Below are 144,179 nucleotides of genomic sequence, written 5' to 3' on the forward strand. Positions count from 1 at the left end.
ACAGTGGGGGTCATATCAGATTGTATGTACCTGTAATGAAAAGTACATAGGAAAGACTAAGAGACAACTTCGACATACAGTAGAGTGTTGGAACATCTGGGCGACATTCGCAATCACCGTGACACACCCATAGCCAACCATGTACATAATCACCATCAGGGCATAGCCACCGTCCTACATTTTATAGGTATTGAAGCTGTGTCTAGTCACTGTAGAGGGGGAGATTGGGACAACGAGATCCTCAAACGAGAGTCTCGTTGGATTTACAATTTAGGAACACTCAGCCCTCAGGGTCTCAATGAGGAGTTCATTTTCTCCCCCTTCATTTAATACCACTATGTGTACCTTAGGCCGTGCCACACTTATCCCCTCTACCCGAGCCGTTAGGCTCTGTTCTATAACATGCATAGTCTCAGGGCCTCTTTTTACCACACTTTAATTTTAGGTCTAAATATATTTAGATGGTTACACTCATAATCCTGTTTTGTTATTCAAACTCAATATGCACAGTTTTATGTCTATTGTGATTTTCCTAGACCCCCAAAGGGGCTCCAATGTCCATATATACTTACCCTCTATAAGAACTACTATAATGTCTTGATATGTATCAAATCTCCTTGCAAACGTTTCAGTTAGCCTCTTTATTTCTCTGAGGATTTCTGTATAGGCATTGCCCTTCAGTCTGTCTTTATCCTTATTATCTGCCAAACTCTAGGCAGAAATACATTGCAGTGACTATTTATCACGCTGCCTTTCTGCTACTTTTCAAACACTTTAAATACCTACTGTCAGCATTTGGTTGTGTGACAGGATAACCAGCGGCAACACAGGGGTTAATTTACCTTTTAGCTGCCATGACAACCACTAGCTCATGGACATTTGCTTCTCATACATTTGTAAGTGTTCTCGATATCTCAGGTTCAAGAGGCTATAACTTGATACGGTCTTTGAACCGTGCCTCAGGGCGTTATATATGCATACTTTATGCTCGCCCTAGTTAGGGTACTGTATATGTCTTTACTACAGTGTCCTCATTTATGGATTTTGATAATAATATGTTAGTAGGTTAATATTATACACCATAGTGCGCTTGAGCTGTGACCACTCGCCGCTACTCATGTTATATGACACTATTTTCTGTATTTACTATTGGCCATTTTTTGGTTACTACTTTTGTGCTATTTGATTATATTCCTATAGATTTAGTACTGGCAGATATTATTTTATTATGCTGCAAGTTTTTTAGTTAATAGCGCCACTCCACTGCAGGAGGGTACTTCTTTCTATTGGAATTAATATTGTAGCATATATACCAACTGGCCACTTGTAGTGTTACTTTAGGTCTCCTCTCCTATTTACTTTAAGTGGAAAGTTTTTGGTCTGTCATTAGGGAGTGGTCCTGGACCTTCTTACCGCACCCCTCTATACAAATTTAGTTTTATTGTGTATCTATTATTAAATGTATTTTAATTATATTTCACTTACCTCACTATATCCATCTGAGTGCATTCCTCAGGGAACCTTTCTGTTTGTTTCTGTTTATGACTCTTTATCCCTTTTTGCACCAGATGAGATTTCAGACTACACCAATTACTATTAATCTGGGCTCAGCCTAACTTCCTTTTTCAAGTAATGCCTTATGGTGAGTTATGTCCTGCACTAAGCAGAGAGCACTGACCACAATGTCGTACTTGCAAAGTCTCGGCCACACTCTCAAATATTATGATATTATGAAGAGTATTGTGAGATTATTATAAAGAATGGTCACTCAGAGTTTGTATAAGAAAAGGTTTATCATTTATTGTATCACAACAATATTCAGAAATATCAGAAATATCACAACAAGCTTCTTATAAGCTGAAGGCTAGCAGTTACAGTATGTTACCAATCCGTTCCTAACTATGCAGAGATTATAGCTATATATGCATTGTCAATACTCACAAACCAAAAGATATTACGATAGGTCAGCCAGTCCCAGCTCAAGTCTCATCTGTGTGACTTCACACCTAAGTTCGGTTCTGGTTTTAACATGGAGTCTCGCAAACCTATTATAGTGTTTCATTGTTTGCTGCGTACGTGTGACACGTGTCATGTGTCCATGCTCTGTGGTTTGTGACGTATGTTGTTTACCATCAGGATTTACAGTTAGTGACGTATGATATTTCATAATTTACCGTTAGACCACGGCCTGTTTACGTGAGTTAGTTCCCCCTTTATGTCTATGTAACCTGTCCCAATATCCTGCCACTTCTCAGCAAAACAAGCTATTATTTCTAAGACAAGAAAAGCCAGGATTTTAACAGTATACTCTAAGCTATACTAGGCCTTATAATGATACTATGTATATATGTACCTGTGACCTGTATTCATTATGCGTTATATGCCAGAAAATACCTGTAATCCATAACACCCTCTCCTACACATAATTATCATATTTTTGCAAATGCAGAAAAACTATCAAAGCAGAAAATATTCATTATGTGTACTTTTGGAAGACAGTGTCACCGCTCTCTGATGTTGATGAGCTTGAACTCACAGGAGTATGTGACTGATCGCCAAAACACCCACAACTGCGCATATGTGCACAAGTTATTCCACGATGGGAAGGTATCAATTTGTAAAAATCACCCAATTGTAAAGCGGGTTGATGTTGACGTTCATACATACTCAAGAGCGTAGTATTCCAACGGGCACCAAAACAATGTTGATGTTTATTACCTGAACATGCAAACAAAGTGGTACAATTATATGACCCGTGGCTAACAATGCTGATATGACCTTCTTCAACTGTATAAAAAGACATTTGAAATATTTGACGGTGAATGTCTCTACACTTGAAGATGGGTTGATCACCAAGAGATAGCAAAGATTTCACTTGCCAAAAATTACATAACATTAGCAAGCTACGCGGTAGCAATGTCCCATTAGGTGTTAAAACTGAAAACGGTCCTGAGGAAGCAAGAAAGTTCTGATACATAAAGTCTCTCATCGTGTTGTGAACTGCATGCACTTTGCGTGGTTTCCGATGTGGCAAAACCAGTTCATCTAAGTACATCCTCATGGAAGTTTGATAGGACCGTGGTAGACGCAAGATTTGTGAAGTATCTTTCTTTTCGTCTGTGTCCTTGCAACAAAGCATACTGCAGCAGGTTAGATTTGACCTGTGTGCTTAAAACAGTATATTAATATCTAGGTAAAAATATAAGAATATATGCTAGAAAGCAAAATGTGATTAAGCTGATCGCCTCTTCATCTTCGGAAGAAAAGAGAAAATACGAAGCAAAATAACAAGTATTATTATCCCTAAAATAAAAAACAATAGTGGTTTCAAATAACCTAGGATTCCAAACGCATTTCCTAGTCCACTAAAAATACTTTTACCAGTAGTTTGTAGGCTAGTGCCTATTTTTGTCAAAAAATTACCTGTCATTGGCCAAAAAGTTTTCAATGATTCACCTAGTGTAGTTAACCACTGGGGAAAATCACCCAGGTGTAAATCAACACGTAGTAATTCACTGTGAACTCTCTGTAAAAGGGTATGTACTATATCATGTGTGAACCCTATAGTAACCTTCATTTTCTTTAAATGTGCCAAATAGGCTGTCATGTGAGGAAGGATCAGTGTGATAGCTGGTACCTGGAAATGTACGGCAGATGTGAGTGTCTGATGTAACAGAGGTGGAATAAGTGTAGTACCATAACACTGTATACTCTCATTAACCGTGACAAGTGATGCCTGAAAAGGAGGAATATCGCAATCCTCTTCTGTAGATAATACTATGTAACTCCCATTATCTAAGCTGTGAATTAATGTAAAAGGAGTTTGAATGGGTGTTGCAGTTATCGGGCAGTTGCTACCTTGCATTTGATCATTGCAAGGCATGTGCTGTATAATGTCATCACAAATTAAATAACCTCTATCAACACATCGTATAGTGCTGATGAAAAATTCACGATCACATTTCACAGACATGTATTGAAATGGTTGAGCAACCTGCACCCTTGCGAAATAAGAACCTGTGTGTGTTAAGTGTCCAAAATTAAGCAGTTCCCAATTTGTTGTATAAACATCTCCTGGAATAAATAATTCATAGTATAAAAAAACTTCCCATAAAGAGTCATCAGGGTTATGAACCAGTCTGTGGTTTCTTTCTCGTATGTCATAAACTGTGGTTTGTGAAACATATGCCAGGATTTCAGATTCTTTCGGACTTAAATTGAGAGTCTGTGTGATCAAAGTGAGATTCAAAAGTGATATGTCAACCTTTTTACTTTGCAATGTTAACCTGATAGAAGTAATGTGATTAAGAATAACCAAAGCTTTAATTTCTTCAGATAACACTGTTATATCTGAAATTGTGTAGGAAGCAAATTTTATCATGTGATCTACACCAAAATACCTCTCCTTAATTCTTCATCATTTGAGTCAGAGATTTGACTTATAACAGAAACAGAATCACTCAGCAGGTGTCCTGTGGTTATAAGAACATCATCGTTAGTAAGCAATTGTCTTGTAGATGTTTTACTTGAAACTTTACATTCATTCATGAACTCTGTGTCATTTTCATAATACACTATGGCATTAATTGTTGCATTCGTACCCCACATTGCCTCTGAGTAGGGCATGTTAACAATATTATGTGTGGTGCACGTGTCATAATCACAGGGTTTATCATTTGGAGCTATTTGAACATTCATCAAATCGCTCATCGCCCTGATTACCGTGTCAACATTCATATGCAAACTATCATTGAGACATTTCTGGAACAGGGAGTAGACTTTGTAATTAGGTTTCATAATCACTATTCGCTCCACACACCAAAAACCTCGTAACCCAGAAAAATGTAAAAATCCTTGATCAATCATTTTCGGTTGCCAGTTAAAATAGCCTTGCGTGAGATTGTAATAAAAAGAACATGGTTTACAACCGTATTTGAATACTGTAGTGTCCTTATCACAGATTCCTTCATTAATCAATTTCTCCAATGTGATACCACACGCATTCTTGAAACCTTTACATGAATGGCTGTAGTATGTAGTATTGGTAAATGTAGCAAAGCGTGGTTGAGTGCAAGTGTCCCATGCTGTAGGTTCACGAAACAACATACCATCACCTTTTGTATTCCATTCTTTCGGAAGTGCTGCTGTCTTTAGCTGTCCAGTTTTAGCATCTTCCATCACATCTTGAAGTTTGTGTAACAGGTCCTCAGCGGTTATTGATGAGTTCCACCATCCTGAGTAAATACTGTCAGTGCAAAAAACAGCAGAAGTATAAGGTCTTACCCCTCCAGGTATTCTGTACTCTTCTTCTTCAGCACCTTCCCAGAATGCCACTCTTGGATCAGTCTGTCCGTTGGGAACGAATCCGTTCTGAGTGATTTGACCTGTATTCAGATAGAAAATAGGGTATTGCTTATACCTTATATTGTCCATGGTCACACCAGGCCGAGGGCAATGATCAGCTTTCAGCTCCTTCGTTGGCCATTTACGTGTTCCTTGAAAGTCAATGAAATAGCAATGTTCAAATTCAGCATGACAACGTTGTTCACGGTAGCTTCGCTGCTTCCAATGGTCATGAAGGGGTAAATCATATTTCAGGCTTGTAGATTGCAGCTGTTGCATCTGTGCATTCAGATGTTGTGTCACCAGCTTCCTTCCTTCTGGCGTAGTTATACCAGCTTCTTTAGCTAGCCCAGTAGAATCAAACAGCACAACCTGTGAAATGCCCAAAGTCTTTCGTTTCTGGATGATAGGTTTAGGAAACGGCTTCCAATACACACCTTGAGGTATACCCACCGACTGTATCTCCACCGGTTTCAAATCGTAATGTAGTCCTCGTTTCACGATGCCGGAGTCTGGTGTGGTAATACAGTGTGCAGCTGTACGTTTCCAGTTGATGATCTCTCCTTCTTGCTGAGTCACAAAATGCCATTGTAACCTGAAAATAACGCTGGCCGATATTGCTAGAAAAGCAAAACAGATTGAGAGACACAAAATAGTCTTTAACAGTCTTTTCTTTGTGATTACCTTAGCCATTGTTTGATAGGCCTTCCGGTAAATATTGCGTTGATCCGGTATGGCAGGTAACACATATATATGTCTTTGGTCACTGTCAGGGAAGTCATCTTCAGCTTGTAGGACCTCACCTGCGTGATTAGTTTCCACATCCTGTTGTCTTGCAATCTGTGCTTCGAGAGGCTGCAGCTCCATCGAAGTCTGTCGCAGATACGGTGTCTCCTCCATCTTGAACAGTGTCGTTACTGCAATGAGCTGTAGGTTTAAGATTATCGATACTCACTTTTCTTTCTCTGCCTTTAGTATCTTGGATAACAAAGGTTCTTTCATTTATCTTTTTCAGTATCGTGGTAGGTATCTTCGACTTAGGCCGCAACGGCTTTACCTTAGCAACCCTCTCCTGGACCGATTGTCCAATCTGCGGCGTCCAAGCTGCAGGATTACGTGGTGTGTGGGCTGTATGGGAAAAAGAATCCCTCAATTCCTGTAAAATTAATATTTGTTCAAGTCTCCCTGGGACAGAAATAGAATCATTAGTAAACTGTGTATTCATAGGAGTACCATATAACAGTTCATGTGGTGTTTTACCAGTTATTGTGTTAGGAATATTATTTAGGCCAATTTGAACTGTAACTAAGAGTGGATACCACTGTGTAGGACGATTAGATAGCATTTTGGTTAAAAGTCGTTTTACCTCGTAATTTTTAGTGCAAAGATTCCAGCGATTTCCAGAATATGACGGCGAGCTGTATGCCCAGTCAATACCTAATATTGCGGCCCACTCCTTGGTTTCTGCTGCTGTGAAAGCAGGTCCACCATCGGAATGAAAGGCCTTGGGCTTAGCCACACTTACTAAGGTGTTGAGACAATTAAGCGTAGAGCTAGATGTCGTACTACGAACGGGGTATAACCACGTAAACCTTGTACAAGCATCAACACAAACCAAAACATGTTTGTAGGAATGTGATGCTGGCAAAGGTCCAATATGGTCTAAATATATTAAATCAAACGGTTTGTTCGGTATTGCATTAATAATAAATGGTGGGGTCTGATGATTAGGACTTTTTACCAACCGACATGGTTTACAGTTGCTTAGAACTGTCTTAACTGTTTTCCTCATGTTCGGCCACCAGTATTTGTGTTTCAGTGTCAACAAAACATTTTCTCTCCCTAGGTGAGGGTGTCCCACACTGTCGTGTGCTTGCGTAGCGATCTGCATCCTGCTTGCTACAGGGGGAACAATGAATTCATTAGCATCAATTACAACCATGCAATTATTGTTGACTTGTTTAAATGAGTATTTCTTAGGATACCCAGGTGGATTAGGCCTGGTGGCATCCAGACAAGCATACAACTCTGCATCGAGACTGGCTGACTTTGACTGTGCCCTTGTTAACACTTTGTTAACGGCAAACTTCTGACTTACAGTTTGCGCGAGACTATCTGCAAACTGGTTACCCATAGTATGAACCGATGAACCAAGCGTTCTGTGCTGTCACTGAAGGTGTGACTCTGTTCACTTCCCTATAATCTAACACCATTCGCCATGAACCATCTTTTTTAGGCACTGGATATACTGCAGTATTCATTTGGCTATACTGTTCAAGTAGTACTCCTTGTTTAAGCAAATCATTGATTACAATTTGTATGCTTGGTAAGGCGGCATGATTAATTTTATATTGTGCCTGTTTCTTTGGAAGTGTAGAACATGTATTAATATTATGTACAATTCCTTTTCTAAATCCCACCTGATTTTCCCATTGCTGAAAAATATATATTTGTGTGTCATTAACCAATTATACAATTTTGTTTTATCATTAAAAGCACTTTCATTACATTGATCTGTGATAATTTTTTCCAAGTCAAATTTCACAGTCAATTCCGTCTGCTTGCGGTTTTCTGTAACTTCCTCTTTTATTGTAAAGAAGGAAGCCACATCTTTGTATGCTATAAGAAAGTCACAATCTAATCTGTCATGTTCAACTAATTCAATAGAAACTTTTCTGTCATTAATTTTTAAGTCTAAATAATATGAAGGATAAGTGCCATTTCCTTCAATTGTTTGTATCGTGATGTCGTGTACATAATTTTCATCTATTAAAATATCAGTTCTTACAAGGGATATGTCGGCTTGTGTGTCTAATAGGCCAGTATAATCTTTTCCCTTGTAGTGAATGTGTAACGTTAAGTTTGTCATTCCTCAAAGAGGAGGTCTGCAGGGAAGTGAGTTATCTTCCCAACAAACTTCTCTGTGCTCGCCGGTGTCGCTGCTGCAGCTTGCTTAACCTCACGTTGGCTATTTGTTAGTCCTGAAGTCTGCGTAGCAAAACCTGTACGCTTGTCACGAAATTTAATTTCGCTAGCCTTGCCTTGCCCATATCTGTCAGGAGTTTTAATGTATTGTCTCAGATTATATCTGGACACTGCACCCTCATTACGAGCTTGCTGTTCAAAGCGTGTATTTTGTTGTGTAGTCTGTGGTGTAGGAGTGTTTTGTCTCTGTGTAGGAGTCTGAAAACTTCTATTATCTCTTTGAAAATTACCTCTTCTGTCCCACTGCTCGTCTCTAGGATAAACTGGAGTCTGATACTGGGTGAACGGAGGTCTCCACTTTCTCTCTTGGACAAGAAAATTTCCCCTCTTGTCTGCGTTCGATCGCTCAGGCTTCCTGTCACTGGCTTGTGGCTTAGTTAACCCAATAGGATCCCCAGTCAAAGATCTGCCAACGAGAGTGTACGTATTTTTCAGAATCTCAGGAACCATAATTGGTTTTTGTTCCACTGGTACACCCTGAATTTGTCTTTCAAGGTCTAACAGCAAACCTTGTCCCTTAATCAAAGCCTTCAGACAACCCCACACAATCTCATGGTTGCCTTGTGTAAAGCGTAACCCCAGAATATAAGCTGCTACAATCCCACTAGTCTTATTAACTTGTCCTAGCGTATCTGCCAGTGATGAGATAGTAACTTTTCCATGGGTTTTCTCATACACATTGCTGATGACTGAATCCCAGTCTCGTGCTTCAGCCAATGTGATTGACAAACCCGCTGGTAGCAGGGAATTCACTAAAGCAAGTTTCTGATTTGCGGTCGGTGTAGGATACACCCCATCTAAACAATGCGTTCTCTCATTAAGCCACAATGCAATGTCTTTTGGATTAGTTGGCAACTTTCCAATAGTAGCCTTAATGTTCGCCATGGGAATACAAACTTGTACCCGAGCTGGTACGTCAATTAACGCTGGAGCAGCTCCTCTTGTTGCTAAGAGGGCATTAACAATTTCTCTTAACAGCGTGATTTCTGCAGTTGCATTTCCGCGCTCTGTCAGAACGTCGCGTGCTGCTGGTGTTAACTCAGGTAATGTAACTGGTGTAAATAAGTGTGTGCGATTCTCCCCATATTTCGCACCAGAATTAATAGGACCATGTCTGTCCACGCCTGTAGCAATCACAGGCTGTTGTCCCAAAATGACAGTCGCTGCATTATGTGTCAAATTAATGATCGTGTGTATCAACGGATCATATGCCTGTTGTATGTACTGATATGTGTTTGGATCAGCTGTGGTGTCTATTGTTAGATAGCAGTATCTTGCCCCAGGTCCCCACGGGCCAAATTGAATTTCAAATGCCAGAGTTTCACCGTTAATCAGATTTCTCTGATACTGATTCCTCATTAAAACATTCAGATCTGCAACTCGTGCAAAATCCGTAACAGCCATGATATACTATATATATATATATAATGAAAATTGTACCTTCTCTTTTATAAAGAGGAAATAGCATACACGTGTACTTTCAAGATTAAATGGGTAACGTAAGATTTATTATACAACTCATGAGTAATTAACCACGTTGGGCGCCATAATCTGGGTTCAATCACCTACCTTCCTTTATCAAGTGTCGCCTTATGGTGAGTTATATCCTGCACTAAGCAGAGAACACAAACCACAATGTTGCACTTGAAAAAGTCTCGGCCACACTCTCACATATTATGATATGGAGGGTATCGCTAGATTATTATAAAGAAAGGGTACTCAGAGTTTGTATAAGAAAAGGTTTATCATTTATTGTATCACAACAATATTCAGAAATATCAGAACAAGCTTCTTATAAGCTAATGGCTAGCAGTTACAGTATGTTACCAATCCATTCCTAACTATGCAGAGATTATAACTAGATATGCATTGTCAATACTCACAAACCAAAAGATATTACGATAGGTCAGCCAGTCCCAGCTCAAGTCTCATCTGTGTGACTTCACACCTAAGTTCGGTTCTCTCTCTGGTCTAACATGGAGTCGGGCAAACCTATTATAGAGTGCATTGTTTACTGCGTACGTGTGTCACGTGTCATGTGTCCATACTCTGTGGTTTGTGACGTATGATGTTTACGCTATAGGAATTACAGTTAGTGACGTATGATGTTTACGATCTTAGGAATTACAGTTAGTGACATATGATATTTCATAAGTTACCGTTCAAACCACGGCGTGTTTACCGGTGTTAGTTCCCCTTTTATGTCTATGTAACCTGTCCCAATATCCTGCCACTTCTGAGCAAAACAAGCTATTATTTCTAAGACAAGAAAACCAGGATTTTAACAGTATACTCTAAGCTATACTAGGCCTTACAATGATACTATGTATATATGTACCTGTGACCTGTATTCATTATGCGTTATATGCCAGAAAATACCTGTAATCCATAACAGGGGGGGGTGTAGAGGTGCTGTGTTGTGTGTAGAGCTGGGGGGGAGAGTGCAAAGTTTAGTAAGTGGCTGCATTTTTTATTGTGGCTGCAGTGTGTGTTGTGCTGTTGTATGTGTAGCAGCAGTTTGTGTGAGTGTAGAGCTGATGTGTGTGCATAGAGCTTGTGTGTGTGTGTGTGTGTGTGTGTGTCAGTAGCACCGTTTATGGGTGTAGCATGTGTGTGTAGCAGCAGAGTTGGTGTGTGTGTAGAGCTGCTGTATGTGTGTAGAGCTGCTGTGTGTGTAGAGGTTCTGTGTAGTAAGTATAGACGAGATGCTGTGTTGTGTGTCTAGAGCTCCAGTGTGTGTGTGTGTGTAGAGGCATTGTGTTGTGTGTGGTGTGCTGTTTTGTATGTGTAGCAGCAGTTTGTGTGTGAGTTGGTGTGTGTGTGTGTGTACGCAGAGGAGGCGGCAATGTGTGGATATAGATAGCTGCAGTGTAAGCGTATATAGAGGTGGTTTCATGTATTTACCATTTTATTTTAATAAAAAAATCTATTTAACTATACAAAAGTGTCTATTATTTATGAAATAAGCCTACATTTAGCCTATAATAGTAATAATCCCCTCAGAACAGGGCATTACTGCCCAATAATGCCCTGGCTTGGTTCGCCTCGGGACTTCAACTCTTCCAGCCAGGGCATTATTGGCCAGTAATGCCCTGTTCTTCAGGGATTATTACTTAAATAATACATTGAGAGTTACCTCATGTTTTCATGTATGTCCTGGGCACAGAGTTAAGATGACAAATAATACATGGTTACAAATACAGTTACATAAGTGAACAGGGCATACATTATATACAAGACATTGCATGCACAGTTAAAGATAATATATATTATAAGCGTATGTAACAGTTACAGATCAGATTAAAATGTGAGAGCCTTAGTTTCGAAAGAACTTAAACTGGTGGTGGATGAGAGAGTCTCTGGTAGGTTGTTCCAGTTTTGGGGTGCATGGTAAGAGAATGTATAATTACCCCCATGACCCCCCCCTTCTCCTGTACACATTAATAGAGCATGGGGAGGCGAGGGTTAATGGGCATGGGGAAGGAGGGGGTCAAGAGGCATGGGTGAGAGCCGAGAGAAATACGGGGGAGAGAAAGGGGTTAAGTCATGGTGGAAGGGAAGGGGTAAGAGGCATGGCAGAGGTGAATATGGAGGGGTGAGATTACCAGCAGGAGGGTTCCTTATAGCTGCAGCATGTGAAAGTCAAGGAGCTCACAGGCTTGCTCCCACTCCACTGTCTCTACCAGACCCACACTCAGTCCTCTCTGCCAGCCCACCCCCACGCCTCTCTTCCAGACCCACCCCCACTCTGCAGCTGCTGATAGGAATGCCATGGTAAGAAATAATGGCAAGTATTGCGTTACCCTCCATTTTTATTACTGCAGTATTACTATGCTACTGGTGTGTTGTCCAACCCTACTTTGAACAATCAGATAGTTTATCTCATGTGTGTAAGGCTGCTGATCCTCTGTGAAAAGCTTTCCCCACACTATGTGCATGGAAATGGTTCCTTCTGTGTATGAATCCTGTGGTGGGAGAGGAGGCTCATTTGAGAAAGGCTTTTCCCACACTCTGTACATGTGAAGGGTTTCTCCCCTGTATGAGTCATCTGGTGTATGAGGAGATCACTCTTCCAAGAAAAGCTTTTACTACACTCTGCACATGTGAATGGTTTTTCTCCAGTATGAGTCATCTGGTGTCTGATGAGGTTTCTCTTAATACTGAATTGTTTCCCACACTCTGTACATGTGAATGGTTTCTCCCCTGTATGAATCCGCTCATGGTTGAGGAGCTCTGTCTTCCTAGAAAAGCTTTTACTACACTCTGTACATGTGAATGGTTTCTCCCCTGTATGAGTCATCTGGTGTCTGAGTAGATCACTCTTCCAAGAAAAGCTTTTACTACACTCTGCACATGTGAATGGTTTTTCTCCAGTATGAGTCATCTGGTGTCTGATGAGGTTTCTCTTAATACTGAATTGTTTCCCACACTCTGTACATGTGAATGGTTTTTCTCCTGAATGAGTTCTCTGGTGTATGAGGAGACTGCTCTTAATACTGAATTGTTTCCCACACTCTGTACATGTGAATGGTTTCTCTCCAGTATGAGTCCTCTGGTGTATGAGGAGATTGCGCTTAATACTGAATTGTTTCCCACACTCTGAACATATGAATGGTTTCTCACCTGTATGCGTCATCTGGTGTAGGAGGAGACTGCTCTTAACTGTGAATTGTTTCCCACACTCTGTACATGTGAATTGTTTCTCCCCTGTATGAGTCATCTGGTGTATGAGGAGACAGCTCTTAACTGAGAATTGTTTCCCACACTCTGAACATGTGAATGGTTTCTCCCCTGTATGAGTCATCTGGTGTATGAGGAGATCACTCTTCCAAGAAAAGCTTTTACTACACTCTGAACATGTGAATGGTTTCTCTCCAGTATGAGTCCTCTGGTGTATTAGGAGGTGGCTCTTAGAACTGAATTGTTTCCCACACTCTGAACATGTGAATGGTTTCTCCCCTGTATGAGTCATCTGGTGTCTGAGGAGGTGGCTCTTAGAACTGAATTGTTTCTCACACTCTGAACATGGGAATGGTTTCTCCGCTGTATGAATCCGCTCATGTTTTCGGAGGGTACTCTTGGTAGTTAACTGTTTCCCACACACTGTACAAGTAAAAAGAGTCACTGCTGTCTGAATCATCTGGTGTGAAGGAAGTTTTCCCTTCAGTGAGAAACTACTCCCACCATCTGTACATGTAAAGGTTTGCTCCCTAGTGGGGACACAAAGGTGTGTGAGCAGGTCCCTGTCCAGTGAGAAGCTTTTGCCACACTGACAACAGAGAAAAGGCTGAGCACTGTGGTTTCTTCTTAAATCTCTTGCATTCCTTTTGCTGGACCCATATTTAGAGTCCGTCTCCGCTGTGTGCTGTACAAGGTCTGTAAATTCACCATCATGTGCCACTGGTTCCTTGTATGTGTCTAAAATGTGGCAGGAATCATTGTTTTTTGGCACTTCCGGGCTGCGAGGAGTCAGACAGCTTCTGGATGTATCAGAGCTCAAGTTCTGTTCCTCATTCAGGTAGATCTCTAACAGAAGTAAACAAAAAAGACAGAACAAATGTTTTCAATCTGTAAATTAAATTGCGGAACGCAAATTACAAATCCAAAACACTGAAGAATTTATTTCACCAATGCTTAATTAACAAAATATTCTCTTATCCAGGGTTTTAAAATTGTGGCACATTTTGGCACATGGACATCCAGTGACCCCTAATGACTGTGGTGGTTCCCGAAGGCCTGAAATCTATTTGTAGCAGATCTCACAGTGAAATCATTGATACATATATAACTTGTATTTATTACTGTATTCATTATTTAAGGATACATGTACATCCTCCAAATAATTAACACTGAAAATGTCCATGAGAAGTAAAGTTAAGGAACTCCTGGTCTATCATATTAGTGCATTAATAATATCAACTAAACCAGACAGGAACCTATAGCGTAAAGATATAGTAGATGCCCATGTGTGTATGTCTTTATTTATATAAGGCCCGCAGTGTACCCAGCGCTTTACAGCAGAAACAATACAGTACAGGGAATTATAATACAATAAGTGCAACAAACAAAATCATACAATAGGAACGGAAATCCCTGCCCTGGAGAGCTTACAATCTAAGTGATGCAGCGACTACACTGCCAATGTAATCTTCTGCCATAAGACCCACATAAACTAAACTGCTACATTTTGTGTCATGTTTGTCAATCACAAATACTATTCATATAATTTCCCAAGCAGGCGGCCTTGGTGTAATATTTGACTCCTCTCTTTCCGTCTCCTCTCACATTCAAAATAAAGAAAAAAAGGAGCACTGCAGAAAAGAAGAACTGGAGGCAAAAGTAGAAAAAATAAAAGAGTTATTGAGACACAGCCTAAGTTAAAAGAGAAACCTCCAACGCGTTTCTCGCCATGGGCGCTTTATCACAGAGTGGTTTCCTGAGTCTAGAGAGTGTCACGTTATAGGCACTCCCCGCCGGAAACACTGCCTACCTGTATCCCAGGTAAAAAAGTCCCATGGGAACAAAACAGTCCGGGGAAAATGTAACCACGGAAAGAAGGCAGTATAACTGTGGGGGAGAAATCCAGCAAAAGGACACAATAAAGAATACAATAACAATAAACTTAAATAGACTCATAAGGACAATACAAATAAAATGAAAAAGCATAACATTTAAAAATGGATAGGATGTGGGGAGAATACAATTATCTTAGATTAAATCAACTGTAACACCAAATAATATAATATAATCATGTAATAATATACATATAATAAATGTAACCTCAACTACCAAGGCAAAGAACAATTTGAATCTTGATAAAGGGAATATACAGTTAGGTCCGGAAATAATTGGACACTGATACAGGTTTTATTATTTCGGCTGTGTGCGAAAATAAATTCAAGTTACAGTTAAATAATGAATATGGGCTTAAAGTGCAGTATATCAGCTTTAATTTGAGGGTATTCACAAAAAAATTGGAGAAAGGGTTTAGGAATTACATCTCTTTAATATGTAGCCCCCTCTTTTTCAAGGAACCAAAAGTAATTGGACAAATTACTCAAAAGCTGTTTCATGGACAGGTGTGGGCTATTCCTTTGTTATTTCTTCATCAATTAAGCAGGTAAAAGGTCTGGAGTTGATTCCAGGTGTGGCATTCACATTTGGAAGCTGTTGCTGTGAACCCACAACATGCGGTCAAAGGAGCTCTCAATGCAAGTGAAACAAGGCATCCTTAGGCTGCAAAAAAAAAAGAAAACCTATCAGAGAGATAGCAGGAACATTAGGAGTGGCCAAATTACCAGTTTGGTACATTCTGAGAATTTTTTAAAAAAAAAAGACCGCAGTGATGAGCTCTGCAACACAAAAACATCTGGACGTCCACGGAAGACAACAGTGGTGGATGATCGTAGGATCCTTTCCATAGTAAAGAAAAACCCGTTCACAACATCCAACCAAGTGAAGAACACTCTTCAGGAGGTAGATAGATCATTATCCAAGTCTACCATAAAGAGAAGACTTCACGAGAGCAAATACAGAGGGTTCACCACAAGGTGCAAACCATTCATAAGCCTTAAGAATAGAAAGGCCAGATTAAATTTAGCCAACAAATATCTGAAAAAGCCAGCCCAGTTCTGGAACAGCATTCTTTGGACAGATGAAACTAAGATCAACCTGTACCAGAATGATGGGAAGAAAAAAGTATGGAGAAGGCTTGGAACGGCTCATTATCCGAAGCATACCACATCATCTGTAAAACACGGTGGAGGCAGTGTGATGGCATGGGTATGCATGGCTTACAATGGCACTGGGTCACTAGTGTTTATTGATGATGTGACAGAAGCAGCCGGATGAATTCTGAAGTGTATAGGGATATATTGTCTGCTCAGATTCAGCCAAGTTGATTGGACGGCGCTTCACTTTACAGATGGACAATGACCCAAAACGTACTGCAAAAGCAACCAGGAGTTTAAGGCAAAGAAGTGGAATATTCTGCAATGGCCAAGTCAATCACCTGATCTCAAACCGATCAAGCATGCATTTCACTTGCTGAAGACAAAACTTGATGCAGAAAGACCCACGAATAACTGAAGATAGCTGCAGTAAAGGCCTGGCAAAGCATCACAAAGGAGGAAACCCAGCACCTGGTGATGACTGCTTGAAGTCTGGAACGCATGGACATTGTATGCAAAGGATTCTCAACAAAGTATTACAAATGAACATTTTATTTATGATTGTGTTAATTTGTCCAATTACATTTGAGCCCCTGAAATAAGGGGACTGTGTATGAAAATGGTTGCAATTCCTAAACGTTTCATACGATATTTTTGTTCAACCCCTTGAATTAAAGCTGAAAGCCTGCACTTCTATTCCATCTCGGTTGTTTCATTTAAAATCCATTGTGGTGGCGTACAGAGCCAAAATTATGAAAATTGTGTCAATGTCCAATTATTTCCGGACCTAACTGTACATAATGAATAGGATGTAAATAAATAAACCACTGAAAAAATTGCCACATTAAGGAAACAATACTACTCATCAAATGTGACTAGGGAGAGACACATATGTATCTCAATGATAGAAACAAATGTATATGAAACAAACAGTATTATATAACCTGAGAATGGGCAAAGGAATAATATAGTTTAGAGAAAATGTTTTAGGTCCCATTCTGTATTAATCCCAAAAGGGGATAGAGTATTAAGTGAGAGGATCCAAAACATCTCACGCTGATTAAGCTGATTAATTCTATCACCCCCTCGTGTAGGGACAGGTATAGATTCAATCCCCTCGTGTAGGGACAGGTATAGATTCAATCCCCTCGTGCAGTGACAGGTATAGATTCAATCCCCTCATGTAGGGACAGGTATAGATTCAATCCCCTTGTGTAGGAACAGGTATAGATTCAATCCCCTTGTGTAGGAACAGGTATAGATTCAATCCCCTCGTGTAAGAACAGGTATAGATTCAATCCCCTCGTATAGGGACAGGTATAGATTCAATCCCCTCGTGCAGTGACAGGTATAGATTCAATCCCCTCGTGTAAAGGAAGACGGAGCCGTTCTATAAGATATGGGACCCGTGGATAACCCACATGCGGGACTAAAAAGGATCGCCCTGTACCACAAAATAGGGATTACATAGCTGACTCCCATGTAAGACTAACAATTGCTACTCCACGCTAAAGAAAACAACGAAGATGGATGGGCAACGCGCAATGGACCAAGGGGGTAGGATCTCCCTCCCCCCCACCCCGCAGCCCCACCCCCCCCCCTTTTTTCTCTCTCCTTTCCCCCCCCATCCCCCCACATTCTGTTTCCACCCTCACGCCAACCCTACCGACCCATGTTTGAAGGTCGGGGGCGCGTTGAGCCTTTCCTTCTCTCTGTCCTTAAAAAACAAAGAAAACCTGTATTAGGCAACTTGATGTCTATTTTGTGTACAACGTATTATGAACAATGCCTAATAAAAAAACTTTGGGAAAAAAAAAAAAAGCACTTTCATTACATTGATCTGTGATAATTTTTTCCAAGTCAAATTTCACAGTCAATTCCGTCTGCTTGCGGTTTTCTGTAACTTCCGCTTTTATTGTAAAGAAGGAAGCCACATCTTTGTATGCTATAAGAAAGTCACAATCTAATCTGTCATGTTCAACTAATTCAATAGAAACTTTTCTGTCATTAATTTTTAAGTCTAAATAATATGAAGGATAAGTGCCATTTCCTTCAATTGTTTGTATCGTGATGTCGTGTACATAATTTTCATCTATTAAAATATCAGTTCTAACAAGGGATATGTCGGCTTGTGTGTCTAATAGGCCAGTATAATCTTTTCCCTTGTAGTGAATGTGTAACGTTAAGTTTGTCATTCCTCAAAGAGGAGGTCTGCAGGGAAGTGAGTTATCTTCCCAACAAACTTCTCTGTGCTCGCCGGTGTCGCTGCTGCAGCTTGCTTAACCTCACGTTGGCTATTTGTTAGTCCTGAAGTCTGCGTAGCAAAACCTGTACGCTTGTCACGAAATTTAATTTCGCTAGCCTTGCCTTGCCCATATCTGTCAGGAGTTTTAATGTATTGTCTCAGATTATATCTGGACACTGCACCCTCATTACGAGCTTGCTGTTCAAAGCGTGTATTTTGTTGTGTAGTCTGTGGTGTAGGAGTGTTTTGTCTCTGTGTAGGAGTCTGAAAACTTCTATTATCTCTTTGAAAATTACCTCTTCTGTCCCACTGCTCATCTCTAGGATAAACTGGAGTCTGATACTGGGTGAACGGAGGTCTCCACTTTCTCTCTTGGACAAGAAAATTTCCCCTCTTGTCTGCGTTCGATCGCTAAGGCTTCCTGTCACTGGCTTGTGGCTTAGTTAACCCAATAGGATCCCCAGTCAAAGATCTGCCAACGAGAGTGTACGTATTTTTCAGAATCTCAGGAACCATAATTGGTTTTTGTTCCACTGGTACACCCTGAATTTGTCTTTCAAGGTCTAACAGCAAACCTTGTCCCTTAATCAAAGCCTTCAGACAACCCCACACAATCTCATGGTTGCCTTGTGTAAAGCGTAACCCCAGAATATAAGCTGCTACAATCCCACTAGTCTTATTAACTTGTCCTAGCGTATCTGCCAGTGATGAGATAGTAACTTTTCCATGGGTTTTCTCATACACATTGCTGATGACTGAATCCCAGTCTCGTGCTTCAGCCAATGTGATTGACAAACCCGCTGGTAGCAGGGAATTCACTAAAGCAAGTTTCTGATTTGCGGTCGGTGTAGAATACACCCCATCTAAACAATGCGTTCTCTCATTAAGCCACAATGCAATGTCTTTTGGATTAGTTGGCAACTTTCCAATAGTAGCCTTAATGTTCGCCATGGGAATACAAACTTGTACCCGAGCTGGTACGTCCATTAACGCTGGAGCAGCTCCTCTTGTTGCTAAGAGGGCATTAACAATTTCTCTTAACAGCGTGATTTCTGCAGTTGCATTTCCGCGCTCTGTCAGAACATCGCGTGCTGCTGGTGTTAACTCAGGTAATGTAACTGGTGTAAATAAGTGTGTGCGATTCTCCCCATATTTCGCACCAGAATTAATAGGACCATGTCTGTCCACGCCTGTAGCAATCACAGGCTGTTGTCCCAAAATGACAGTCGCTGCATTATGTGTCAAATTAATGATCGTGTGTATCAACGGATCATATGCCTGTTGTATGTACTGATATGTGTTTGGATCAGCTGTGGTGTCTATTGTTAGATAGCAGTATCTTGCCCCAGGTCCCCACGGGCCAAATTGAATTTCAAATGCCAGAGTTTCACCGTTAATCAGATTTCTCTGATACTGATTCCTCATTAAAACATTCAGATCTGCAACTCGTGCAAAATCCGTAACAGCCATGATATACTATATATATATATATATAATGAAAATTGTACCTTCTCTTTTATAAAGAGGAAATAGCATACACGTGTACTTTCAAGATTAAATGGATAACGTAAGATTTATTATACAACTCATGAGTAATTAACCACGTTGGGCGCCATAATCTGGGTTCAATCACCTACCTTCCTTTATCAAGTGTCGCCTTATGGTGAGTTATATCCTGCACTAAGCAGAGAACACAAACCACAATGTTGCACTTGAAAAAGTCTCGGCCACACTCTCACATATTATGATATGGAGGGTATCGCTAGATTATTATAAAGAAAGGGTACTCAGAGTTTGTATAAGAAAAGGTTTATCATTTATTGTATCACAACAATATTCAGAAATATCAGAACAAGCTTCTTATAAGCTGATGGCTAGCAGTTACAGTATGTTACCAATCCATTCCTAACTATGCAGAGATTATAACTAGATATGCATTGTCAATACTCACAAACCAAAAGATATTACGATAGGTCAGCCAGTCCCAGCTCAAGTCTCATCTGTGTGACTTCACACCTAAGTTAGGTTCTCTCTCTGGTCTAACATGGAGTCGGGCAAACCTATTATAGAGTGCATTGTTTACTGCGTACGTGTGTCACGTGTCATGTGTCCATACTCTGTGGTTTGTGACGTATGATGTTTACGCTATAGGAATTACAGTTAGTGACGTATGATATTTCATAATTTACCGTTAGACCACGGCCTGTTTACGTGAGTTAGTTCCCCTTTTATGCCTATGTAACCTGTCCCAATATCCTGCCACTTCTCAGCAAAACAAGCTATTATTTCTAAGACAAGAAAAGCCAGGATTTTAACAGTATACTCTAAGCTATACTAGGCCTTATAATGATACTATGTATATATGTACCTGTGACCTGTATTCATTATGCGTTATATGCCAGAAAATACCTGTAATCCATAACACCCTCTCCTACACATAATTATCATATTTTTGCAAATGCAGAAAAACTATCAAAGCAGAAAATATTCATTATGTGTACTATTGGAAGACAGTGTCACAGCTCTCTGATGTTGATGAGCTTGAACTCACAGGAGTATGTGATTGATCGCCAAAACACCCACAACTGCGCATATGTGCACAAGTTATTCCACGACGGGAAGGTATCAATTTGTAAAAATCACCCAATTGTAAAGCGGGTTGATGTTGACGTTCATACATACTTAAAAGCGTAGTATCCCAACGGGCCCCAAAACAATGTTGATGTTTATTACCTGAACATGCAAACAAAGTGGTACAATTATATGACCCGTGGCTAACAATGCTGATATGACCTTCTTCAATTGTATAAAAAGACATTTGAAATATTTGACGGTGAATGTCTCTACACTTGAAGTTGGGTTGATAACCAAGAGATAGCAAAGATTTCACTTGCCAAAAATTACATAACATTTGCAAGCTACGCGGTAGCAATGTCCCATTAGGTGTTAAAACTGAAAACGGTCCTGAGGAAGCAAGAGAGTTCTGATACATAAAGTCTCTCATCGTGTTGTGAACTGCATGCACTTTGCGTGGTTTCCGATGTGGCAAAACCAGTTCATCTAAGTACATCCTCATGGAAGTTTGATAGGACCGTGGTAGACGCAAGATTTGTGAAGTATCTTTCTTTTCGTCTGTGTCCTTGCAACAAAGCATACTGCAGCAGGTTAGATTTGACCTGTGTGCTTAAAACAGTATATTAGTATCTAGGTAAAAATATAAGAATATATGCTAGAAAGCAAAATGTGATTAAGCTGATCGCCTCTTCATCTTCGGAAGAAAAGAGAAAATACGAAGCAAAATAACAAGTATTATTATCCCTAAAATAAAAAACAATAGTGGTTTCAAATAACCTAGGATTCCAAACGCATTCCCTAGTCCACTAAAAATACTTTTACCAGTAGTTTGTAGGCTAGTGCCTATTTTTGTCAAAAAATTACCTGTCATTGGCCAAAAAGTTTTCAATGATTCACCTAGTGTAGTTAACCACTGGGGAAAATCACCCAGGTGTAAATCAACACGTAGTAATTCACTGTGAACTCTCTGTAAAAGGGTATGTACTATATCATGTGTGAACCCTATAGTAACCTTCATTTTCTTTAAATGTGCCAAATAGGCTGTCATGTGAGGAAGGATCAGTGTGATAGCTGGTACCTGGAAATGTACTCCAGATGTGAATGTCTGATGTAACAGAGGTGGAATAAGTGTAGTACCATAACACTGTATACTCCCATTAACCGTGACAAGTGATGCCTGAAAAGGTGGTATATCGCAATCCTCTTCTGTAGATAACACTATGTAACTCCCATTATCTAAGCTGTGAATTAATGTAAAAGGAGTTTGAATGGGTGTTGCAGTTATCGGGCAGTTGCTACCTTGCATTTGATCATTGCAAGGCATGTGCTGTATAATGTCATCACAAATCAAATAACCTCTATCAACACATCTTATAGTGCTGATGAAAAATTCACGATCACATTTCACAGACATGTACTGAAATGGTTGAGCAACCTGCACCCTTGCGAAATAAGAACCTGTGTGTGTTATGTGTCCAAAATTAAGCAGTTCCCAATTTGTTGTATACACATCTCCTGGAATAAATAATTCATAGTATAAAAAAACTTCCCATAAAGAGTCATCAGGGTTATGAACCCGTCTGTGGTTTCTTTCTCGTATGTCATAAACTGTGGTTTGTGAAACATATGCCAGGATTTCAGATTCTTTCGGACTTAAATTGAGAGTCTGTGTGATCAAAGTGAGATTCAAAAGTGATATGTCAACCTTTTTACTTTGCATTGTTAACCTGATAGAAGTAATGTGATTAAGAATAACCAAAGCTTTAATTTCTTCAGATAACACTGTTATATCTGAAATTGTGTAGGAAGCAAATTTTATCATGTGATCTCTTAACACCAAAATACCTCTCCTTAATTCTTCATCATTTGAGTCAGAGATTTGACTTATAACAGAAACAGAATCACTCAGCAGGTGTCCTGTGGTTATAAGAACATCATCGTTAGTAAGCAATTGTCTTGTAGATGTTTTACTTGAAACTTTACATTCATTCATGAACTCTGTGTCATTTTCATAATACACTATGGCATTAATTGTTGCATTCGTACCCCACATTGCCTCTGAGTAGGGCATGTTAACAATATTATGTGTGGTGCACGTGTCATAATCACAGGGTTTATCATTTGGAGCTATTTGAACATTCATCAAATCGCTCATCGCCCTGATTACCGTGTCAACATTCATATGCAAACTATCATTGAGACATTTCTGGAACAGGGAGTAGACTTTGTAATTAGGTTTCATAATCACTATTCGCTCCACACACCAAAAACCTCGTAACCCAGAAAAATGTAAAAATCCTTGATCAATCATTTTCGGTTGCCAGTTAAAATAGCCTTGCGTGAGATTGTAATAAAAAGAACATGGTTTACAACCGTATTTGAATACTGTAGTGTCCTTATCACAGATTCCTTCATTAATGAATTTCTCCAATGTGATACCACACGCATTGTTGAAACCTTTACATGAATGGCTGTAGTATGTAGTATTGGTAAATGTAGCAAAGCGTGGTTGAGTGCAAGTGTCCCATGCTGTAGGTTCACGAAACAACATACCATCACCTTTTGTATTCCATTCTTTCGGAAGTGCTGCTGTCTTTAGCTGTCCAGTTTTAGCATCTTCCATCACATCTTGAAGTTTGTGTAACAGGTCCTCAGCGGTTATTGATGAGTTCCACCATCCTGAGTAAATACTGTCAGTGCAAAAAACAGCAGAAGTATAAGGTCTTACCCCTCCAGGTATTCTGTACTCTTCTTCTTCAGCACCTTCCCAGAATGCCACTCTTGGATCAGTCTGTCCGTTGGGAACGAATCCGTTCTGAGTGATTTGACCTGTATTCAGATAGAAAATAGGGTATTGCTTATACCTTATATTGTCCATGGTCACACCAGGCCGAGGGCAATGATCAGCTTTCAGCTCCTTCGTTGGCCATTTACGTGTTCCTTGAAAGTCAATGAAATAGCAATGTCCAAATTCAGCATAACAACGTTGTTCACGGTAGCTTTGCTGCTTCCAATGGTCATGAAGGGGTAAATCATATTTCAGGCTTGTAGATTGCAGCTGTTGCATCTGTGCATTCAGATGTTGTGTCACCAGCTTCCTTCCTTCTGGCGTAGTTATACCAGCTTGTTTAGCTAGCACAGTTGAATCAAACAGCACAACCTGTGAAATCCCCAAAGTCTTTCGTTTCTGGATGATAGGTTTAGGAAACGGCTTCCAATACACACCTTGAGGTATACCCACCGACTGTATCTCCACCGGTTTCAAATCGTAGTGTAGTCCTCGTTTCACGATTCCGGAGTCTGGTGTGGTAATACTGTGTGCAGCTGTACGTTTCCAGTTGATGATCTCTCCTTCTTGCTGAGTCACAAAATGCCATTGTAACCTGAAAATAACGCTGGCCGATATTGCTAGAAAAGCAAAACAGATTGAGAGACACAAAATAGTCTTTAACAGTCTTTTCTTTGTGATCACCTTAGCCATTGTTTGATAGGCCTTCTGGTAAATATTGCGTTGATCCGGTATGGCAGGTAACACATATATATGTCTTTGGTCACTGTCAGGGAAGTCAGCTTCAGCTTGTAGGACCTCACCTGCATGATTATTTTCCACATCCTGTTGTCTTGCAATCTGTGCTTCGAGAGGCTGCAGCTCCATCGAAGTCTGTCGCAGATACGGTGTCTCCTCCATCTTGAACAGTGTCGTTACTGCAATGAGCTGTAGGTTTAAGATTATCGATACTCACTTTTCTTTCTTTGCCTTTAGTATCTTGGATAACAAAGGTTCTTTCACTTATTTTTTTCAGTATCGTGGTAGGTTTCTTCCACTTAGGCCGCAACGGCTTTACCTTAGCAACCCTCTCCTGGACCGAATGTCCAATCTGCGGCGTCCAAGCTGCAGGATTACATGGTGTGTGGGCTGTATGGGAAAAAGAATCCCTCAATTCCTGTAAAATTAATATTTGTTCAAGTCTCCCTGGGACAGAAATAGAATCATTAGTAAACTGTGTATTCATAGGAGTACCATATAACAGTTCATGTGGTGTTTTACCAGTTATTGTGTTAGGAATATTATTTAGGCCAATTTGAACTGTAACTAAGAGTGGATACCACTGTGTAGGACGATTAGATAGCATTTTGGTTAAAAGTCGTTTTACCTCGTAATTTTTAGTGCAAAGATTCCAGCGATTTCCAGAATATGACGGCGAGCTGTATGCCCAGTCAATACCTAATATTGCGGCCCACTCCTTGGTTTCTGCTGCTGTGAAAGCAGGTCCACCATCGGTATGAAAGGCCTTGGGCTTAGCCACACTTACTAAGGTGTTGAGACAATTAAGCGTAGAGCTAGCTGTCGTACTACGAACGGGGTAAACCTTGTACAAGCATCAACACAAACCAAAACATGTTTGTAGGAATGTGATGCTGGCAAAGGTCCAATATGGTCTAAATATATTAAATCAAACGGTTTGTTCGGTATTGCATTAATAATAAATGGTGGGGTCTGATGATTAGGACTGTTTACCAACCGACATGGTTTACAGTTGCTTAGAACTGTCTTAACTGTTTTCCTCATGTTCGGCCACCAGTATTTGTGTTTCAGTGTCAACAAAACATTTTCTCTCCCTAGGTGAGGGTGTCCCACACTGTCGTGTGCTTGCGTAGCGATCTGCATCCTGCTTGCTACAGGGGGAACAATGAATTCATTAGCATCAATTACAACCATGCAATTATTGTTGACTTGTTTAAATGAGTATTTCTTAGGATACCCAGGTGGATTAGGCCTGGTGGCATCCAGACAAGCATACAACTCTGCATCGAGACTGGCTGACTTTGACTGTGCCCTTGTTAACACTTTGTTAACGGCAAACTTCTGACTTACAGTTTGCGCGAGACTATCTGCAAACTGGTTACCCATAGTATGAACCGATGAACCAAGCGTTCTGTGCTGTCACTGAAGGTGTGACTCTGTTCACTTCCCTATAATCTAACACCATTCGCCAAACCATCTTTTTTAGGCACTGGATATACTGCAGTATTCATTTGGCTATACTGTTCAAGTAGTACTCCTTGTTTAAGCAAATCATTGATTACAATTTGTATGCTTGGTAAGGCGGCATGATTAATTTTATATTGTGCCTGTTGCTTTGGAAGTGTAGAACATGTATTAATATTATGTACAATTCCTTTTCTAAATCCCACCTGATTTTCCCATTGCTGAAAAATATATATTTGTGTGTCATTAACCAATTATACAATTTTGTTTTATCATTAAAAGCATTTTCATTACATTGATCTGTGATAATTTTTTCCAAGTCAAATTTCACAGTCAATTCCGTCTGCTTGCGGTTTTCTGTAACTTCCTCTTTTATTGTAAAGAAGGAAGCCACATCTTTGTATGCTATAAGAAAGTCACAATCTAATCTGTCATGTTCAACTAATTCAATAGAAACTTTTCTGTCATTAATTTTTAAGTCTAAATAATATGAAGGATAAGTGCCATTTCCTTCAATTGTTTGTATCGTGATGTCGTGTACATAATTTTCATCTATTAAAATATCAGTTCTTACAAGGGATATGTCGGCTTGTGTGTCTAATAGGCCAGTATAATCTTTTCCCTTGTAGTGAATGTGTAACGTTAAGTTTGTCATTCCTCAAAGAGGAGGTCTGCAGGGAAGTGAGTTATCTTCCCAACAAACTTCTCTGTGCTCGCCGGTGTCGCTGCTGCAGCTTGCTTAACCTCACGTTGGCTATTTGTTAGTCCTGAAGTCTGCGTAGCAAAACCTGTACGCTTGTCACGAAATTGAATTTCGCTAGCCTTGCCTTGCCCATATCTGTCAGGAGTTTTAATGTATTGTCTCAGATTATATCTGGACACTGCACCCTCATTACGAGCTTGCTGTTCAAAGCGTGTATTTTGTTGTGTAGTCTGTGGTGTAGGAGTGTTTTGTCTCTGTGTAGGAGTCTGAAAACTTCTATTATCTCTTTGAAAATTACCTCTTCTGTCCCACTGCTCGTCTCTAGGATAAACTGGAGTCTGATACTGGGTGAACGGAGGTCTCCACTTTCTCTCTTGGACAAGAAAATTTCCCCTCTTGTCTGCGTTCGATCGCTCAGGCTTCCTGTCACTGGCTTGTGGCTTAGTTAACCCAATAGGATCCCCAGTCAAAGATCTGCCAACGAGAGTGTACGTATTTTTCAGAATCTCAGGAACCATAATTGGTTTTTGTTCCACTGGTACACCCTGAATTTGTCTTTCAAGGTCTAACAGCAAACCTTGTCCCTTAATCAAAGCCTTCAGACAACCCCACACAATCTCATGGTTGCCTTGTGTAAAGCGTAACCCCAGAATATAAGCTGCTACAATCCCACTAGTCTTATTAACTTGTCCTAGCGTATCTGCCAGTGATGAGATAGTAACTTTTCCATGGGTTTTCTCATACACATTGCTGATGACTGAATCCCAGTCTCGTGCTTCAGCCAATGTGATTGACAAACCCGCTGGTAGCAGGGAATTCACTAAAGCAAGTTTCTGATTTGCGATCGGTGTAGGATACACCCCATCTAAACAATGCGTTCTCTCATTAAGCCACAATGCAATGTCTTTTGGATTAGTTGGCAACTTTCCAATAGTAGCCTTAATGTTCGCCATGGGAATACAAACTTGTACCCGAGCTGGTACGTCAATTAACGCTGGAGCAGCTCCTCTTGTTGCTAAGAGGGCATTAACAATTTCTCTTAACAGCGTGATTTCTGCAGTTGCATTTCCGCGCTCTGTCAGAACGTCGCGTGCTGCTGGTGTTAACTCAGGTAATGTAACTGGTGTAAATAAGTGTGTGCGATTCTCCCCATATTTCGCACCAGAATTAATAGGACCATGTCTGTCCACGCCTGTAGCAATCACAGGCTGTTGTCCCAAAATGACAGTCGCTGCATTATGTGTCAAATTAATGATCGTGTGTATCAACGGATCATATGCCTGTTGTATGTACTGATATGTGTTTGGATCAGCTGTGGTGTCTATTGTTAGATAGCAGTATCTTGCCCCAGGTCCCCACGGGCCAAATTGAATTTCAAATGCCAGAGTTTCACCGTTAATCAGATTTCTCTGATACTGATTCCTCATTAAAACATTCAGATATGCAACTCGTGCAAACTCCGTAACAGCCATGATATACTATATATATATATAAAATGAAAATTGTACCTTCTCTTTTATAAAGAGGAAATAGCATACACGTGTACTTTCAAGATTAAATGGGTAACGTAAGATTTATTATACAACTCATGAGTAATTAACCACGTTGGGCGCCATAATCTGGGTTCAATCACCTACCTTCCTTTATCAAGTGTCGCCTTATGGTGAGTTATATCCTGCACTAAGCAGAGAACACAAACCACAATGTTGCACTTGAAAAAGTCTCGGCCACACTCTCACATATTATGATATGGAGGGTATCGCTAGATTATTATAAAGAAAGGGTACTCAGAGTTTGTATAAGAAAAGGTTTATCATTTATTGTATCACAACAATATTCAGAAATATCAGAACAAGCTTCTTATAAGCTAATGGCTAGCAGTTACAGTATGTTACCAATCCATTCCTAACTATGCAGAGATTAAAACTAGATATGCATTGTCAATACTCACAAACCAAAAGATATTACGATAGGTCAGCCAGTCCCAGCTCAAGTCTCATCTGTGTGACTTCACACCTAAGTTCGGTTCTCTCTCTGGTCTAACATGGAGTCGGGCAAACCTATTATAGAGTGCATTGTTTACTGCGTACGTGTGTCACGTGTCATGTGTCCATACTCTGTGGTTTGTGACGTATGATGTTTACGCTATAGGAATTACAGTTAGTGACGTATGATGTTTACGATCTTAGGAATTACAGTTAGTGACATATGATATTTCATAAGTTACCGTTCAAACCACGGCGTGTTTACCGGTGTTAGTTCCCCTTTTATGTCTATGTAACCTGTCCCAATATCCTGCCACTTCTGAGCAAAACAAGCTATTATTTCTAAGACAAGAAAACCAGGATTTTAACAGTATACTCTAAGCTATACTAGGCCTTACAATGATACTATGTATATATGTACCTGTGACCTGTATTCATTATGCGTTATATGCCAGAAAATACTTGTAATCCATAACAGGGGGGGGGGGGGTGTAGAGGTGCTGTGTTGTGTGTAGAGCTGGGGGGGAGAGTGCAAAGTTTAGTAAGTGGCTGCATTTTTTATTGTGGCTGCAGTGTGTGTTGTGCTGTTGTATGTGTAGCAGCAGTTTGTGTGAGTGTAGAGCTGATGTGTGTGCATAGAGCTTGTGTGTGTGTGTGTGTGTGTGTGTGTGTGTGTGTCAGTAGCACCGTTTATGGGTGTAGCATGTGTGTGTAGCAGCAGAGTTGGTGTGTGTGTAGAGCTGCTGTATGTGTGTAGAGCTGCTGTGTGTGTAGAGGTTCTGTGTAGTAAGTATAGACGAGATGCTGTGTTGTGTGTCTAGAGCTCCAGTGTGTGTGTGTGTGTGTAGAGGCATTGTGTTGTGTGTGGTGTGCTGTTTTGTATGTGTAGCAGCAGTTTGTGTGTGAGTTGGTGTGTGTGTGTGTACGCAGAGGAGGCGGCAGTGTGTGGATATAGATAGCTGCAGTGTAAGCGTATATAGAGGTGGTTTCATGTATTTACCATTTTATTTTAATAAAAAAATCTATTTAACTATACAAAAGTGTCTATTATTTATGAAATAAGCCTACATTTAGCCTATAATAGTAATAATCCCCTCAGAACAGGGCATTACTGCCCAATAATGCCCTGGCTTGGTTCGCCTCGGGACTTCAACTCTTCCAGCCAGGGCATTATTGGCCAGTAATGCCCTGTTCTTCAGGGATTATTACTTAAATAATACATTGAGAGTTACCTCATGTTTTCATGTATGTCCTGGGCACAGAGTTAAGATGACAAATAATACATGGTTACAAATACAGTTACATAAGTGAACAGGGCATACATTATATACAAGACATTGCATGCACAGTTAAAGATAATATATATTATAAGCGTATGTAACAGTTACAGACCAGATTAAAATGTGAGAGCCTTAGTTTTGAAAGAACTTAAACTGGTGGTGGATGAGAGAGTCTCTGGTAGGTTGTTCCAGTTTTGGGGTGCATGGTAAGAGAATGTATAATTACCCCCATGACCCCCCCCCCTTCTCCTGTACACATTAATAGAGCATGGGGAGGCGAGGGTTAATGGGCATGGGGAAGGAGGGGGTCAAGAGGCATGGGTGAGAGCCGAGAGAAATACGGGGGAGAGAAAGGGGTTAAGTCATGGTGGAAGGGAAGGGGTAAGAGGCATGGCAGAGGTGAATATGGAGGGGTGAGATTACCAGCAGGAGGGTTCCTTATAGCTGCAGCATGTGATAGTCAAGGAGCTCCCAGGCTTGCTCCCACTCCACTGTCTCTACCAGACCCACACTCAGTCCTCTCTGCCAGCCCACCCCCACGCCTCTCTTCCAGACCCACCCCCACTCTGCAGCTGCTGATAGGAATGCCATGGTAAGAAATAATGGCAAGTATTGCGTTACCCTCCATTTTTATTACTGCAGTATTACTATGCTACTGGTGTGTTGTCCAACCCTACTTTGAACAATCAGATAGTTTATCTCATGTGTGTAAGGCTGCTGATCCTCTGTGAAAAGCTTTCCCCACACTATGTGCACGGAAATGGTTCCTTCTGTGTATGAATCCTGTGGTGGGAGAGGAGGCTCATTTGAGAAAGGCTTTTCCCACACTCTGTACATGTGAAGGGTTTCTCCCCTGTATGAGTCATCTGGTGTATGAGGAGATCACTCTTCCAAGAAAAGCTTTTACTACACTCTGCACATGTGAATGGTTTTTCTCCAGTATGAGTCATCTGGTGTCTGATGAGGTTTCTCTTAATACTGAATTGTTTCCCACACTCTGTACATGTGAATGGTTTCTCCCCTGTATGAATCCGCTCATGGTTGAGGAGCTCTGTCTTCCTAGAAAAGCTTTTACTACACTCTGTACATGTGAATGGTTTCTCCCCTGTATGAGTCATCTGGTGTCTGAGTAGATCACTCTTCCAAGAAAAGCTTTTACTACACTCTGCACATGTGAATGGTTTTTCTCCAGTATGAGTCATCTGGTGTCTGATGAGGTTTCTCTTAATACTGAATTGTTTCCCACACTCTGTACATGTGAATGGTTTTTCTCCTGAATGAGTTCTCTGGTGTATGAGGAGACTGCTCTTAATACTGAATTGTTTCCCACACTCTGTACATGTGAATGGTTTCTCTCCAGTATGAGTCCTCTGGTGTATGAGGAGATTGCGCTTAATACTGAATTGTTTCCCACACTCTGAACATATGAATGGTTTCTCACCTGTATGCGTCATCTGGTGTAGGAGGAGACTGCTCTTAACTGTGAATTGTTTCCCACACTCTGTACATGTGAATTGTTTCTCCCCTGTATGAGTCATCTGGTGTATGAGGAGACAGCTCTTAACTGAGAATTGTTTCCCACACTCTGAACATGTGAATGGTTTCTCCCCTGTATGAGTCATCTGGTGTATGAGGAGATCACTCTTCCAAGAAAAGCTTTTACTACACTCTGAACATGTGAATGGTTTCTCTCCAGTATGAGTCCTCTGGTGTATTAGGAGGTGGCTCTTAGAACTGAATTGTTTCCCACACTCTGAACATGTGAATGGTTTCTCCCCTGTATGAGTCATCTGGTGTCTGAGGAGGTGGCTCTTAGAACTGAATTGTTTCTCACACTCTGAACATGGGAATGGTTTCTCCGCTGTATGAATCCGCTCATGTTTTCGGAGGGTACTCTTGGTAGTTAACTGTTTCCCACACACTGTACAAGTAAAAAGAGTCACTGCTGTCTGAATCATCTGGTGTGAAGGAAGTTTTCCCTTCAGTGAGAAACTACTCCCACCATCTGTACATGTAAAGGTTTGCTCCCTAGTGGGGACACAAAGGTGTGTGAGCAGGTCCCTGTCCAGTGAGAAGCTTTTGCCACACTGACAACAGAGAAAAGGCTGAGCACTGTGGTTTCTTCTTAAATCTCTTGCATTCCTTTTGCTGGACCCATATTTAGAGTCCGTCTCCGCTGTGTGCTGTACAAGGTCTGTAAATTCACCATCATGTGCCACTGGTTCCTTGTATGTGTCTAAAATGTGGCAGGAATCATTGTTTTTTGGCACTTCCGGGCTGCGAGGAGTCAGACAGCTTCTGGATGTATCAGAGCTCAAGTTCTGTTCCTCATTCAGGTAGATCTCTAACAGAAGTAAACAAAAAAGACAGAACAAATGTTTTCAATCTGTAAATTAAATTGCGGAACGCAAATTACAAATCCAAAACACTGAAGAATTTATTTCACCAATACTTAATTAACAAAATATTCTCTAATCCAGGGTTTTAAAATTGTGGCACATTTTGGCACATGGACATCCAGTGACCCCTAATGACTGTGGTGGTTCCCGAAGGCCTGAAATCTATTTGTAGCAGATCTCACAGTGAAATCATTGATACATATATAACTTGTATTTATTACTGTATTCATTATTTAAGGATACATGTACATCCTCCAAATAATTAACACTGAAAATGTCCATGAGAAGTAAAGTTAAGGAACTCCTGGTCTATCATATTAGTGCATTAATAATATCAACTAAACCAGACAGGAACCTATAGCGTAAAGATACTGTAGATGCCCATGTGTGTATGTCTTTATTTATATAAGGCCCGCAGTGTACCCAGCGCTTTACAGCAGAAACAATACAGTACAGGGAATTATAATACAATAAGTGCAACAAACAAAATCATACAATAGGAACGGAAATCCCTGCCCTGGAGAGCTTACAATCTAAGTGATGCAGCGACTACACTGCCAATGTAATCTTCTGCCATAAGACCCACATAAACTAAACTGCTACATATTGTGTCATGTTTGTCAATCACAAATACTATTCATATAATTTCCCAAGCAGGCGGCCTTGGTGTAATATTTGACTCCTCTCTTTCCGTCTCCTCTCACATTCAAAATAAAGAAAAAAAGGAGCACTGCAGAAAAGAAGAACTGGAGGCAAAAGTAGAAAAAATAAAAGAGTTATTGAGACACAGCCTAAGTTAAAAGAGAAACCTCCAACGCGTTTCTCGCCATGGGCGCTTTATCACAGAGTGGTTTCCTGAGTCTAGAGAGTGTCACGTTATAGGCACTCCCCGCCGGAAACACTGCCTACCTGTATCCCAGGTAAAAAAGTCCCATGGGAACAAAACAGTCCGGGGAAAATGTAACCACGGAAAGAAGGCAGTATAACTGTGGGGGAGAAATCCAGCAAAAGGACACAATAAAGAATACAATAACAATAAACTTAAATAGACTCATAAGGACAATACAAATAAAATGAAAAAGCATAACATTTAAAAATGGATAGGATGTGGGGAGAATACAATTATCTTAGATTAAATCAACTGTAACACCAAATAATATAATATAATCATGTAATAATATACATATAATAAATGTAACCTCAACTACCAAGGCAAAGAACAATTTGAATCTTGATAAAGGGAATATACAGTTAGGTCCGGAAATAATTGGACACTGATACAGGTTTTATTATTTCGGCTGTGTGCGAAAATAAATTCAAGTTACAGTTAAATAATGAATATGGGCTTAAAGTGCAGTATATCAGCTTTAATTTGAGGGTATTCACAAAAAAATTGGAGAAAGGGTTTAGGAATTACATCTCTTTAATATGTAGCCCCCTCTTTTTCAAGGAACCAAAAGTAATTGGACAAATTACTCAAAAGCTGTTTCATGGACAGGTGTGGGCTATTCCTTTGTTATTTCTTCATCAATTAAGCAGGTAAAAGGTCTGGAGTTGATTCCAGGTGTGGCATTCACATTTGGAAGCTGTTGCTGTGAACCCACAACATGCGGTCAAAGGAGCTCTCAATGCAAGTGAAACAAGGCATCCTTAGGCTGCAAAAAAAAAAGAAAACCTATCAGAGAGATAGCAGGAACATTAGGAGTGGCCAAATTACCAGTTTGGTACATTCTGAGAATTTTTTAAAAAAAAAAGACCGCAGTGATGAGCTCTGCAACACAAAAACATCTGGACGTCCACGGAAGACAACAGTGGTGGATGATCGTAGGATCCTTTCCATAGTAAAGAAAAACCCGTTCACAACATCCAACCAAGTGAAGAACACTCTTCAGGAGGTAGATATATCATTATCCAAGTCTACCATAAAGAGAAGACTTCACGAGAGCAAATACAGAGGGTTCACCACAAGGTGCAAACCATTCATAAGCCTTAAGAATAGAAAGGCCAGATTAAATTTAGCCAACAAATATCTGAAAAAGCCAGCCCAGTTCTGGAACAGCATTCTTTGGACAGATGAAACTAAGATCAACCTGTACCAGAATGATGGGAAGAAAAAAGTATGGAGAAGGCTTGGAACGGCTCATTATCCGAAGCATACCACATCATCTGTAAAACACGGTGGAGGCAGTGTGATGGCATGGGTATGCATGGCTTACAATGGCACTGGGTCACTAGTGTTTATTGATGATGTGACAGAAGCAGCCGGATGAATTCTGAAGTGTATAGGGATATATTGTCTGCTCAGATTCAGCCAAGTTGATTGGACGGCGCTTCACTTTACAGATGGACAATGACCCAAAACGTACTGCAAAAGCAACCAGGAGTTTAAGGCAAAGAAGTGGAATATTCTGCAATGGCCAAGTCAATCACCTGATCTCAAACCGATCAAGCATGCATTTCACTTGCTGAAGACAAAACTTGATGCAGAAAGACCCACGAATAACTGAAGATAGCTGCAGTAAAGGCCTGGCAAAGCATCACAAAGGAGGAAACCCAGCACCTGGTGATGACTGCTTGAAGTCTGGAACGCATGGACATTGTATGCAAAGGATTCTCAACAAAGTATTACAAATGAACATTTTATTTATGATTGTGTTAATTTGTCCAATTACATTTGAGCCCCTGAAATAAGGGGACTGTGTATGAAAATGGTTGCAATTCCTAAACGTTTCATACGATATTTTTGTTCAACCCCTTGAATTAAAGCTGAAAGCCTGCACTTCTATTCCATCTCGGTTGTTTCATTTAAAATCCATTGTGGTGGCGTACAGAGCCAAAATTATGAAAATTGTGTCAATGTCCAATTATTTCCGGACCTAACTGTACATAATGAATAGGATGTAAATAAATAAACCACTGAAAAAATTGCCACATTAAGGAAACAATACTACTCATCAAATGTGACTAGGGAGAGACACATATGTATCTCAATGATAGAAACAAATGTATATGAAACAAACAGTATTATATAACCTGAGAATGGGCAAAGGAATAATATAGTTTAGAGAAAATGTTTTAGGTCCCATTCTGTATTAATCCCAAAAGGGGATAGAGTATTAAGTGAGAGGATCCAAAACATCTCACGCTGATTAAGCTGATTAATTCTATCACCCCCTCGTGTAGGGACAGGTATAGATTCAATCCCCTCGTGTAGGGACAGGTATAGATTCAATCCCCTCGTGCAGTGACAGGTATAGATTCAATCCCCTCATGTAGGGACAGGTATAGATTCAATCCCCTTGTGTAGGAACAGGTATAGATTCAATCCCCTTGTGTAGGAACAGGTATAGATTCAATCCCCTCGTGTAAGAACAGGTATAGATTCAATCCCCTCGTATAGGGACAGGTATAGATTCAATCCCCTCGTGCAGTGACAGGTATAGATTCAATCCCCTCGTGTAGGGACAGGTATAGATTCAATCCCCTTGTGTAGGGACAGGTATAGATTCAATCCCCTCGTGTAGGGACAGGTATAGATTCAATCCCCTCGTGTAGGGACAGTTATAGATTCAATCCCCGTGTGTAGGGACAGGTATAGATTAAATCCCCTCGTGTAGTGACAGGTATAGATTCAATCCCCTCGTGTAGGAACAGGTATAGATTCAATCCCCTCGTGTAAGAACAGGTATAGATTCAATCCCCTCGTGTAGGTACAGGTATAGATTCAATCCCCTCGTGTAGGGACAGGTATAGATTCAATCCCCTCGTGTAGGGACAGTTATAGATTCAATCCCCGTGTGTAGGGACAGGTATAGATTAAATCCCCTCGTGTAGTGACAGGTATAGATTCAATCCCCTCGTGTAGGAACAGGTATAGATTCAATCCCCTCGTGTAGGAACAGGTATAGATTCAATCCCCTCGTGCAGTGACAGGTATAGATTCAATCCCCTCGTATAGGGACAGGTATAGATTCAATCCCTTCGTGCAGTGACAGGTATAGATTCAATCCCCTCGTGTACGAACAGGTATAGATTCAATCCCCTCGTGTAAGAACAGGTATAGATTCAATCCCCTTGTGTAGGGACAGGTATAGATTCAGTCCCCTTGTGTAGGGACAGGTATAGATTCAATCGCTGAAAAATGAAAGGTGGACAAGTTTCCCAATGTACAATGTGTAAAATGTTTGGAAACTGGGAGCATCTGATCTAGTTTTTAATAGAACGAATGTGCTCCATAATTCTGACCTTCACTGGTCTGATTGTCCGCCCAACAAATCCTCGACCCCAAGTGCTGAAACCATTTTGGAGCTACCAATGTTCAAACCTCAATAACAATAATATCCTCAATATAACCTTAGACAAATGATTTTTTCATTAGAACAGGTATCTTATAATTGTATGCACGTGTAGCCCCCTGTAAACAGCACAGGCTATACCTATCTTCCTTCTACTGTGGTAAGTCCTGTTAAGATCAGGCACCAGTATTTATCATGGGTTTTCCCCCTTGATAGCCCTGCCCTGAGTGGTAGAGGCAGGTCTGGACTCTGCTGCAGGCGTGAGCAAGAGAGGAGGTCCTGCTGACGTCACGAAAGGTGGGGCTAGCTCTATATTTAGCGGCCAACTCCTGTAAGTGGGTGGTTGGAGTTCTGTCAGGCTGTGTTCGGTTCGGTCAGCCTGAAGTGAGGAGTCGGGAGTAGGAGGAGACCGCGGCCTCGGCGGCGCAGCCGTGCAGGAGCGAATAGACTCCGCCACTTTGAGTAGAGCTGACAGAGTTATAGATCTGGTGGACCAATGCCCCTCACCCCCCCGGGTGATGGGGAGAATTCAAGCCCCACCGTGAGGATAACCTCGGGGGAGGGCCACGGGTTATTGAAGCCCCAGCCCAGACCATCCTGTCGAAGGAACGACTTGGAGGGAAGGAGAGGAGGAAATATCTGTGTGGGAGGAGAGCGGAGTAACTAGCAAGGCTTTGCTGTTGTCGTTGCGGCTGCTGTACGCCGCTGCATTTTGGGAGTCGCTGATCTGCCAATAAAGAGACTATCCTTTGTACCAAAGTCTGTGTGTGAGTTGGAGGTTATCACCCTGGGAGCGAAAGGGTTCTTCTATACAGGCCTGTCCCATATTCCTGGGAGTATAGAAGATGGAGGCGCTGCACCACTAAGAGATCATGGAGGCTACCACCCCAGAAGCCGGGCCCTGGCTCCCCAATACCATCGCGGGAAGCTCAGGCCCTCCTGTTCCTCACAGGTACGCACCACCACGACGAATGTAATCCGCCCTCATGCACCCTAGACACCACCGTAGAGTCGGGGGAGGGGGGAAGCAGGGTTACACACACTTTAAAATTATTTCCCAAAATATTGTACACATTTCAGTCCATTTTTAAACATACTGAATAAAGACAAGTGAGGATGTAAGGGTACTTACCACAAACAGGAAATGCATCTATTTCTTCCTTTATTGGGGTCAGATGTTCCCCTGTGTCGGTCTCTTCTTTCTCCGACTTAATCTCTAACCTCTCCAGCACATCCACTGGGAAACCTGGCAACAAGCAAAGGAAAATCCATCATGTAAAGCTGGGAGTGGGGGCTCTTGTCATTTCACCTCCTCTGATATTGGCATAATATAATACCTCTTGTAAAGAAATGTATTACTAGCCCTTCTGGCAGAAAATAACAGAGGTGAAGATATATTATCTTCTTACCTGCTGCTGGTTCTATAAAAAAAACAGATTAGTTTGGGTGTTTGACTCACATAAATGCAAAATAACCTGATATTCCATCCTTGCAGATTTCAAAGACACCAAAAAATCTTCTCTACTCACTTAACAAGCGTAGATCCATGCTGGCAGTGGGCAGTGCTGCTCTGGGAGGTGCTGGCAGTGGATAGTGCTGATCTGGAGGTGCTGGCAGTGGACAGTGCTGATCTGAAGGTGCTGACAGTGGGCAGTGGTCCTCTGGGAGGTGCTGGCAGTGGGAAGTGCTGCTCTGGAGGTGCTGGCAGTGGGCAGCGCTGCTCTGGAGGTGCTGGCAGTGGGCAGTGCTGCTCTAGAGATGCTGGCAGTGGGCAGTGCTGCTCTGGAGGTGCTGGCAGTGGGCAGTACTGCTCTGGAGGTGCTGGCAGTGGGCAGTACTGCTCTGGAGGTGCTGGCAGTGGGCAGTGCTGCTCTGGAGGTGCTGGCAGTGGGCAGTGCTGCTCTGGAGGTGCTGGCAGTGGGCAGTGCTGCTCTGGAGGTGCTGGCAGTGGGCAGTGGTCCTCTGGAGGTGCTGGCAGTGGGCAGTTCCACGCTGGATGTGCTGGCAGTGGGCAGTGCTGCTCTAGAGATGCTGGCAGTGGGCAGTGCTGCTCTGCAGGTGCTGGCAGTGGGCAGTACTACTCTGTAGGTGCTGGCAGTGGGCAGTACTGCTCTGGAGGTGCTGGCAGTGGGCAGTGGTCCTCTGGAGGTGCTGGCAGTGGGCAGTGCTGCTCGGGAGGTGCTGACCGGAGGTTACTTAATCTACTGTATATGTGTTGGGTTTTAGAATGTGGGAAAGAGCAGTGTAATAAGCGCTGATGCGGTGACTGTGAAAAATGACACAAAATAAGTGACAGTATTATATACAATATGCTTTACATTTACATCCACGCGTATAATACAAGTATTGTAAACACAATAAGACAGTCTGTCTGTGAGTGGGATTATTGGCTTTGCATCGCATCCCAGGCTATGTTTAAAAGCTGTGTTTAAAGCAGCAAGCATTGGCTTAAGGGTTTTCCATGTAATAATGGACTTGACAAAAGGTGGCACTGTGTGCTCATTTGCATGTAATTTCCCAGAATCCCTTGCTGCAATATATATTTATTTTGATTTTTTTCTAAGCAGGGTTATGTGAAATAATTATATAAACTTGCGTAAGATGGAATTCAAAATGAGTTAGTATGTATCTTCTGTGCTAGGGGGGAGAATGCTAAAAAGGTTGGAGGAGATTTTAAACTAGGATGGAGGGACGAGGGGAATAAAACAGATAATGAACTAAATGGAATAGATGAGGATACAAGGTGGTATGGAGGTAGAATTGGGGCAAGTGCGAGTTTGACAAGCAGTGAGACACCCATAGTAAATACAGATAACACTAGAAAACTTCTAAAGACTAAACCAAGTGGGCGCAGAAAGGAAGGAGCAGATAAGATAATAGTACAGGCTGAAAAAAACCTGAAATGCATGCTTGCTAATGCAAGAAGCCTGACAGATAAAATGGGGGAGCTTGAATTAATAGCTGCCAGGGAGCAGTAGGATATCATAGGCATTACTGAAACATGGTGGGATGAAACTCATGACTGGACAGTTAATTTAGAGGGTTATTCTCTTTTTCGGAAGGATCGAACAAATAGAAGGGGAGGTGGAGTATGTTTATATGTTAAACCGGATCTAAAACCTATAATAAGGGATGATGTCTATGAAGGGAATGATGAAAATGTAGAGACTTTGTGGATAGAAATTAGCAGTGGAGGTAAAAGTATAAAGAAAATGTTTGTGGGAATATGCTATAAACCACCTAATATCTGTGAGATTGAGGAAGCTAAAATACTTTTGCAAATGGGGAAGGCATCAAAACTGGGTCATGTTTGCATAATGGGGGATTTTAATTATCCAGACATAGACTGGGGCAATGAGATTAGCGTTACAACAAAAGGGAACAGGTTTTTGGGGGTTCTTAAAGACAATTATAAGATCCAATTTATTGAGGAACCAACCAGGAGAGGGGCAGTACTGGATTTGGTCATATCAAACAATGTAGAAGTAATAACAAATATTCAAGTCCTGGAACATTTGGGTAACAGTGATCATAACATGGTCTCATTTGAAATAAATCAAGAAACAGATTACTTGGGTTCAACAAAGACCTTACACTTTAGAAAGGCAGATTTTAATAAACGGAGGTCTTACCTCAAGTGTCACGTACGACCCCCTGCTAGCACGCGACCTGCATACGGGACAAGGGTTAATACCGATGCTCGCAAGCGCACCCACTCTTCACCCACTCAGGGGTTGCTCAAATGGGTGGTATCTCTCCTCAAGCCGTCCCAATTTACCACCGCCACGAACAGCACACAAGTGAGCACGTGACTTTAGATATGCAACCAGGGTAAATACACAAAGGCTTCTCTAGCAACCCCCCTTTCTCCTCTGCAAGGAACCAGCGGGTTAGCATTAACCCCCTACTCAATTGCAAATCATAACCATCCACTGCCACCACCTGAGGTTATGCAGATATGATAAAAAATCTTAGACTAAAATATCCACCAGGGCCTCAGGTCCCTGTTTATTATAGGAAAGACTATGCACTTTAACACAACATCAGTTGTAGTAACATGTGCCTGAATTTAGCAAGTTGTTCTCTCCAGCGTGCACAAAGTTCATTCAGAGCCCAAAGCATTACTTATTAAATGGTTTAATATATATAAAAATACAGTGCTTGAATTACAGAAAAGGTATTACAAAATAAACATACAATTACAATATGTAGCGGTCATGTAAAATGCCTACAGTCATCTCTCCTGCTGGCAGTAAGGCCTGGTAAGTGTGGGCATGCCAGCAGTAATCATGGAGGTTTTCCCTCACACCCTGGTGGGGTGCTCTGTGTATGGCTGGGACTGGTCACATGCTCTGACTCCATGGTTAGTGATGTCAGAGGTGTGTCAGCCTCAGAAGCTTACATAAGGCACAGCACTGTGTTCTAAAGTTAGTTGCTGGAAAGTTCTACCTGAGTTGCTGTCTAGTTCAAGTCCAGTTGAGGAAGAGTTCTGTCAGTTATGATATAGTAACTCCATGGGAGGCTGTGTCCAGGGACCTGGCACAGGACAGTGATTCCTGCGGGAATAGTGAATCCCTGATCTAGGTGATATACCTATCTAAAGGGAGCACTGGCGAGATGAGTGGCTGAAGATACTCCTTGTGGAGGGCAGCTGCCCTGCCGTGTCAATAAAGATGAGTTCAGCCAGAAACCCTCTCGTGTATCTATCTGGAATGAGTGTACAGAGAGGAGCACCACGGAGGAGTTCCTCGCCAGGATCATCCCCTTGCGGACGCAGGGACCCTGGTGAGGTGGAGGCGCTGCACTGGAACTAGGTGAGACTCAGCACACTACCTCAGCTGCCTGTCTGACGGGTCCTCCCCACACACCATCATGCGGGAGACTCAGGAGTCCTGTAGCCAACAGGTGCACCATCAGGCATATCTACACTGTAATGGGGTCCGGTTAGACCACAGGGGCCAATGTGAGATTGGGTGGGTCAGGCCGGGCCAGAAACACCGTTACATTTGGAGGCGAGCTGCTGAGATCAGATCTGTCATCAGGACAGGCTCTAGCTAGGCACACTGGGAAACAGGGAGAGTGTCTGCTGCCACTTTGTGCTGCGTAGGGACGGACCTAGGGGTGGTCAGGGGGCTGACGGGATATTGTCAGTTCGCAGGGACAACCTAGGGGCCTGAAAGGAGTGAGGGGTTTGGAGCCGGGTTATAGCTGACCGAGTCACCTTGAGGCAGTGCTAGTTGGTAGGATGCCAGAAGGGATAGCCTGTTAACTTGGTCAGGAGTCCTGGAGAGGGTCTGCGCTAGGCTGACCAAGACAGGTAGACGCCCCAAGTACTGCATGGCAGAGCCAGAGTACCTAGCCCATTCCAGACACTCACCGTAGGGAGCACAGACTGGGAGGAAGGAGCCACAGCAGACACTGAGAGAGTGAGCCTAGCCTGAGGTAGTGCAACACTGGGTCACACCTAGATAAGGTACACATGTGGTGGTGCATCTGAGCTAATCTTTATTGTACCGGTGTGGTGGCTGCCCCGCAGAGAGGAGCCCCATTGTATAATCAGAACGAACACAGTAATCCAATGGCGATGCAAAGCAAAATGGCGGCTCCCGCTTCCCTGGGAGACCGCGTGGGCCAGTTGCAGACAATGCGTACATTGCTAGACTTGCAGAGAAATTGGCCGGAATTGGCGCCAATGAAGAAACCCCGCCCTGTCAGGGGTAGTGGCGCGAAAGCTGTGGCCGCGCGGGAAAATGTTGCAGAAACCCGTCCGGGACTGGCGGGAAAACCAGAGCCCCGCCCCTACACTGTGAGTGACGCAGGGCAGAGCCAGGTCTATCCCTTCATAGAATGTGCCTCATTTCCGCTTTATCCCAAGGACAGATTGTTTGAAGAACTGCAGTCGGCCAAATCTGTTCTTCATAATGAAACCAATAGAACTGTAAGGTGCAGTCAAGCACATCCTCAAGGATTTGGAGTCTGGCTATCAGAGAACAGGAAGCTACCCTTTCTGTTGTGTCCGTGTATACAAAACCTATTGAGACTGCCTGTTAGTATGATCTATGACCCCAACCTGCTGCTACTAGACTACAAGGAGGTGTTCATAGAAGGGATAAGGTGTCTGCACAACACTTGTGTTACTTGTGACTTTTCAGGTGGTGAATTGGCGTGGGTACCCGAGTGTGCCTACTGCGGAGTACAGTTTCCAGAGCCAGTTGCAGAAAATGCTGCAAATGATAAAATTGCAGGAACTTGCCCGGGATTGGCGGGAACACCTAAACCCCACCCCCGCCAGCCGAGTGACGCTGTGCAGAGCCAGAGTCACTCCTTGAAAGAGTGTGCCGCCCCTCCTTTAAATTCCACCAGGGGGAGCGAGAGTTTTGAGCAGTCATCAGCCATTTCTGTTCACCAGGAGGAGGAGCCGGGACTCTATATCACTATGAGCCCTGCTGAAGTTCAGGCTGTCTTCAGGGAGAAGTTACCTAGTGCCTCCCACGGCCAACACCCAGCTGTGGTGATGCCCCAGCCGGCGGACCACACCAGTGAAGCTGGAGATAAGGAATCACCTGCCCCGTTATCTGTGGAACAGGAGAGACCACTGTGCAAAGTGTCTCCCGTAACCAGCACAACAAAGAGCGAGATGGACATTGGGGTATATCCCTACTCATTGCCAGGATGCTCCCTGGTAGTCAAGGCGGGGGCGGACACAGCCATGCTGACGGCTGAAGCCCCGCGTGCGGCCTGCACCGAACCAGTTGATCCCGGAGAATGGGGATCGCTCCTAACGAGCAGAACGGAGCCTGAAGAGAAAGGGGTCTACAACCGCGGTGAGAACCCGGAACCTCACCGTCGGTCCCCTGCGGCAGTGCCACTCCCCGAGTCGGAGTTCGGCTCCTTGAAAGAGGAACAAGCGATCCTAACGACGGTGGTGATGCGCCTACCGGCGGACCACTTCAGCGGTGCTGGAAAAGAACCGGCACTTACCTGTGTCGCGGCGGAGCGGAGTCTCGTGTCGCCGGTGCAGAACCAACCCGAGAGGCGGAGTCCCACGGCCGTGGTGACTTACAGTGCGGAAGGAGGAGAGGATTCCATCCCGAGCCGACGGAGCGGTGAGATACATCCTTACCCTCCCCAGGCGCCGGTGGTGGCAATGGCGGAGGAAGGCTTAGCCCAGGCCCGAGCGGAGCGGAGAGCAGAACCATCACTTCCGGCGGAGGATGTCGTTGTGGAGGAAGAGATCCCGCTTGGGGATCCATCGCAAGATGGCGGAGTATCCGGTTCCGGTGATGACGTCACTTCCGGCGGAGGTAGCGGAACGACCAGAGAGAGAACCACAACGCCTCGGCGATCGGGCAGTGCTTCCCGATCACCTGTGTCAACAAAGAGCTGGCAGGCTGCGAGGAGAGCTGAGACGGGTGAGGCCCAACCAGCGGCACGTCCGCACAATGATACGGGACTATCCGAAGGCAGAGAGCGGGTCGGAACCCCGCGGATGCCTATTACCTGTCCCTGCGCCCAAACCCATGCCCTAGATAAAGCCCCTGTCCCAGTCACCTTTTCCCGTGGGTCCACGTCCAGTTTGGGAATGTCGGGAGGGTCCCAGGGAACCGGTGAGGAACGGACTGGGGAGAGACTGAACAGTTATGCTTCCGAGGGGGGTTCCAGGGGTGGAGGGCAACTGGGTATGGCATCAATGGCCCGGTGGGTACCTAATGTAACCGATTCGGCAGAGGAAAAGGTACCGGGATCATACCTATGGTCCAAGCCTCGCTCGGAAAGAACCGCGGGGATATCTTCTTGGGGGAATACAGAGGAGGGGGACTCACTAGAGTGGGGGTCTGAGGAACGTAAGGAGACCCGATGGTGGGCGGTGGGGGAATTTACACCGGCCCAGAAGAAGAGGAAGATGCAGGAACGATGGTTTCAGATATGTCAGCATAATATAGAGCCTATGGGGCCTGGGATATTATCTGACCCCGTGGACACAGACGAGCCCCTGTCATGGGTGTTGCCAGGAAGGGCAGGGAATGCCGAGTTAACCAGGAGCAGTCGGGCCGAGAGGGCTATTATAGCTAAGTACAAAGCGCCCCACAGGTTGGAGTACCTGTATGTCCCTGAACCCCTCATGGAAGGAGAAATTGAGTTTAAAATGGGTTCCACTGGTGAGGATAGGGGATATGGCACTGATGAGGAGGCAGGATCAGGGGAGAAAGATTGGGATCCTGGCGGGTTACATGAGAAGTGTCGCACAGAGGGTTACAGCATTGCTGCTTTAAGCCCCGTGGACCATGCTGTGCGCAAGCCACCGTAAGAGGGTATGGTAGTACCACTAATGGATACTCCATAAGGGAGTAACCCTGGTTGTTATACATCTATGTTAGGATGTATCTGTAATGTTTATGATGGAGATATGTACTGTATTCATTTGTACTGCATTATGAGAAAATTTGTGTGATGTTAATTATGTTTTGTGTTGCAGTGCTTCCTGGAAAGAGGTATGCAAATTTAGGTCCCAGCGAGGACGATGGGATTCACCAGGGGGAGAATGTAGCGGTCATGTAAAATGCCTACAGTCATCTCTCCTGCTGGCAGTAAGGCCTGGTAAGTGTGGGCATGCCAGCAGTAATCATGGAGGTTTTCCCTCACACCCTGGTGGGGTGCTCTGTGTATGTCTGGGACTGGTCACATGCTCTGACTCCATGGTTAGTGATGTCAGAGGTGTGTCAGCCTCAGAAGCTTACATAAGGCACAGCACTGTGTTCTAAAGTTAGTTGCTGGAAAGTTCTACCTGAGTTGCTGTCTAGTTCAAGTCCAGTTGAGGAAGAGTTCTGTCAGTTATGATATAGTAACTCCATGGGAGGCTGTGTCCAGGGACCTGGCACAGGACAGTGATTCCTGCGGGAATAGTGAATCCCTGATCTAGGTGATATACCTATCTAAAGGGAGCACTGGCGAGATGAGCGGCTGAAGATACTCCTTGTGGAGGGCAGCTGCCCTGCCGTGTCAATAAAGATGAGTTCAGCCAGAAACCCTCTCGTGTATCTATCTGGAATGAGTGTACAGAGAGGAGCACCACGGAGGAGTTCCTCGCCAGGATCATCCCCTTGCGGACGCAGGGACCCTGGTGAGGTGGAGGCGCTGCACTGGAACTAGGTGAGACTCAGCACACTACCTCAGCTGCCTGTCTGACGGGTCCTCCCCACACACCATCATGCGGGAGACTCAGGAGTCCTGTAGCCAACAGGTGCACCATCAGGCATATCTACACTGTAATGGGGTCCGGTTAGACCACAGGGGCCAATGTGAGATTGGGTGGGTCAGGCCGGGCCAGAAACACCGTTACAAATATAAGGCAGAACAGCTTCTTAAAATAAAAGGCGTAAAACAGAAAATCCTATACAGTACGTTACCACATGCTATGGATCTTCCCAGAGAGGCGCTGGTTCAGAAGATGAGGTCTGCCCTGCTTTCCCAGCATGCCCCTGGTCAGATCTGACTTTTTACAATCTCCCCCAGACTTAAGTACAATTCTTTCTTATGGCACCTTCATGAGCCCACCCCTTCTACAACATACCTTGAAGCTGTTCCCCCCCAACCCTGTCTGTAGACCTTGATTAATTCAATTGACACCTTGAGTGCGCCATCCACACGGACCCCCCTCCCCAAGTAAATCCCTTTGAAATTCAGAGCAGTTCAAAGAAACAGTTCTGACCTGTTTCAGACTCAGCATTTTGTATTTTTCTTAAAAGTGTAGCTCATTAACCCCTTAAGCACCAGAGGGATTAAAAATATCTCATGACATTATCATGACAAGTAATACACTGGGATGATGTTTTTGCAGGGAAAAATGTAGAAGATAAATGGGCAGTCTTTAAAACATTGTTAGAAAAGCACACATATCAGTGTATACCCTTGAGTAATAAGTATAAAAGAAATAAGTCAAAACCAATGTGGCTAAATAAACAGGTAGGTTGCAATAGAAAGTAAAATCAACCCTAAAATGTTCTTTAAGTACCTTAATAACAAAAAAAACGACAAAAGAAAATATAGGACCCTTTCAGTGTGAGATGGGTAGGCAGATTATTGGAAATAAGAAAAATGCAGAGGTATTAAAAAAAATTCGTTGCCTCGGTGTTTACCAGGGAAGAATCAAGTTCAATAGTAGTGTCGCAGGAGGAAGCCACAAACTCCATATTAATGAACAATTTGTTAACTCAGGAAGAAGTTCATAAGCAACTTGAAAAAATTAAAGTAAATAAGGCTCCTGGCCCCGATGGCATACATCCAAGAGATCTCAAGGAGTTAAGCTCAGTAATAGCAAAACCATTATATTTAATATTCAAGGACTCCATTTCCACAGGCTCAGTACCACAAGATTGGCGTAAAGCAGATGTGGTGCCTATATTTAAAAAGGGATCTACAGAGGCGACACGTTTTATTTGAACTCGGCTAGTTCCGCAACCCCCTTCATCGGGTGCCTGCGCCCCCTGTGCGCGTGCCCAGGGCTCCCCGAGGGAGCCCTGGTGTCCCGCGATGTGGGGGCCGGCGGTGGGGGGTTCCGGGAGACCCGGCGGACCCGGAGAGGGGAGGGGGAAGCCCCGATCAGAGGGCCGCTCCTCCGAGGCTTCGGCGCGCGCCCGGGACACCACGGCGCGCGCCCGGTTACTGTCGCGGCCGAGACCAGGTAAATGCTCAAATAAACTTGGCCGCGACAGTAGATCACAACCAGGGAATTACAGACCTGTAAGCCTGACTTCAATAGTGGGCAAACTACTTGAAGGTTTATACGGGATATACAGGAGAGGGAGTGGCTCTGAGAGTTTGAAGCAGGGGAGCCTGGTTCAATTCCCGGTGTCGGCTCCTTGTGACCTTGGGCAAGTCACTTTATCTCCCTGTGCCTCAGGCACAAAAAACATAGATTGTAAGCTCCACGGGGCAGGGACCTGTGCCTGCAAAATGTCTCTGTAAAGCGCTACATATAACTAGCAGCGCTATACAAGAACATGCTATTATTATTATTATAATAATATACAATAGGGGAAGTGGGGAAGGGAATGATAACCTCTGCCCAGCTGTTAGTGATTAAAGATAGGTGGGTAAGTACTGGTGCTGTGCTGAGAAATATACTGATAATACAACTAAGAAAAAGAACACAGCTGATCGCACAGCTGATCGCACAGCTGAGTTCTTTTTCTTAGGTGTATTATTAATACGGGATAATATTCAGGAATACCTAATGGAAACAAAATTATTAGTAATAGTCAGCATGGATTTATGAAGGATAGATCATGCCAAACTAATATTATTTGTTTCTTAGAGGAGGTAAGTAGGAATTTAGACCTGGGTAATGCAGTTGATGTGGTCTACTTAGATTTTGCAAAGGCTTTTGATACGGTTTCACACCTGAGGTTGGTGTACAAAATAAAGAAAATTGGACTCAGTAATAACTAGCTGATATCGGTCGTGGAAGGGCAGGGGGCATGGTGTGGAAGGGTGGGGGGGGAAGGGGTGTGGAAGGGTGGGGGGGGAAGGGGTGTGGAAGGGTGGGGGGGGAAGGGTTGTGGAAGGGTGGGGGGGGGGAAGGGTTGGGGGGAAGGGGCGTGGAAGGGTGGGGGGGAAGGGGCGTGGAAGGGTGGGGGGAAGGCAAGGGGCGTGGAAGGGGGGGTGGCAAGGGGCTTGGAAGGGTGGGGGGGAAGGCAAGGGGCGTGGAAGAGTGGGGGGGAAGGCAAGGGGCGTGGAAGGGTGGGGGGGCAAGGGGCGCAGAAGGGCGGGGGGGCAAGGGGCGCAGAAGGGCGGGGGGGCAAGGGGCACAGAAGGGCTGGGGGGCAAGGGGCGCAGAAGGGCGGGGGGGCAAGGGGCGCGGAAGGGCGGGGGGGGCAAGGGGCGTGGAGGGCAGAGGGCGGGGAGGGCAGAGGGCGGGGAGGGCAGAGGGCAGGGGGGGTAGAGGGCAGGGGGGGTAGAGGGCAGGGGGGGGTAGAGGGCAGGGGGGGTAGAGAGCGGGGGGGGCAGAGGGCGGGGGGGCAGAGGGCGGGGGGGCAGAGAGCGGGGGGGGGGCAGAGGGCGGGGGGGCAGAGGGCGGGGGGGGCAGAGGGCGGGGGGGGCAGAGGGCGGGGGGGGGCAGAGGGCGGGGGGGGCAGAGGGCGGGGGGGGGCAGAGGGCGGGGGGGGCAGAGGGCGGGGGGGCAGAGGGCAGGGAAGAGGGGGGCAAAGGGCAGGGAAGAGGGGGGCAAAGGGCAGGGAAGAGGGGGCAAAGGGCAGGGAAGAGGGGGCAAAGGGCAGGGAAGAGGGAGCAAAGGGCAGGGAAGAGGGGGCAAAGGGCAGGGAAGAGGGGGCAAAAGGACAGGGAAGGGGTGCAAAGGGAAGGGGGTGCAAAGGGAAGGGGGGGGCAAAGGGATGGGCAGGGGGGGCAAAGGGATGGGCAGGGGGGGCAAAGGGATGGGCAGGGGGGGGCAAAAGGATGGGCGGGGGGGGCAAAGGGATGGGCAGGGGGGGGCAAAGGGATGGGCAGGGGGGCAAAGGGATGGGCAGGGGGGGCAAAGGGATGGGCAGAGGGGGCAAAGGGAAGGGCAGGGGGGCAAAGGGATGGGCAGGGGGGCAAAGGGTTGGGCAGGATGGGCAAAGGGATGGGCAGGGGGGCAAAGGGATGGGCAGGGGGGCAAAAAGATGGGCAGGGGGGCAAAGGGAAGGGCAAGGGGGGCAAAGGGATGGGCAGGGGGGGCAAAGGGAAGGGGGGTAAAGGGAAGGGCAGGGGGGTAAAGGGAAGGGCAGGGGGGACAAAGGGAAGGGCAAGGGGGGCAAAGAGAAGGGAGGGGGGGCAAAGGGAAGGGCAGAAGGGGCAAAGGGAAGGGCAGGGGGGGCAAAGGGAAGGGCAGGGGGGGCAAAGGGAAGGGCAGGGGGGGCAAAGGGTAGGGCAGGGGGGACAAAGGGCAGGGAGGGACGGGAGGGCAAAGGGCAGGGAGGGACAGGAGGGCAAAGGGCAGGGAAGGACGGGAGGGCAAAGGGCAGGGAGGGGCAGGAGGGCAAAGGGCAGGGAGGGCAAAGGGCAGGGAGGGCAGGAGGGCAAAGGGCAGGGAGGGGCGGGAGGGCAAAGGGCAGGGAGGGGCGGGAGGGCAAAGGGCAGGGAGGGGCATGAGGGCAAAGGGTAGGGAGGGGCGGGAGGGCAAAGGGTAGGGAGGGGCGGGAGGGCAAAGGGCAGGGAGGGGCGGGAGGGCAAAGGGCAGGGAGGGGCGGGAGGGCAAAGGGCAGGGGGGGGCGGGAGGGCAAAGGGCAGGGGGGCAGGAGGGCAAAGGGCAGGGGGGGAAAAGGGCAGGGGGGGCAGGCTAAGGGCAGGGGGGGAAAGAGCAGGGGGGGAAAGGGCAGGGGGGAAAAGGGCAGGGGGGAAAAGGGCAGGGGGAGGGAGGGCAGGGGGAGGGAGGGCAGGGGGAGGGAGGGCAGGGGACGGGAGGGCAGGGGGCAAATGGCAGGGGGCAAAAGGCAGGGGGATGGGGGGCAGGGACAGGGGGAGTCAGTGACGCGTTAAATAACCCATTCCCCTGCGTTTACTCACCTTGCACACGGCCGCGCTCCTCTCCCACAGGGTACCGGTCGCCCTCCTCCTCCACCTCGGGCTCCTCAGCGGAGAGGCTGAGACGCTCCGGTGAGGCGGTGCTGTGCCTTTCACGGGAAAGGCGGAGAGAGCCGGAGGAGCGCTCTTGGGGATGGGGAGCTGGGGGAGTGGCCTATGTGAAGGGAGAGCCGCAGAGAGCGTGCTCTGTGGGGGGGGGGGGGGGGGGAGTGCCGGGGAAGTGAGAGCGCCGGGGAAGGGAGAGAGCGCCGGGGAAGGGAGAGAGCGCCGAGGAAGGGTGGGAGCACCGGGTGAGGGAGAGAGCGCCGGGGAAGGGTGAGAGCGGCGGGGAAGGGTGAGAGCAGCGGGGAAGGGTGAGAGCGGCGGGGAAGGGTGAGAGCGCCGGGGAAGGGGGTGAGAGCGCCGGGGAAGGGGGTGAGAGCGCCGGGGAAGGTGGTGAGAGCGCCGGGGAAGGGGGTGAGAGCGCCGGGGAAGGGGGTGAGAGCGCCGGGGAGGGGGGTGAGCGCGCCGGGGAAGGGGGAGCACGCCGGGGAAGGGGGAGCGCGCGGCGGGAAGGGGGAGAGCGCGCCGGGGAAGGGGGAGAGCACGCCTGGGAAGGGGGTGAGCGCGCCGGGGAAGGGGGAGAGCGCGCCGGGGAAGGGGGAGAGGGCCGGGGAAGGGTGCGGTGTGTGTGAGGGAGAGCGCCGGGGAAGGGGGAGAGCGCCGGAGAAGGGGGAGAGCGCGCCGGGGAAGGGGGAGAGCACGCCGGGGAAGGGGGAGAGCGCGCCGGGGAAGGGGGAGAGGGCCGGAGAAGGGGGAGAGCGCGCCGGAGAAGGGGGAGAGCGCGCCGGGGAAGGGGGAAAGCGCGCCGGGGAAGGGGGAGAGCGCGCCGGGGAAGGGGGAGAGGGCCGGGGAAGGGTGCGGTGTGTGTGAGGGAGAGCGCCAAGTGAGGGAGAGCACCGGGGAAGGGGGAGAGCGCCGGGGAAGGGGGAGAGCGCCAGGGAAGGGGGAGAGCGCCAGGGAAGGGGGAGAGCGCGCCGGGGAAGGGGGAGAGCGCGCCGGGGAAGGAAGAGAGCGCGCCGGGGAAGGGGGAGAGCGCGCCGGGGAAGGGAGAGAGCGCCGGGGAAGGGAGAGAGCGCCGGGGAAGGGAGAGAGCGTGAGAGCGCCGGGGAAGGGTGGGAGCGCCGGGTGAGGGAGAGAGCGCCGGGGAAGGGTGAGAGCGCCGGGGAAGGGTGAGAGCGCCGGGGAAGGGTGAGAACGCCGGGGAAGGGTGAGAGCGCCGGGGAAGGGTGAGTGCGCCGGGGAAGGGTGAGAGCGCCGGGGAAGGGTGAGAGCGCCGGGGAAGGATGAGAGCGCCGGGGAAGGGTGAGAGCGCCGGGGAAGGGGGAGAGGGCCGGGGAAGGCTGCGGTGTGTGTGAGGGAGAGCACCAAGTGAGGGAGAGCACCGGGGAAGGGGGAGAGCGCCGGGGAAGGGGGAGAGCGCCAGGGAAGGGGGAGAGCGCGCCGGGGAAGGGGGAGAGCGCGCCGGGGAAGGGGGAGAGCGCGCCGGGGAAGGGAGAGAGCGCCGGGGAAGGGAGAGAGCGCCGGGGAAGGGAGAGAGCGTGAGAGCGCCGGGGAAGGGTGGGAGCGCCGGGTGAGGGAGAGAGCGCCGGGGAAGGGTGAGAGCGCCGGGGAAGGGGGAGAGGGCCGGGGAAGGCTGCGGTGTGTGTGAGGGAGAGCACCAAGTGAGGGAGAGCACCGGGGAAGGGGGAGAGCGCCGGGGAAGGGGGAGAGCGCCAGGGAAGGGGGAGAGCGCCAGGGAAGGGGGAGAGCGCGCCGGGGAAGGGGGAGAGCGCGCCGGGGAAGGGGGAGAGCGCGCCGGGGAAGGGAGAGAGCGCCGGGGAAGGGAGAGAGCGCCGGGGAAGGGAGAGAGCGTGAGAGCGCCGGGGAAGGGTGGGAGTGCCGGGTGAGGGAGAGAGCGCCGGGGAAGGGTGAGAGCGCCGGGGAAGGGTGAGAGCGCCGGGGAAGGGTGAGAGCGCCGGGGAAGGGTGAGAGCGCCGGGGAAGGGTGAGTGCGCCGGGGAAGGGTGAGAGCGCCGGGGAAGGGTGAGAGCGCCGGAGAAGGATGAGAGCGCCGGGGAAGGGTGAGAGCGCCGGGGAAGGGGGAGAGGGCCGGGGAAGGCTGCGGTGTGTGTGAGGGAGAGCGCCAAGTGAGGGAGAGCACCAGGGAAGGGGGAGAGCGCCGGGGAAGGGAGAGAGCGCCGGGGAAAGTAGAGAGCGTGAGAGCGCCGGGGAAGGGTGGGAGCGCCGGGTGAGGGAGAGAGCGCCGGGGAAGGGTGAGAGCGGCGGGGAAGGGTGAGAGCGGCGGGGAAGGGTGAGAGCGGCGGGGAAGGGTGAGAGCGCCGGGGAAGGGTGAGAGCGCCGGGGAAGGGTGAGAGCGCCGGGGAAGGGTGAGAGCGCCGGGGAAGGGTGAGAGCGCCGGGGAAGGGTGAGAGCGCCGGGGAAGGGGGTGAGAGCGCCGGGGAAGGGGGTGAGAGCGCCGGGGAAGGGGGTGAGAGCGCCGGGGAAGGGGGTGAGAGCGCCGGGGAAGGGGGTGAGAGCGCTGGGGAGGGGGGTGAGCGCGCCGGGGAAGGGTGAGCGAACCGGGGAAGGGGGAGCGCGCGCCGGGGAAGGGGGAGAGCGCGCCGGGGAAGGGGGAGAGCGCACCGGGGAAGGGGGTGAGCGCGCCGGGGAAGGGGGAGAGCGCGCCGGGGAAGGGGGAGAGGGCCGGGGAAGGGTGCGGTGTGTGTGAGGGAGAGCGCCGAGTGAGGGAGAGCGCCGGGGAAGGGGGAGAGTGCCGGAGAAGGGGGAGAGCGCGCCGGAGAAGGGAGAGCGCGCCGGGGAAGGGGGAGAGCGCGCCGGGGAAGGGGGAGAGCGCGCCGGGGAAGGGGGAGAGGGCCGGGGAAGGGTGCGGTGTGTGTGAGGGAGAGCGCAAAGTGAGGGAGAGCACCGGGGAAGGGGGAGAGTGCCGGGGAAGGGGGAGAGCGCCGGGGAAGGGGGAGAGCGCCAGGGAAGGGGGAGAGCGCGCCGGGGAAGGGGGAGAGCGCGCCGGGGAAGGGGGAGAGCGTGCCGGGGAAGGGAGAGAGCGCCGGGGAAGGGAGAGAGCGCCGGGGAAGGGAGAGAGCGCCGGGGAAGGGAGAGAGCGTGAGAGCGCCGGGGAAGGGTGGGAGCGCCGGGTGAGGGAGAGAGCGCCGGGGAAGGGTGAGAGTGCCGGGGAAGGGTGAGAGCGCCGGGGAAGGGTGAGAGCGCCGGGGAAGTGTGAGAGCGCCGGGGAAGGGTGAGAGCGCCGGGGAAGGGTGAGAGCGCCGTGGAAGGATGAGAGCGCCGGGGAAGGGTGAGAGCGCCGGGGAAGGGTGAGAGCGCCGGGTGAGGGAGAGAGCGCCGGGTGAGGGAGAGAGCGCCGGGGAAGGGTGAGAGCGCCGGGGAAGGGTGAGTGCGCCGGGGAAGGGTGAGAGCGCCGGGAAGGGTGAGGGCGCCGGGGAAGGGTGAGAGCGCCGGGGAAGCGTGAGAGTGCCGGGGAAGGGTGAGAGCGCCGGGGAAGGGGTGTGTGTGAGGGAGAGCGCCGAGTGAGGGAGAGCGCCGGGGAAGAGGGAGAGCGCCAGGGAAGGGGGAGAGCGCGCCGGGGAAGGCGGAGAGTGTGCCGGGGAAGGGGGAGAGCACGCCGGGGAAGGGGGAGAGCGCGCCGGGGAAGGGGGAGAGCGCGCCGGGGAAAGGGGAGAGGGGAAGGGTGCGGTCTGTGTGAGGGAGAGCGCCGAGTGAGGGAGAGCACCGGGGAAGGGGGAGAGCGCCGGGGAAGGGGGAGAGCGCCGGGGAAGGGGGAGAGCGCCGGGGAAGGATGCGGTGTGGTGTGTGAGGGAGAGCGCCGGGTGGGGGAGAGCGCCGGGGAAGGGGGAGAGCGACGGGGAAGGGGGAGAGCGACGGGGAAAGAGGTGAGCGCCAGGTGAGGGAGAGCGCCGGGGGGAGGGAGTGGCCTATGGGAGGTGAGAGGCGTGGGGAGGGCGAGAGGCGTGGGGAGGGCGAGAGGCGTGGGGAGGGCGAGAGGCGTGGGGAGAGTGCCGGGGAAGGGTGAGAGCGCCGGGGAAGGGTGAGAGCGCCCGGGAAGGGGGAGCGCGCGCCGGGGAAGGGGGAGAGCTCGCCGGGGAAGGGGGAGAGCGCGCCGGGGAAGGGGGAGAGCGCGCCGGGGAAGGGGGAGAGGGCCGGGGAAGGGTGCGGTGTGTGTGAGAGCGCCGAGTGAGGGAGAGCGCCGGGGAAGGGGGAGAGCGCCGGGGAAGGGGGAGAACGCCAGGGAAGGGGGTGAGAGCACCGGGGAAGGGGGTGAGAGCGCCGGGGAAGGGGGTGAGAGCGCCGGGGAAGGGGGTGAGAGCGCTGGGGAGGGGGGTGAGCGCGCCGGGGAAGGGGGAGCGAACCGGGGAAGGGGGAGCGCGCGCCGGGGAAGGGGGAGAGCGCGCCGGGGAAGGGTGCAGTGTGTGTGAGGGAGAGCGCCGAGTGAGGGAGAGCACCGGGGAAGGGGGAGAGCGCCGGGGAAGGGGGAGAGCGCCGGGGAAGGGTGCGGTGTGTGTGAGGGAGAGCGCCGGGTGGGGGAGAGCGCCGGGGAAGGGGGAGAGCGACAGGGAAGGGGGAGAGCGACGGGGAAGGGGGAGAGCGACGGGGAAAGAGGTGAGCGCCAGGTGAGGGAGAGCGCCGGGGGGAGGGAGTGGCCTATGGGAGGTGAGAGGCGTGAGGAGGGCGAGAGGCGTGGGGAGAGCGCCGGGGAAGGGGGAGAGCGCCGGGGAAGGGGGAGAGCGCCGGGGAAGGGGGAGAGCGCCCGGGAAGGGGGTGAGCGTGCCGGGGAAGGGGGAGTGTGCGCCGGGGAAGGGGGAGAGCGTGCCGGGGAAGGGGGAGAGCGCGCCAGGGAAGGGGGAGAGCGCGCCGGGGAAGGGGGAGAGCGCGCCGGGGAAGGGGGAGAGCGCGCCGGGGAAGGGAGAGAGCGCCGGGGAAGGGAGAGAGCGCCGGGGAAGGGAGAGAGCGTGAGAGCGCCGGGGAAGGGTGGGAGCGCCGGGTGAGGGAGAGAGCGCCGGGGAAGGGTGAGAGCGCCGGGGAAGGGTGAGAGCGCCGGGGAAGGGTGAGAGCGCCGGGGAAGGGTGAGTGCGCCGGGGAAGGGTGAGAGCGCCGGGGAAGGGTGAGAGCGCCGGAGAAGGATGAGAGCGCCGGGGAAGGGTGAGAGCGCCGGGGAAGGGGGAGAGGGCCGGGGAAGGCTGCGGTGTGTGTGAGGGAGAGTGCCAAGTGAGGGAGAGCACCAGGGAAGGGGGAGAGCGCCGGGGAAGGGAGAGAGCGCCGGGGAAAGTAGAGAGCGTGAGAGCGCCGGGGAAGGGTGGGAGCGCCGGGTGAGGGAGAGAGCGCCGGGGAAGGGTGAGATCGGCGGGGAAGGGTGAGAGCGGCGGGGAAGGGTGAGAGCGGCGGGGAAGGGTGAGAGCGGCGGGGAAGGGTGAGAGCGGCGGGGAAGGGTGAGAGCGCCGGGGAAGGGTGAGAGCGCCGGGGAAGGGTGAGAGCGCCGGGGAAGGGTGAGAGCGCCGGGGAAGGGTGAGAGCGCCGGGGAAGGGTGAGAGCGCCGGGGAAGGGGGTGAGAGCGCCGGGGAAGGGGGTGAGAGCGCCGGGGAACGGGGTGAGAGCGCCGGGGAAGGGGGTGAGAGCGCTGGGGAGGGGGGTGAGCGCGCCGGGGAAGGGGGAGCGAACCGGGGAAGGGGGAGCGCGCGCCGGGGAAGGGGGAGAGCGCGCCGGGGAAGGGGGAGAGCGCACCGGGGAAGGGGGTGAGCGCGCCGGGGAAGGGGGAGAGCGCGCCGGGGAAGGGGGAGAGGGCCGGGGAAGGGTGCGGTGTGTGTGAGGGAGAGCGCCGAGTGAGGGAGAGCGCCGGGGAAGGGGGAGAGTGCCGGAGAAGGGGGAGAGCGCGCCGGAGAAGGGAGAGCGCGCCGGGGAAGGGGGAGAGCGCGCCGGGGAAGGGGGAGAGCGCGCCGGGGAAGGGGGAGAGGGCCGGGGAAGGGTGCGGTGTGTGTGAGGGAGAGCGCAAAGTGAGGGAGAGCACCGGGGAAGGGGGAGAGCGCCGGGGAAGGGGGAGAGCGCCGGGGAAGGGGGAGAGCGCCAGGGAAGGGGGAGAGCGCGCCGGGGAAGGGGGAGAGCGCGCCGGGGAAGGGGGAGAGCGTGCCGGGGAAGGGAGAGAGCGCCGGGGAAGGGAGAGAGCGCCGGGGAAGGGAGAGAGCGCCGGGGAAGGGAGAGAGCGTGAGAGCGCCGGGGAAGGGTGGGAGCGCCGGGTGAGGGAGAGAGCGCCGGGGAAGGGTGAGAGTGCCGGGGAAGGGTGAGAGCGCCGGGGAAGGGTGAGAGCGCCGGGGAAGTGTGAGAGCGCCGGGGAAGGGTGAGAGCGCCGGGGAAGGGTGAGAGCGCCGTGGAAGGATGAGAGCGCCGGGGAAGGGTGAGAGCGCCGGGGAAGGGTGAGAGCGCCGGGTGAGGGAGAGAGCGCCGGGTGAGGGAGAGAGCGCCGGGGAAGGGTGAGAGCGCCGGGGAAGGGTGAGTGCGCCGGGGAAGGGTGAGAGCGCCGGGGAAGGGTGAGAGCGCCGGGAAGGGTGAGGGCGCCGGGGAAGGGTGAGAGCGCCGGGGAAGCGTGAGAGTGCCGGGGAAGGGTGAGAGCGCCGGGGAAGGGGTGTGTGTGAGGGAGAGCGCCGAGTGAGGGAGAGCGCCAGGGAAGGGGGAGAGCGCGCCGGGGAAGGCGGAGAGTGTGCCGGGGAAGGGGGAGAGCACGCCGGGGAAGGGGGAGAGCGCGCCGGGGAAGGGGGAGAGCGCGCCGGGGAAAGGGGAGAGGGGAAGGGTGCGGTCTGTGTGAGGGAGAGCGCCGAGTGAGGGAGAGCACCGGGGAAGGGGGAGAGCGCCGGGGAAGGGGGAGAGCGCCGGGGAAGGGGGAGAGCGCCGGGGAAGGATGCGGTGTGTGTGAGGGAGAGCGCCGGGTGGGGGAGAGCGCCGGGGAAGGGGGAGAGCGACGGGGAAGGGGGAGAGCGACGGGGAAAGAGGTGAGCGCCAAATGAGGGAGAGCGCCGGGGGGAGGGAGTGGCCTATGGGAGGTGAGAGGCGTGGGGAGGGCGAGAGGCGTGGGGAGGGCGAGAGGCGTGGGGAGGGCGAGAGGCGTGGGGAGAGCGCCGGGGAAGGGTGAGAGCGCCGGGGAAGGGTGAGAGCGCCCGGGAAGGGGGAGCGCGTGCCGGGGAAGGGGGAGAGCTCGCCGGGGAAGGGGGAGAGCGCGCCGGGGAAGGGGGAGAGCGCGCCGGGGAAGGGGGAGAGGGCCGGGGAAGGGTGCGGTGTGTGTGAGAGCGCCGAGTGAGGGAGAGCGCCGGGGAAGGGGGAGAGCGCCGGGGAAGGGGGAGAACGCCAGGGAAGGGGGTGAGAGCACCGGGGAAGGGGGTGAGAGCGCCGGGGAAGGGGGTGAGAGCGCCGGGGAAGGGGGTGAGAGCGCTGGGGAGGGGGGTGAGCGCACCGGGGAAGGGGGAGCGAACCGGGGAAGGGGGAGCGCGCGCCGGGGAAGGGGGAGAGCGCGCCGGGGAAGGGTGCAGTGTGTGTGAGGGAGAGCGCCGAGTGAGGGAGAGCACCGGGGAAGGGGGAGAGCGCCGGGGAAGGGGGAGAGCGCCGGGGAAGGGTGCGGTGTGTGTGAGGGAGAGCGCCGGGTGGGGGAGAGCGCCGGGGAAGGGGGAGAGCGACAGGGAAGGGGGAGAGCGACGGGGAAGGGGGAGAGCGACGGGGAAAGAGGTGAGCGCCAGGTGAGGGAGAGCGCCGGGGGGAGGGAGTGGCCTATGGGAGGTGAGAGGCGTGAGGAGGGCGAGAGGCGTGGGGAGAGCGCCGGGGAAGGGGGAGAGCGCCGGGGAAGGGGGAGAGCGCCGGGGAAGGGGGAGAGCGCCCGGGAAGGGGGTGAGCGTGCCGGGGAAGGGGGAGTGTGCGCCGGGGAAGGGGGAGAGCGTGCCGGGGAAGGGGGAGAGCGCGCCAGGGAAGGGGGAGAGGGCCGGGGAAGGGTGCGGTGTGTGTGAGGGAGAGCGCCGAGTGAGGGAGAGCGCCGGGGAAGGGGGAGAGCGCCGGGGAAGGGGGAGAGCGCCGGGTGTTAGGACCAGTATGTCAGGCCAGAGTCTGCACTCATATTAAGCTTCCATTTTGTATGGTCATAACTAGTTAAGATTCTGTAGTCAGCCTTTTTGCTGAAATATAATTCATAAATGCACTCAGTTTCTCTGCTAAATTGCATTTCCTTTCTTCCTGGTCAGGATATTACTAGATACTTTTGTGATGTCAATTTCCTGGTGTTTTAGTAGAATATAATAGAATGGTTCTCTGCAAGAAGCAAGATAATGAAATAAAATTGCTAAGACTCAAGGTCTCTTTTGATAACAGACAATGAATAAGCTATGTATTTAGACAATTGCTTGTATTGAAAAAAAACACGTCTCAAAAGTCACGCCACTAATATGTCCTGCCCCTAAATCACGCCTCTAATCAAAGCTACGCCCAAGGCACACCTAGTATACGCCCAGGACACGCCTATGTTACGCCTCTAACCAATATCTTTTTTTTTCTGTATAAAAATCATTACCCTATGAGTAATAAATTGAGACAAAGGATTTGAAACCTGGCGTGCGTTACGTTTCATTTTGTTCGTCTCCCAGGCCTGAAAAGTTCATCAAAAATCGGAGATAACAGTGGCAGGGCGTGAAAAACTTCTCCGGGGAAGTCTGCTGCAAACGGTGCAGATAGTGTATCCAGTCACAAGACTTCAGTGTACATGGCAGAGGAAAAGTTCCTCTCGGTTCTGAAGCCCGGGGAGGAAATAACGGATTTTCCTTCAGTTTTGGCGTCTAGAAGTGGGAAGTTCACAGAGGTTGTGAGTATATATGTAAATTTTTATATATGATGCTTCACCCCCTCTGGGAATTTTATAGACCTAAATTGTGACTGAAGAATTGGGATAGGCCCTTTAAAACAGAATTTTTGGTTAGAGTCCAGTAAATTCTGTGCACGGCTGGACTGTTGTCTCTGATCTAGCTGAACGACCATTGTATATTGTGTAAGTATAAATATTGCAATTATTTGTCATAATTTAGCTGTTTTTCTTTAAGCTACTAATGGGTGCTTGCATGAGTAAGAATGACTCTGGACGGAAGCCTAGGAATGTACAAATTTTTAAATGCGAGTGTAAATCTGGTCTGATTCCTGAGGAATTTGTTGCAGAATAATGGTGTCTGTTTTAATTGTGGTGGTTTTGGTCATTGGCAGAGAGTGTGCCACTATCAGTCAGAAGCAGGGAAGTGCTGCTTTGCCCGTGGGGGCTCAGAGTGAAAGTCTCTGTAAAAAAACAAAAAAAAACACAACACCGCTATTTTATGTAAAAGAGTTTGTTTGTATGAATGATGAATTCCTGAATGATTTCTTGTGTGAAAGACACTGTGTGGTCATGCTGATTAACATCTGTACAAAAATATGAATATTAGTTGCTCATGATGAAATCTAAATTTTAAAAGGTTTTAAAAAGGTGTACACCGAATATAGGAGAGAAATACCTCACAACAGAAGGGGAGTATATTCAGCTCGGTCCCTGGTTATAGTTTGAAAGGTTTATTCGTCCTGGCCAGGCGGATACTTTTTAAACCGGACACATTTCTTTTCGTTTGCGGTATTTCTATCTTAATAAAAGGAGGGGCACAGCCTCTCTCTTACAGTTTAAAGAATGCGAAGCATTCACATTAAAATTAACTAGCTGTGCTTAAGCAGTTTAATCATGAGAACAAGTTAATGTAGAACTGTCTTCTTATCCGTAAAGCAGTAAGATAACACATTTCAATTTTATTTCTACAGGATTAAGATGTTTTTGTTTAAAATGCTGGTAAGAGCTCATAAGCACTGTTTGAATTAATATATTGCATTATATATGTATATAACGCCATTAATGTACATAGCGCTTCAAAAGGAGGGTGTCCGTGGTGTGAGCGGAGTGTGATGATATCTGCCTTTAGCAGCATGGAGGTCAGTTATTTTAGCGAGAATTGTCTCCGTTAAATAAGCAGTGTAGAAGCCATACAAGACAGGTAGGGTCAAGCTTGCTGTTTATTTAGTCATGGTATAACTGTTGCATGTTTGAAGATATTTTGTTTAGCTTAAAAGAGGTTGTTTAGCTTAAAAGAGGGCATAGTTAAAACGGGATAGAAATTGTATTGATGGAAGTTTGCAGGAATATGAGATTTCTTTCAGAAGGCATTCAGGTGAATGAGTGGAAGAATATTGCATGCTCTTGTTGGCATAGATTTGGTGTTTATACTGTAAGTAATTTGAAATATTCCCGTTATTTAATTTTTGAAAGACCATACAAAATGCAGTTAATATGAATTAGACAGCGAAACCCGTTATCTGCTCTTTGTAACATTGAGGTTTCTGGCTGTATTCCCAGAAAAAAAAAAAAAGCGCTTTGAAAATTATTTTTTTTTTTTTCTTTTTAAAGTCAGAGTGTCTTTTAAAGTTAATGCTGGCCGTGTGCTCAGCACTTTGCAAAGAGTTCAAAATTATTTGTCTATTTTAAAAGGAAATCTTTTGTTCAGGATTTCAGGATTTTTTTTCTTATATTGTAAATGCCACAGTTGTTAAAAGACCTACTGCAGGCTTTTTCTTTTAACACAAGCAGTAAATAATTTTATAGTCACAACAAATACAAATCTATTTACCAGTTTAATTTTGCTATATATCAAAGCAACCTGTTTTCATAATTTTTTATTTTTGTATTTTTGTTCACATATACAGTATAGATAATATATGAACAAAAGAGGGGAGACACATACATAGGTTATTGAATTTATTATAGCAATGTTAACTCCAAGGGCTCTTGCAGTAATAAAAAGGTGCTGCCTATACTATTAACAGGGCTGACAGGCCCCTGGTAAATAATAATACCTTTGCAGATGTCACAGCAAAGCAGGTAGCAAGCCGTCCCTATGTTGAGGGATATATGATATGTGCCAAATTTATAATTTTGTAACCATTTATTTGTTTTTGGGTATGTCCTGGAAATAGAGTTAAAGGACAGGGGATATATAGTTGCATGGGTGAGCAGGGTATATATTATATACAAGGCATTTCACATTTTTAGCAGAATAGTTGCAGTGGAGTGTTTGAGGTGAAAGCCAGGAGTGACTGTGGGTGTGGGACAATAGCCATGAGTGCAGGCTGTTGGGATGCTTGATTTGTGGGGCGAGTTTTAAGGTTAGTTAGTATTAAATGACTTAAAAGGTTGACACCATTTGCATCAGAGAAAATGGCAGATGCAGTTAGGTATGAATGAGAGTAAGTGTGTATTGGGAGAAGAGAGATTGATTTGTTGTTTGAGACAGTGTTTTTGTCCCCATTTTTGAAGATTGGGACTACTCTAGCAGTTTTCCAGGTCTTAGGGATATGGCCTGCAGACAGGATAGAGTTGATTATGGAAGCAATTGGTTTGGCAAAGGCTGAGGTACCAAGTTTTAGGAACTTGGATTGTAGCAAAGTCAAGTCCATATTGGTTGCTTAATTTAAAATTTGAGGAGCGTTAATAGGGAATATCTCTGTTTAATATTGCGGATGCTAATAATAGTAGTAACCATATTAATACAAGAATTTATTTCTAGGTATAAATTCTCTCCCTATGAGACACTTATGGGATGAGTTATGACCATCAGTAGTTCAAAGTAACGAATTAAGGACCATGTTATTGGTAATAAAACAATTAATAAGTATTGCATGCAACTAATATATATTTTTGAGTCTTTCTAGGCACAGGTTAAAGCTGAAAGTGCACCTACGCAAGACGGGTTAATGGTCAAGCATTTTCTACGCAAGCACGCTCTTCATCCCAGATGAAAAGGCCATTTAAATACTACTCATCACCAGCATTGCAGTAAAAATTTCTTATCATCATGGATACACATCATGCACGTCAAAATAGTGCCAGCCTAGGCACAAACAGCTAATAAAGACAAAGACATAGCACCTGCAAATAAATGTTTTGATGGACACAATACTCTCTGACCACTAATCATCAAGGGAAAAAGATTATAGGCAAAAATGTCCAGGCCTCAAAACACGAACTTTGAACTTTTTATTTTTACAGGTTTTTATTATTTTTCAGTTACAATGTATGCTCCATTATGTTTGTGTAAGTGGCGTCCCATAAGGATGACAAAATAGTATAAGGTATTATTTGTTTAACTTTGTTTATTTTGTTTGGATTTCTAGGTTAATAGAATCTCCCCGCAGAATGATATCCCGGTGGGAGAATGCTTTATCAGTCAAACACACGGTTATGTTAATTGCTCACAGGTAGAGTTAGAAACAGAAGAGATGCACCCAATACACAAGTGCTAAAAAGTAGTCTATGGGAAGAATAAGTTTCAAGGAATTTATTCCCAAATGTAGGAGTTTGGTTACTGTATGATAGGTTTACAGGGATATCCTAAATCATACAGCCACAGACATTTACTCACTTAACCAAGAATAGGTTTAGTTTAAATTAATGACCCCGCAGAATAAAAAAGCTCTAGACTATACTTTAGCCTCAAAAGGAGGGGCATGTATGTGCCCTAGTTAAAGCGCAATGTTGTGTATTTATCCAGGATTTAGGGACCATGAGGACTTGGTGGTTGGATTGATTTGCTTTGAGCGAAGCTAGCGAATGTTTTTGTATGTGTGTGTTTGTCCTACTCATTGCTCTCTATGTATTAAGTACAGCAAAACTCTGATCCAGAAGTGCGTTGCAACCCCCACCGACGCTATGCCTCTCTGCGGTGATGATGTCGCCAGTCCCCCAGAAGAAGAGACCAAAGAAGAAATCAACTTGGCTGATATAATGGCCGGAAAAGAAAGGAATGAAGTTATTCACAACTTGGACATCTTGGTCCATCAGGACTATGAAACGGTTAACTGTTCTGTTCTTTAAATAGACTGTCTCTTAAGGATACGGGGGGACTGAGAAGACTGGATATGAGGAAGGTGGGAGGTCACAAAGGGACGTGAGTCAACCACAAGGAAAGGATCACAAGTCATCCATTTTGACCATAGCAGCCATCTTGGTCCGTTTTGCCATTCTGAGTAAATGCAGTATGAAAGATGTATGCAAGAAGAATGTTTGTGCAGTCGCTCTTAGCAGAAATTAGCCCCCACCAATTCTCACAAATAGCTGACCCTTAGATTATGTGACATATTGAGATGTAAGCCATTTTCTAATCTATAGAAATATTTAATGATATATATATATATATCTCTATTGGTTGTGTGGCATGTGGGCCACTAAGATTGTACCCTGCAATCACACTGCCCTTTGTTATCTGGGTTTCATTCTTCCCACTTTCTATGTATCTGACACGTTACCCCAAGGGAAGCTGAGAAATCGAAAAGATCTGACCAGGACCATTAGTCCAGCCCGCATTGCAGCTGGGGTTTTTATACCTAGTTTAGGTGTTCTGGATCTCTATTCTAAATTAAGTGATCTTATGGTAAATATTGATGATGCTCTTAATCAGACAAGTGATGCTATTATCCGTCTGACTAATGAACAAGAGCAGATCCGAACAGTATTATTACAGAATAGAATGGCTCTTGATTATCTGCTAGCCTCACAAGGAGGTGTTTGTAAACTTATAGGACAGAAGTGCTGTGCCTATATTGAAGATGAGTCTGGCGCTATTCATGAAGATATGGATAAGTTACAGGAAATTCAGGCAAGGATGCGTAAAGAATCCTCAGGCCTTAGCTTAAATTGGATGTCAGGACTCACTAGTTGGATTGGAGAATTGGGTATGAAAATTCTCTATGGTTTTATTGTAGTGATTAGTATAATCGCAGCAATTTTTGTTATTTTTCACTGTGCTAAGTGTGCAATGCTTTCATTTGTCTCAAGGAAACCTTCAGTTTCATCTCACGCCATGTATGCAACTAATAATTCATATGTGGCCATGAACAGAGTCTATGATACTATTGGTCCCCATAAGGCCATAGTCATAGAGAAGCGTACCTAGTAAGGGTATTTGTTCTATTAGAGAACAAAAAGGAGGGATTGTTAGGACCAGTATGTCAGGCCAGACATTGTATGGTCATAACTAGTTAAGATTCTGTAGTCAGCCTTTTTGCTGAAATATAATTCATAAATGCACTCAGTTTCTCTGCTAAATTGCATTTCCTTTCTTCCTGGTCAGGATATTACTAGATACTTTTGTGATGTCAATTTCCTGGTGTTTTAGTAGAATATAATAGAATGGTTCTCTGCAAGAAGCAAGATAATGAAATAAAGTTGCTAAGACTCAAGGTCTCTTTTGATAACAGACAATGAATAAGCTATGTATTTAGACAATTGATTGTATTGAAAAAAAACACGTCTCAAAAGTCACGCCACTAATATGTCCTGCCCCTAAATCACGCCTCTAATCAAAGCTACGCCCAAGACACACCTAGTATACGCCCAGGACACGCCTATGTTACGCATCTAACCAATATCTTTTTTTTTCTGTATAAAAATCATTACCCTATGAGTAATAAATTGAGACAAAGGATTTGAAACCTTGCGTGCGTTACGTTTCATTTTGTTCGTCTCCCAGGCCTGAAAAGTTCATCAAAAATCGGAGATAACAGTGGCAGGGCGTGAAAAACTTCTCCGGGGAAGTCTGCTGCAAACGGTGCAGATAGTGTATCCAGTCACAAGGCTTCAATGTACCTGGCAGAGGAAAAGTTCCTCTCGGTTCTGAAGCCCGGGGAGGAAATAACGGATTTTCCTTCACTGGGGAAGGGGGAGAGCGCGCCGGGGAAGGGGGAGAGTGCGCCGGGGAAGGGGGAGAGCGCGCCGGGGAAGGGGGAGAGCACGCCGGGGAAGGGGGAGAGCGCGCCGGGGAAGGGTGCGGTGTGTGTGAGGGAGAGCGCCGAGTGAGGGAGAGCACCGGGGAAGGGGGAGAGCGCCGGGGAAGGGTGCGGTGTGTGTGAGGGAGAGCGCCGGGTGGGGGAGAGCGCCAAAGGGGGAGAGCGACGGGGAAGGGGGAGAGTGACGGGGAAGGGGGAGAGCGACGGGGAAAGAGGTGAGCGCCAGGTGAGGGAGAGCGCCGGGGAGAGGGAGTGGCCTATGGGAGGTGAGAGGCGTGGGGAGGGCGAGAGGCGTGGGGAGGGCGAGAGGCGTGGGGAGGGTTAGAGGCATGGGGAGGGCGAGAGGCGTGGGGAGGCGAGAGACAGGGGGGAGGCTGAGAGTCGGGGGATGTGAAAGCCATGGGGAGGGAGCGGCCTGTGGGAGGAGAGAGCGTGTTCTGGGGGGCCAATGAGAGCCGTGGGAGGGCGGGCGGACCGACGGACCAAGCAAATGGTCTCCAGACACTCACAAACAAGATTTTGAGAAATATATACATAGATATATGCACCTGGATTGAAAACTGGTTAAAGGACAGACAACAGAGGATTGTCATAAATGGAACTTTTTCAGGTTGGGCTAAAGTCGTGAGTGGAGTACCTCAGGGATCGGTACTGGGACCCCTGCTTTTTAAACTTTTTTATTAATGACCTTGAGGTTGGGATCGAGAGCAAAGTCTCCATCTTTGCTGATGATACTAAATTGTGTAAGGTAATAGAATCAGAGCAGGATGTAATTTCTCTTCAGAAGGACTTGGAGAGACTGGAAACGTGGGCAGGTAAATGGCAGATGAGGTTTAATACAGATAAATGTAAGGTTATGCATTTGGGATGCAAGAATAAAAAGCGACTTACAGATTAAATGGAGATATATTGGGGGAATCCTTGATGGAGAAGGATTTAGGAGTGCTTGTAGACAGCAGGCTTAGCAATAGTGCCCAATGTCATGCAGTAGCTGCAAAGGCAAACAAGATCTTATCTTGCATCAAACGGGCAATGGATGGAAGGGAAGTAAACATAATTATGCCCTTTCAGAAAGCATTAGCAAGACCACACCTTGAATATGGAGTACAATTTTGGGCACCAATCCTAAGAAAAGGCATTATGGAACTAGAGAGAGTGCAAAGAGGAGCCACAAAATTAATAAAGGAGATTAGCAATCAAACTTATGAGAGGCTAGCTAAATTATATTTATTTACATTAGAAAAGAGGCGTCTGGGGGGGGGCTTCCGGTGACAGTCATCGCACATGCCAGCCTAAAAGCGGAGGTCCCGATACCCCTCCACTAAGAAGGCGAAAAAAAGTGCAAAATCCAACCCAAAACGCCAGGGAAACATTCAGAGCAGTATTAGCTACAAGCCAGGATAGCAAAACATCAAAAAGGAATCGCCGCGCAAAGCGTTTCTACCTACTTTACTCCCACGAAGCGCTCGGCAGATCAGGAGGAGGAGAGCCAAGATGGCGCCGGCACCAGCGTGGCAAGTGCTCCCGCCCGCGAGCAGCCACTGCAGGAGAATTCCAGCGCAAGTCAAAACATCACAAAAGACTTCCTTGAGGACTATATGGGCCAGATGTTTGCCAAAAAAGAGGAAAGGCTTCAATGAGGCTCTAACAAGCGCGATCAACAAGCTAAAATTAGACCTCAATGGCCTAACCCAGAGAACGGAGTCTCTTGAGGGCAGGGTGGAGGAGATTGAGGTGGTCCAGTCCTCGGCTGAGGACGAGATTAATAGGCTGAATCAGGAAAGACGGTCTTGAAGACCAAGAGAATCGAGATCGACGCCAAAATCTGCGGTTCAGAAACATCCCTGAATCTGTAACAGCAGAGGCCCTCACACCCTACCTGCAAGACCTCTTCCACTACCTGGCCACAGAGATGAAAAAGGAGGACACGGAGCTAGATAGAGCCCATAGGGCCCCGGGCCCCAGACAAGAAGACCCCAAAAGGCGTAGCGACGTGATTGCACGTTTTCATTCACATGGCTCAAAAGAAAAAATCCTAGCCAAAAGCTGAGAGCTGAACCAGATACCCTTCCAGGGAGAACAGATTCAGACATACAGCGTTCTGTCTAGAACGACCAATGTAAGGTTAAAAACTATATCTGCCAGCTCTGTTCTTTTCAGGGACTGAACAGGTTAAAATAAATATGTGTCAAGCTTTGTTCTCTCAGAGACCAAATAGTAAAAGTATTCTAGCTTTGGAACAGCTGTCCCAGGATATCTATTACATAAGAAACAAGATTATAAGAAACAAGACCACTAGTCTTGTTTCTTACCCCATTAGTAGTTATTGACCTTTGATCCCTATTTCTACTAATTTAGGCCAGATGGTATATGTCATTTTAGATGTATGATCTATACATGAGAACTTAGTTTGTAACAGATGTATGAAATTGACACACGATGTATTGTCCTTGCCTTTTGTATAAATATTCCTCTGTTAGCATATTAAAATCAGAAGTGATGACTCGGCTACCTTGTGTGCATTGAGTCTTTGCTTCTCCGAGCTCGACTATCATATCTGAGACCAGAAGCATATAGCAGCTGCGTAATGAATCTCCCCGGGTCGAGTAGAAGAAGTTGCCTGCTCTAAGGTCTGGTAGACTGGACCTAACAACCATCTTCCGCCGAAGGGACTTAAAGCCTCTAACTCAGCACCTGCAAGATCACAACGTGCGCTATAGATTGGGATTTCCATTCAAGCTCAGCGTCCACGCTAAAGGAAAGTTCTTCACGATTACACATATGGAAGAAGCCCCCAGATTCCTGCGCCTGCTGGGACTCACTGCCTTACAAGGGCAGAGACATGAGGGGCAGGAAGAAGATACCAACTTACCCTGAAGACGACGAGGTTCCAGATCATCAGAGTGTCTGGCCCAGCAGAGAACCACCAGAGCAGCCCCAGGAACCTAAAGACCCAGGGGGAAAAAAAAGCGTTGCGACGTTCCCTGGAAGGTTGAGATGCCTCTCTCCCCTCACAGTGAAGCCAAAAAGTCAAAAGGGGACATAGTGTTTATTAAAGGAACTCATTTCAACACCAACTCCCCCCTAACACATTTAAGCAAACCTATCCCCAAGCATACTTTGCGTCCTCTAAAACAAAGAAAAGAGGAGTAGCTATTATATTTAAAAATAACACACCATTTGCAGTGGAAGAGGTTGTCCCAGATCCAGAGGGCAGATATCTGTTGGTGAAAGGATCTCTGTCGGGAGTTAAAGTCTCCCTTCTCAATATTTATGCCCCAAATGAAGCTCAGGCCGAATTCTTAAACAGGGTTTTGGAGATGCTAGATCAACAAACACTATCCTACTTGCTGATAGCAGGAGATATGAATGTGGTCTACAACCCAGACATAGACAAAGCCACAATAACAGGGACAAACCAATCCAGTCGAACCCGTGCAAGCTCCACAAAATTCAGAGAGACAATAAAAGAGTTTTCACTAACGGATATCTGGAGGGCCCAACATCAGGGACAAAAGGATTATACATACTACTCAGCCCCACATCAGACCTACTCAAGGATTGACAATTTCTTGGGTACCAAAAATATTCTCCAGGCATCCTCCCAATGGGGGAGCCCATTCTGGCCTCAATGGCCATGGCCAACGTAGCCATTATCCATAAGGAGGGACGGGACCCTCTCCAATGTGGAAGCTATAGGCCCATTTCGTTGTTGAATACAGACTTGAAAATATATAGTAAAATTTTAGCGAACAGGTTGTCCCCGATCCTACCAAGACTCATTCACATAGATCAGGTGGGCTTCATTCAGAACAGACAGGCCTCTGATAACACCCGAAAAGTTATTAATATAGTGGACTGCGTACACCTGACCGATACAAAGGCGACTCTATTAAGCTTAGACGCGGAAAAAGCGTTTGATAGAATCAAGTGGGCTTTTTTTTAGATAAAACATTGTTAAAGTTTGGATTCTTGGGACCATACCTAGAGGGCGTTAGAGCCCTGTATAGGTCGCCCACTGCCTATGTCAAACTTCCGGGAGGGGACTCGACTCCTATTATAATCAAAAATGGCACCAGACAAGGCTGCCCCCTGTCCCCGCTCCTCTTTGCATTAACAATTGAGCCGCTGGCATCCGCAATTAGGGAGGATCAAAATATCCAAGGTATCAAGATAGGGGAGATAAACTATAAGATATCTCTCTTTGCAGATGACATTATATTGTCTATAGCAAACCCATTGATATCCTTGCCCAACCTCCAGCTACAATTAAATCAATTTGGCAAAATATCCGGGTACAAAATGAATAACGACAAATCTGAAATACTAAACTTAAACTTACCAACCACAGAGATGGCAATATTACAATCTAAATTTAAATAGAAATGGGCTGCCAATAATATTAAATACCTAGGAATCAAAATAACAAAATCATTCCGGGATCTCTATAAGAGTAACTACCCTCCGCTGTTTGAAAAAATAAAAAAAAACCTACAGCGCTGGAACGATCTACAGATCTCCTGGATAGGTAGGATAGCTACAGTAAAAATGAAGGTAGTCCCAAGATTACTGTACCTATTCCAAACAATCTCGGTAAAAGTCCCGTTGACGGAACTTAAAAACATCCAAAACAGAGTGTTCCAATTTGTATGGAAAAATAAAAGGCCAAGAGTGGCGAGATCAGTAATGTTGGCGTCCAAGGAGGGAGGGGGCATGGGGGTGCCTGATATAACCAAATACTATCAAGCGTCCCAGTTGAAACAAGTGGTGTCATGGAATAACGACCCCTCATCCGCAAGCTGGTTGCAGATGCAGTCGGTCTTTGTGTCCCCTCGCTCCTTGACATCGGCCCATCTGGGGTGGGGCGGTGAGTGAGGGACCTACTGGAAGGTTTGAGTTGGGATTGATGAGGTGTACGTGGGAGATCTGGTCCAAAAACAAAAAGAAATACACACTCAATTCGAATCCCTCATTGTTAACTCCTATATATAATAACCCTGAGTTTCCCCCAGGGTGCATAAAAAGCTCCTTTAAGAAACTAAGGGAGCTCAATATCGTAAGATTAGAAGATCTGGTGATCGGAGGCAAACCAATGACATACCAAGAGGCGGCATTTGTCTCCCAGGTGGTCATTTTAAGCTTATTATAGCTTACACGCTGTTTTTTATCTGCAACACTGTAAGTGTGCACTTTTTAGAGTTATTTTATAAATTGTTGAAATCATATGATCTGTGCTATGTGCGTGCATTTCTCTCTTGCCGATGTCACATTCCCCCGGTGAAGGGGCAACTCCAGTTTTCCTGATATCCATGGTCAGCCCTTGATTACCTCTGCTTGATTATCACTACCTTCTTGTGAGTAGGACACCCGTAGGGGCCAAGTTTCACTAGGGACTTATTATTATCATTATTGGTACATCTACACTTAGAGTGCTGTTTCTTGTGTTTATACTCACCATGCTCCCCCTGGATTATGAGAAGAATACCAAGAGGTGCAAACAAAATTTCAAGCACAAGATATCCCAATTTTCAGCTTCCTACAGATTAAGCACTTTCTGCAATCAGTATCGCAGAACAAGAGCTTTCTGAATTTAACAAAATTTGAAAGACTATGCACAGTAGGGGTGCACCAGAAGGGTCTGATCTCGAGGATATACACGGGATTGACTTTGTCATCCACTCCACAAAATCATAACTATATGTTGAAATGGGCTGAAGATCTCGGGATAGAAATAGATAGGGAAGACTGGGAGGATATCTGGGAATCGGCAGCGAAAACATCAATCTGTACGACCACGAAAGAAAATATATATAAAATATTATTCCAGTGGTACCTAACCCCGAGTAGGCTGAGCCAGATCTTCCCAGGCACACCGGGTCTCTGCTGGAGGGGGTGTGGCCTGAGAGGAGATATGGCTCATATATGGTGGTTCTGCCCAAAAATACAACGATTTTGGATACATATTCAAAATATGCTGCAGGAAACCACGGAGCTGAGAATCCCTTTGGACCCGGTGACATATCTACTAGGAAAACCTATTGAGGAGGTCCCCTCCCCAGTGGGCAAACTGATTAGATTTAATCTCATTGCCGCACGCTGTTCAATAGCAGCGGCCTGGAAGAACATAAATGCGCCCTCCAAACAAACGGTAAACAAAAGACTGAAAGAAGTCAAAATAATGGAACTTCTCTCGGCCCAACTCTCTCAAAAAGTGGAGAAATTCCACAAAGTTTGGGACCTATGGTTCCCATCCTAAGCTAAATCAGGGTAGGGAAAAACAAAAATAAAAAGAGACGTGGTGGCTAATAGAACAGAAGAAGGAACAATGTTGGTCTACACTCTCAATCTTTCCCCTACCCTCTTTCTTTCTATCCCTTTCTCTTAATCTATCTTTAATACAAAATTGACGAACCCCAAGAGTGAGCAAACTCATAGTTATACTGTATATCAGAAGTCACCCTCATTCAATCCACAAGTGTATGGGGAACCATACAGTCAATACGGACATATAAGTTGTATTAAGATAAATGTTATCTGTTCTGTGATCTTATGTGACTACAAACATATATGTATGCCACTCTTTCCAGAAGAGTCAGAAATGTATAATGTGATATCATATGTGAAAAACAATAATAAAAAAAAGAGGCGTCTAAGAGGGGATATGATTAAAATGTGGAATTCATTACCCATGGAGACTGTGATGGCAGATACAATAGATTTGTTAAAAAAAAAAAGTTTGGACATCTTTTTAGAAAGGAAAGGTATACAGGGATATACCAAATAAGTATACATGATCCAGGCATTAATCCGATTGCCAATTCTTGGAGTAAGGAAGGAATTTATTTTTCCCCTTATGAGATATCATTGGATAATATGACTCTGGGGGGGAGGGGGGGGGGGTGTTTGCCTTCCTCTGGATCAATAAGAAAATAGGATAAAGTATCAGTTGTCTAAATTTATCATAGGTTGAACTTGATGGACGTACGTCTTTTTTCAACCTCATCTAGTATGTAACTGTGTAACTGTGTAACTATACCAACAGCAATTCCCTATGCCCTCCGTCTAGGCTAGATCTGGGATAGCTCTCCTCTGTACCCGACTATTACTCTATATATATGCAATTAGTACTTCCTCTTTCTTAGAGCTTTTCTGCTATAACAGACCTTTTCTGTTTGTTCCTCTTACCGGAGACGTCTCTTCAAGCAAAATATGATCTGGGACTTCTCACATCGGCCGGTTGAGGAGCATTGCATCATGGGTCAAGAGTTGCTGACGGAGCAGGATTTGGAGGGTGAATACAGCAAAGGTAACAAACACATTGGTTGTATGTTATTTAATTATATATATATTTTTAGGATGCCCATTAACTGCCAATGTGCTTATCTATGCCCCTTTATGGGTATAGATAATCGGTGACAAGCAATGTATATTTAGGCAAATGGTTGTTTTGATTTCATTGTAATGTATTGTATTTTGTGTGTTTTTATTTAGGTTGCCCATTCATTGTCAGTTTGGCAATCTATGCCCATATTCTGTGCATGGTTTATCACAGTCACTGGCTTTATTGTCAAATGCTTGTTTTATTTAAAAACAGAGAGACTGCTCCATCCTCAAAAGTCAGTAAGCCCAGGAGAAAGAGACTTGGAAAAAAGAGTTGCAGACGGAGCAGGATTACATTTATATTTATATTTAAAAATATACACTCACATCAAAAAGTCCTGGTCAGCAACTATAAAAGTAATTTCATAACTGTAAAACCATTCATAATTGCCACTAATGTGGCAGTTACTGTCCTATAAACTCAGACATTAAAATATACAGCAAGATCCTAGCCAATAGGTTAAACCCAATATGACCAAGGCTTAACATAGATCAGATGGGCTTTGTCTCAGGCTGACAGGCTTCTGACAATACAAAAATAAAATAGTCAATATCATAGAACATATCCACTCCACTAAAACAAAGGCAATCCTACTGAGCCCAGACGCAGTGAAGGCGGTCGACAGAATTAAGTGGACATTCCTGGACAAGACCATGCAGTCCTTTGGTTTCTCTGGACCATTTTTAGAAGGGGTCAGAGCCCTCTATCACTCCCCTAGAGCCCTAGTTAAAATACCAAGTGATAAACTAGAGAAAATAAATATTAAGAATGGCACAAGGCAGGGCTGCCCCCTATCTCCCTTCCTCTTTGCCCTATCAATTGAGCCTCTGGCCTCAAAGATCATAAAGCACCCAGTTATTCAAGGAATAAACATAGGCGACAATAATTACAATATATCGCTGTTCGCAGATGATTTCATCCTAAACTTAGTCAACCCACTGATCTCTCTACCAAATCTGCTGAAGTCACCAGAGAAATTTGGTGGGCTATCAGGATACAAAATCAACAAAGTACAAATTGGAAGCCTTGAACCTGTCCCTCCCACACCCAGAGATCCAAATTCAACAAAAAAAATTCAAGTTGAAATGGCGACCAACTCACATTAAATATCTAGGGGTCAACAAAGTATCCGGACGTTCCTCCTTCTCCTACCGTGCACCCCAAAACTGGAACAACCTACCAGAGACTCTCACATCCACCACCAGTTTAAGTTCTTTCAAATCTAAGGCTGTCTCACATTTTAACCTGGTCTGTAACTGTTTCATACGCTCATAATATATATTTTCTTTAACTGTGCACACAATGTCTTGTATATAATGTATACCCTGTTCATTTATGTAACTGTACTTGTAACCATGTATTATTTGTTTTACTCTGTGCCCAGGACATACTTGAAAACGAGAGGTAACTCTCAATGTATTACTTCCTGGTAAAATATTTTATAAATTAATAAATAAAAATAAATAAATAACATCTCTAGAAACTACAAATTGCTCTATCAAAACAGCTAATCCATTATTTCCCCCACTACCACATTATTTGGCAACATTAAAAAGGACCTATTGAAGTGGAGCAAGTACTTGGGAATCTGGTTGACCAATACAAAAGACACCATATATGAGACAAACTACCCAGCACTAATAAAAACACTGAAAAAAGACTTAGAAGAATGGTCCAGGTAAATTATATCCTGGATAGGTAGAGTAAATGCTATTAAAATGAACTTATTACCAAGAATCTATTACTTATTCCACACAATGTGTGGTCAACAGGGAACGTTCATACATATGTGGTGGATGTGTCGAAAGGTTACAAAGCTTTGGAGGGCCACACATGACATGGCACAGGCATTTCTTGGGTTTGTCTTCCCCCTAGACCCCATGAAAGTATTGCTATGTAGACCAATAGAAAACATGGAAAAAAACGAAGATAAGATATATAGAGCCGCCAGATGTGAAATAGCCAAGGCCTGGAAACAGGAACATCAACCAGCTATAGATGCACAGTAAAAGTGAAGCTATTGAGGGTCTGTCTCATGGAAAAACTGACAGGGATAGAAAACGACACAATACATAAATACTTAGAAGTCTGGGAACCATGGAGAACTTATATAGGAAATAGATATATTACTAGGGGAACTCTCCAAATCTGAAAAACACAAAATTGAAGTGCTGTAAAAACATATAAGCTAAGGAAGGAGGGAGGGGTAGGGGAGAAGGGGAGAGAGGGAAAAAAAACCCCCACATAACTTCTGAGGAAACAGTGCTGTGGTGTGATTTATATCAGTATAAAACGAAGAGGTGCGCCTGGAGGGTATTCAGTATTCAATAGTGTACTATTCAGTATTCAAAAAGCACGTGTGTCAATATGGAAAATTATTTCAAAAGCAATGCCATTCTCTTTTCGTCTTTTCCCCTCTCCCAGTCTTTTTAAGTTAAATTATTGTAGAAGTGAGGCGCATGCGCGACGGCTAGCTGTCTGGACGTGTGAGCAGAGAGCTCCGTTCACAGCCGGCATTAAAATTAATAAATAAAGCACGAAAACTACACGGACGCTTACCAGACAAACCCCCACAGCCTGCTAAACAAGTACAGATGTCGCGGGCAACGCGTTCGAAGCGGACCTCGTCGGTCCTAACGGACTATTTTGCAAAAGGGGATGCGGGGCGCGCCAAAAACCAAGAGGGGCCTGCCCAAAGTGGCACCGAGTTGGAGGAAGAAGAAAGAGAAGAAAATGGCAGGGACGACCAAATAATGCGCAGGAGGGATATGAGGGAGTTCTGCCTGGACATCAAGCGGTGCTTTCAGTCAGAACTGGCGGCGCTGAGGGCTGATATTGGCAGCATAGGGGTCAGAACGGACTCCCTGGAGAAAAAACTAGACGCTACCATCAAAGCCCAGCATAAAACCGACAAACAACTGGCCCATGTGAAAGAAGTGGTGTGGCTCACTGGCAGGCAGGAGGACTCGGATAATCGAGACCGCCGCAATAACGTGCGGATCCGGGGGTCCCAGAAGAAGAGACAGACCCGGAGGATTTCATGGGAAGATGGCTGCTGCAGCTCATGCCGGACAAACCGGAACGTGACATCCACTTAGGCCGGTGCCACAGAGCCCTGAGATTGAGGCCACAACCCGGGGACCCCCCCCCCCGCGATATCATAGCCCGCTTTCACTTTTTTTTAAATAAAAGAGTCCTTCTGCCAGATGACCCGGAATGAGGCGTTATTTGAAGGCCACAAGTTGCAGGTTTTTCAAGATATCTCCCCCATCACCCTTCTTAAAAGGCGGCAGATTACACCCATCACAAAGGTGCTCCGCGATGAGGGGATACGATACCGCTGGCTGTATCCGTTTGGTCTACTGGTGACCCGCAACGGCGTCTCGCACACCCTGCGGCGTCTGGAGGATGGGGGGAGCTTCTTAGCTAAAATAGGGCTCCAAGACAAAGTTCCTGACGAGGCGGCTGGCGGGAGCACAACCCCGGACCCAGCCTGGAAGGAGGCTGGGAGGGCAAACAAGAACAGACAGCCCCGCAGCCCTAAGTGAGAAAAAACTACAAAATCTTACCTAACTGCTCACCTTACAATGTTCCAGTTAATACCGTTGCAGCTCTACTGTTGGGAGCCCTTGAAGGAACCGGTTGTTCCCTGTTGAAAATAGCCCCACACTGCCTCTTCAGCCCAGCAGCGCTGCTCCACGACTGGCGGCCATCTTGGATTAACTCCGACTGGACACACGGCCGGGGGCGGACCCAGATGACGTCACAGAGGAGGAGCAGACGGATCTCGCGAGAGGGCCTTCCTAGAAGCAGCTACGGACTTCCAAGATGGCGGCAGCAAAAGCCAAAGGGGGAGGAGCCACAGCTACAGAACAGACATGCCGAGAGGCGCGGACGAGAGGCCCTTAGCGGAAGAAGACCGAGACACCGGGAGGGTTAGGGATGAATGAAGAGAGGGGGGGAGGGGGGGAAGCAGAGGGATTTGGAGGGCAGCAAAGGGGGCGGCCGGAAGAGGGGGCCCCGCTACAAACGAGCAGTGGAATGTGGCAGTGGGGGACGGAAGCGGGGGGATGAGAGTGGATGTGAGGGGTTGGAAGAGGAAGGGCAGTAAGAGGGTAAAAGGGTTGCCAGGAGCGCAGGGAGGGGATAGAATGGGGGGGCAGGAGATGAAGAGGGGGAGAGGAAGGGACAGGGAAGGGATGAGTCCAGACGAAGAGGGGGGGGGCAGGCTAGAGGGGATAGAAGGCAGAGAGGGCACGGGAGGGTAGTAAGGTGAATAAGGGGCATAGAGGAGAGAGAGGAGCGGGAGATAGGTACGCACGGGCAAAAGGATAGCAAAAGATATAGGGCCCCAGAGGATACTGAACAGGGACCAACAAACGAGGATATAGTAAATAGAACAGGGGGGTCCAACAAATGTCTGGTGATGGCAACTCAATCCAATCCTCGGGAAGGTCGGAAGCAGGGGGTAGGTCTAGTTATTAAGTTATTTAGTTAAACAGGTTGATGGGGGGGTCTTATGGTAAACTAACAGTTTTAGTAGTGCTAGAGAAATGAACACTGAAATAAAGCATATGAACACAACATTACGGCTCGACTGCCGGCTGGGACTCAGGTCTGGCCGTCGCCATGTGTCTGCAGACTCGGGCCGGGGCGGATGCCCAGGTACCCGAGAAAGTCCTTGGGAGTGGGTGGAGTAACCCTGTGCAGGGGAGGAGGGAGACAGGGATTCCTGCTGAACTTCACCAACCCAAAGGCAAGGGGGAGGCAGTGATCTAGGACTACAGACACCTCTCCTATTCTGTTGTTCATGTTGTTGTTTTTCCTGATCACCCTGGCAGTGGGCACCATTGGGTTAATCCCTTCTCACTCTAGGTAGGACAGGAAGTAGACTTTTGCAGGTAGGCCATATAAGGCCCCTCCCTCTACCTGCACCTCAGTCTTTTTCCTGTCCTCACAGCTAGGAGTAGGATTTTTTATTTTCTAACAGGGCTCACCTACTGCACCTTGTGCAGATAGCCAGGATCTCAGCCTCTCTGCCCTGAAGCTCCGCGATGCGCCCTACGGGTGGCAAGACGGAGACCCCTTAGAGTCGGGGGAGCCCCTGTTGGGGGGGGGGGGGAACAGCTGCAGCCGCAGGCGGGGAAGCTTAGGTGCAAAGCCCAGGACCGATCGAAGGCGCACAGCAGCTGCAGCTGGGAGCCGTGGAGGCCCAGACTCACCGCATAAGCGCATGGACGCTGCGGTAAAGTACCCAACAGCCCGCTACAGGCGGAAGGGGGAGCAGCCATAGCTGCGAGCAGAGGAGGCTCAATTAACCGCACTAGCGTATGGAACGCGGCGGTTAACTACCCCAGTAATTCTGCTGCGAACCGAAGGAGGTTCAGATGACCGCATGTGTATCTGAGATACTGCGGAAAAGGGTACAGTGCACGCGGCCGCTCGGGAGCGCGTCACGGCACGCCGGCAGATGCGTGCACAGACACGCGAGCCGTGCACGAGCACTTGATGACGTCAGAGAAGCGACGACCACACGGTGTGTGTGTGTGAGTGAAAGCTGCAGCATGGACGCTCAGCATGGATTCAAAAATGGAAACACCCAAAACGTCAGTTCCCAAGACTAGGTGAGTCCTTAGTTTTAGTTCTACATGGGAAAAGAGAGATGGTATATATATACATTAGGGTGTATGTTTAGTATTTATTTTGTTTTTATAATTTAGTTCGGTGGTTACCCTCCCAGAAGCAGAATCTTCAAAAGGGACAGGGGAATCCCTGCAACATAAAAGAAAGGTTGCTAAAAAAACGAAGCGGTGTTCAGCTTGTGAGAAACCAGCTCTAATAGTGATACCAGTGAGCAGATGAGCACTTTCCTTGTATTGATGAAGGAGGCAGTTAAACAGAGTGTGGATGAAGCAGTCCAGCAAGCTGTTAACCCTACGCAAAAAAGATCTAGATCCCAAACCAGTCTGGATAGGGGGAAAGGTTTTTCGTCAGATGAGTCTGAAATTGATTGTTTTCAAGTATCAGAGGGAGAAATGGATTCATCAGATCAAGATATTCAGGAGGAAGAATCTGAATTTGATGTAGAGATGGTGGATCCACTTATCAAAGCCATGAGACAGGCGTTAGAACTAGAGGACACTGACGAGTTAGCCCATAAGAAAGATAAACTTTTTGGGGCAAGACAAAGAAAGGGTAGAGTTTTTCCTATCCACCAAGTAATTAAAGACCTCATTCAGGTGGAATTGGCCCGACCAGACGCCAAAATATTTGCGCCTAAAAGATTGGGGAAGATGTATCCATTCCCACAAGAAGAGGTGAAAAATTGGGAGGTTAGCCCAAAGGTGGATACTGCTATTTCCAGAATAGTAAAAAAGACCACAATCCCTATAGAGGAAGCAGCGTCACTAAGGGACGCTATGGATAAAAGGATGGATTATGTATTGAAAAAAGCATATGTTACTGCAGGAACAGCCTACAAACCAGCCATAGCAACTACCTCAACAGCTAGGGCTATGCGAGTATGGATTGCCAACATTGAAGAGGCAATAGACAAAGGCGTAAAAAGAAGTGCTATTCTTAAGGCATTGTCAGAAGTAAAATGGGCAACAGATTACATAGCAGAAGCCTCATTGGATGCAGTAAAATTAGCGGCCAAGTCTATGGCACTGGCGGTATCAGCAAGAAGGGCTTTATGGCTCAGACAGTGGATGGCTGACACAGCATCAAAGAACACCTTGTGTGCATTACCATTTGAAGGTGAATTCCTATTCGGCAGCAAACTGGATGCAATAATAACAAAAGCATCAGGTGGAAAGAGCACTTTTCTACCGCAGGAATACAGAGCCAGAAGATTCAGTTTCCAACAGACGAATAGAAATCAGTATAAAGAAGCAAAGGCATCCAAGCCTGGAAGGGCTTTTCCAAGGCAAACAACATGGAGAGGTGGCCAGAACCGGCTTTTTCGTGGCTCTAGAGGAAGAGGATCATTCACAAAGAATAAATCCACATGAAGGTCAGAGGGCCCAGCAGTTGTCCGTAGGAGGGCGGCTGGGAAAGTTTTCCACAACATGGGCCCAAACAATACAGGACGAGTGGGTATTACAGACCATTCGTCAAGGATACAGTATAGAATTCAGGGAGATACCAAAAAGAAATATGGGCGTAATAACATGGATACAGTCCAAAGAAAAGAAAAGACAGATGAATTCGGCTTTAAAGAAATTATTACAAGCAGAAGTAATAAAAAAGGTACCTCAAGAAGACAGAGGAAGCGGAATTTATTCCAGGATAATTTTAGTAAAGAAACCTACAGGGGATTACAGAGCAATCCTAGACCTAAGAAGGGTAAATTCATTCTTGAAGATAAGAAAATTCAAGATGGTGTCTTTAAATCTGATTATTCAGGAGGTACAACCAGGAGACTGGATGGTGGCGATAGACTTAAAAGACGCTTATCTACATGTGCCCATAGCAAAAGGGCATCAAAGATTCCTAAGGTTTGCAGTAAATCAGGATCATTATCAGTACACAGCACTACCATTTGGTCTGGCAACTTCCCCAAGGTCGTTTACAAAGGTTCTAGCCCCTCTAGTGGCAGAAATGAGGAAAAGGGGGGTAGAGATATACCCTTACCTGGACGACATCTTGGTAAAATCAAAGGATCTGGAGAAACTCCAGCAAGACCAGAGAATGGTAATAACCTTCCTAGAACATCACGGTTGGTTAATAAACAGAGACAAGAGCCATCTCGTACCCACTCAGCTGTTAAGATTTCTGGGTGTAGAATTCGATACAGAGAAAGGAGAAGTGAGATTACCAGAGTCAAAGAGGCAAGACATAGCCATACAAACGAGGAGGCTCAGGGAAGCTACCAGGACTTCAGCAGAAGAATGCATGAGACTCCTAGGGAAATTCGCTTCAACATTAAGCGTCACAAAGTGGGCAGCGTTACATATGAGACCACTGCAAAACAATTTTCTACAACAATGGAACGGGAATCACAAAGACACAAGACAAAGAATCTTGTTACACCCACAGACAAAACAGGAGTTAAAGTGGTGGGAAGATACCCGAAACCTGGAGAAAGGGAAAACGCTACAACCAGTACACTGGTTAAAGATTACAACAGATGCGAGCAAGACAGGTTGGGGGGCTCAGATGGGAGAAGAAGTGGTGCAAGGAGCCTGGGGAAATCAGGTAAAGCACCTGCCATCAAATCTACTGGAATTAAAAGCAGTACAAAGGGCCCTAGAAGTTTTCCAAGACAATATAAGAGGTGGCTGTATAAAAATAGAATCAGACAACAGGTCAGTGGTCAAATATATAGCCAAACAAGGAGGAACCAGGAGCAGAAAGCTGATGAAGCTCACAGCAGAAATACTCTGTTGGGCAGAGTGCCACTTGTCAGATATTACAGCCATACATATCCCAGGACTGGAAAATGTCACAGCAGACTTTCTAAGTCGGAATATCATACACCCAGGAGAATGGGCATTAGATCCAGGAGTATTTCAAGAACTGGTAGAGCGATGGGGTCAACCAGACATCGATCTTATGGCGACACACCAGAATCGCAAAGTAAGGAACTACTGTTCCAGACAGTTTCACCCAAGCGCACAAGCTATAGATGCTCTCAGTCTCAAATGGGACTTCAAGTTGGGATACCTGTTCCCTCCAATTCCTCTGATTCTGAAAACAATCAGGAAAATCAGGGAAGACAGAGCAGAGGTGATATTCATAGCACCATACTGGCCAAGAAGGCTTTGGTTTACACACCTGGTAAATATGGCAGTGGATACACCATGGCGCATACCAGATCGCAAAGGCCTGATGCGACAAGGGCCAATATGTCATCCAAATACCAAACAATGGGCATTGACGGCATGGCGATTGAGCGGGAAACATTGAGACTGAAGGGTTGTTCAGAGAAAAAAATTCAAACCCTGTTACAAGCAAGGAAAAGTTCCACATCAAGAGTATACCATAGAATCTGGCTTTGCTTTTGTGATTGGTGTGAAAAAGAGAAAGAAAATTTCCTTTCACCAAGAATTGTATCTATAGTGGAGTTCCTGCATAAAGGATTTGAGAAAAGTCTCAGTCTCAGCTCATTGAAAGTACAAGTGTCTGCACTATCAGCTTTGTTGGAAAGAAATCTGGCAATGGAAAGATTGATAATCAGGTTTTTTCAAGCAGTTAAAAGGTTAAAACCTCAAATCAAGAACAGGGTACCTACATGGGACTTGTCTTTAGTGTTGGATGTATTAACAGCAGCTCCGTTTGAACCGATACAGGAGATAGGCCTAAAATGGTTGTCATGGAAAATGGCGTTTCTGATAGCAATCACCTCAGCAAGGAGAGTGGGAGAACTACAGGCTCTATCTGCCAAGGAACCATTCCTAATCATACATCAAGACAAGGCAGTTCTTAGACCAGTACATCAATTCCTGCCAAAGGTGGTATCACAGTTCCACATGAATCAAGAGATTGTGATTCCGTCATTTTGTCCAGAACCAAAAAATAAGAAAGAAGAAAGACTACACAAATTAGACGTGGTAAGATGTCTTAAAGTGTACCTAGAAAGGATGAGAGATATCAGAAAGTCAGACAAATTATTCGTCATTCCAGAGGGACCAAAGAAAGGACAAGCAGCATCAAAGACAACAATTGCACAGTGGATTGTGTCTTGTATCAAAAAAGCTTATGAAAGCAAAGGACAAGATAAACCTTTGAACGTGAAAGCTCATTCTACAAGGGCCATGGCTACTTCATGGGCATTTAAGGCCCAGGCTACACCAGGACAAATATGCAAAGCAGCTGTCTGGTCCTCATTCAATACATTCTTGAAATACTACAGACTAGACGTACAATCATCAGCTGACGCAAGCTTTGGGTGTAGAGTCTTAGAAACTGTAGTGAAATAAAGTGTAAAGTGTAATAATAAAGGTTGAACTGATAAGACATTAAACTGGTGTTGTCTATTCTGATGTATCCCTCCCTAAAATTTGCACTGCTTGGGTATGTCCCAATGGTGCCAACTGCCAGGGTGATCAGGAAAGGAGAAAATTTAAACAACTTACCGTAATTTTCTTTTCCTGGAACCATGGCAGTGGGCACATAGTTACCCTCCCTATGTATGTCTAATGCCTATCCGTTATATATTTTCAGCTATGGAAGAATCGTAAGACTGAGGTGCAGGTAGAGGGAGGGGCCTTATATGGCCTACCTGCAAAAGTCTACTTCCTGTCCTACCTAGAGTGAGAAGGGATTAACCCAATGGTGCCCACTGCCATGGTTCCAGGAAAAGAAAATTACGGTAAGTTGTTTAAATTTTCTCCTTTTTCCCTGTATGTGTCCTATGTTCCTTATGTATCCCCCCCGCCCACCCCAACCCTCCTGCCTAGGTGGTGTCTTGCTGATACTTGGCAAACCGCTGTGCACTGCAGAAAAACAGAGTTTCACCGGGGAGCGCCGGACACTCCAAATTAAGACATACGGGATGAGAGGTGAGACTACACACACGCCATGACCTTAACATTTATTTCACACAACGCCAAAGGGTTAAACTGTCCTCGTAAAAGGAAGATAGCAATCACTGACTACAAGAGAAAGGGCGCGGATATTGTGTTAATACAGGAAACACATTTTAGCACCACCAGCTTCCCCAAATATTTCGATAAGCAGTTTAGACAAGTATATCTAGCTTCCGCACAGGAAAAAAAACGTGGAGTGGCAATTTTGGTACACAACAGAGTGGGGCAGGTGGTGGATGAGGTGAAGGAGGACAAAGAGGGCAGGTTCCTGTTACTCACAGGGTCCATTAACCAGCAACCGTTAACGATCGCCGTAATATATGCCCCTAATGGACAAGACCCGGTCTTCTTCACATCATCATTTGCAACTATCCGCAAACACGCTAAAGGAGCCCTTATTGTAGGGGGCGACTTCAATACAGTGTTGAACGCATCCCTAGACCGTTCAAGTTCCCACAAATTTCGGGCGACATCCAGACCCACGGCTCTGGAACGAGGGTCGATGTTTGGAGGGAACTTCACCCACTAGACAGAGACTATACCTTCTACTCACACCCACATGCCTCCTTCAGTAGAATCGATTACTTTTTTGTCTCTAGTAGACTGGTCCCAAAAATCGCCCACTCTGGGATCCACGATATTTCGTGGTCTGATCATGCACCCATAGAGCTAAGGTGCTCACAGATAGGGCTGGACAGGCCAGGAACAAAATGGAAATTAATGAATCCCTTTTAAAAATCCTGGATCTGCAGGTGAAGATTGGTGACGAAATTAAAAGTTTCTTTAGAGAAAACACGGGAAGCGTCCGCTCCCACATAACCCTCTGGGAGGCACAAAAAGCAACACTAAGAGGGATTTTGATTAGTCTAGCGGCCAAAAAAAAAAGAGAGAGCAACGCGAAAATTTTAAAAGAGCAATCAGAGCTAAAGGCATTATGGGAGAAATGTAAGAGTTCCCCAGACTTAACCACCCGCCAACAGATTGGCGACACACAGACTAAATTGAATCTACTCCTTGCCTCCCAGGCCGAGAAATCGTTAAGTTGGTCTAAGAGAAGATTCTTTGAAAAAGCAAACAAACCAGATACCCTGCTGGCTAACATGATTAATGCCAAAACAAATAATTATAATATACAGGCCTTGCGGTTGGACTCAGGGGTGACCACGGCCAATCCCAAAAAAATTGTAGCGGAATTCAAGACCTTTTATGAAAAATTGTACGATGGAGGAAAAGTTGCCTATTCGGCTGGTACGGACAAAGTCCTAAAAGATTTCTTGAGGGGCTCGAATCTACCGAGTCTGGACGAGTTGGACAGAGAGGTAATGGGTAGTGACTTCACAACGGAGAAAAGAACGCAGGTTATCAAGAACCTAAAACCCTCTAAAGCCCCGGGTCCCGACGGTTTCTCGAATCTGTATTATAAGAAATTTAGGAAACACCTAACCCCGCATCTCCTCTGAATGTTTAATCAAGTACTGGGAGGTACCCCCTTCCCCCAACACATGCTCCAGGCGTCCATCTCGGTAATACACACACAGGGAAAAGACCCACAGGACTGTAAAAGTTACAGACCAATATCCCTGATTAATTCGGACATAAAAATCTACGCTAAACTTTTGGCCAATAGATTGGGTCTCATCCTACCCAGACTGGTGCACCCAGATCAAGTTGGGTTTATCACGGGTCGACAGTCATTAGATAACACCCGGCGAATCATTGATCTGTTAGAAATAGCCAATGCCAGATTAATACCAGTTATGGCGCTCAGTCTGGATGCAGAAAAAGCGTTCGATAGGATAGACTGGCCATACCTAGAGGCCACGCTTTGAGCATTTGGGATGGGAGAAAAACTAACAAAGGCGATATTTGCCCTATACGAGTCTCCGTCTGCAAGGGTTACCCACCAGGGATTCGCTTCGGACCCCTTCCAAATTAAGAGCGGAACGCGACAGGGATGCCCGCTCTCCGCCCTCCTCTTTGCTTTGTGTATGGAGCCATTGGCTGCTTAGATACGCGATAGCAAAGACATCACGGGTATTGACATTGGAAGCCAGTCGCATAAGGTGGCACTGTGAGCGGATGACGTTTTCCTAACAATATCTAAACCCCTTACCTCTCTACCAAACTTATTCGACCTGTTGGGGAGATTCAATAGGATCTCCGGATTCAAAATAAACCAGTCCAAATCAGACGCTCTGAACATCAACCTTCCCAAACATGTAGAGAAATTGACCGCCATAAATTTTTATTTCAATTGGAAACAGAAAAATATTAGATATCTGGGGATCAATGTCACTAAGTCCTATAATACGCTGTACCAGGCAAACTATCCTAAATTGGTGCAGACCCTGAGAGGGGACTGTGGCAGGACAGCCTGTAGCCGAGGTCAGGGAACAGTCCACACGTGTAGTTTCAGGATAATGAAAAACGTTCAATGGCTTTATTTCTCCATTACAACATAACATGCGGGTACACTGTCCCTTTAAACAAATAAATCCTGCTCCATGTTGGGAGAAAAACTAACTAACACAGCAGACCTATCTAGCAGGCTGGCTGGCTAAACCATAACCAAACCTTCAGAGTCTTTTAAGCAGTCATGAAACAAATCTTACTTTGGCTGCAGTAAGTAGTGTGCTGTATCCGTCTGTCTAGCAGCACATCTATCCATGTGCTCTGGTCTGAGAGAGCCAGCTACTGCTAGTAACAACATCCTTTTCTACCTTGCTGGCTCTCAGGTGTCAGATTACATCCTGACTATCTAACTTCCACCTGAGTTAACCCTTATGAGTGCTGGATGAAGCACTCAGACATATGTCTCCCAGGCGTAACTGATAGGAGTTGACTTAACTCTGTCACATACCTCCACTGTTTGTGTGTGGCTAGTGTCCCACACGGCTGAAGCCCGACCCTCCACTCCTTCTCTTGACAAAAAATCAGCATTTCCATGGTCCTTTCCGGGTCTATGCTGAATGTCAAAAGAGAAGGGTTGGAGGGCCATATACCACCTGGTCAACCTTGAGTTTGTGTCCTTCATGGTGTTTAACCACTTCAAGGGCGCATGGTCAGTGACCAGGGTGAAGTGTACTCCGGCGACATAATGTCTCAAGGCCTCAATTGCCCATTTTACCGCGAGGCACTCCTTCTCAATGACGGAATACCTCACTTCCCTTGGGAACAGCTTCCGGCTGATGAACAGTATGGGATGTTCAACACCATCAAATTGCTGGGACAGCACTGCTCCCAGTCCTACCTCTGAGGCATCCGTCTGGATGATGAAGGGCTCTTTAAAATCTGGGCTCCGAAGAGCGGGGCCCTCTGACAGGCACTTTTTAAGCATGTCAAAGGCTTCTTGGCACTCCGAAGACCATTTAACTTGGGTCGGGGCACTCTTTTTTGTCAGATCTGTTAGGGGTGCAGAAATTTCTGAAAAATTGGGGATAAACCGCCTGTAATATCCTGCTAACCCCAAAAGGGCGCGGACCTGTGTCTTTGTCCGTGGGGTGGGGACTTCCTTTATGGCGGCCACCTTGCTAGCTAGTGGCCTTACTATCCCTCCCCCCAACGGCATAGCCCAAGTACTTTGTAGTGGATTTACCCAGGGCACATTTTTTTGGATTTGCAGTGAGCCCTGCTTCTCTTAAGGACGTTAGGACTGCCCTTAACCTTTTTATATGAGACTGCCAGTGTCTGCTATAGATGACAATGTCATCCCAGTAGGCAGCGGCATATGCCCTATGGGGTCGTAGTACCTTGTCCATTAATCTTTGGAACGTGGCTGGAGCCCCATGTAACCCAAATGGCATAGTGACGAATTGGTATAAACCGAGAGGGGTGGCGAAGGCAGTTTTGCATTTGGATTCTTCCGCTAGAGGTATCTGCCAATATCATTTCGTGAGATCTGGGGTGGAGATATACTCTGCTTTACCAAGCGAGTCAAGCAATTCATCCACCCTAGACATGGGGTATGCATCAAATCTGGATACAGCATTTACCTTTCGCAGATCGACGCAAAACCTAACCTTCCCATCTGGTTTAGGGACCAACACGATAGGGCTACACCATTCGCTGTGGGACTCCTCGATCACGCCCAATTCCAACATGTCTATTATCTCCCTCTCTACCAGGTCTTTTCGGCCCTCTGGCAATCTATAGGGACGGGACCGGACTTTTACGCCAGGTTCTGTCTCAATCCTATGCGACACTAAATCAGTCTGCCCTGGCAGCTCAGAAAAACATCTGGGAACTGGTCACATACCTCTAGTAGGTCTGACCTTTGTTCCGTTGTTAACTGCCCTCCCATGGGAACCTGATGGTCATTGTACGTACTACCCTTTGGAAGCTGTGGACCCAAATCCGTCTCTCCTTCCCAAGGGTGAATGAACAGCGATCTCATCGTTTTCCAGGGTTTCAGGAGGTTCACGTGGTAGATTTGTTTACCCTTCCTGAACCCTGGTTGAGAGATCTCATAGTTCACCTCCCCGGTGCGGCGGAGAACTTGGAAAGGACCCTGCCACTTCGCAAGGAGTTTACTCTCTGATGTCGGTAGTAGTAGCATCACTTGGTCCCCAGGTTGGAAGACCCTCAAGCGAGCATTTTCGTTGTACTGCCTCTCTTGACGTTCTTGAGCAGATTTGAGGTTTTCCTTAGCAAACCGACCTATCATGTCTAGGCGGTTTCTAAGGTCTATGACATACTGAAGGGTATTCTTGGAGGGGGAAGGCTCCTCCTCCCAGGATTCCTTCAGTAGGTCAAGAATACCCCGAGGTTGGCGTCCATATAGGAGCTCAAACGGGGAGAAGCCTGTGGATGATTGGGGAACTTCTCGTACCGCAAACAACAGGAAAGGGAGAAGTTCATCCCAAGCTCGCTTTTCAGTGTCCACAAACTTCCTAAGCATGGTTTTTAAAGTACGGTTAAACCTCTCTACCAATCCATCAGTCTGAGGATGGTAGACTGAGGTCCGGACGGATTTTACCTCCAATAACTTCAGGACATCCTGCATTAACTTTGCCATGAAATTTGTTCCCTGGTCAGCTAACATTACTTGGGGAAGTCCTACCCTAGAAAACAGTTCTAACAGCCTGTGAGCAACCTGTTTAGCAGTGGCTGATCTCAGAGGGAAGGCCTCAGGATATCTGGTGGCATAATCTACAACGAGTATAAATTTATGTCCCTTCGCAGAGGGTTCTAAAGGTCCGACCAGATCTACCCCAATTCTCTCGAATGGGACGGCTACCAAGGGCAGAGGAACCAAGGGAGCCGGCTTCTGTCCTTTTTGGCTAGTTAACTGGCATTCAGGACATGTCTCACATAGTTTCATGATGTCACCATGTATGCCTGGCCAGTAAAACCGGGACGAGATGCAGTCCGTGGTCTTATCTCTGCCCAAATGACCACCCCATGGGAGAGTATGGGCTAGGGTGAACACAGTTTTAATCAACCCTTTAGGGACTAGCATCTGTCGAATGACCTCCCCTGTTTGTGTAACCTTATTCACACGATATAGGATGTCATTCAACAGTTCAAAATGTGGAAACACTTTTACACCTTGTTCATCCATTATCTTGTTGTTGACCTGTACCACCTTCTCATATTGTCTAGCCAGAGCTGGGTCCACCCTCTGCCTCTGACGGAAGTCAGGAAGATCCAGGTCTGGCAACATTCCCGTATCTATCTGTTCCCCACCCTGGTCATCCCCGGCCATGACCTGCAGTTCTTTGAGATGACTAATGTTACCAAGAGTCCCAGCCTTTCTTAACCAGTCCTCTTTTTCCGCACGTCTCTGTATACGTGTCTTTGGGATATGGTGTCTATGGGGAAAAATCTCTGGGGAAAAAGGGAACAAGTCTCTGGGCTTCTCCAGTACCAGAGAAGTAGGCTCCGTAGGAGTAGGAGCCAACAATGTTTCGAGGTAGGGCCAGTCTCGGCAAAGTAGAACAGGAGCAGGTAGCCAGGGAGCAACTCCCACTAGTAGGCTAGCCTCTTGATCCTGGATACGCAGTAGAACGTTCGCCGTCGGGTATCTCTTTGTATCCCCATGGATACACTCGATATTCCAAGGAGAGTCATAAGATAGTCTATTGCTTGGAATTAGGCCCTCTAGGATCAGGGTTTTTCCAGAGCCTGAGTCCAGCATGGTGTTTACTTTTGTCCCCTCCAGAGATGCTGGGACTAACCACGGATTGTGGTCCCCTCGGATACAAGCTGTGGCAGTGGTTCTGCCATATTAACAGTCCATCTCATCATCTCCTGAGTCCGCAACCTAGGTCGTCAGCGGAAGCTCTCGACGGGGCTCGGTGTTTGGACCTCTCCGCTGTTGGATGGGATCCTCCCTTCTGGTTGGTGGGGTTATCCTCTCCACCGGGTGGGTGACAGGAGTCCAGGTTCTCGTGGAATACTGTTGGTGGCGGCCTCCCTTGAGTGATCCAGTGGCCTCGGACCCGGGACGGGCGTCTCTGCGGGAGTTTGTACCAGGAACCCTCCGAGATGGGAAAGGGTCTTCCTATCGGGTTGACTGGATCTCCCGAGCTGGCGGGTTGTAGACCCCTCGATTGTCTGCTCTCCTGCCTCTAGCATCACCGGAAGCAACTGGTGTTTGCACCGGCCGTTCCCAGCTATCCTGTTGGGTGTCGTCGCCCAGGAAGTTTTCCACCAAGCGGACTGCTGACTCCAGGGAAAATGCAGGGTGTCTTTTTACCCAGGAGCGGGAGGAGGGGGGCAGTATCTGTATGAACTGTTCGAGCACAAACTGTTCAAGGATTTCTGCCTTGGTATGCTTCTCTGGTTGTATCCACCTGGTACATAAGTCTACTAAACGGTGGGCTACGACCCAGGGTCTGTCTCTGTTTGTATATTTGACTGTCCGGAACCGCTGTCGGTAGGTCTCTGGCGTGAGGCCTAGGCGATCCAGAATATCAGCCTTTAGTTTCTGATAGTTCATGGCCTCGTCCGCTGGAAGAGCCTGGTAGGCTGCTTGAGCTTCCCCTATGAGGAGTGGAGCCAGAGTCGTTACCCAGCAATCAACTGTCCAGCCGTGGGCCGTGGCTACCCTTTCAAAAGTGAGGAGAAATGCCTCTGGGTCTTCGGTTGGCTTCATTTTAGGCAGCATCACCGGTGGGTTATTTGGAATCCCTGGTCTGCCTGGGGCTGGGCCTTTGGCCAGCAATTGGAGTAGCTTTTCCTCTCGCCGGGCCTGTTGCTCATCTTGCTGGGCTTGTCGCTCAGCTTGCTTCTTTGCTAGCTGGAGCTGTGTCTCCAGGAACTGAGAAAAAATTGTCTCCATTTTTTTTTTCTGTGTGGCCCTTCAGATACAGGGGCCGTCCGACATCCCACTTCTAACACCACTTGTGGCAGGACGGCCTGTAGCCGAGGTCAGGGAACAGTCCACACATGTAGTTTCAGGATAATGAAAAACGGTCAATGGCTTTATTTCTCCATTACAACATAACATGCGGGTACACTGTCCCTTTAAACAAATAAATCCTGCTCCATGTTGGGAGAAAAACTAACTAAACAAATCTTACTTTGGCTGCAGTAAGTAGTGTGCTGTATCCGTCTGTCTAGCAGCACATCTATCCATGTGCTCTGGTCTGAGAGAGCCAGCTACTGCTAGTAACAACATCCTTTTCTACCTTGCTGGCTCTCAGGTGTCAGATTACATCCTGACTACCTAACGTCCACCTGAGTTAACCCTTATGAGTGCTGGATGAAGCACTCAGACATATGTCTCCCAGGCGTAACTGATAGGAGTTGACTTCACTCTGTCACAGGGACATTAAGAGATGGGTCACCCACAACATTTCATGGATCGGAAAGATCCACTGTGTTAAGATGAACCTGCTTCCATGCTTACTATACCTCTACCAAACCCTCCCAGTGCCAATAGGATTGAAGGATTTCCTCTCGCTTCCATCAGCAATAGATAAATTTATCTGGGGAGGTAAGAAAGCGAGGGTGGGTAAACAGATGTGAAGATTGAGATAATGTGTGTGGCTATCATCACCTCCATTTTGGCCTTACCGCCATTTTCAGCGTTTGCTTGTATGTATGCCAATTTGTTTCATTCGTGAATGAACTGTGAATTTTTGATTCTGCAGAGTATCGCTTCTGGGTGTAACCCACCCTTGTGTAATTCCTACGAGTCATGTAATAATTAGAAATAGCATTCGTAAGGTTTTTCCTGCTTTAGATAATTTCTGCTGACCGTAGGTTTTGTTATCTAACAGCTACATTGCATACAGGGCTGGACAGAGTAACTCCCTTATGTCACAAGGTTAAGAGGCCCACATTATGGTAAATTATCGATAAGAATATAGCGTATGCAGCATATTTATGTATCAACCAATATGTATTTTTGCATGTCATCATATTATCATTTATCTCTAAGCCAGCCCCCTTAAGGGGTGTATTACTCATTTTGAAAAGTATAAAAATGTGATCCAAGCAATATGTTTTCAGAGGCTTGAGTTCTTTCTGAATTCTTGTCTCCCAATTGTGCCTTGGTACAGATAAACTCATGTTGTTACTTTTTTGAACCCTTGACTCATTGATTTTATTTCTACGCTTTGACACAGATTATGCGTAAACAGACGGAAGCAGGAGGGCTAGCGGTACCTTATTTGTTGTCCTATTACAAAGCGGCGCATTTATGCCAAATTGTGCAATGGCACACCAATCCAGACTCAAAGAGATGGGTCGCCCTAGAAAAGGAGCTATGCTCCCCTATGGTTTTGGAACACTTGATTTGGCTTCCCAAAAAGGCGCGGTTAGGCGCCAAAATGCCGCTATCCTCAATGACCAACTTACTCTCTGTTTGGGAGACCACAAGGATAAAATGCAAGCTGACACACAAATCCTCAGGCATGACCCCACTTTGGGACAACCCACTTTTTGCTCCGGGTCGGACCAGCGCAGACTTTACTATCTGGAAAAATAAAAAAATTAACAGGTTAGTAGATCTGGAGGGGCAACGAGGCATACAGACATTTGATCTACTTAAAGATAGCCAAAACATCCCCAATGCCGAGTTCTTTAGATACCTCCAGATCAGAGCGTTTTATCAAGCTTTGCAACCCCACAGCCCATTGACGAATTTTGAAAAGCTCTGTCGATCATGGACATCCACCAAGGGACTCACATCGCAGATGTACAAGGAGGTAACCGGTTCTAGCAAGACAGTGACGGACAAGACAGGATACATGACGAGATGGGAACAGGACTTGGGGGAGGTGATTGAATTAGAGGAGTGGACAAAGATTGTGGAGGCGACATCGAAAAGCTCCATTTGCACGACTTTAAGGGAGAATGCATATAAAGTTATGATGAGGTGGTACCATACCCCCATAAAATTGGCTAAATTCCTGCCCAGCTACTCCCCATTGTGTCCAAGACAATGTGGACAACAGGCAGACTTGTTGCACATGCTGTGGTCTTGCCCAAAGATCACGCCGGTCTGGGATTCAATTAACGATTGGCTAAATAGGATCCTAGGCACATCCATCCCGTTGGACCCATGGCGGTTCCTTTTGAACAGGCCGCAAAAAGGTCTCTCCAGGGGAGAAAATAAACTAGTGGCGCACTTCGCTATGGCAGTACGGGGGGAGATCGCAGCACGCTGGAAACAGAATGAAATTCCAATAATTGCTAAGATCAGGAACCGAATTTGGTCAGTTTGCGAGATGGAGAAATTGACGAGCTTGGTCAATGACACTGGCACAAATTTTCTATAAGTCTGGTCACCATGGTTGGCCCAGACAGACATACCGGGGGTAGAAAGGACCACGATTTGGCACTAATAGACACAAGTGCATTCTCCCATGAAGAAGTCCCAGGAGACCACGACGGTTTGTGGGGATAACCCGGACACACTCGGACAGAATTGGAGAGACTTGGAAGGCGCAAACCGGGCACTCGGTTTTCTCGGACGCAGAGAGCCAACGGACGCAAGGTTAGAAGCGGAACCAAGGTAGGAGGACCCCCCCCTCCCCACCGGGAGCTGTATGTTGTCTGTCGTTTTGTCCGTTTCTCGACCCCGTTTGTCCAGAATTTACAGTACTTACACATGATGAATGGTTCTCATTCAGAGGAGGAGTGTTTGCCTCCAATGTATACTACACTTGTAAGCCATGTATGAATTCAATAAAAAATTTAAGTTGAAAAAAAAATAATAATTATTGTAGAAGTTATTTTATACGCTGTCCCAACAGTGATGTCATTATTGTCTCCGCACCGAAGGTGCGATATATATGATATAAATATATGTAACTCAAAAGTAACACCCTACCCTTTTTTATGTTCTGTACCCCACTCCCCATTGTTATTAACAAAAATGCAAATAAAGAACGAGTTTACAAAAAAAAAAAAAAAAGGACCTATTGAAGTGGAGCAAGCATCAGATATCATGGATCGGTAGGATAATCTCCATAAAAATGAATATCCTCCCCACACTGCTATATTATTTCCAGACCCTTCCAATTTATGTACCAAGAGGTGAACTAAGAGGCCTACAGAACCAAATCTTTAAATTCATCTGGCAAGGGAAGAGCTCAAGGGTGGCTGGGTCCGTGCTGATGGCCTCCAGATCGAGGGGCGGCATGGTGGTCCAGATATACTTCGGTACGTCCATGCAGCAAAACTACGCCAAATAGTCGGTAGGAACGCTGTTCTGCTGGGTAGCAATCGAATCGAGCTACTCAGAGGATTGCCCGTTACTAATATCGCTCTAGACAATAGGGAAAAAAAGACCAGGGACATAAAGAAACAGAACTAAGACCAGTAAAATTCACAATGAACATCTAGGCTAAAACAAAAACAAAATTTAAACACACGTCAACTACCTCCTAGATTACCACCCCCCCTTTGATAACCCAAATTTCCCACAAGGGATGAGCTCAAACAATTTCAACCAGTTTAAGAATAAAAACATTAAAAGGATAGGAGACTTACTTCACAAGGGGAAACCCCCAAGTCTCCAAGACCTTAGAACCAAATATAATGCCCCAGACCTACCTCTATTCCAATTCCAACAAATTAGGCATTTCCTCCTGTCCATCTCTAGGAACTCAAAATTTCCGGAGCTGACCAACTTCGAGCACTTATGCAAAAAGGAAAAATACCAAAAAAAGACTAATAAGGATGATTTACGCAGGGCTAGAATCGGCGGGGTCCACTACAGACCATAGTTATATGACCAAATGGGCCAGAGACCTGGGGATGGAAATTGACAGACAAGACTGGGACGATATCTGGGATAATGTGGCAAAAACCTCCATCTGTACGGCCACAAAAGAAAACATATATAAAATAATATACCAATGGTATCTCGCACCAAAGAGGCCAAAACAGATCTTCCCAGAATCCTCTGACCAATGCTGGAGGGCATGCGGCCAGGTAGGCGACATGGCCCACATATGGTGGTTCTGCCCAGCAATACAAAAATACTGGAAGATGATCCATTAGATTATAAAACGAGACCACAGACTGAGAAATCCCCCTGTGCCCCCTGGTATACCTGCTGGCCAAACCAGTAGAGGAAATAAGCCACCCTATTAAGCGCCTGATATCGCATATTCTGACAGCAACCAGATGCGCGAAAGCAGCCACTTGGAAAAACCCATTGCCCCCATTCAGGTCAATGGTAACAAATAGAATTAACGAGGTGATGTTGATGGAGAGGCTCACGGCCTTCCTTAAACACTCCACCGAAAAATTCCACGAAATATGAGACCCTTGGCTAGAAGCCTAATAGAAGACAATATAGGCCACATAAGTAGGAGTTCCAGTAGCTCGAGACCTAGGGTTGGGCCTGGAAGGAAGAGAGATAGACAGCAGAAATGAGAGAAAAAAAGAAAAAAAATGTGATAGCGCTAAAGTTTAAACACCAATATGATAAACAGTGAAATTGATTGGAAATCGAGCTATGTATGGGTAACAGGGGACGTGACATCCCTCTATACAGTAATAGATCACCAATTGGGATGTCAGGCTATAAATGAGGCATTTGAGGAAGATCACACTATGTCATCTGCCCTTAAGGCCTTTCTGATGGATGGGATTAGATTTATACACACTCATAATTATTTTTGTTTTAATTTACAGTCTCGTACTCTGGCGGCGCTACATTGATGACGTTATTTTCATTTGGGACGGTAACCTGGATTTATTGGACGAATTTATTTTGTACCTTAATAGTAACCATAAAAATGTGAGATTCATATGCCAATATGACAAAACTGTTATTAATTTTTTGGATCTGAATATAAGCATAGTTGATAGTCCAGTTAACCCCTTGCTTCCCAGGTGAGAGTAGAGGGTGGCCAAATGGGGTGTAACCCCTTAAATCCCGGGCCAAACCCTCTCTATCTTGACAAGCAGCCCCTGTCCCTTTAAGTGTACGGGCACACTCGCGCGCGGAGACAGCCTGTGAACCAGGAGGAGGAAGTAAGGGGAGCCGGCCACAGGTGTTGTCGGGCTGTGCACCCGAAAGACTGCCTCCATCACCGACACGGTTCCTGTACACCGTAGAAGGGATTTCGGGCGAGAGTACCGGCGGAGCAGAGTTTACAATCTGCCAGGACTACCCCCTGCGCCGAGAGGACACTGTTGTTACATCGCCTGTTATTACCCTGCTTGTTGTAAGTAGGGTTTTGATTTTACCATCTCCGAACGACCAGCTGTTCGCCATTTGTTTCAGTGCTTATTTTATGGCATAGTTCTAGTTTTAATAAATTGTCTATTTTTTAGTTTGTCACTAGGAGTCTCACTGCTTTATGTTTCTTGGTTTTATACTGATTTACCCAGCAGTGTTACGCTATGATTTGTGTTTGTTTTTCTCTTTCTCGTTCCATGGCCTGTCAAGCACGTGTGCAGATTCCTTGAGGATCACAGGACTTATCATTTGTGCATTTGGCGCCAGGTTTTTCTTTTTTCAAGCAGAAATGAGAGTGACAGAGACTCGCTGCCCAGGGAGCCAAACAGGTCAAGATGATTGGTACCCTACCCCCCTCCATTTTATTTTCTCTTCATTTGTTGTTTCTTTCTTCCATCCTCTTCTCTTTTTTATATTAAAATCTGATGTATAAATCTAAAATCAGTTTGGGTTCCATGGTTCCCTCATGAAATAACTGTATGTATTTATAATTGTCTGAAAACACAATAAAAAATGTAAACCATAAGAGAGACACTTGGGTTACAGAAGGTGTCCATGGAAAAGATGGAAATAGAAATACAGGATATACTCAAGAAACAGAGGTCTCTCGCGGATGAATTAAACTTGCACAAAAGCCTAGAAGTGGAAGAGCTTGAAAGACTGAGAAATTAGATTACAGTTCTGCAGGGAGAGAGAGAGTATGCAAAGACTTTACGTCAGTGGTTAAAACATTGGAGTCTGAAAAGATGAAGTTGGAGAAAAAGGTTACAGAATTAAGACAGAGGCTCTGCAGACCAGTAAAGTGCAGGTTTCTCCAATACAAGAAAAGGTATTGGCCCTACCCAAGCGTCTGTATCACACAGAAACCAAGGCCCATAATATAGTGGGTGCGCTTGTTCCGCCGTGCGCACGGCAATTATAATTGGCTGTGGTTAGTCAGCCTTTCTATATTAGGGCCGCACACCACACGGTAGTGAGCGTGGAGCTAGCCGATTGGGGAGAAGACAGTGAAAATTAAGTTTTTGTGCCGCTCAGTGAGGCTGCAGTGTGTGTGTGTGTGCGTGTGCGTGTGCGTCTATATATGTATCAAAGTTGCGATAAATAATTTATTCTCACGTGTCCTTTTTAATTTTATATAATAAATTATTAACTTACACACACTTACGCCTGTTGCTCAGAGCAGCACGGACCGTACACGCAAAAAGCGTGCGTCACGTGCACTAGCGTTCGCACAGGCGCGGGGGTGGGGCATAGGCTGGCAATGCTCGCGCTCGGGATACTCTGTGATAGCTACGGGGTATCAGACCGGATTCACAGCTCGCAAGCCATAAGAGACACAGCCCCACGCGTTTCAAGGATATTCTCTTCATCAGGGGTGCTGTCACAGTGAAGAGCTGTCACGTCTGTAAGTGATTTTTAACCATTTATTTTGCTCAATACATTAAAACAGTCTACACTATGGGCTTTGCGCTCTTATCTTTTTGCATTGTGCACATTTTTTACAGTGTGTTTGTTGGTATTATTTGGACCTTATATTTTAGATTGGACTATTTATATATTTTTTACCTGCTGCCAGCTTGGTTTCTATATCCGCAGTGCTCATTCCTTTTTCTACATATCTATCCACACATGAAGACCGATATATAAATAATATGGTAATGTATTTCTTATATAAGACGAACACACAATTCAAGATTAACACTCTTATTGGGGATACGGCTAACGAATAAATCCATTTCCGGAACGGAATTCCTTCAGATCACCTTTTTAGAGCACTTTCCACTGACCGGTAGTTACTCACAAAATGTCCTGGACATCTGTTACTTCGCCGCTGTTGGTGTGGCGCTTGGAATTTGCTTAGAAACTTGGAAAACTGACAAATCTGAGCTGTGTCAGAGTTTTTAAAACCTCTGGTATTCATTCCCAGAAACCCTGCAGCCCAATCAAAAAAACTTAGCAATTTCCCCAGACAATCAGACAGGGTTTCCCACCCCGGAGTCTTTTTCCAGGGGCAGGTGAAATATTCCTCTCTGCTCTTTCAGCCCCCACCCCCCCTCCCCCACGGTGCGAGGCTCCACAGAGTCTGGGTCTTGGGCAAAGGGTGTGAGGTTGCCTTGTGTCAGGCCAGGATATGGGTGCTCCAGAATAATGGCAGGGCCCCATCTGGCCTAATACTTAGGCATCTCTGAGCCTTTTCAAGTATGGCCCTTGGACACACACAGCGACGCCAAGCCTGGTAACCATCTGTGCCTTCCGGAATCCATGACTTAGAAAGCCCTCAGCTCATATACAGGTCAGCAATATCTATACGTATTAAACTATTCCCGTTTAATAAAAGATGTGGTGTCCTGTCCTCTGCGTGCTAAAAGTTGAGTTCTTATTCTGGTGTCAGGAATGGAGTGAGTGTAAATATTCCCTACATTCACTAGCCTCATTCTTGGCACACATTCGAAAAATACTTTAACCTTTTAAAACACTGCAAATCTGCTCCGCTTCATAACCTTAGCGTGAGCCCCTTCCTGAACCCCTACTCTAGGCTCTGGATACCTGGGCATGGATGCAGGTTCCTTTGCTAACTGGGGAGCCCCTCGCTATACTAAGGACACCGTGGATACCTGCAGATATATTTTAACCCCTTCACCTTGTCTGGAAGATGCTGCAGCAGGAACTCTGGCGGTGTCGTAAGAGCGTTTCAGGGTACGAGGTTGGCGGAGTAATGCGCTTAGCTGTATCAGAGAATATCACTCAATGTCCAGATACAACTCGGGGAATCCCATAACCTGGAACCCCGCTACATAGACACATTCTGCAAAGACTTTCTCTGCCAAACCCACCCTGAAACTTACAGCCTAGAAACCTCCCAATCCCAGGAAAGGCAAAAGTCACATAATTCTTTAATGTCGCCAAAATTAGTATACAGTTGCAGTAATACATTCTCGACATCCGGGTCCCAGAGCTGACAGTAAGACCCTAACACATGGGTCAGGGTTAACCAAGTGAGCTTGACCATTATAAGCCTGGTTAACCCCTTCACTGTCACATACATATACACACTTTCATTTACATGCACACCTTTACAGCAAATCACATGTACTGTACATATTAGTGGGTGTATGTTTGCATATTTATAGATGTTTATGTATGTACGTACATGGGCCAGTTTACATGCATGTACGGTATATAGTTGTATATGTACTCTGCTTGTTGTGCGTGTGTATTAATAAATGCAGGTGTGTACACTGCTTTCTGTGATCTTTGTATATTTGCACCAATATACAGACCCCCCCTCTCTCTCCTCTGCACAGACCCCCCCCCCCTCTCCCAGACACATTATTTAAATGAGGACATGAGAGAATGCAGCAGATATTTGGGACATCAGAACATACTGTCAGACCAGGACTGTCCCCGGGCAAACGTGTCAGCCTCACACAGAGAAGCTATAGCCCATAACACACACACACACACGATGTACAGGGTTGCCACCTTCGACTGACGGCCAACCTGGAGATTTTTTTTTTAAATGACACTGTGTTGCCATGACAACAGGGCGCTATGCAACAGCACTCGGCGTCAAGTTGCCATGACAACGTGGCACCGCATGACGTCATGACACGTGGCATCTCATGGTCATGGCAACGGGAATTACGTAATGCTGCGACGTTCCTGCCATTTTACGCCGCGCAGCCATATTGACAGTAGTTGTAGGGGGAGATGCAGAAGACATTGCTGTTGCAGGTACGGTTGCTGTGTTAATGGTATTGTATATTACCTTATGTAATTTCTATTATTTAGAACCAACGCTGATGAAAATCTCACAAAACATCAATTTTGTGGAAAGCATCTTGAATCACTAGTGGCGGTAGCAGCAATACATTGCCACAAGTTGCATACACACACACACGCGTGTGTGTGTGTGTGTGTGTGTGATGTATGTAATATATATATATATATATATATATATATATATATATATATATATATATATTACATACATCTACATCCCAGTGCACCTTGGTAATAAATAAACAGACTTGAAGCAGGGGAACAGGCACTTGAAGCAGCAGCCCCAGCAGGAGGACAGCCAGAGAGGACGGAGTGAAAGTGTGACTCTGTGAGCAGCGTGGCATCGCAATGCAGGACAGGAGCAGGTGAGTGACCTGTAGCTGGCTGCAGTGGAGACAAAGAAAGTCAAGGAGGATTTGACTTCCGAATTGGGGGTACTTGGGAGCGCTCATGTGCGCGCACGCAGCACGCTCCACCACAGCCATCCAATCCTCTGCCGCCCGGCTCCTGTCATTGACGTGAGCGCACCACTGCTCACTGCCGTCCAGACCACCTGCCCACCCGGAGATTTCAGGGACAAACCCGGAGAAAGGGATGTGAAACCCGGAGAGGTGGCAAACCCCGATGATGCTGGCCCTTGTGGTAATGAAGGAGTTAAACTCCAACCAATACTCCCTCAATCTAATTACTTTCTAACTCTATGTAATAACTTTCCCAATCTTATCCTCACTGATTCCTAATGTTAATTCCCAATGTAAAATAACCCCCATTATCTCCCAGTCCCTGTGATACAGGAGGAGTAACCCCCCCAGTGCCAGAGGCCCCCCTCACTATCAGAGGCTCAGCCTCTCAGGCTCCTGTGTGTAAGGAAGCTCAGAACAGCACTGGGATAATGTGCACAGGTCACACAAGGGAGGGGAAGGGAGGAGGAGGAAAGCACTTACCCAATAACACAGGCTGAAGATCTCTGTGCAGCAGGGGGTGGGCAATGTGAGGGGGGCACAGGAAAAGGGACTTAGAGGCTTCAGAGCCTATTCCTCAGTGTGTCCCCCCCTCAGTGCCTGAGATGTGCACTTTATCCCCCCCTCACTGTGTGTGTACTTCCTATGGAGGGTGGGGGGAGCCCCTGTGATCTCTCAGTCCTTCCCTGTGGGAGTGACCTGGATTCCCCCCTCAGGATGTGGGACAGTCTGTGCTCAGGGTCAGTGTTTCCTGCCGGATTCAAACCTCACACACCAGGACATCCGGCTGCAGCAGAGGGATCATAGAGAGGGAAGAGGGAGGCCAGAGCGCCTCTAACCAGCTCCTCCTGAGCTCATATGGAACAGTGACCCCTGGTGGGCTCCCCAGCAAGGTGCGGTGAGTGCCCCCTGTGATAGCTGCACGTGGTGCTGGTGAGAAACATAGTGACAAACTCATCCCACCGTATATAGTGCGGTCTGGTGATATACTCTGTGCTGTGTGTAGTGAGGTCTTGTGATATACTCTGTGCTGTGTGTGTAGTGAGGTCTGGTGATATACTCTGTGCTATGTGTGTAGTGAGGTCTTATGATATATGGCACGGTAGCTTGTGACAGGGTATAATATACACCAAAATATCTGTGTTGAATTGAACACGACTTAGATATAATAAATGTAGCGGTCATGTAAAATGGCTACAGTCATCTCTCCTGCTGACAGTAAGGCCTGGTAAGTTGTGGGCATGCCAGCAGTAATCATGGAGGTTTACCCTCACACCCTGGTGAGGTGCTCTATGTATGGATGGGAGTGGTCACAGACTCTGACTCCCTGGTTGGTGATGTCAGAGTTGTGTCAGCCTCCAGAGTATACATAAGGCACAGCACTGTGTCAAAAAGTAGTTCTAGTGCTAGTTCAAGTACACGTTCTAGTCTAGTGGAGTTATGTTTTAGTAGCTGAAGCAGGAGTCTGTGTCCAGGGACCTGGCACAGAGCAAAGATATCCCGGCTGGGATAGGGAATCCCTATTTAAGGAGAACTATACATTTCAAAGGGAAGTACGGTGATCAATGGAGGGCTAATTACACCCCATTGTGGAGGGCAGCATGGCCCACCGTACAATAAAGATGCTCTTAATCACAAATCCTCTCGTGTACATGTGTGGAGTGATTGTACAGCGAGGAGCACCACAGAGGAGTTCCTCACCAGGACCATCCCCAAGTGACCGAAGGGACCCTGATGAGGTGGAGGCGCTGCACTGGATCTAGGTAGGACTCAACTGACTACCTCAGCTGCCTGTCTGGACGGGTCCTCCCCATACACCATCATGCGGGAGACTCAGGAGTCCTGTTGCCAACAGGTGCACCACCAGACACTATCACACTGTAATGGGGGCTGGTTAGACCACAGGGGCCAATGTGAGATTGGGTGGGTCAGGCCAGTGCACAAATACCGTTACATTTGGAGGCGCTGCTGAGATGCAGACCTGTCAACAGGACAGGCTTTAGCTAGGCACATTGGGAAACAGGGAGAAGTGTCTGCTGCCACTCTGTGCTGCGTTGGGACGGACCTAGGGGGGGTCAGGGGCTGACGGGATATTGTCGGTTCGCAGGGACAACCTAGGGGCCTGAAAGGAGTGAGGGGTTTGGAGCCGGGCTATAGCTGACCGAGTCATTTTGAGGTAGTGCTAGTTGGTAGGACGCCAGAAGGGATAGCCTGTTAACGAGGTCAGGAATCCTGGAGAGGGTCTGCGCTAGGCTAACCAAGACAGGTAGACGCCCCAAGTACTGCATGGATGCTCCAGAGTACTCTAGCCCATTCCAGACACTTACCATAGGGAGCACAGACTGGGAGGAAAGAGTCACAGCAGACACTGAGAGAGTGAGCCTAGCCTGAGGTAGTGCAACATGAGTCCAGCCTACATTAGGTACACATGTGGTGGTGCATCAGAGCAATCTTTATTGTACCGGTGTGGTGGCTGCCCCGCAGAACGGAGCCCCATGTACGATAACTGTTATGAGAACATGTGGACCCCAAGAATGGAGGATCCGCGCGGTGCGGATAGTCCAAAATGGCGACCGGGGGCTGATGGGGAAAGCACACGTGGCGTGCGCCCCACTGAAGAGCAAACTGTTGCTGAATTGTCCCTTACAAGCCTGCTCTGGAGTGGAGCGAAAGCTGTGGCTGCCCCGTTTTTGTCTTGCCTAGGACACCGAGGCGCCCCCCTTGAGGAATGTGTTGAGGACATTGTGATAACCGGGGAAGAACACAGTGAGAGAGAATGTCAGTTGACTTGCAAACAAATGAACGCTACCTCATTCCTAAATCAAACTGACAGTGCTATTCAAAATGGTGGCTCCTGCTTGTCGGGGAGACCGCGTGGGACAGGCGCAGAGAATTCTGGTAGTTCAGGACTTGCAAAGAGTTGGCCGGGAACGGCGCGAACAGGAGAGCCCCGCCCTGAAGGGGGGCATGGCGCGAAAGCTATGGCTGCGCCTTCATGGACAGTGACTCACTCAGCCCCAGTGCTGAGTCAACCGCTTAGTCTATGGGATACTCCCCTGATTTCCACCAGGGGGAGTGACTTTCAACTATGGCCTGTGGGAATGCATCCACTGGGCCCAGGAACTGATATACAGACGGCGCCACTACACGAAGTTGTTCCGGCCGCGGAGGTAGCGTGCAAAAAGGATGGCTATCTTGCACGCAAGGCAGCTACCAGAAGAAGGCGGGAATTGGCCGTGGGAAAAGAACCCCACCCTGATGGGGATAAGGGCGCGAAAACTCTGACCGCGCCCACCAGGTCTGAGAAAGGCGCGGCCTTAATTAAGGGGCATGCTATTCCCTTGTGGGACCCACCCATAATTGCAATCCCTGGGGGCGGGTTCCAGCTATGTCAGCGGAAGGAGGAGCCGAATCAGGGAGTGGCTGGCCCAGTGGCCCAGTGGCCCAGTGGCTGGCCCAGCAACTTCTATTAGTCAGTCGCGAGGAACCAACGCTCTGAAGAGACCAGTGCAGCGAGTGGCTCCCACTAGAAGCATGGCCTGTTCCTCAACTGTGGGCACCATGGTGTATACCTAGCCCTACTCGGTACCCGGCGGATTACTGGTGGTTAGGGTGGCCAACACCGAGACAGTAGTAGGGCTCTGCCTGCAATGCGGGCTGCCCGGAGGTACGGTTAATACGGCGGCACGCTGCCCCCACTGCGGGACGCTATATCTCTGGTCGATGCCGACCTTTATACCAATCCAGAGTACTGACCCCCCGGGGGATACGGCTAGGCTGTCCGCCGAGTCCCCTGGTGCACTATGGCTTAGCCGTGCAGGTCCCGGAGAGCCGGGACTGGAGCCGATCAAATCGGCTGGGTCAGGAGCCACCGAAACGGTCGGGTCACACCCCGACCGAGCAGGAAAGAGACAATCGCCTCGATCGGTGACCCCTAAGTCGGGGAAAGGAGATTACTCCGATGAGGATCTCCGTGAGTTATCGGAGGTGAAGGCGGGGCCCAGAAAGGAAAAGGGGAGGACGACACCCCGCGGCGTGAGTAGCAGTATGGAAAGCCGGGCGTCCCCCGCAGATCGGCGAACCGAGAGACGGAGCCCTTCCGCACCAGGATCCGGCGGCAACGGGCGAGAGACGCCTACCCCCCTGCGGAATGGTAAGGGAAGCCCGTGCACTTACCTGGCCCCGGTTGCAGGTGTAGCAGAGGAGAGGCCGTGCCAGGCCCGAGACGCACGTGCGGAGACGACGGCGGAACTTCCGGATGTCGTCATCGAAGAAGAGATCCCGCATGGGGGTCCCACCCAAGATGGCGGCACTTCCGGATCCGGAGAGGACGTCACATCCGGTGGATACAGCGGAGCAGACGGAAAGGGAGCAGCAACGCTTCGGCGATCGGGTGGATGTCCCCGATCACCACAAGGACCCAAGAGCTGGACGGCTGAGCCGCAGACTGAGGAGGGTGAGCTATCATCCCTGGAAAAGTCCACGGACAGCCGGGAACGGGTCGTAGCCCCGTGGCGCCCCATCGCTTGCCCCTATGCCCAACCCCACGCCCTAGGTAAAACCCCTGCCCCGATCACGTGTCCCCGGGGATCCCCGCCTAGCTTGGAACTGATGGACGTGCCTTTGGGGGAGGAGGAGAAACGGACTGGGGAAAGACAAAACAGTTGCGCTACCGAGGGTATTTCCCGGGGTGGGGGGGAACTGGGTAAGGCAGCGGTGGGTCGGTGGTTGCCTCCTGCGACCGAGAAAACCGAAGGGAAGGCCCCGGGATCATCACGGTGGTCCTTGCCACGGTCGGCACGGACCTCGGGGGTATTTTCGTGCGGAGGAAAGTGATTCAGGGGATTCACAGCGCTTTAAGGAAACCCGGTGGTGGGCCCCACTCTTTGAAGGTTATGTAGCATGGATGGACCGTACGCGGTTTCTCATCCGCAGGGAAGATGTGGTGGACTATTGGTGGGCCGTAGGAGAATTCACCCCTGAACAGAGAGATAGGGAGTTGCAGGACAGGTGGATCAAAATAGAACATCGGGATATAGAGCCCATGGGACCCGATATTTTAAGTGACCCCGTAGACCCTGATGAACCCCTGTCATGGGTGCTGCCTGGGCGGGCAGGTAATGCAGAGCTGACCCAGATCAGCAGGGCAGAGAGGGCCATAGTGGCTAAATACAAATCATCCCACGGGTTGGAGTACCCCTATGTTCCGGAACCCCTCATGGAGGAGATAGAGGAGAACATGGATAGGTGGCTGTGGGAAACGATTGAGATGTACCTAGTGAATAAAGGGGGTGCGATCACTGGGAGGAAGGCTGAGGACCGGATAGATCACCTGATGAGGGTGTGGAGTATCGGGAGAAATATCCATAAGCACAGGGTGACCTATATTCCCGAGAGGGGACTGCCTCGGCATTACCATGTCACTGTTCTGGATATGGGTGGTAGAGAGGTCAGGAAACCTGACCCGAGTCACTATTTTTAGGGGGTACAGAGACATTGTGCGGGCTCGTGGCTGCTGGTCGGGGCGGGCTTGGCGGGATGTAACTGTTGTTATTCTGTAATAATGAGACTGTGTGATGTTAACAATAATGTTTGTTTTACAGTGCTTCCTGGAGGAAGGTATTCAAATTTAGGTCCCAGCGAGGACGATGGGATTCACCAGGGGGAGAATGTAGCGGTCATCTAAAATGGCTACAGTCATCTCTCCTGCTGACAGTAAGGCCTGGTAAGTTGTGGGCATGCCAGCAGTAATCATGGAGGTTTGCCCTCACACCCTGGTGAGGTGCTCTATGTATGGATGGGAGTGGTGACAGACTCTCACTCCCTGGTTGGTGATGTCAGAGTTGTGTCAGCCTCCAGAGTATACATAAGGCACAGCACTGTGTCAAAAAGTAGTTCTAGTGCTAGTTCAAGTACACGTTCTAGTCTAGTGGAGTTATGTTATAGTAGCTGAAGCAGGAGTCTGTGTCCAGGGACCTGGCACAGAGCAAAGATATCCCGGCTGGGATAGGGAATCCCTTTTTAAGGAGAACTATACCTTTCAAAGGGAAGTACGGTGATCAATGGAGGGCTAATTACACCCCATTGTGGAGGGCAGCATGGCCCACCGTACAATAAAGATGCTCTTAATCACAAATCCTCTCGTGTACATGTGTGGAGTGATTGTACAGCGAGGAGCACCACAGAGGAGTTCCTCACCAGGACCATCCCCAAGTGACCGAAGGGACCCTGATGAGGTGGAGGCGCTGCACTGGATCTAGGTAGGACTCAACCCACTACCTCAGCTGCCTGTCTGGACGGGTCCTCCCCATACACCATCATGCGGAGACTCAGGAGTCTTGTTGCCAACAGGTGCACCACCAGACACTATCACACTGTAATGGGGGCTGGTTAGACCACAGGGGCCAATGTGAGATTGGGTGGGTCAGGCCAGTGCACAAATACCGTTACATAAATATAGTTTATTCCTTAAAGAAGGAGAACACACAAGATGATACAAATAACAGTAAGAAGGGGGGCGTGGCTTGGAGTCAGACCAAGATGGCCGCATTATACTGAAGCTCCTCAAGTTTTAACTTGCAATCCACAGCAATCCTTGCTTATCGCCAGCCAAATAAACTAAATTCCCAAGAATTTGGTCAGCTCGCACCATAGAGATCATTTTGAGCCTAAAAATTTAATATATGGACATTATAAAGATAAATAAAAGAAAAACAAACAGTGGCTCCAGGGGCCTATCGAGCCACAGGAGAAGCGCAGCCTGTCCTGCCCGACATTAACTGCCACAGAGGTGAGTGGGAGAGTGAGGCGAACGAGGAGAAGGGGCTACAGAAAATCCTATCTGGCCCTGCAACTCGCTGCAGCTCTGAGTCCTGTGCCACACACAGAGCACTCTCCAGAGCTAGCCATAGAGAGACCCATCCTTCATCCCCTGCCGACTGGCGAGCTTAGCGAGGGGTCGCATCAGCCACCTACCCCTTAGAAAATTGCTGCCAGTGCGCTCCCGGGAGGTCTGTACCGCCGGTCCAGGCGCTGTCCCACGGCCCCCCTCACCCATTGACTCCGTACTGTGGCGGCTCCGCAAGGTTCTGGACGGCTAACAAGATGGCCGCTATTGTGTAGGGAGAGGAAAGGATAGGAGCTGACATACGACATGCCAGTACCCCCGCTGGGACACGCGATCCTGCCTCCCCACAGGTGGTGGGCAATAGAGGGCTTCGGTGCTCAACAAGCTAGATCATTTTCAGGGCACTGAACGCGGGGCACCGGTCTCAGAGCAGCCTAAAATGGCGGCCGGCCGAGGCTGACTCCGCTATCAAAAGTACCTTCTCCTGGCCGGCGGCCGCTCGGGGTGAGCCGTACCGACCTACCCCCTGCTTACCTGCGCTCCCCCTGCACCCCCCCGCCTGCCTGTGCCTCTGAGGTGAAGACGAAGCTGCTGCAGGGAGCGGAGCCGTCTGCTCCCTGCGTTCCAGACTGCGTGTCGGCAAAATCCAAGATGGCCGCCGCAGGTCTGATTTAAAGGTACAGACCCCCACAGAACAAAAAATAAATAAATAAACAGAAAATTTTAAAAAAAAGCAGCCTCACCAAGCCAAGGGACTGTTGATTGACTGGGGCTACCCAACATCATCACGAAAAGTGACACAAACAAACCAAAGATAATAACTAAATCTCATCTGCACTGCTACAGCTGGCGGGGCCCATCCCTACGCAAGAGAGAATTACCAAAATAAGAGTAACTAACACTAATATGTTTCTCGGAGGTGCGCACGTGACAGTCCACAATGACCGCCTGAAGCGGGTTCCATGAGGCGGGCATACCAAAGCATCTAACAAAACAAAAGAAGTAGGAAACGCATAGATTGGAGGCGTTGGATATAGTACGCCCTAGAATGGCTCCGAAAAAACCAACTCCGCAAGACTTCTTCAAGACAAAAGAGAAAAGTAAAGCGGGCAGGTCAGAAAGCAGAGCGCCATCTCCCACTCAGTCAGACACTGAACATGAACCTGAGGTATGTGACCAAACATCAACTAAAAAAGACATTGAGAACTTACCTAAAGTTCTCCTCACTAGAACATTTAAAAACTTTAACCCACAACAGTTTCTGGATGACCTTACCAACTGCCCATGGCACAGAATCGATTTAATTCCCGACCCTGACTCTGCGCTCGACTATTTCCAATCCGAGTTCTTAAAACTCTGCGATACCCATGCTCCACTACGCAAAATAAGGGTACGGGAGGGCCCACCTTCCATGGGTTACAACTGACCTTATTGCACTCTACCAGTTCAGGGATACCTTGTGGAAAAGCTACAAAGTAACTGGAACTACGAAGGACCTCAATCACTACAGATGCATGCGGAACATGTGCACAAGGCAAACAAGGCATGCAAAAGCCCAATATTACTTTGACAATCTCCACCAAAATACATCAAACCCAGCTAACTTCTGGAAGGTTATCAACAATATATTCCAGCCTCCTAACCATCAACAACCAAGTAATATCACTAAGGGGGATATTACTCTGACAAACCCCACTGACATTGCAAATGCATTCAATGATTACTTTGTGGGGTGTGCCACTAACTTATTAGCGAAACGCAGCCCAAACCACAAACCTGAATCTAATCCTGGGAGTACCCCTATAGTCCCACCCTCTCCCAACACTGCCCACAATTTTCAGTTTGGCCCAGTATCTGAAGAGGAGATTATACAAGCGCTCCTCAAACTAAAACTAAGCAGCCAATGTGGACCTGACTTACTACAATCTAGGTTCCTACGACTTGGTGCCCCAGCCATTGCCAAACCAATTGCGTCCATAGTCAACTCTATCCTGTCTGGAGGCCATATCCCTAAGACCTGGAAAACTGCCAGAGTTGTCCCAATCTTCAAAAGTGGGGACAAAAACACTGTCTCAAACTACAGGCCAATCTCACTTCTCCCAATTCTATCCAAAGTCATGGAAAAATGTGTCCACTCCCAATTAAGCGAGACAAATTTCCCTAGCCAATTCCAATCTGGCTTTCGTCCCAAACACTCCACCGTAACTACCCTGCTAAAAGTTTGCAATGAAATCCAGTGTGGAATGGAACGGGGACAACTCACTGGTGAAGTATTCCTAGATTTTGCAAAGGCTTTTGACACCGTTGATCATGCTATCCTGCTTAACAAACTCCAGAGCTCTGGAATAGGGAAGCATGCTTTAAACTGGTTTCAGTCCTACCTATCAGGAAGATCCCAACATGTGTCCATCTCAGGCTCTAACTCCAACCCCCTGGATATCACCTGTGGTGTCCCGCAAGGCTCTGTTCTGGGGCCCCTACTCTTCTCAGTGTTCATTAATGATCTTCCCACAGCTTGTAAGGAAGCCTCAATACACATGTATGCAGATGACACAACCCTATATGCACACAGCCATAGCCTCTCTGACCTTCAACACATACCTCAGTCTGACTTTTTGAGACTCGAAAACTGGATTTCCCAAAACAAACTGTTTTTAAACACTGACAAGACTGTAACAATGGTATTTTGGACCAAGACTAAATTTGTAAAGCTTCCAGTGACTGAGCTCCTGATTAGAACCAACGCTAACACCACCCTAACCCCTGTCACTAGTTTTAAATACCTGGGCTTATGGTTTGACTCCCACTTAACATTCGGGATGCACATTGATACCCTGACAACCAAGACCTATGCCAAACTAGGGGTACTTTACAGGAACAAATCCTCCCTAAGTCTCCTGGTCAGAAAGCGTATCGCACAGCAGATGCTAATGCCAATTATTGACTATGGAGACATAGTATATGGCTCGGCACCTCAAACCCACCTTAGCAAACTTGACACCCTCTACAATTCAATTTGTCGTTTTGTAATCCAATGCAACTACAACACACATCACTGCGAAATGCTCAAAGAACTAGATTGGTCAACACTAGAGTCTAGGCGCAAAGTTCACCTTTCCTGTCTTGCCTTCAAATTCTTCATGGGCAAGCTACCCAGCTACCTGAACAAGCTCCTCACCCCTTCCACTTGCAGCACTTATCACCTGAGATCAGACTCCAAAAGACTGTTCATGGTCCCAAGGCTCAACAAAGTATCCGGACGTTCCTCCTTCTCCTTCCGTGCACCCCAAAACTGGAACAACCTACCAGAAACTCTCACATCCACCACCAGTTTAAGTTCTTTCAAATCTAAGGCTGTCTCACATTTTAATCTGGTCTGTAATTGTTTCATACGCCCATAATATATATTTTCTTTAACTGTGCACGCAATGTCTTGTATATAATGTACTAGCTGAGAGACCCGGCGTTGCCCGGGATGTAATGTTCCCGTTCCTCTCTCTCCTCCCCCCTCTCTCTGTTTGTCCCCCATTCACATCAATCCAGTCCCCCCCCTCCCTCCCTCCTTTACAGCTTCATGTAGCGTGTGTGCGTCAGTCACTGTGTGTTTGCTCGCGCGTCAGTGAGTCTGAGGCAGAAACACAAACACACACAGACTGACTGACGCACACACAGTCAGTGTGTGCCTCAGTCAGTGTGTGCGTGCGTCAGTCAGGCTTTGTGTGCGCGTCAGTCAGTGTGTGCGTGCGTGCGGCAGTCAGTCAGTGTGTGCGCGCGGGGCGTCAAAGGCAGGGGGGGCGTCAAAGGCAGGGGGGGGCGTCAAAGGCAGGGGGGGGCGTCAAAGGGAGGGGGGGGGCGTCAAAGGGAGGGGGGGGGCGTCAAAGGGAGGGGGGGGGGCGTCAAAGGGAGGGGGGGGGCGTCAAAGGGAGGGGGGGGGCGTCAAAGGGAGGGGGGGGCGTCAAAGGGAGGGGGGGGGCGTCAAAGGGAGGGGGGGGCGTCAAAGGGAGGGGGGGGGCGTCAAAGGGAGGGGGGGGGGCGTCAAAGGGAGGGGGGGGGCGTCAAAGGGAGGGGGGGGCGTCAAAGGGAGGGGGGGGGGCGTCAAAGGGAGGGGGGGGGGGGCGTCAAAGGGAGGGGGGGGGGGCGTCAAAGGGAGGGGGGGGGCGCCTCAAAGGCATGGATTCCTCCCCCTGCATGAGGGGGGACGCAGTGGACAGGAGGGGGGACGCAGTGGACAGGAGGGGGGGGCAGTGGACAGGAGGGGGGGGCAGTGGACAGGAGGGGGGGCAGTGGACAGGAGGGGGGGGCAGTGGACAGGAGGGGGGGGCAGTGGACAGGAGGGGGGGGCAGTGGATAGGAGGGGGGGGCAGTGGATAGGAGGGGGGGGCAGTGGATAGGAGGGGGGGGCAGTGGACAGGAGGGGGGGGCAGTGGACAGGAGGGGGGGGCAGTGGACAGGAGGGGGGGCAGTGGACAGTGACACACACACACACACACACACACACACACACACACACACACACACACACACACATACACATACACACACACATACACACACACACACACACCTCAGTTGATGCGCCCTTTCTCAGTTCCGTTTGGCGCCGGAGGTGGGGAGCGACACCTACCTGTACTTCCGGGCGCCGCCACCGTCTGACTCGGCGCCGCGAGGGAGGAAGGGGGTCCGCCATCTTACGCGCCGCGTGGCAGCTGCGGGAAGCGAGGTGATTTGGAGCGGGGAGAGGTGATTTGGAGCGGGGAGAGGTGATTTGGAGCGGGGAGAGGTGATTTGGAGCGGTGAGGGGGGAGAGGTGATGCCGCTGGGGAGGGGGAAAGGTGATTTGGAGCGGGGAGGGGGAAGAGGTGATGCCGCTGGGGAGGGGGAAGAGGTGATGCCGCTGGGGAGGGGGAAGAGGTGATGCCGCTGGGGAGGGGGAAGAGGTGATTTGGAGCGGGGAGAGGTGATTTGGAGCGGGGAGAGGTGATTTGGAGCGGGGAGAGGTGATTTGGAGCGGGGAGAGAGGTGATGCCGCTGGGGAGGGGAGAGAGGTGATTTGGAGCGGGGAGAGAGGTGATTTGGAGCGGGGAGAGAGGTGATTTGGAGCGGGGAGAGAGGTGATTTGGAGCGGGGAGAGAGGTGATTTGGAGCGGGGAGAGAGGTGATTTGGAGCGGGGAGAGAGGTGTGTGTGTGTGTGTGTGTGTGTGTGTGTGTGTGTGTTTTATTTATTTTTTTGGACCTTTGGCCCGTCACTCCGCCTCAGGCCAATGAGAGGTGTGGGGGGCGGGCCAAGGGGGTGGTGTGAGTGTGTGAGGCCAATGAGAGGTGTGCGGGGGCGGGCGGGCCAAGGGACCAATGAGATTGCCGCTAGGGACACCGGACATCCAGCAGGCAGGCATGCATGCAGGCAGGCAAACATACAGTGCTTTCACTAATATAGTATAAGATACCCGGCTCATTTATGTAACTGTACTTGTAACCATGTATTATTTGTTTTACTCTGTGCCCAGGACATACTTGAAAATGAGAGGTAACTCTCAATGTATTACTTCCTGATAAAATATTTTTATAAATAAATAAAATATATACAAGCCTAAAAACCTTACTCCAACAAGAGCTCCAAAGCGCTCTCAAAGACCTCAGAACAGAGGTCAGCTCTATAGGAGAACGCACGGACTCGCTGGAACATAAAGTGGATGAAACCATTAACAATCAGACCACTATGGATACGGAGATCCTGGCCCTAAGAGCCAGAATGGCTGCGGTGGAGGAAAAACAGGAGGATCAAGAAAACAGGGCAAGAAGAAACAACCTTAGGTTCAAAAACATTCCAGAGACGGTCACATATCTGGAGAGAGCAACAACTGAATGGCTACAGACCCTTCTCCCGGAAACGCCCCCAGCATTACTGATGCTGGACAGGGTGCATAGAGCGGTCAGACCACGACCACAAGCCGGAGATAGAGCTCGAGATCTAGCGGTAAGGATGCACTACTTTAAAACTAAAGAAGCGATTTTTAACATGGCACGGGAAAAAGGAGGGCTGAAATGGGGAGATGTGACGATAGACGTGTACAACGACCTAGCCCCATCAACGCTGTTGAAGAGGATGGCCCTGAGACATATCACAAAAGTCCTGAGACAACGAAATTCGATACAAGTGGGGGTTCCCTTTCCGCCTTATCGCCACCAGGAATGGAACGCAAGCCTACATGAGGGATCCAGAGGAGGGAGTGGACTTCCTAGAAAGACTGGGATTGCAACCACCAGACTCCATGTCCAGCGAAGAACACAGACCGCCTCCCGTCAGACCCGTATGGAAAGAAGTGGGCAGAGGAGCCACTCCACATAGAAGAAATCCAAAGGAACCCCAGAAATCTTAAATCTTAGGTCTATGCAAAACCTGCTAAAGTGGAGAAGACCCGTAAATCCCGATATAAGGAACTATGCCTAAATGATAGACTGAGATGTGTTATATAGATCCAGATAAGGAATAACAAGGGGCCAGCATCATTCCCCCCCCCCCCCATGGTTGAGCGGGTAATCCGTAAGGTAGAAGTACTGGTGACAGTACGCAGAATACATGTACCTAAGCAAAAATAAATCAATGGGAAAAAAAATGTATGGGGGGGCGGTTGTAGACAAGATAGGGTCAATGTATGATTCTGGCTGTTGAATCATACTTGTTCTATATAAAGCTGGTCACAATGGTCTAGAGTTACACATTTGGCAAGGAAGGTCTACTATATTAAATAAAATAAACAAAAAGGGATAGAAATGTTAAAAAAAAAAAAAAAAGTTGATTTGTTGAGCGGGCCCGCCGCCTGGGGCCGCAGTACGGTCCGTACACACCCAAGGTTATGGGTGTGGGATTAGCGCTACTGCACAATCGCAGAGAAAGATCGTTCACGTCCAGTGAACACACAAATCCAGGCTATGTTAGTCACCTGGATTATCCTATATATGTTGTTTTATTTTTGATGTTTACATGTTTGAATGTTTTCATTACTGTACGAGGTGCGGGGATACCCTCCAGGCCGACCCTCAAGGGAAACCAGAAAACGAATCCACTAGAGGAGAAGACCTCACACCCAGGTAAATACAAATGACACTAACACTAATATCGCATAACCCCAAGGGACTGAATAATGTGGTAAAAAGGAAGCTAGCCATGACAGAATATAAAAGACTATCAGGGGACTTAATATTCCTACAAGAAACGCACTTCACTGCTAGCTCCACCCCCATGTATTGGGACAAATTCTACCCCCAGATATACACAGCTTCGGCAAAGGACGAAAAGAAAAGAGGGGTGGCCATACTCCTAGCAAGGAACTCTCCATTTAAGGTAGACAGGGAAAACACAAAGTAAAATAACAAGGATTATTATTCCTAAAGTAAAAAACAATAGTGGTTTTAAATACCCTAGGATTCCAAACGCATTTCCTAGTCCACTAAAAATACATTTACCAGTGGTTTGTAGGCTGGTGCCTATTTTTGACAAAAAATTACCTGTCATTGGCCAAAAAGTTTTCAGTACCATAACACTGTATACTCCTATTAACTGTGACAAGTGATGCCTGAAAAGGTGGTATATCGCAATCCTCTTCTGTAGACAATACTATGTAACTCCCATTATCTAAACTATGAATTCATGTAAAAGGAGTTTGAATTGGTGTCGCAGTTATTGGGCAGTTGCTACCTTGCATTTGATCATTGCAAGGCATGTGCTGTATAATGTCATCACATACTAAATAACCTCTATCAACACATCGTACAGTGCTGATGAAAAATTCACGATCACATTTCACAGACATGTATTGAAATGGTTGAGCAACCTGCACCCTTGCGAAATAAGAACCTGTGTGTGTTAAGTGTCCAAAATTAAGCAGTTCCCAATTTGTTGTATAAACATCTCCTGGAATAAATAATTCGTAGTATAGAAAAACTTCCCTTAAAGAGTCATCAGGGTTATGAACCCGTCTGTGGTTTCTTTCTCGTATGTCATAAACTGTGGTTTGTGAAACATATGCCAGGATCTCAGATTCTTTCGGACTCAAATTAAGATTCTGTGTGATCCATGTGAGATTTAAAAGTGATATGTCAACCTTTTGACTTTGCAATGTTAACCAGATAGAAGTGATGTGATTAAGAATAACCAAAGCTTTAATTTCTTCAGATAACACTGTAATGTCTGAAATTGTGTAAGAAGCAAATTTTATCAGGTGATCCCTTAACACCAAAATACCTCTCCTTAATTCTTCATCATTTGAGTCAGAGATTTGGCTTATAACAGAAACAGAATCACTCAGCAGGTGTCCTGTGGTTATAAGAACATCATCGTTAGTAAGCAATTTCCTTGTAGATGATTTACTTGAAACCTTACATTCATTCATGACATATGTGTCATTTTCATAATACACTATGGTATTAATTGTTGCATTTGTACCCCACATTGCCTCTGAGTAGGGCATGTTAACAATATTATGTGTGGTGCATGTGTCATAGTCACAGGGTTTATCATCTGGAGCTATTTGTACATTCATCAAATCGCTCATTGCCCTGATTACCGTGTCTACATTAATATGTAAACTATCATTGAGACATTTCTGGAACAGGGAGTAGACTGTATAATTAGGTTTCATAATGATTATTCGCTCCACACACCAAAAACCTCGTAACCCAGAAAAATTTAAAAATCCTTGATCAATCATTTTCGGTTGCCAGTTAAAATAGCCTTGCGTGAGATTGTAATAAAAAGAACAGGGTTTACACCCGTATTTGAATACTGTATTGTCCTTATCACAGATTCCTTCATTGATCAATTTCTCCAATGTGATACCACACGCATTCTTGAAACCTTTACATGAATGGCTGTAGTATGTAGTATTGGTAAATGTAGCAAAGCGTGGTTGAGTGCAGGTGTCCCATGCTGTAGGTTCACGAAACAACATACCATCACCTTTTATATTCCATTCTTTCGGAAGTGCTGCTGTCTGTAACTGTCCAGTTTTAGCATCTTCCATCACAGCTTGAAGTTTGAGTAACAGTTCATCAGCGGTTGTTGATGGATCCCACCATTCTGAGTAAATACTGTCAGAGCAAAAAACAGCAGAATATAGGCTCTTACCCCTCCAGGTAGTCTGTACTCTTCTTCTTCAGCACCTTCCCAGAATGCCACTCTTGGATCAGTCTGTCCATTGGGAATAAATCCTTTCTGAGTATTCTGTCCTGTATTCAGATAAAAAATAGGGTATTGCTTATACCTTATATTGTCCATGGTCACACCAGGCCGAGGGCAATGATCAGCTTTCAGCTCCTTCGTTGGCCATTTACGTGTTCCTTGAAAGTCAATGAAATAGCAATGTGCAAATTCAGCATAACAACGTTGTTCACGGTAGCTTTGCTGCTTCCAATGGTCATGAAGGGGTAAATCATATTTCAGGCTTGTAGATTGCAGCTGTTGCATCTGTGCATTCAGATGTTGTGTCACCAGCTTCCTTCCTTCTGGCGTAGTTATACCAGCTTGTTTAGCTAGCACAGTTGAATCAAACAGCACAACCTGTGAAATCCACAAAGTCTTTCGTTTCTGGATGATAGGTTTAGGAAACGGCTTCCAATACACACCTTGAGGTATACCCACCGACTGTACCTCCACCGGTTTCAAATCGTAGTGAAGTCCTCGTTTCACGATTCTGGAGTCTGGTGTGGTAATACCGTGTGTTGCTGTACGTTGCCAATTGATGATCTCGCCTTCTTGTTGAGTCATAAAATGCCATTGTAACCTGAAAATAACGCTGGCGGATATTGCTAGAAAAGCAAAACAGATTGAGAGACACAAAATAGTCTTAAACAGTCTTTTCTTTGTGATTACCTTAGCCAATGTTTGATAGGCCTTCCGGAAAATATTGCGTTGATCCGGTATGGCAGGTAACACATATGTATGTCTTTGGTCACTGTCAGGGAAGTCAGCCTCAGCTTGTTGGACCTCACCTGCGTGATTAGTTTCCACATCCTGTGGTCGTGCAGTCTGTGCTTCGAGAGATAGCAGCTCCATCGAAGTCTGTCGCAAATATGGTGTCTCCTCCATCTTTTACAGTATTTTTACTGCAATGAGCTGTGGGCTTAAGATTATCGATACTCACAGTTCTTTCTTTGCCTTTAGTATCTTGGATAACAAAGGTACGCTCGTTTATCTTTTTCAGTATCGTGGTTGGTTTCTTCCACTTAGGCCGCAATGGCTTTACCTTAGCAACCCTCTCCTGGACCGAATGTCCAATCTCCGGCATCCAAGCTTTAGGATTACATGGTGTGTGGGCTGTATGGGAAAAAGAATCCCTCAATTCTTGTAGAATTAATATTTGTTCAAGTCTCCCTGGGACAGAAATAGAATTATTATTAAACTGTGTATTCATAGGAGTACCATATAACAATTCATGTGGTGTTTTACCAGTTGTTGTGTTAGGAATATTATTTAGGCCAATTTGGACCATGACCAAAAGTGGGTACCACTGTGTAGGACGATTAGATAGCATTTTGGTTAAAAGTAATTTCACCTCGTAATTCCTACGTTCAACCATTCCAGACGACTCCGGATGGGACGGTGAGCTGTACACCCACTCAATACCTAATATTGCGGCCCATTCCTTGGTTTCTGCTGCTGTGAAAGCAGGTCCACCATCGGAATGAAAGGCCTTGGGCTTAGCCACGCTTACTAAGGAGTTGAGATAATTAATCGTAGAGCTAGCTGTCGTACTACGAACGGGGTATAACCACGTAAACCTTGTACAAGCATCAACACAAACCAAAACATGTTTGTAGGAATGTGATGTAGGTAATGGTCCAATATGATCTAAATATATTAAATCAAACGGCTTGCTCGGTATTGCATTAATAATAAATGGTGGTGTCTGATGATTAGGACTGTTTACCAACCGACATGGTTTACAGTTTCTTAAGACTGACTTAACCGTATTTCTCATATTCGGCCACCAATATTTGTGTTTCAGTGTCAACAAAAAAAATTCTCTCCCTAGGTGAGGGTGTCCCACACTGTCGTGTGCTTGCGTAGCGATCTGCATCCTGCTTGCTACAGGGGGAACAATGAATTCATGAGTATCAATTACAACCATGCAATTATTGTTGACCTGTTTAAATGAGTATTTCTTGGGTAATAAGTGGTGGATTAGGCCTGGCAGTATCCAGATAAGCATACAACTCTGCATCAAGACTGGCTGACTTTGACTGTGCCCTTGTTAACACTTTGTTAACGGCAAATTTTTGATTTACAGTTTGCGCGAGACTATCTGCAAACTGGTTACCCATAGTATGAACCGACGAACTAAGCGTTCTATGCTCTGGTTCATGTACAATTTCAATATCAGGCTTTTGTTCAAAATAGGCTGCAATGGCCTTCCACTTAGCTATATGCGTGAGTGGTTTCCTTTTGGCATTCAAAAATCCATTTGATTTCCATATTGGTAGGTCCTGCAGTGCTGAACGTGCTAAGTATGCGGAAGCTGTAACTATAAGTACATGTCCTTTAACTGTAAGTGCTTCTTTCATAGCAAAAGCTAATGCATGAATCTCTGCAAACTGTGCAGAGTGATCTCCTATAGGTAATTGCCAGATTCATATCTGCGTCATATTTAGCAATTCCTGAACCTGCAGATTTATTTACTCCTTCTTTGCTGGAGTCTACAGCTGAACCATCTGTGTAGAAAATGCATGTGTAAAAGTCGTTCGGGTGTTTTTGTGTTTCCCATGTCACTCCTTCAAAGGGAGATGGGAAATCGTCTAATGTTGTTAATGTTTTGTCATGCACAAAATGTATTTGTGGATCCTCTATAATTGTGTACCACTTTAACCAGCGGCTTCTTAACGCCTTCCTGTCCGGAATGGTCTGTTTCTGCAATGTTGCTAGTGAAGCTACTGAAGTGTATATATAGATATCCTGTCCCTGTGCCAAATCTCGTGATTTCAGCACTGTAAGTGTAACCGCTGATAACAATTTCTCAAGCGGCAAATATCTCTTCTCTGTATTTGTGAATACATAAGATAAAAGTGTAAAGTCTTTAAGTACCTACCCACTCCCACTGGTTTCTCCAGGGTCAACATTAGCATTATTCATGTTATTGGATGGAGTTGCTGCGGGTTGGAGCATCCCTATTCTTTCACCTAATTGGTACAGTTTCCACAGCATTGTAAATTCTAATGTATGCAGCTAGCGGTGAAATGTTTACATATGCTGACAATGGTTTTGTTGGGTCGCGCTGCGCTAAGTAGGAAGCATCATTAACTGCTGCTAATAACTTTCGCAATGCCTCATCCTCAACTGTTAACCATTTAAAAGGTGTTTTCGGCCTAGTCTGCTCTGACTTAATCTCGCGTGATATTGCGTGATGCAATGGTTCAATCAGTACATTAAAATCTGGGATAAACGTCATTGAAAAATTCAGTAACCCAATAATGCTTCTTAACTGTTTCAGTGTTTTAGGAACACTGATGTTGGAAACTTTCTCTCTGTAATTAGTAGAGAGGCCTCTACCATTTTCAGCTATTTCAAAGCCTAAAAATGTCAGTTTCTCTTGCAAGCTGTGATTTTTTTAGGGAAACAAGGTAACCTGCCTCTGTCAATGTAAGCAATACTTCTGTCAGAACTTTAAAATGCTCTTCTTCTGTGTCATGTGATAAAAACACGTCATCAACGTAAGTTTCTATATTGTCAAATTTAGACAATAGTGAGACTACATCTGCTGTGAACAAAGCTGGACTATTTACAAAACCTTGTGGTAAACGTGTAAAAATTAATTGTTTACCTTTCCAGGTAAATGCCGTCAGCCAATAACTCTCTGGCGTGATTTGATGCAACCAGTAGCCATTGCTCAGGTCACATGTAGTTTTAAAGCGTTTACGCTGTAATCCGTTTAAGATTGAAGGTGAATATGTGTTCTGTGCTGTCACTGAAGGTGTCACTTTGTTAACTTCTCTATAATCTAACACCATTCGCCATGAACCGTCTTTTTTAGGCACTGGATATACGGCTGTATTCATCTGACTATACTGTTCAACCAGTACCCCTTGTTTATGCAAATCATTGATTTACAATTTTTATGCTTGGTGAGGCGGCATGATTAATTTTGTATTGGGCCTGTTTCTTTGGAAGTGTAGAACATGTATTAATGTCATGTACAATACCTTTCCTTAAACCCACTTGATTTTCCCATTGTTGAAAAATATACTGGTGTGTTATTAACCAATTATATAATTTTGCTTTGTCAGTAAAAGCACTGTGATTAACTTGATCTGTGATTATTTCTTTTAAGTCAAATTTCACAGTCAATTCCGTTTGTGGTTTTATTGCCACTTCCTCTTTTATTTGGATGAAGGAAGCGACATCCTTAAAAGCTATTAGAAAATCACAATCTAATTTATTATGTTCAACTAATTCAATAAAAACCTTTCTACCATTGATTTTTACTTCTAAATAATATGAAGGATAAGTGCCATGGCCTTCAATCGTCTGTATCGTGATGTCGTGTACATAATCCTCATCAATTAAAATATCAGTTCTTACATGGGATATGTCTGCTTGTGTGTCTAAAAAGCTGTTATATTGTCGTCCCTTGTATTCAACAATTAATGTTAAATTACTCATTCCTCAAAAAGATCTGCTGGCAATTGTGTAATCTTCCCAACAGATTTTCTTGTGGTTGCCGGAGTAGCTGCCTGTTTTTTAACCTCACGTTGACTGTTAGTCAGTCCAGAGGTCTGTGTAGCAAAACCTGTGCGTTTGTCACGAAATCTAATTTCGCTAGTTTTGTTCTGACCGTACCTGTCGGGAGTCCTAGTGTAATCTCTCAGATTATATCTAGACACTGCACCCTCATTATGAGCTTGCTGTTCAAAACGTGTAGTTTGTGGTGTAGGAGTGACTTGTCTCTGTGTTTGAGTTTGAAAACTCCTATTGTCTGACTTCCATTCTCTTTGAAAATTACCTTTTCTGTCCCACTGTTCGTCTCTAGGGTAAACTGGAGTTTGATATTGATTGAATGGAGGTCTCCACTTCCTGTTTTGGACAGGAAAATTTCTCCCCTTGTCTGTGTTTGGTCGCTCAGGCTTCCTGTCACTGGTTTGCGATTTAGGCGAACCCGTGACCTCCCCGGTTAAACTTCTGCCAACGAGAGTATAGGTATTTTTCAAAATTTCAGGAACCATTACCGGTTTTTGTTCTACTGGTAAACCTTGTATTTGTCTTTCAAGGTCTAACAGCAGACCCTGGCCCTTAATCAATGCCTTAAGACAACCCCAAACAATCTCATGGTTGCCTTGTGTAAAACGTAGCCCTAAAATGTAAGCTGCTACAATTCCACTAGTTTTATTAACCTGTCCTAGCGTATCTGCCAATGATGAAATAGTAACCTTCCCGTGGGTTTTCTCATACACATTGCTGATGACTGAATCCCAGTCTCGTGCTTCAGCTAATGTGATTGACAAGCCCGCCGGAAGCAAAGAATTTACTAAAGCAAGTTTTTGTGGTGGGGTTGGTGTGGGATACACTCCATCTAATGAGTGCGTTCTTTCATTAAGCCACAATGCAATGTCTTTTGGATTAGTAGGTAATTGACTAATTGTTGCCTTAATATTGGCCATAGGGATACAGACTTGTACCCGAGCTGGCACATCAATTAACGCTTGAGCTCCTCTTATTGCTAAGAAGACATTAATAATTTCTCTTAGCAGTGTGATTTCTGCAACAGCATTAGCACGTTCTGTCAGAACATCCCGTGTAGCTTGTGTTAACTCAGGTAATGTAACTGGTGTAAATAAGTGTGTGCGATTCTCCCCATATTTCGCACCAGAATGAATAGGACCATGGCTGTCCACACCTGTAGCAATCACAGGCTGTTGCCCCAAAATGACAGTCGCTGCATTATATGTCAAATTGATGATCGTATGTGTCAACGGATTATATGCCTGTTGTATGTATTGATATGTGATTGGATCAGCTGTGGTGTCTATTGTTAGATAGGAGTATCTAGCACCAGGACCCCACGGGCCAAATTGAATTTCAAATGCCAGAGTTTCACCATCAATCAGATCTCTATGATACTGACTTCTCATTAAAACATTCAGATCTGCAGCTCATGCAAAATCCATAACAGCCATGATATACGATTATATATATATATAATGAAAATTGTACCTTCTCTATTATAAAGAGGAAATAGCATACACGTGTACTTTCAAGATTAAATGGGTAACATAAGATTTATGACTTATTTATACAACTCATGAGTAATTAACAACGTATGGGCGCCATAATCTGGGCTCGCTGCCAACCTTCTTCTCCCAAGTAATGCCTCGTGATAAGTTATATCCTGCCCTAAGCAAAGAACACAAATCACGATGTTGTACTTGTAGATTCTCGGTTCACACTCTCTAACGAGGGTATTGTGAGATTATTATAAAGAAAGGTCACTCAGAGTTTGTATAAGATAAGGTTTGTCGTTTATTGTATCACAACAATAATCAGAAATATCACAACAAGCTACCTGTAAGCTAACAATCCATTTCTAACTATTCAGAGATTATTTAGCTAATATGCTTGTCATACTCACAAACACAAAGATATTATGATAGGTCAGCCAGTCTCAGTAAGTCTCATCTGTGTGGTTCCACACTTCGGTTCTAATCAATATGGGGGCACGCAGGCTTATATAGCGTCTTATTGTTACTGCGTACGTGCTATGTGACCATAATCTGCGGCTACTGACGTATGATGTTTATCAGCATTTACAGTTTACTGACGTATGATGTGTTTCAGCATCTACAGTTTGACCACAGCGCAACCACGGCCTGTTTACCCCGAGTTACTTCCCCTTTTATTTGTATGTACCTATGTACAAATATCCTGTCCATTTCTTAGCAAAACAACCTATTATTTCTAAGACAAAAGTAAGCTATGATTTTGACAATATGCTCTAAGCTGTACCAAGCCATACTATATACTATATATGTACCTGTGACCTGTATTAATTATGCTTTATATGTCCTAAGCTACTTGTAATCCATAACATGGGATCAATTCCTCTGGCCGGACCATATCAGGTCGGACCAGGGTCACTGCAGCTCCTGAATCCAGCAAGCCGACTGCTTGCCGGTCACCGACTGTGACCGGGGTGAGATGTCTGCTCCGGCCGTCCGTCTGCTGCAGGTCCGCGCTGAGATGTCCTCTGCTCCTGGCTGTAGGCACCAATGAAACCGGGACAGGTGCTGCATGGGACGCCTCGCTGGGAGTTGGTTCCATGACCGGTCCGGTGTCTTTGGTGGAAGCTACCCACACGTGGGATACCGGCTTCGCAGCTGGGGTGCGTTGCCCCGATAGGGTCCGCTGGAACGCAGGGGTTCCGGGCAATCTGGTCTGATGTGACCAGGGCAGTTGCAGTTGTAGCACCGGCGCTCGTGCCAGAGCTCCCCCGCCTTCGGTGGACTGCTGCCTGCAGGCGGCCTCTGAGTCCATTGGGGGGTATTGGCAGACCTTCTGGCCGGTGCCGCCGCCGCCTTGGCTACTGTTTTGGCGGTCATCAGGGCTCGGCTGGCCACATAGTCATCTGCAAGCCTCGCCGCCTCCTGGTAAGTCTTGGGCTTCTTGTCGTACAACCAAGCCCTCACCGCCGGCGGGCACTGCTCCATGAGCTGCTCCTGAAAGATGAGGTCCAGCTGGCGTTGGTAAGTCCATGCCTCATAGCCCTCCACCCAGCGTATCCCGTATAAAGCCATGCGGGTCACGTAGGTAACATAGGACTCCTGGGGCTGCCTCTCTTCCTGCCGGAATTTACCCCGGTAGGCTTCAGGGGTAAAACCGTACTGAAACAATAACAGTTCTTTCAGGTGGTCATAGTCATCAGCATACTCATCTGGAAGTGCCATCATTGTCTGCTTAGCCAAGCCGGACAGTAAGGGGTCCAAACGTGCAACCCTATGCTGGGGAAGCACTTTGTACCGCCAGCACTGTGTTTCAAAGTTCTTTAAGATACTGTCAATCTGGTCAGTGCCTTCCACGAACTTGGTGAGACTGTGCTGGTCCAGCATGAGTTCATCTGTGTTGGGTTGGACAGGGGGGCAATAAGCGGGTCTGTTCACTGCCATAGTGATAAACTGCAGCCGCTCCTCCGGTGTCCCTCTGTCTCCCCACGCAGTAATCAATGCCAACATTTCAGGGGTGAATGGACTGGTAGCCGCAGCAACCAGTACCCCTCCTGTTTCACTGCTCCCGGGAGGTGCACTCGTTCCCTCCCCGAAATTCCGCCACCCCGGCACTGGGTTCCTTCCCTGATCTCCGGGAGGCTGTAAAAGGGCAAGCTGAGCCGTATCCTGAGGCTCTGTAAGCCTGGCTTCATAGTCACCGATTGCGTCAACCATGTCTGCGACCTCCTGGTTCTCATAGGGCAGTCCATATTCACAGCACTTGTCCTTCAGCTGAGCTCGGGTCCACATGTTGGATGAGCCTTCAGCCTCGCTCATGCTTCAGTCACAGCAGTGAGGTGGTGTTACAACTTGTGTTAACTGTTGCACTACTGTGTGTTCAATATCTTTAGTCCCAGGAACTTGCAATTACCATCAAGTTCCTACTATGTTACAGTATCCCGCAGTATACTGTAACACAGGTCCAGTTCAATCCCTCCGCTGCCACCAGTTAATTATAGAGCTTGTCACGGTAGCTTATGACAAGATATAATGAACACCAAATATCTGGGTTGAACTAAACGAGGCTTAGATATAATAAAATATAATTTATTCCTTAAATAAGGTGAACACAGCAATATAGTACAATTAACAGACAAGAAGATAACACTTACTTAGGGTTGGGGGATGGAGAAGTATCCAATAGCAATTCTCCAGCAGTCCAGTGACATTCAAGATGGTATCAGAAGCATAACTCCAGCACAACTAAAAACTGTAGGGTTGACACAGTTTATATACCTGTGTAACCCTATTCTTAACATTGAACACAGCCTATTGGTGAACAATTATCTAACGTGGAGACACAGACTAACAGACTAACCCATGCCCTCAGGTAACAGAGTTTGTTGATTGAGTAATACTTAATCCCTAGACATTGGGTAAACAATCAAGGCAGTTAGCTTTTTCATCACCGTTCTTAGGCCACCCAGCCGTCTGGCCTTCATGACCCATTAGCCTAGCAAATGGCGTCTGCATTTTCAGAACAGATCCCAAAATAAAATACATATACACTTTAATATCTACACATATTAATAAATTCCATTCGGGTGGGCTCAGGGGGTCGACCTTTGCCAGTTTTTAATGCCTACAGTGACTCCACATATTGACCAAATATGAACTCTGCGATCTTCAGAACTGCAGATACAGAAATGCACTTTAAAACATTAAAACACATGCTTATAATGAAACATGGGAACAGGGGAAAATACATTTTCAAGGTACAACAAGGTGCAAACCTCATCCCTGGACCGCAGTCCAGTTAACCTCTTGTCTCTCTGTTGAGGTCAGGGGATGGCCATATGGGGTGCAACCCCTTTAATACCAGGTCACCCCCTTTCTCCCTTTACACCCTGCCCTTCACCCCCCACCCCCTACCCCTGCCCTTCACCCTCCACCCCCTACCCCCCTGCCCTTCACCCCCAACCCCCTACCCCTGCCCTTCACCCCCCACCCCCTACCCCTGCCCTTCACCCCCTACCCTGCCCTTCACCCCCCAATCCTGCCCTTCACATCCCCGACCCCTGCCCTTCACCCCTCGACCCCTGCCCTTCACCCCCCGACCCCTGCCTTTCACCCCTGACCCCTGCACTTCACCCCCCGACCCTTGTCCTTCACCCCCCGACCCCAGCCCTTCACCCCCCCACCCCTACCCTTCACCCCTCCGACCCCTGCCCTTCACCGCCCGACCCCTACCCCTGCCCTTCACCCCCACCCCTGCCCTTCACCCCCCACCCCTACCCCTCCCCTTCACCCCCCACCCCTACCCCTGCCCTTCACCCCCCACCCCTACCCCTGCCCTTCACCTCCCTACCCCTGCCCTTCACTGCCCTACCCCTGCCCTTCAACCACTGCCCTTCACCCCCCTACCCCTGCCCTTCACCCCCGCCCCTACCCCTGCCCTTCACCCCCTGCCCCCTACCTCTGCCCTTCACCCCCGCCCCCTACCACTGCCCTTCATCCCCTGCCCCCTACCCCTGCCCTTCACACCCCACCCCCTACCCCTGCCCTTCACACCCCACACCCTACCCCTGCCCTTCACCCCCCACCCCCACCCTTCACCCCCCCACCCCTGCCCGTCACCCCCCACCCCTGCCCTTCACCCCCCACACCTGCCCTTCACCCCCTACCCCCCAACCCCACCCCTGCCCTTCACCCCCTACCCCCTGCCCTTCACCCCCCTCCCCTACCCCTGCCCTTCACCCCCCACCCCCTACCACTGCCCTTCACCCCCCACCCCTACCCCTGCCCTTCACCCCCCACTACCTACCCCTGCCCTTCACCCCCCACCCCCTACCCCTGCCCTTCACCTCCCACCCCTACCCCTGCCATTCACCTCCCACCCCTACCCCTGCCCTTCACCCCCCACCCCCTACCCCTCCCCTTCACCCCCACCCCCTACCCCTGCCCTTCACCCCCCACCCCCACCTTTCACCCCCACCCTCGCCCTTCACCCCCCACCCTCGCCCTTCACCCCCCACCCTCGCCCTTCACCCCCCACCCTCGCCCTTCACCCCCAACCCCCGCCCTTCACCCCCACCCTCGCCCTTCACCCCCCACACCCACCCTTCACCCCCCACCCCCGCCCTTCTCCCCACACCACCGCCCTTCACCCCACACCCCACCCTTCACCCCCCACCCCCTACTCCTGCCCACTGCCCTTCACTCCCCACCACTTACTCCTGCCCCCTGCCCTTCAACCCCACCCCCTACTCCTGCCCCCTGCCCTTCGCCCCCCGCCCCCTCCCCTTCACCCCGCACCCCCTACTCCTGCCCCCTGCCCTTCACCCCCCACCCCCTACTCCTGCCCCCTGCCCTTCACCCCCACACCCTCCCCTTCACCCTGCACCCCCTACTCCTGCCCCCTGCCCTTCGCCCCCCCTTCACCCCCCACCCCCTACTCCTGCCCCCTGCCCTTCACCCCCCACCCCCTACCCCTGCCCTTCACCCCCCACTCCCTACCCCTGCCCTTCACCCCCCACCCCCCACCCCCTACCCCTGCCCTTCACCCCCCACCCCCTACCCCTGCCCTTCACCCCCCACCCCTACCCCTGCCCTTCACCCCCCCCACCCCCACCCTTCACCCCCACCCTCGCCCTTCACCCCCCACCCTCGCCCTTCACCCCCCACCCTCGCCCTTCACCCCCCACCCTCGCCCTTCACCCCCCACCCCGGCCCTTCACCCCCCACCCTCGCCCTTCACCCCCCACACCCGCCCTTCACCCCCACCCCCGCCCTTCTCCCCACACCACCGCCCTTCACCCCACACCCCACCCTTCACCCCACACCCCACCCTTCACCCCCCACCCCCTACTCCTGCCCCCTGCCCTTCACTCCCCACCCCCTACTCCTGCCCCCTGCCCTTCACCCCCCGCCCCCTCCCCTTCACCCCGCACCCCCTACTCCTGCCCCCTGCCCTTCACCCCCACCCCCTACTCCTGCCCCCTGCCCTTCACCCCCTCCCCTTCACCCTGCACCCCCTACTCCTGCCCCCTGCCCTTTGCCCCCCCTTTCACCCCCCACCCCCTACTCCTGCCCCCTGCCCTTCGCCCCCTGCCCCCTCCCCTTCACCCCCCACTCCTGCCCCCGCCCCCTCCCTGGCATTCGCCACCACCCCCTCCCCACCTTTGCCCCCCTCCCCGCCCCCTCCCCGCCCTTTGCCCCCTGCCCCCCCCCGCCCCCTCCCTGCCCTTTGCCCCCCGCCCCCCCGCCCCCTCCCTGCCCTTTGCCCAACGCCCTCCCCCCCCTCCCCGCCCCCTCCCCGCCCTTCGCCCCCTGCCCTTCGCCCCCCTGCCCCGCCCTTCACCCCTCTACCCCGCCCTTCACCGCCCCGCCCTTCACCGCCCACACCCACCGTTCACCCCCAACCCCCGCCCTTCTCCCCACACCACCGCCCTTCACCCCACACCCCACCCTTCACCCCCCACCCCCTACCCCTGCCCTTCACCCCCCACCCCTACCCCTGTCCTTCACCCCCCCACCCCTGCCCTTCACCCCCCCACCCCTGCCCTTCACCCCCCACCCTCGCCCTTCACCCCCCACCCCTGCCCTTCACCCCCCCACCCTCGCCCTTCACCCCCCACCCTCGCCCTTCACCCCCCACCCCCGCCCTTCACCCCACACCCCCCGCCCTTCACCCCACACCCCGCCCTTCACCACCCCCTACTCCTGCCCCCTGCCCTTCACCCCCAACCCCTACTCCTGCCCTTCGCCCCCCGCCCCCTCCCCTTCACCCCGCAACCCTATTCCTGCCCCCTGCCCTTCACCCCCCACCCCCTACTCCTGCCCCCTGCCCTTCACCCCCCACCCCCTACTCCTGCCCCCTGCCCTTCGCCCCCCTCCCCTTCACCCCCCCACCCCCTACTCCTGCCCCCTGCCCTTCGCCCCCCGCCCTGGCATTCGCCCCCCACCCCCTACCCACCTTCGCATCCCACCCCCTCCCCACCTTCGCCCCCCTCCCTCCCCCAGCACCTCTCATCATCATCATCATCATCCTCATATCTCTTCCAGCACCCCTCATCAATCTCTCCCAGCACCCCTCATCATCCTCATATCTCTCTCAGCACCCCCATCATCCTCATATCCCCCCCAGCACTCATCATCTTCATATATCTCCCCCAGCACCCCTCATCATCAACCTTTGTGAGACTCACCCTCTATCTCACACCCCCATCTCTCCCCCTCACCTATATACAATACTCCCCCTCCACATAACACACAATACCCCCTTGCAGACCACACACATCCCACCCCCCTGCACCTCACCTCACTCTCCCCCCTGCACCTCACATCACCTCACCCCACTACACCTCCCCCCTGCACCTCACATCACACCACTACTCCTCCCCACTGCACCTCACCTCCCCCACTGCAACTCACTTCACTCACTCCCCTGCACCTCACCTAACCTCCCCCCTGCACCTCCCCTCCCCCGTACCTCACATCACTCCCCTGCACCTCACCTCCCCTCCCTGCACCTCATCTCCCCTCCCCCTTTGCACCTCACCTCCCCCCCTGCACCTCACCTCCCCCTCCCGCACCTCACATTACTCCCCTGCACCTCACCTCCCCTCCCCCTTGCACCTCACCTCCCTTCCCCCCCTTGCACCTCACCTCCCCTCCCCCCTTGCACCTCACCTCCCCTCCCCCCCCTTGCACCTCACCTCCACTCCTGGCACCTCACCTCCCCATCTGGCACCTCACCTTCCCCCCTGCACCTCACATCACCTGTACCTCACATCACCTCCCTGCACCTCACATCACCCCCCTGCACCTCACCTCCCCCTTGCACCTCACCTCCCCCCTTGCACCTCCCCCCCTGCACCTCACCTCCCCCCCCTTGCACCTCACCCCCCCCTGGCACCTCACCCCCCTTGCACCTCCCCCCCTCCATTGCACCTCCCCCCCTCTATTGCACCTCACCTCAGCCCAACGGCACCTCATGGAGCAGGCAGGACTTGCACACTCGTGCAGTCCTGAGAGCAGGCTCGAGGAGGAGGAGGGGGGCTTACGGCTCCCGGGCGGGAAAGGAGGGGACTCAGGGCTCGCGGGAGAGAAGGGGGCTCGCGGCCGGGAGAGGAGGGGGGGGCTCGCGGCCGGGAGAGATGGGGGGTTCGCGGCCGGGAGAGATGGGGGGGTTCGCGGCTCGCGAGAGGAGGGGGGGCTCGTGAGAGGAGGGGGGGATAGCGGCTCGCGGGCGGGAGAGGAAGCTCGGGAGGGAGGATGGGGAAAGCTGCAGCGGGCCGCACAATGAGAGCAGGCGGGCCACGGGCTGCGTGTTTTGCAGGCCTGCTATACTGTATGTGCATATATGTGTATGTTAGGGGGGTATAGGGGTTGTTGGGGTAATATATATATATATGTATATATATATATATATTTGAAAGAAAGAAAAGAAAAAGCGCCCGATCCTTGTATAAAATCAATGATAAAAGGTTTAATTCACCATGCAACGACAATTGCCAACTCACACTTTCTCAATAAGTTAAAAGCATTTTATGGGACCAGCCCATGCACCGACGTCACACTGTCATAGTTCTCCTCCGTCTGTAGGCGGTTGTAATCTCAGCAAATGGGTATAGATGTTGACGCTGCTGCCACTCCAAACCCTCTCTGTCACGTGGTAGAGGCATCTACGGTGGTCGAGCAGCTCAAGCACCAGCGCGAGGACGTCAGTTCCGGATCTCTCTGCTCTCTGACTGTGGAGAGCTCGTGTGTAGCTGTATGATCGAGAGATTCCTTCCGGGTCCACAGAGAAGGTTTGGAGCGGCAGTAGCGTCAACATCTATACCCATTTGCTGAGATTACAACCGCCTACAGACGGAGGAGAACTATGACAGTGTGACGTCGGCTTGGTGCATGGGCTGGTCCCATAAAATGCTTTTAACTTATTGAGAAAGTGTGAGTTGGCAATTGTCGTTGCATGGTGAATTAAACCTTTTATCATTGATTTTATACAAGGATCGGGCGCTTTTTCTTTTCTTTCTTTCTAATAGGTATCGTGGGAGGTTGGTGAGCCCAAGAGAAAAGCAGCCTGGACTTTATTTTTTCAGTAAAATTACTCATATGGACATTTAAGTACATTTTATTTTTATTGTATTCCCATACATGTTTTATGGGGTTTCAATTTTTGATATATTTTTCATTTTTTATTGCCTAACATTTTTTCTTTTTTTACGTTTTTTGATAATAAAGCTAATATTGTCAAATAGTGGTGTCATCTGAGATTTGTAGGTGGATAGCCCATGTTTAAGTTTCAATGAATCCCACATGGTTAGCGAGTGTGTGATAGATTCCAGGGGCACCCTCAAAGCTGGTCTTTCTTTTTTTGTTAAACACGGTATCATTTCTATGGATGATCCAGATATCACATCGGACTCAATTTCCACCCACTTTTTCCTCTGTTTATGTGCATGCCAGTGAACCAGTTGGCATACATGCGCTGCTTGATAATATTGCCACAAGTGTGGCAAAGCTAGCCCTCCTGACTGTTTGGGTCTATATAGTGTGGGCAGCTTTATTCTCGCTTTTTTGTTATTCCATATGAATTTTGTGATTGCTTTCTGCAGCTCATGCATGTCCCTGGCTCTGACCTGTACTGGAAGTGTGTGGAAAAGGTACAATATTCTTGGCAATAAGTTCATTTTGATGGCAGTTATTCTACCCAACCATGATATATGATACCTGAACCATTCTTCTAATTCTTTTTTCAGCGTTTTTATTAGTGGTGGGTAGTTGGTCTCATATATAGTGTCGGGTGTGTTAGTCAACCATATTCCCAAGTACTTGATGGCCTGTTTCTTCCACACGAAATCAAAGTTTATTTTTATTAGCTTTAGTTGTTCCTGAGGGAGGTTTATATTTAGGGCTTCAGATTTTTCGTTATTTATTTGAAACCCCGATAATTTCTGGAACTCTGACAGGTTGCTAAATAGGTTTGGGAGTGAGGTGAAGGGTTTTGAAATGGTTAACAATATGTCATCGGCGAACAATGCCAGCTTGTATTCTTTTTGTTTGACCTTAATCCCCCCGATATCTGCGCTCCCCACTTCCCTAGTTTGCAAGTGCCTCATTCTGCTGGATATAGACCCACTGTGGTCTTTATCCCTCCTAATAGAGGTAAATGAGAATTTTAATCCTAATAGAGGTATATTAGTATTTTATCTGGTAGTGTTAGGACTTGCGAACAGGTGTCTGCCTTGACGTGGCTCGCAAGCTTACAACGCTTTGGCCAAAGGGTTAAACTAAATGACCCTATTTCAAGAGAATATATAAGTATTTTACTGTGTAATTCTGTCATGTTGGATGTAGCATTGGGCTTCTCTGTCGTCTGAGATCGTTATTGATCAAGGATATCGGTCTGTAGCTTTTGCATTGGGTGGGGTCTTTTCCCTCTTTATGTATTAATATTATTTTTGATTCCAGCATCGTTTCAGGAAACTGCTCTCCCTCAAGAGCTTTATTAAATATCTTTAGTAATTGGGGAACTAATATGTGAGCTAATTTTTTATAGTAAATATTGGATAGGCCATCTGGTCCCGGGGCCTTGGAGTTCTTCAACCCCCTTATTGCTTCTAATACCTCTGTCGACGTAATTGGCTGGGATAGTGTTGTTATATCCTGTACTGTGAGTTTAGGCAAATTCATTTTTCTGAGAAATGCTCTCTGTTTTTTCTTGGGGGTGTTCTCTTTGTCTACTTTATTTCCAATATATAACTCTTTGTAATATGTGGTGAATTCATTGGCTATTGTCTGTAGGTTTGTTGTACACACCCCATCTTTTCTTCTAATGCTATGTATTCTAGATTGCATTCTATCCTTCCTCAATCTTGTGGCCAGCATTGTGTCAGCCTTATTGGCCTTCTCGTAGAATTTTTGTTTCGTCCATGCTATGGCTTTTTCAGCTTTATCAGTAAGTAGTAGATTTAATTTCCCTCTGAGATCCCGCAATTCAGTCTCCATGGCTATACTGTGATTTACTTTATGTGCCTCTTCTAGGGTCTTTATCTTTTCTTGCAGGCTTGCAGTTTGTTTCTGTCTCTCCCTCATTCTATGCGATGCGACACTGATGAGCTTTCCTCTCACCACAGCCTTATGGGCCTCCCAGAGGATATAGGGTGAACACGCTACCTTCGTTTATTTGGAAGTAGTTGGTGGCCTTGTTACTGATCTGAACTATGACTTCTGGCATCTTTAGTAGAGACTCGTTTAGTCTCCATGTCCCTTTACTTGGTTTCTTATGTATGTCGTCAATGTGCACTTCAACTGGGCCATGATCTGACCAAGTAATAGGGTGTATTGTGGCCTTTGTAATTTTTGGGATCAGTAAGGAATCTACAAATATGTAGTCTATCCTTGTGCATACTTTGTGGGGAGCTGAATAGAAAGAGAAGTCCCTTTTCTGCGGATTCATCTCCTTCTATGCATCCCTTAAATCAAACTCTTTAGGTCCCTCTCTTAGCGTTTTTCTCTCCCCCTTTCGAGCAGCCATTGTCTTAGCTAGGGCAGGTTTAGATCTGTCTTGTTTTTCATTTAAGGCTATATTAAAATCTCCCGCCATGAATAAGCGGCCCCGGGAGGTTGTGCCCAGCAGTCGAAACAATTTTGTGAAAAATATCCTCTTATTTTCATTTGGTGCGTACACATTAACTAGGGTTATTTGTGTATCTTCTATGCTCCCCGTGATTATTAGGTATCGTCCTTCTGGGTCCCTTCTTGTACTGTGAGGTCTAACCACCCTCACCCCCTACCCACATACCGTTACCCCCCCACATCCTGGCCATGGCCCCTCCGCTTCTGCAAAACAGACACAAAAATGAAAACATACAAAGTAATGTCCCCTAACCCCTTAATCACCATAGCGGTTATTAACCGCTACAGTCATTAAGGTGTTAACCCACCCTCACCCACCACTCGGGATGCCTACATACCCTCCCACACTAACCCCCCCCCCGTGAGGCCTAACCACCCAGTCAGTACCCACAAGGGAGGCCTACCCACATACCGTTGGGGAAACACCCCACCCCCAGTACCCACAATAAAAACAGTACAATGACCCACAATAAACAGCATTATATTTATTAAATACATTACCCATCCCCTGTGCCCCCCCCCCATAAATACAAGATTTATCCTTTTACATACAGGGTTCATAACGCAGCCCCACGCTAGTCCCTGGTGGGCTGGCAGGGCACCTGGACAGACCTACAGTTTACCAGCAGCCCTTTTTACACAAGTTCTGGAGGCCTGCTGGTGGATCCTGCCAGCACCATGGCCCCCAGGTGGTCTCCTTGGGTCACCGTGGGCCACAATTGGGTCCCCACGGTAGGCCCAAGGATGTCTTGGAGCCCCGGGTCAAACCCACAGGTGTCTGCGGGGCCTCGGGTGGTTCCCTCAGGGGTCTGGGGAACTCACGGGTGCTCACTACGGGTCCGCGGTGCCCCCACAGAAATGGGACCACACATCGTCATCCCCACAGACTACGGGTCCGCGGTGCCCCCACAGAAGTGGGACCACACATCATCATCCCTGCATGTGTCACCCGTGGAACCACCAGCCTGATACCCTTGGGATACCCGAGAATACCCACAGGTGGTCTCCAGAGGTCCCACGCAGAACCGCGGAACCAACCCTGAATGTAAAAAAAATAAACCTGGCCTATACATTCAATACATACACCCCCCCCAACACCTACAGTACAATAATGTGCAAAATAACTATTATCCAGATATGGATAATAGATTAATTGCCCATTATTAAAAACATTAACTAGCATATACAAATAAATAAAGTACTACTGACCTCATCAATACGAAGTGTCCGTCGCCAGCGCCTTCCTTCCTTCTCTTGCCCACACAAGACATAGCCAATACCAAGCCAATACATTGCAAGTACATTCAGATATCAATTAACCCCTTAAACACCTTATCGGATAATAACTGCAAAGGTAATTAAGGGTTTAAGCCACACAGGCCCGATACCCACCCTTCACCCATGAATTTGTACTGTGGCTTCATCATGCAACTATATATATATACTGTATATATATACAGAGAGACAGAGAGAAAGAGAGAGAGAGAGAGATATATACAGTATATATATATATACACACGTTATATACACACCCATGATAAACCAATATACAGTACAAATAAATGTAGAAGGGTTATCAAAAGCATACTGCCCTACAACCAAACACTTCTCCATACAGACACTACATTAAAATCAATTTCCTTTAAAAATCCTAACTGATCTCACAATCTATATCATCACAAACCAATGAAAAACCTCACATTCCAATATATATGATGCATAAAATCTATGCACCATATACATTCTGCAAATGAATCAACCAAGTAAACAAAAATCAAAAGCCAATACATTGCAATTACATTCAGATATCAATTAACCCCTTAAACACCTTATCAGATAATAACCGCAAAGGCGATTAAGGGGTTAAGCCACACAGGCCCGATACCCACCCTTCACCCATGAATTTGTACTGTGGCTTCATCATGCAAATATATATATATATATATATATATATATATATATATATATATATATATATATATATACACAGTATATATATATATACTGTATATATATATACTGTATACACAGTACAGTATATATATATACACACGATGAACCAATATACAAATAAATGTAGAAGGGTTATCAAAAGCACTGTCCTACAACCAAACACTTCTCCATACATACACACTAAATTAAAATCAATTTCCTTTAATATTCATAACTGATCTCTCAATCTAAATCATCACTAAACCTCTGAAAAGCCATTTAAACAACTTACATTCCAATATAAATGATGCCTAAATATCTATGCACCATATACATTCTGCAAATTAATCAACCAAGTAAACAAAAATCAATTAGCAATCATTATTTACATCCCTAAACAATTCACACTAGATCCCGAACAATGAAACCATTAACAAATTCACGCCTAGAGCAGAACAATTAAGCCTTTGAAAAAATATAAGTACCGACAAAAATACAACCTTTACAACCAAGCCTATCCCTGACCTTCCTCAAACACACAATACAATACCAAGGAATACATCTATCTAATTTTAAAATACTTTAAACTCACAATAAAGCATAGCAGCATACAAAAAATAATTTAAAACACATCTAATCCAGCTTTTAAAACAACATCATTTCTTACCCTGTACTGTATGTATATATCTCTCTAGACATATATACATACATACATACAGTGGCAAGAAATGATATACCACAAAAAAAAAAAATACACATGTTAAAAAACCTTTTGAAAAAATTAACAAGTTAAATAAAATACATTTCTTTACTGTAGTTCACTTACCATTACTTGCCCCCACCGACTCCCGTTGCGCAGCTTACTCACGAACCAATCCACGATCAGGAACCCATAAAATAAAAAACCCATAAAATAATAAACATTAAACTAAAAATCCAAATCAATCCACGGGTCTTCTATCTGTAATCCATCTTCATCTGTATTCTTCTTTCTTCTATCTCCTTCCAGTGGGGCGGGGCGGGGTCTTCTCCCCATCTGCGGCCACGCCCTGGTCTTCTTTCTTGCCCAGAGGTCCTTCCTCCGCGGCGTCTGGCTTCAAAATGAGACGACATAGGCTTTTAAAGGCCTATGACGTCACATTTTGCGTCATGGTTCCCACGGTCCTGATTGGGCCGTGAAAACCATGTGTTTTGGCCGACATAAAAAAAAAATGATGACGTCACTTAAAGGGAATGAAAGCACAGCCAATCAGAATGGCTTTGCTTCAATTGCCTTTAAGATGACGTCATGAAAAGGCACATGGCCGCCCTCACATGGTATGGTAGCCAATCAGAGCGTGGGAACTTTATCCCTACTCTGATTGGCTCTGGTATACCATGTGTCAGGGGCTTGGGGGAGAAAGGATGTGACGTCAATGAAAACCTGTCACGTGGTACGGTAGCCAATCAGAGTAGGGATGGAGTTCCCACGCTCTGATTGGCTACCGTACCATGTGAGGGCGGCCATGTGCCTTTTCATGACGTCATCTTAAAGGCAATTGAAGCAAAGCCATTCTGATTGGCTGTGCTTTCATTCCCTTTATGTGACGTCATAATTTTTTTTTGTCGGCCAAAACACATGGTTTTCAGGGCCCAATCAGGACCGTGGGAACCATGACGCAAAATGTGACGTCATAGGCCTTTAAAAGCCTATGTCGTCTCATTTTGAAGCCAGACGCCGCGGAGGAAGGACCTCCGGGCAAGAAAGAAGACCAGGGCGTGGCCACAGACGGGGAGAAGACCCCGCCCCGCTGGAAGGAGATAGAAGAAAGAAGAATACAGATGAAGATGGATTACAGATAGAAGACCCGTGGATTGATTTGGATTTTTAGTTTAATGTTTATTATTTTATGGTTTTTTATTTTATGGGTTCCTGATCGTGGATTGGTTCGTGAGTAAGCTGCGCAACGGGAGTCGGTGGGGGCAAGTAATGGTAAGTGAACTACAGTAAAGAAATGTATTTTATTTAACTTGTTAATTTTTTCAAAAGGTTTTTTAACATGTGTATTTTTTTTTTTTTGTGGTATATCATTTCTTGCCACTGTATGTATGTATATATATATGTCTAGAGAGATATATACATACAGTACAGGGTAAGAAATTATATTGTTTTAAAAGCTGGATTAGATGTGTTTTAAATTATTTTGTGTATGCTGCTATGCTTTATTGTGAGTTTAAAGTATTTTAAAATTAGATAGATGTATTCCTTGGTATTGTATTGTGTGTTTGAGGAAGGTCAGGGATAGGCTTGGTTGTAAAGGTTGTATTTTTGTCGGTACCTATATTTTTTCAAAGGCTTAATTGTTCTGCTCTAGGCGTGAATTTGTTAATGGTTTCATTGTTCGGGATCTAGTGTGAATTGTTTAGGGATGTAAATAATGATTGCTAATTGATTTTTGTTTACTTGGTTGATTAATTTGCAGAATGTATATGGTGCATAGATATTTAGGCATCATTTATATTGGAATGTAAGTTGTTTAAATGGCTTTTCAGAGGTTTAGTGATGATTTAGATTGAGAGATCACTGCACCGACACACTTTATTCGAGCAAATGCCTGGTTTGTACCTGGCAGAAACCTGGAATCCGCCGCTGCTCACCTCTTGCATGCTTCGTTGCGTTTGCCTTCCCAGCCACGGTTCATGCCTGGCTGACGGGGGCCTGATCTGTTAAATGATAATGAGAATGATTTACTAGGCTGCGATGTTTCGATTGTCCACCAGATGGCATAAACTCATGACTTAAGTAATGTGTGGCCTTTGCAAGTTGTTTCGTTTCCAAAAAAAGATACTTTATCCCAGTACAGTATGCTACAGTATTGTAACTTGTCCTTGAGACTGAAGGAAGAGTTGCAAAAAATGTATCAATTTAGGCTTTACATACAGTAATGTATTAAATAAAGACAAAGATCATTTTCACTTACACTATTCTACAGAGACATGAGTGTTCAAGTGGAGCCCGTGTTCCAAAAACCTGACAGAAGTTATGCTTATTTGATATGGGCCGCTATTAATGCAACAGAGGATAAGATGGCAACAGTTGTTCAAATTTATCAGTATTTTATCGAAAATTATGACTTTTACAGATTTTCGCCAACTCCTCATTTGTGGAAGCATGCAATAAGGAAAAGGTTATGTAGTGACCCCTGTTTTCACCGTATTGAGCCCCAATTTGTTGGAGGGTATTGGTGTGTGTCACAGGGTTTTTCCCGTATCTATGATAATGGAGGCGGCAAAAGGCGAAGGGTCGTGTTAAAACGAAATAAGAAGCGACAGTCCCTGCCAAGCAATGCGCCAGAACCAGAACCAGAACCAGCAGCAGCACCAGCTTATCATCATGGTCCCGCCGTCGGTGACAACTCTGAGATGGATTTCGCAGCCAGTTTTGATGAAGCTTGCATGTACCTAAGCGATTTCCCGCTGACTACAGGTGGGCTAGTCCCTCTGCAAAATGATGAAAGCTGGACTGGAAGTGGGCCGGCGCCAGCGCAAGCTGAATGGGAAATTTAGTAATACTGTACAGTATGGTGAGTACTGTATTTTTGCCGTATTATTTTGGTGGGGCTGGCTGGGAACTTCTTTAGGGGGCTGACCATTACTGTACATTAAAACTTTTAATTTTGTTTTTCCTCAGAAAAGAAAACGGCTAATGGGGGGATTTCGATGGATTATATTGTACTGTATGCTGATGTTTTCCGGCCATACAGTATCCTGTGTAATAAACCCGAATAAATAAAACTATGCATTTATTCTACAGTACATGTTCAGTAAATTACTGCACATACTGGGGGCGAGATGTGTTTGCAGCAGAGAGAGATTTAATAATATTGTACAGTGAGCAGGGGGTTCCCTGAGCCAGAAATTAATGCTCAGGGACCCCCCCCCCCCCTGCTCCTGATCAGTATTATTAAAAATACGGAAAATGCTGCGTCATTACCATAGCGGATAGCCGCTAAGGCAATGAAGGGGTTAACCCATCGTGCCCGCTTTATTGTGTGTAGTGGGGATGGGTGAGGGGGGTATTTGGCTCTTGGTGTGAGTTTAGGACTTGCGGGAGGGGGGGGGGGGGTTGCGGGTGCACTTAACCCCTTCACGATCGTAGCAGTTAATACCGCTACGGTCATGAAGGGGTTAAGCCCTCCCGCTACCCCACCCCCCCCCCGCAAGCCCTCCCCAACCATCGTTGGGGCGAATACCCCATTCACCCACCCTCCCGCAACCCACAACAATAAAATACACACAGCAGCCGCCAAAAAATAAATAAATAAATGACAATAAATACATTTGAAATACATTTTTATTGATAGTGTAGATGTGCAGGGGGTCTCCGGAGCTGAACCGCGTTGGTTTTAGGTCTGGGGACCCCGTGCCCCCCGAGATACAGGCCCCTTTAGGGGCTGCCGGTAGCCCTCTGCTTGGTTTAAAGGTCCGATCACGTGATCGCGGCCTGTAAACCAAGCAGAGCAGAGGGATACCGGCACCCCCTAAAGGGGCCTGTATCTCGGGGGGCACGGGGTCCCCAGACCTGAAACCTGTGCGCTTCTGCTCTGGAGACCCTCTGCACATGTACACTATCAATAAAAATGTATTTCAAATGTATTTATTTATTTATTTATATTTATTTATTAATTGTGCTGCTGCTGCAAGTCGTAAACTCACACCAAGGGCCAAACACACCCCTCACCCCCAATAAAAAAAATTCACGCACAGCAGCCCCACAATTAATAAATAAATCTAAATAAATAAATAAAATCTATGTAAAACCCCCTCCCCTATTCTCGCTTTTAAAACGCCCTGCCTTCTCTCTAATCTATGTAAAAAACCCTCCCCCTATCCCCCTATTGTGTGTGTGCGTTAAGCTTCCCTGCAAGCTATGTAAAAAAACCTCCCCCTATTGTGTGTGTGTTTAAATCTGGCTGGCCTGTGTTTCTGAGTGCTGAGTGCTCTGCGTTTAAAGGTCCCGATCACGTGATCGCGGCCTGTAAACCAAGCAGAGCAGAGGGATACCGGCACCCCCTAAAGGGGCCTGTATCTCGGGGGGCACGGGGTCCCCAGACCTGAAACCTGTGCGCTTCTGCTCTGGAGACCCTCTGCACATTTACACTATCAATAAAAATGTATTTCAAATGTATTTATTTTTCATTTATTTATTTATTTATTTATATTTATTTATTAATTGTGCTGCTGATGCTGCAAGTCGTAAACTCACACCAAGGGCCAAACACCCCCCTCACCCCCAATAAAAAAAATTCACGCACAGCAGCCCCACAATTAATAAATAAATCTAAATAAATAAATAAAATCTATGTAAAACCCCCTCCCCTATTCTCGCTTTTAAAACGCCCTGCCTTCTCTCTAATCTATGTAAAAAACCCTCCCCCTATCCCCCTATTGTGTGTGTGCGTTAAGCTTCCCTGCAAGCTATGTAAAAAAACCTCCCCCTATTGTGTGTGTGTTTAAATCTGGCTGGCCTGTGTTTCTGAGTGCTGAGTGCTCTGCGTTTAAAGGTCCCGATCACGTGATCGCGGCCTGTAAACCAAGCAGAGCAGAGGGATACCGGCACCCCCTAAAGGGGCCTGTATCTCGGGGGGCACGGGGTCCCCAGACCTGAAACCTGTGCGCTTCTGCTCTGGAGACCCTCTGCACATGTACACTATCAATAAAAATGTATTTCAAATGTATTTATTTTTCATTTATTTATTTATTTATTTATATTTATTTATTAATTGTGCTGCTGCTGCAAGTCGTAAACTCACACCAAGGGCCAAACACCCCCCTCACCCCCAATAAAAAAAATTCACGCACAGCAGCCCCACAATTAATAAATAAATCTAAATAAATAAATAAATAAAATCTATGTAAAACCCCCTCCCCCTATTCTCGCTTTTAAAACGCCCTGCCTTCTCTCTAAACTATGTAAAAAACCCTCCCCCTATCCCCCTATTGTGTGTGTGCGTTAAGCTTCCCTGCAAGCTATGTAAAAAAACCTCCCCCTATTGTGTGTGTGTTTAAATCTGGCTGGCCTGTGTTTCTGAGTGCTGAGTGCTCTGCGTTTAAAGGTCCCGATCACGTGATCGCGGCCTGTAAACCAAGCAGAGCAGAGGGATACCGGCACCCCCTAAAGGGGCCTGTATCTCGGGGGGCACGGGGTCCCCAGACCTGAAACCTGTGCGCTTCAGCTCCGGAGACCCCCTGCACATGTACACTATCAATAAAAATGTATTTCAAATGTATTTATTGTCATTTATTTATTTATTTATATTTATTAATTGTGCTGCTGCTGCAAGTCGTAAACTCACACCAAGGGCCAAACACCCCCCTCACCCCCAATAAAAAAAATTCACGCACAGCAGCCCCACAATTAATAAATAAATCTAAATAAATAAATAAAGACATGAAGAGAAATAAATATATACTGTACAGTATATACTTTGTATATATATATACACTGTATATATATATATATATATATATATATATATATATATATATACAGTATACATATATACACTGTGTATATATATATATATATCATACAGCTATATATATATATATATATATATATATATATATATATATATATATATATATATATATATATATATACATACCAGTACTGTATGTGAGTGAAAAGAGAAAAAAGTAACCCGTATGGGAGCACTCAGGTATGCAATTGATATATTTGTTTATTTATTTGACACAGTGCAAAAAGGGATGAATAAACAGTACATGATTTAAAAACACTTAAAAAAGAGGCATGGACCCTTAAACACTAATGAACAGCACTAGGGAACGACACACACTGTCAACCCTAAACATGAAAAGGATAGTGACTCAAAAAACACTAGGGAGAATCAAAGTGAATCACAATAGGTTACTGGGTTTAAAGGCACCTACAGTATACAACGCTAAGGATAATGCACACTACACACCAAAAGGTAGACTTGTCAAAGTACTGTATAAATGACAGTCTCAAAGCATCACACATCTGCATTAGCATACAGTAATATAACCAATGCCTACAGCACAAATCATGTGTAGGAAAGGTGGTAAGGTGGAATGAAATCCCTAGATGTGTAGAGCAATGAAGTTAATGAATAGCATACAGTATACAGTAAAACATAACATTACAATCCACACAGTACATTGCATTTACAGTACATTGTATACTGTAAATGATGCATAGCATTAAATCTATGCACCATATACAGTACTGTACATTCTGCAAATGAATGTTAACAATATAATTGCAAGCTACTCTACCAGTAAATACTGTACAAACACTTCCAAACAAGTCAACTTAACTACAGTATTTTAACCAAGCAAGTAAACCAAAATCAATATATACTGTAAGTAACAACCAGAAAAGACAATTTATAACCAAACTAACCCTTACAATACCAAGGATTACATCTATCTAATTGTAAAAAACCTTATACATTATACACAGCATTGTTTAAAAACCCCTTCCCCCCTAATGTTTGTGTTAAGCAGATTACACTGAAGGGAGAGAGATATAAAGGCCTAAAGCCCCTTCCCCCCTAATGTTTCTGTTAAGCAGATTACACTGAAGGGAGAGAGATATAAAGGCCTAAAGCCCCTTCCCCCCTAATGTTTCTGTTAAACAGATTACAATGAAGGGAGAGAGATATAAAGGCCTAAAGCCCCTTCCCCCCTAATGTTTCTGTTAAGCAGATTACACTGAAGGGAGAGAGATATAAAGGCCTAAAGCCTTACCTGCATTGGTAAACCCTCCCTGCATTGGTAAACCCTCCCTGCATTGATGTCGTGTAGTGTACAGTATGTAAATGTGGGGAGGAGGGGGGCCCAATGTGCATAATGTACTGTGAGGTCTAACCACCCTCACCCCCTACCCACATACTGTACCGTTACCCCCCCCCCCCCCCCCATCCTGGCCATGGCCCCTCACGCACAGCAGCTCCACAATTAATAAATAAATATAAATAAATACATGAAGAGAAATAAATATATACTTTATATATAAATGTGAGTTTATAAATAAAATAAAGAATATTATTTCTAGGGGCCCTAGAACAGAAGTTCCCACGCCAATTTCGCGCTCATTGCTCTTTTTTTGCTCTTTTTTTACAATGTTGCTGGTCTTGCGGCTTTGCAGTATGCAAGCAAAAAGCGCAGTGTATGAAGTCTGGGTGAGCGCTTTCCACATTTGATGCCTACGGCACCTTCCCATTTCTACACACTTCAATACCTGCACAGTTGGTAGCGCTTTCCATCCCAGCTACCATTCTGGATATTCACCTCTCACAGGCCATTCTTGCCCGAGTCTGTCCTATCAGACAGGGGCATTAACCTGTATCCACACCACCTGGACAATTTCTCTCTGTCAGAGACTTGTGCTATTTATTTTATATATTTTTGTGTAATTATTCATGCAAATTTATGCTCATTTCATATGTGGTTTTCAACATAAAGTGGCTGCTGGGCCTGATCCTAACTCATACAGTATACAGTAGCGCTTCCCTGTTTGTTTGTTTGTTTATTGCAAGCAAAAAGCAGTTTGTAGTACTGAGTGTGAGATAAACTACTGTATTTATCAGTGTTGATCAAAGAGAGTTGATCAGAAGGATTCCCCTTATATACAGTACGTAGAATTAATAAAATTGTATTATTTTCCGATATCCGCAGTGATTCTGGTCAACCTGACAGATTTTTAGTAATACAGTATACTGTACTGCAAGACCATGTGTTGTCTACCTTTTACTACAGTATACTGTACTGTATGAATGACAATAGAGTGCTGTATACTTTATAAGGGGAATCCTTCTGATCAACTCTCTTTGATCAATACTGATAAATACAGTATCATATTTATACCCCTTTAGCACCTGTCGTTCCATCCTATGCACCCATTTACTGTACAATGGTGATTGCGGTCGTATTCACGTACTTTATGTGAGATAAATTAACCAGTACTTTTATTGCTGAAGTCGCCACAAAATACTTTTATTTACAAATACAGTACAATACAATGGTGAAACTTTTCAAGTTAACAGCAATTCAAAACATCAACACACAATAATACATACTTTACAGTACTGTACAGTATACTGTACTAGTATATTTGGGCCTTGTCTTTGGGGGTTTATTCATGCAATTATTAGGGTGACCTGGCGTTGGAAATACTGACACAGTACAATCCTACAGCTACACCACCCACCCCCTCCCTTAGAGTTTTTAATCCCTCCCTGGCCAAGCATCAATCGTCTGGCTAATCCAATCCAAGCCATTGTTTTGTTAATCTGGCCCTGGGCTGTTCAGAACAGCCACTGCTTCTAAATTACTGAAAATATACAGGATAAA

General features: G+C 47.0%; 3 protein-coding genes across 3 annotated transcripts; all 3 read right to left on the minus strand.

Moving 5' to 3' along the window:
* Positions 1-2,940: 2,940 nt before the first annotated feature.
* LOC142473293 (uncharacterized) lies at positions 2,941-6,336 on the minus strand. The gene is made up of 2 exons (XM_075580494.1): positions 5,420-6,336; positions 2,941-5,245 (listed from the first exon to the last, which is right to left on the minus strand). Exons 1-2 carry the CDS (start codon positions 6,241-6,243, stop codon positions 4,387-4,389), a joined length of 1,683 nt encoding a protein of 560 aa, XP_075436609.1. The 5' UTR covers positions 6,244-6,336; the 3' UTR covers positions 2,941-4,386.
* Positions 6,337-12,071: 5,735 nt separating this feature from the next.
* On the minus strand, positions 12,072-100,440 carry LOC142473298 (uncharacterized). The gene is given in 5 exon segments (XM_075580497.1): positions 12,072-13,431; positions 30,602-32,119; positions 37,602-37,715; positions 37,999-38,735; positions 100,177-100,440. Coding segments are annotated over 4 exon segments (2,877 nt in total). The 5' UTR covers positions 38,018-38,735; positions 100,177-100,440; the 3' UTR covers positions 12,072-12,205.
* LOC142473294 (uncharacterized) lies at positions 21,206-27,358 on the minus strand. Its single transcript, XM_075580495.1, has 2 exons — positions 23,682-27,358; positions 21,206-23,507 (listed from the first exon to the last, which is right to left on the minus strand). The coding sequence occupies exons 1-2, from the start codon at positions 24,503-24,505 to the stop codon at positions 21,491-21,493; spliced, it is 2,841 nt and encodes a 946-aa protein (XP_075436610.1). The 5' UTR covers positions 24,506-27,358; the 3' UTR covers positions 21,206-21,490.
* Positions 100,441-144,179: the final 43,739 nt, after the last annotated feature.

Source organism: Ascaphus truei (genome assembly GCF_040206685.1).
Source record: "Ascaphus truei isolate aAscTru1 chromosome 2 unlocalized genomic scaffold, aAscTru1.hap1 SUPER_2_unloc_6, whole genome shotgun sequence".
NCBI classification, from domain to species: Eukaryota; Metazoa; Chordata; class Amphibia; order Anura; family Ascaphidae; genus Ascaphus; species Ascaphus truei.

Bases quoted from the DNA above. Each gene is read 5' to 3' on its own strand.
- LOC142473293 (XM_075580494.1), bottom strand. From the start codon at position 6,243: ATGGAGGAGACACCGTATCTGCGACAGACTTCGATGGAGCTGCAGCCT. The intron at 5,246-5,419 runs GTATAAGCAATA...TTGCACTGACAG, and splicing joins GTGACCATGGACAATATAAG to TATTTACTCAGGATGGTGGA.
- LOC142473294 (XM_075580495.1), bottom strand. From the start codon at position 24,505: ATGGAGGAGACACCGTATCTGCGACAGACTTCGATGGAGCTGCAGCCT. The intron at 23,508-23,681 runs GTATAAGCAATA...TTGCACTGACAG, and splicing joins GTGACCATGGACAATATAAG to TATTTACTCAGGATGGTGGA.